This window comes from Microchirus variegatus (assembly GCF_963457635.1).
Source record: "Microchirus variegatus genome assembly, chromosome: 21".
Lineage (NCBI taxonomy): Eukaryota > Metazoa > Chordata > Actinopteri > Pleuronectiformes > Soleidae > Microchirus > Microchirus variegatus.
Window position 1 is genome coordinate 13,691,536 of NC_139822.1, and position 144,179 is coordinate 13,835,714.

The 144,179-nt window shown below is 42.6% G+C and overlaps 2 protein-coding genes across 2 annotated transcripts; one reads left to right on the top strand and one right to left on the bottom strand.

Annotated features, from left to right (window-relative positions):
* Window positions 1-50,904: 50,904 nt before the first annotated feature.
* myt1lb (myelin transcription factor 1-like, b) lies at window positions 50,905-116,862 on the top strand (the record flags this gene model as incomplete). The annotated part of the gene is made up of 21 exons (XM_083908150.1): window positions 50,905-50,950; window positions 53,159-53,192; window positions 77,882-78,348; window positions 81,919-83,085; window positions 87,651-87,785; window positions 91,608-91,698; window positions 93,404-93,511; window positions 94,283-94,509; window positions 95,526-95,827; window positions 102,766-102,999; window positions 105,882-106,003; window positions 106,494-106,556; window positions 107,200-107,268; window positions 108,188-108,250; window positions 108,571-108,654; window positions 111,725-111,946; window positions 112,377-112,471; window positions 113,841-113,944; window positions 114,019-114,162; window positions 114,931-114,990; window positions 116,722-116,862. 21 exons carry the CDS (start codon window positions 50,905-50,907, stop codon window positions 116,860-116,862), a joined length of 3,978 nt encoding a protein of 1,325 aa, XP_083764276.1.
* A 21,877-nt stretch (window positions 116,863-138,739) lies between these two features.
* marcksl1a (MARCKS-like 1a) lies at window positions 138,740-141,589 on the bottom strand. The gene is made up of 2 exons (XM_083907753.1): window positions 141,277-141,589; window positions 138,740-140,165 (listed from the first exon to the last, which is right to left on the bottom strand). Exons 1-2 carry the CDS (start codon window positions 141,361-141,363, stop codon window positions 139,590-139,592), a joined length of 663 nt encoding a protein of 220 aa, XP_083763879.1. The 5' UTR covers window positions 141,364-141,589; the 3' UTR covers window positions 138,740-139,589.
* Window positions 141,590-144,179: the final 2,590 nt, after the last annotated feature.

Below are 144,179 nucleotides of genomic sequence, written 5' to 3' on the forward strand. Positions count from 1 at the left end.
AAGAAAAACCCATTTGGAGTAGTGATGGGATCGGCAGTTCATTTGAGTGTACAGAATCACTAGAATCCCTTCATTAAAGTGATTCGTTCAAAAGATTCGTTCACCGAATCGTTCAGTGCTTAGCAGGAGCCCAGTGCCCTGCTACGTGACTCACCTCCTCCCTGAGTGCAGTGCGTTCGTGCCACGGGTCAGTGAGTGAGTGACAGCGCGAACGAGATTCGTGTCCTCAGCCACAGTTCACCAGTTCTCTGTGTGTCAGTTCGTTCGCGAATCATGACTGAGTCGGTGACTGACGGCACGAACGAATCACAGCAGCACGGCAGACACAGTTCTTCTTACTAGTCACTCCCTCCCCTGCTCGGCGCACATTGGCTGGCGTCGTTTGCCGAAGATTCACGAGTGAGTGACGAAGTGATTCACAGAAAGCGGCAGTTCCACTCCCGGCCACCACGCTCGCTGCTGAGCTCAACTGAACTAAGAAAGGAACGAATCAGTTCACGAAGGGATGCCAGTCAGTTGGTTCACTCAAATGATTCGTACTTTCGAACGAATCACTCATGACCGACACAACACTAATTTGGAGACTCCACTATCGTATATGCAACTTGGAAACAGACCATTGCTGCTATTACCATTCCCCTTCCTGTTAGTTCAGATATCCTGTAAAATAATGTGCAAGTCATGATTACGAGTTCATCAGTTTCATGCAGCAATAGTGTTTGACTTTAAAAGTTACCCTTTTAAATAAATAGCCCATCTTCTACCACTTTAAAGTGGCAATAGAGTGGTCCTATCACACATATGTGAGTTATGGAGGTCTACTTACATACATTAACTTGTTTTTATGGTCAAAAACCTTCTAGTTGCCGATAGAAATCTCTCCTAACTGAAGCTCTCGTCAGCTGCGCTGTTTCAGACTGAAATCTCACCCCCAGAAGACAGAACTGTGTTGTGATTGGCCAGGTATCTCGGGCGTTAATTGATACTTCTGTTCTATGGCCGCTTTAATCCTTGACTTGTGCCTATCTCAGCTGACATAAAGACATAAAGTGGGGTCGCCAGTCCATCACAGGGACAAACAACCATCCACTCTCACATTCACGGATAATTTAGAGTGTCCAATTAGCCTAATAATCTCCAAAATCTGCATGTTTTTGGAGTGTGGGAGGAAATTGGAGAACCCCGGAGAAAACCCAAGGACACACGAGGAGAACATGCAAACTCCATGACTTGTCAAGAGCAAGGCCAAACAAGTTTTGACAGTAAAACTTTGTTGACAAATTTGAATGCATTCAGGGAACAAAAAAAAAAAAAAAGCAAGAGTGCGTCGAGTCTGAAATGGGTACTGGACATATGTCACTGTGTCTACTTCCAAAAAGAGCTGCACCTGAGGAACATTAATCAGTGTGCACCAGAATGGAGTGTGACATTCCTCACCCCGGCCGAATTTACTGCTCTCTAGTGGCAGGAAGTAGGTCAAAGTGTCAGCTGAAGGTGACTTCCAAGAAAACCTTGTTTGGGTTTTTTTTTTGGATAAAGAGACTTCAGACAAAAACATAGACAAGACCAGGGTTAATTTGTTCTGGCAATTCTGACTTGGAGCTACTAACTCGATGCCCACATTATTTCCCAGTTCCGTGTCTGTTTTTACTGGTGACCTTGCAGCTAATAGTGTGACAGCTAATGGTTTATTTTTTTTTGCAATGTGCAATTTGAATTCAGCAGGTATTTCATAAGAAGGTAAATTAACCAACAAAAGACAGTGCATTTAGTGACTGAAAAGTGACTTATTTAAATGCTGACCTCAGTGGACCTCCCACCGTGCCCTACAGAGTCGACCAAACTTTCAGACAGACTCTAACCCCTCGTGCCCTATCCCATCATGGGAGGTTCTGATTCACAGGACTGACAACCTTATTATGCAGTGCACTTATTATTGATATTACGCCGCAGAGGCGCGGTTGCCATGGTCACCGTTGCGAGAGACATTTAATTTTCTCTCCTCCATCATCATTATCTATGGGGCCATCTGTTGTGGAAAATGAATTCAGCTTCATTTGCATGACTGATAAGCACATTCTTTATCTGTCCCACAGAAGGTCATATGCCATGGATTTGGGGACTCGAGAGAGACAGAGAGGGAGTGAGGGGGTGAAATGATGCGTGGTCGTACCTCTGCGTGAACGCGGTAACCGGGGTGTGCGAGCGTGTGTGTGTGTGTGTTCGAGCGTCTGTTGGAGCTTAGATGTGTGCATGTGTCTGCATAATGCATGGACATGTAATGTTTATGTATGCCCTCTTGTTTATATCCATGCCATGCCTTTGTTCTCATGTGGTTGCTTTTGAATTTACATCAGCATGCACGTACTTGTGTGTGTGTGTTTGTGTTACTTCTCACCGCACAAGGCATTGTGTTTGAATGCCTTTCCACAACAAAATGCATGCACAGTGTGTGTGTTTAGTGGAACAATAGTGTCAGCACATCTTTTACAAAGTAACTGCATTATGGCCAATGTGACATCTCTTTGTGCGTCTCTTTTGTGGAACATGCGTGTCTGTTTTAGTCTTAACTGTTAACCCTTTTTACAAATAACACTACAAATGATCATTATTATTATAATTATCATTATTATTATTATTATTATTATTATTAAGGTGATGTTTAACACAAGATCGCCACCATCATTCCTGTGTCTGGCGCACAAACCCAATGCCGAATTTTGCTCCAATACCAAATCAGAACAGCCTAAAGAAGCCTTCTTCGATCAAACGTCGACGCAAATTGACATAAACGGAGAATTAGAGCTGCAACAAACTATTATTTCCATAATCGATTAATCGTTTGGTCCATAAAATGTCAGAAATTAAAAAAAAAAAAAAGTTGATCCCTGTTTGTCAAACCTGGAAAATCTCGAATGTCTTGTTTTGTCCACAAAGCCAAAAATATTTGCATTAAAAAAAATCTTTTGCAGACTGCAAATCATGTTAATGATTTGAAATCATGTTTTTGCATGTGGCGCCACCTACCGCCGTCTACCAATCATTGCAGTCAGTAGAGTCTCAGCTGCCGAGCAACCGCGGGGTTGCCAGTTAGGTCAGAAAACGAAACCTAAAAGACCTCGGTATTTTGAATTTGAATGTAGTAACCGTTTTTGGCCACATTTTTACATATGGCCCCTTTAAATATGCATGGCAGAATTTTGAAATATTAACAGCAGATACTAGTATGGATGACATGGTGGTTTTGTACTTGTTGTACTATGTTGGTTTTGCCAGTGTGAACGCCATCATTGTTAGAATTTTCTTTCTTGTGGTTGGTTTCTAAATTACGGGGCAAACACCGTCTCCATTGGCACAGACTTCCCCCACAGAGGCACGAAGAAGGGAGGGGAACTTTGAGTCTTTACACAGGGAGCCTGTGTTGGAGGAGAGCAACATCCAGCAAACATGGACTTTCGAGAACTCACCTGACGTGTCCTTAAAACCTTTTTACAATATACTGGTGAATGGCAGAGGAAGCTGCGGCATGCTTTACACGTTTCAGCAGAGCAACATTCAATGCTTGTGTGTCCACCTATAATGAATGTAAGGCAGTGTACTCTCACCTTTTATCCCCCCCCCCCCCCAACAACTCCTGAAAATATGAGGCTCGTTAGCGGCTAAATGCTCCTGTGTTCGCCAGCGAGTCACCGATTGTACCTGTCTGCTCTTATTACAGCTCAGCTTCTGCAGCCTTCTCTGCTCATTAAAGCGCGACTAATCTGAAGGATGTGTGGCCCCAAACTTAGGACACAGCTCCAGGTCCCTTCCCTATCTGCCTGACTACATTTCCACTCCTTTACTCGCTGTCATGGACTGTATTTATTTATTTTTTTTTTTTTAAATGTGACAGAAACACATTCACAGCTGCGGTCAGCGATGTGGTCTTTTCGGGTTAACGCGACTGTGAAACTGGCAATTGCTGCTATTATTATGGTTTCTCCCGCCCCTCGGTCGCATCGTCGCGAAACGTGACCTTGCGGCTCTCTGGCAGTGGATCAAATGTTGTGGGATATTCATGTCACCGAGCAAACACTCCAGATAAGTGATAGCTACAGTGTATATAGATAACGTGCACTTCAACTGAGGGATTTCCCTTTAATAGATAATGGACGGATAAATGAACCATAAATAAATGTAGCATGAAGATTACTGTGTCTTAATAGGTCACAGTAGGAGACTAAGGCTTGACATGTACTGTAGTTATGGGAATTGTAGTTTCCAGAGGTTTTGGGGCTAAGGAATGAATCTCTTACTGAGCATGCAAACATGTACGTATGTGTGTGTGTGTGTGTGTGTGTGTGTGTGTGTGTGTGTGTGTGTGTGTGTGTGTGTGTGTGTGTGTGTGTGTGTGTGTGTGTGTGTGTGTGTGTGTGTGTGTGTGTGTGTGTGTGTGTGTGTGTGTGTGTGTTAGTGAGTTGGTGTGTTTATCCCCTGAAGTCGCTGCTCTGTATATACCTGCGCTACCTGCTTTGTCTTCATATTCAGGTGTATGTGTGGATAAAATGGCTTCCTCGGGGTATGTGTGCCGCTCGGGTCTTTTATGTCTCTCACATTTGTCATCCCATTCCAAAGACACAAGTTTCTCTCTTGCTCTCTCTTACACATACACACACACACAATAGTGTTCATATGTAGGCTGCAGCTTGTTATTCCTCCTCTCTCTCCGATACTCCCAAAACACAAACAAGGCAGCAACTCCTCCCTTATTAATCTGTGTCTGGTCCCTTAAGGTATCCTTCTCTTCCTTCTCTGCTCCTTTCGCTCACCCCACCCGCTCTCCTCCCTGGGTCCCACTGAACAACAAGCCCTCACCTTCTCCCACACCATTGTCTTAAGTCCCAAAACACACCTATCCTCCCTCCCTCTCTGGCTCTAGTTTGCCTTTTCTCTGCATCATCAAAACCTCCAACCTCAACAACATCTCTCTCTCTCTCTCTCTCTCTCTTGAGTGTCTTCCATTCCTGCTGCAATGAAGCTTCCCTCCATTTCTCTGTACACTTTTTTTTTTTGCAGCAGCAGCAGTCTGTCACTCACTTCATTCTTATTTTTAACTAAAACTGAAAGTTGTAGAATTCACTCATGCATTTGTACAACATGTGTGCATTTCTTGAGTGTATACCTCAGGAAAAGTTTGAATAGACGGCATGCGCACTGTGCAAGATCTGCGTATATGGGCTTTAAGCTTAAATGGACCTCAATGTTTAAAGGTGCATTATGTAATAAATCTAAAGCAACTGGCCATAAAATCCTCCTAATATGTCACAGAGACTCAGGAATAATGTTCATATAACAAACTGAACTCACCAATAACAACAGTACAGACAAAATATTTGCATTAAAAAAAATATTTTGCAGACTGCAAATCATGTTGATGTTTTGGCATGTGGCGCCACCTACCGCCATCTACCAATCATTGCAGTCAGTAGCATCTCAGCTGCCGAGCAACCACAGGTTGCCAGTTATGTCAGAAAACGAAACCTTAAAGACCTCTGTATTTTGAATTTGAATGTAGTAACCGTTTTTGGCCACATTCTTACATATGGTACATGAAATACTCCACTTTTATAGTAACAACCAAGATTGAGAACATAATATCTGAATGTTTCCACTCCAAAAAAGGATTTGCAACTTTACAAGCTATTGTCAGCGTTGAGAGACTCCAGTTGCCCATTAGTCTTTTCGTGGATTTTATTTTGGGATTTTTATTTTTTTTTTACAATCAGAGGCAGCTTCAAATTAAAAATGCACTCTGAAGGTACACTTAGCAGTTTCTTCTTGAGCCTTTTGTACTTTATTTTCTGTGCTCAAAAACTTGACATTCCTGAGATACGATTGCGGATACGCTGGCAAATAAATCTAAAATAAATATTTTAATTTGAGAAAATATGGAGCACTCTCTGCACATTTTCTCACATTTGCTCACGTGGATGGCTCCTCGGGACGATTCTGACAAGAGCAAGAGTTAACTGGCCAAAGAAGTTGACAGCGGGATAATTTGTGGAAATAAGTCGTGAAAAAGAATCTTAAGTTGAAATGCAACATCTTTTTTTTGGAGATTTTGTATTCCATGTTTGGAATGTGTCAGTATGGCAATATATCGATTATCGATGAATCACTGTATCCTGATATTATTTAGTTATTAAGTTATCCAATAATTTCCAAACTGTCTGAACTGAAATGCACTCTTATTTTGATTGAATATCTGGGCCGAAAATCAACATCTCCTTGTCCTGTTAAACCTTTTTTTTCTTCTGATCTAAACTATTGATCTTTTTTCAACCAAGTTAAAGGTGCCATATGTAAGAATGTGGCCAAAAACGGTTACTGCGCTCAAATTCAAAATACCGAGGTCTTTTACGTTTCGTTTTTCGTCGCCATTGTGGCTCAGACGTAACTGGCAACTCGTGGTCATTCGGCAGCTGAGACTCTACTGACTGCAATGATTGGTAGACGGCGGTAGGTGGCGCCACATGCCAAAACATGATTTGCGGTCTGCAAAAGATGACTGTTGTTGTTGGTGAGTTCAGTATGTTATGTGAATATTATTCCTGAGTCTCTGTGACATATTAAGAGGATTTTATGGCCAGTTTCTTTAGATTTATTACATAATGCACCTTTAGGGTGTGACATCGTTGTTTTTGTGAGGCAAAGCAAACCATTTTTAAAAAAAGATATTAATGCAGGTGGGGCCAGTCTTGGCCCACGGGCCTCCAGTTGCTGACCGCTGATCTAGAGGATGACTTATTGTTATTTCCAGTGCCGACCACAAGAGCATGAACTCATATTTTGTCCAAAGACATTTTAATCCTGTTCAGTTATGGCTCTGGAACAGAAAGTGGAATGCTCGGAAAAGCTAAATGGACAGTTTAATATCCCGTCCTCATCTTCAGCACTTAACAGATACATTTGATAAATGACTTTTGTGGATGACCGACTTGAGCTTGTGTGTTTCATTTGTTGTCTTGCCTGTCATCAGATGACATGAATGACACAACTCTGGCATGTTGTTGTTGTTGTTGTTAATTATGAGGAGTGCAAGCCGGTCGAGTGGCTGAGTCATCATCTGAACAACTGAGGAAATGGTTTAAATGGTTTTGGAGCAATGTGTGATTTTTGAAGTCGATTTTGCATCAAAATATCCACTTTATTATATTCAATCTATTTTTTTATTTATTTATTGTCTTGATTTGAATAAGCTTTCATCATCAAAGGTTATACTTTTTTTTAGTTCCATTATGGAGTCCATAATATTAGGCAAATATACATGTTATTTATTTGTTTGTGCACCAATTTTACGAATACTAAGCCAATTCATATGCAGGTTTTATGAGTCAGCACTAACGTATGATTGAGGCCTCTGATCCTCCCGTTTCACACACACACACACACACACACACACACGTGTTTCCTCTTTGTTTATTTGTTTAAAAATGTAGGCTAAATTAATTGTGCCTGACTGGCATTAACATAGCCAAATAAGAGATTTGAAATTGCTAATATTGAACGCCCCGCAGGCAACGGCATCCCAACCCACCAGAGTACTTATCATGCCTTCCTCAACTGCCTGGCAGCATTGTGTTGTGGGTGAGAGCGGAAAGAGCTTGGTTCTGTAAAAAATGCTGCTCCGTGAAATGTGTTTACTGTTTGTGGGGAAGATCAAAACAATGCGCCTCATATACATGCTGGAGCACCACATCCGTCCATGTCTTTGAAGGTTGCTCTGAATATTGATGTCGTTTGAATGTTATTGTTTGTCTCAGTCATATAGGACTGTGGCGTCCAGTGTTCTTTGCTGTCTTTCCTGCCTGTTGTATTTTCAGCTGAGTGTCCCCCACTGGTGGAAAATACATGAATTAGCACCTCTTGTCCAGTAAAAAAAAAAAAAGAAGAAGGAAAAAAAAAAGAACCTAATTTATAATCTAATTATGATGATGTCTCGGGGCTCAAATTAGCATTTTCTGTGTTTGCATATCTGAGTAAATATGGAAATCATTGTGTCTGCGTTCCCATTTTCATGCACAGAAGAGCACACATGAATGTCACCTTCTTTTATGGGCTGAGCATGATTGTATTGTAAATATTGTCTCCTGGTTGGGAGCAGTGCTCATCACCGAACACAAGGCTACAACTAGCTTGTTTCAATATCCATCCGTCTTGTGCATTCTTAATTCTGGTGCTCAGCCAACCTGAAGCCTGGAGCAGGGGGGGGAGAGGGAGCGGAGGGGGAGGCCATAAATTAACAGCAAGCCGGCGATCAGCAGGAGACTTGCTTTAAGTTCGCGTCCTGCATCTTCTCTCTCAGCTCAGTGACTGATCTCAGGCCAAATATCGGACGCCAAGCAACAAAGGACACAAAGGTATTGTCCGTAGCGTTACATCCTGTTTCCATATAGGTCAAATGATTCTGCTGCATATGGAGCAGAGCAGAAAGGGAACTAAAAAGACACATCGTCCCATGTGACAGGTGACGGGAAAACAGAGAGAAATTAAAGGTGCCATATGTAAGAATGTGGCCAAAAGCGGTTACTACATTCAAATTAAAAATACCGATGTCTTTTAGGTTTCGTTTTCTGACGTAACTGGCAACCCTTGGTTGCTCGGGAGCTGAGACTCTACTGACTGCAATGATTGGTAGACGGCGGTAGGTGGCGCCACATGTAATAAATCTAAAGCAACTGGCCATAAAATCCTCCTAATATGTCACAGAGACTCAGGAATAATGTTCATATAACAAACTGAACTCACCAACAACAACAGTACAGACAAAATATTTGCATTAAAAACATTTTTTGCAGACTGCAAATCATGTTTATGTGTTGAAATCATGTTTTGGCATGTGGCGCCACCTACCGCCGTCTACCAATCATTGCAGTCAGTAGAGTCTCAGCTGCCGAGCCACCACGGGTTGCCAGTTATGTCAAAAAACGAAACCTAAAATACCTTGGTATTTTGAATTTGAATGTAGTAACCGTTTTTGGCCACATTCTTACATATGACACCTTTAATTAATCATCAACTATTTTCATAATATATTCATCGGTTTGAGTCTTTTTTGAGGAGTTTTTCAATAATTAAAACAAATTACTTATATATAAAACAATGGGCAAAATATTACATTGGAGAACATAATTAACATTAATAGACTATGAAAATAACTATTAGTTACAGCTGTAGTTCCCTACCTGACCAATCATCATGACATGGGGTTAGACAATATCTGGAAAGAAGACTGTAAATGAACATTTGTGTATGATACCATTTTCACTTCTGCCATTTCTTTATAAGACAGAGCAGTTATTGATGGGAGTTGAACCTTTTACCATTTTACACCAAAATATGCCAGACGTGGCCTTTATTGTCGTTCACACACACACACGGTATAAAATGATTAATTTGCGGGGGGGGGGGGGGGGGGGGGGCGATGGATCCTGACACGCTGCGTCTGAAGGTTCAAGCATTAATTGCACTAATAACGCGTCGTCTGACCTCGACATTAGTCAAACACTGTTCCCAGCTCTCAACAAAGAGTTACACAAACCTCACTATGGATGAGCTCCAGCTTCTCAGAGCTATATTACTGTCACAATATCACTATAAATATCATTCCAGGGATATAATCAATATAAATATTGTACTTTCTTATTATAAGGTGAATTTTGAATATCCCTAATGAGCACCCCTCTAAAGAGACACATTTGTATCCCTCCAATTTCAAATAAATGCACTGTACACTTCCACATGACTCACTACTGCCCTCCACTCCCCCCCCTTCCTTCCTTCCTCTTTCATCCCTCCTTCCACCTCTCTACCTGGGGCCCGTGGGAAGAAGTCTGGGAGCAGACAGTCTGCAGCTCTGAATAAATGTGTGAGAAGGGAGAAAGGGGAAGGGAGGGCACATTAACAGGCTGTGAGGGAGGGAGGGAAGGAGGGAGGGAAGGAGGGAGGGAGTGTTGAAGGACATACATGCACAGTGAGTGTACAGAGAGCACACAGATAGAGAGAGAGAAACAGACAAGCATTTCTGGGCTAAAGACTGAAAAAAAGGAGGGAGGAGAGCGGATTTTTTAGCATCCTTCAGTCCCTCTCTCTCTCCTCCCCCCACAGCACCAACACATGCTCATACACACTTCCTCTCTCCCTCTCTGACACACACACACACACACACACACACTTGCTTTAGGGTACCACTCGGCTTTGGCAGTCCCCCTTTCTTTCTCTCTCTCTCTCTCTCTTTCTCTTTTGTTGTTTTCGCTATTGCTTAGTCTCAGCGGCGCGCGCCTCTATCGCTGGGGTGGGTGCACGTGGCTGTATGTGCATGTATGAATGAGTGTGTGTGTGTGTGTGTGTGTGTGTGTGTGTGGAGGCAGTAATGTGAAGGATGCTACTCCCAGCACCCGGGTAAGTCACCTCCTTTCTTCCTTCCTTCCTCCCCTCCTTCCTCTCTCTCTCTCTCTTTTCTGTGAGCTTCTCTCTGATGTGCAGTCTCTCCAGTGGGACTCTCTCTCTCTCTCTCTCTCTCTCTCTCTCTCTCTCTCTCTCTCTCTCCTCTGTGTGCTTTCCCTCTCCTCTCAGTGTTTTTCTGGATCTGCGTTAAACTGTTTCCTCCTCCCGACTGTGGCTCTCGCCATCCCTGTCGCTCTCTCTCTCTCTTTCTCTCTCTCTCTCTCTCTCTCCAGGCTGCGCCTCATTGGTGTGTCCTGATTCCCTTTTTCCATTAGGCTCCAGGCCCATTGGTCGCCTGCCTCCCAACCATTATCTCCACTCCTCCACCCCTCTCTCTCTCTCTCTCTCTGTCATCCTTCCTCCCTGGCGCGCTCTCCCTCTCCCCATCTCTCTCTCTCTCTCTCTCTTTCTCTCCTCCTCCTTCTTCCCTCATTCCCAGTCATCTCGCAAGTCGTAAAAATGATTTGCATGCTGGAGGAGAGCAGAACTTTACAGTGAGCACCAGTGAGTGACCGGGGGAGAGAGAGAGACAGAAGTGAAGGAAAGGCTGAACAAAAAAAAAAAAAGAAGCAAAACAAAGGAGGACAGGGGAGCGCATTCGCGAGGAAAAGTTTAAAGAGAAGACTGCAGTTGGTAGGTAACTTGTTCCCGTTTCATCTCGCGTGCTTCTAGCGTTCGACTGAGCGACTGATGCGGATGTATCACAGTGCAAAGGCAATGCTCCAGTGGAATGATTCATAATAAGGTTTGAGCTCGGCTTTAACTCTTGTCTTTGTGGTTCCATTGTTCAGGTTTAGGTGTAGGATTGTGATGCACTTGTGCAGGTGCAGTGATTTTTTTTAATAGAAGAGTGAGAGAAATGTTGTGTTTGTCTCTCATTGTCGTTGACTCTAAGTGTGATGTTTCCACCGGTGAAATAATAAAAAAAAAAGGTGATTCTCCCTCAGTTGCATTCTGATAGTGGCACCAATTTGAAAGTTTGTTCGGTAAGTTTGCAGCACCGCTCATGGACAATGCTGCAAACTTCTTCTGTGTTGAGTAATGAAATCACTTTTTCCGACTTAATATTTCAAGTTTGAAACGCTTACTTGATTTGATGGTCGTTAATTGATTATTTTCCACGTAATTTGCTGCATCTGAAGTGCTTTTCTTGTTGTTGTCTGCCCTTTTCTCGACATCTGCGAGGACACACAGTTATGTGCAGTCAGGGAAGGTCAGTCGCTTTGTTCTGCCAGAACCCAATTTAAAGCCGTGGACAACATTGAGAATTTGGAGCTGGAAGAGTTTCAAATGCAGTTAAAGTCTTCCCTCGAGTTGCATGCATCTAAACAACCACATGGTCACGGTGCACCAGCCCCAGCACCGGCGCTCGCTGTGTCGTCCTATACCTTATTTTATTCTGCTTTGCAACAAAAGACAATGCAGATGTTGTTGCTTGTCCCTGCTTGTGCTCCTGTGGGTGGCATATATACTGTATACACACACACACACAGCAGAAGGCAGCTGCGCTGCAACATGTTTCAGTCTGTCAAGACAAACAAAGCTCTGACACAAAAGTGCCCAAAAAATGTGTCAGAATGAGTTTTTCCTCATGTAAACAAATGGGGAAAGCAATATTTGGAGACGTGAGGGGGGTAAAAACAGTGTGTTTACGAATGCAAACATATTAATTCATTTATTAGAATTATTCCATTTTATTGTAAAACAGATAACAAGCATAAGGAATGCTGAGGTGTTGTGTTCAGTGTGGTTTTCTTCAGTATTTCTTCTGCATCTTCTCAGTGAGTTGTGTCACTTCATTGAGACGGTCAGGGCAAGCCGCTTAGCATGAAGACATGTTCTCTGGGATGTTCCTTTAACTGGATGAAGAGGGAGATGTCCTGCTTGTTAGAGGGAGACTTGGGTTTATGTGCTGAGAGTGTGTGGTGTGTGTGTCTGTGTGTGTGTGTGTGCGCGCCACCACGGTGCCTGATGTGCTTTGCTGAGCGAGCCGAGGACAGGCAGAGAGCTGAATGTGATTAAATTATGGAGGGAAAGCACGCTATACCTGGGTCTGACTGAGACCAACATTGCGGGAACCCCCTCCTTCCCTCCCTCCCTCCCTCCTTCTCTTTTTTATCTTCTCTCTCTCTCTGCCTTTCTCTCGCTCTCTGATATGAAAGCACAATAACCAAATCTCATAATATTCACAACAATAGTCGGAGCTGAAGAGGAGAGGAAGCGAGGTGTTGGTGGGGGGGCGCCAAGGAGTTATACTGACATACTGTACTTGGGCATTGCAATGTAATGCACGACCACTATTACTCTGCACTTTGTCGTGCATTTTTTGACACGATGGAGAATTCCTGCACGATTTTGTCAACAACCTGAAATATGTGCAGAGTCAGTTGGATCCTGACGAATGAGCAGCAACAAAAGAAAAAAAGGCTCTTGGGGATTCCTTTGCAGGGAAACGGCATGCAGGACTGGGTTGTTGTGGGGGAAGCGGTTTAGCTTCCATGTTAAATGGCTGGAGTTCATGTATGTAGTGCTTATAGCATGTCTGAGCTACACCTACCATAGCATGACTCTGCAGTCATGCTATAGACCGTCTGTGCATTCTGCTGCATATAGCGGTCATTCGTGTGTTCACGTATATGAATTGACAAAACCTTGACGTGTATTCCAAACATATATATATATATACACATGACATTATGTATAATGCTGTTTTATTTCATTATGAGCAGTTTACGACAAGAAATGTTGCGTTTGACACAAGAAAATAAATGATTTTCGGTTTCCGCAAAACAGAATTGGGTGAGAGGCCAGTGAGGGATTACATCCTTTCTTTTTGGTCCAATAGTAACTTTGACCCAGTTGTTGGAAAGGAAACATGCAGCTGCCTGGCTTTGCCTGGAGCGATTGCATTTTTTTTTTTATATGTCCAGGGGGTGCAGAACACAGACCAACAACCAATTAGAGCAACGAAACATGACACAGTGCAGACTGTAAGGAAAAAAAACGATATGGCCAAAAACGTTATTGCCATTGAATAATTTAAGATGACATTGTTGCTTCTGATTATTGTAGTTTAGGAATTCTCTCTGGAACATTCACAACATGTATGATACTGATATCTATATTGAATCTTTGTTGTATTGATACTGAAGAAAAATTGGATCGCTATATATTGTGATTGATTTCCAAGGCAATGTTGTGACTGTTAGTATGGCTGATCGAAAATCGCAATACAGCCTACTGCAATAATTATTAATTTTAAAGCCAAAATATCATTTTGGATTAATTACCATCTCGTTTCTCACAGATCTGCACAAATATCACACAGTAATCATTTTTAAACATGTTTTTCGGATGAAAATGAGAATAATGATCATTCGCAATTAGATACTTACTCAAAAATGGTTCAATCCTAGCTGTTAGGTGGAGGGTTTTACTAAAAGGTACGAATTATAGAAAATAAAATAGAAAAAAATTCACAATGAATTAGATCTTGGAAACGTGCCCAGAATCTGTTCTCGGCTCATCGCGGTGACGGCCACATCTGCAGCTTCTGCTGTCGTGGCTGCAGGTCTCAGTGTTGCTATACCTTCAGCTCTGCACCAGGAGCCTCCCCAACACAGAGCAGATCACACTCTCTCCCTGCAGTGAAGGCGAAGACGAGCCATTCAGACTGGCCATTCCGACACAACTTGCGTCCTTGAAGTGAGACTGTGGCGGCAAAAAGCAGACTGACAAATCACAGCGCATCATAAATCTATTACGCAGCACCTGTGATAGCCGTAAAACATTTGTTGTATCTGTTCCTAACTTGTACAAAGGCCAGAGGGGAGCGGTCGGCGGTTGCGCTGAGAGACGTGAATCCCTGTGAACCCCTGTGAAGATACCACGGGGGGAATCGATGTGATCTTCCAATCGGTCAGGCTGAGGCTGAGAGGGGATTGATCTATTCGAGCAGACACAACGTCAATACTGATGTCTATTCGATGGAAGATGTAGCTGCTCTTGTGTCCTTCACACATGCATCCTCGCTGCGCCGGCTGCTACAGGCTATTAATTATGGCACATTCATCAGGCAGTCCCCAAATTCGTGATTTGTAGCAGGCACTGGGGGGTTATGGTTTGGTGCTGCTGTAAATAATAACCAAGATACTAGAATCTTGACGGGGACAAGGTGAAAGTACTCAACAATAATGTTTACAATTCATTTCGAACATTAATCAGCGGGAAAACTGCTCTTCGCTGTATAAACAGGAGGTGAACCAAACGGTTATTTTCTTTATAAGCCAGTGATCCAGCTAAAGCACACCCGAGTTAATCTTAAATACAGTCGGGTTGGGTTGTGTTTTGTGTGGGAAAACTGAAGATTGGACTTTTGTTTCCTTGGCTCTTAGTTCTAAAACCCTGCTGCACTTGTGGAGAGCCTCTCCTGCCAGGACTGCTGACAGCAATGTCAGCCGGTGTGAACTCACTCACAACACCGCGTGTGTTTCAGCGCTGTGATGGGAGTGCTTTCCTGAAGGACACCTGACATTAGAGCTGAAAGCATCAGAGCCTTGATTACTGAGTCACTGTGGTAATAAATGTGCCACAAGAATGCATTTTAAAGTTCCAGTGTGAGCCATTTAGTTGGGTTTACAGGCAGAAAGTGGATATTCTGTAACACTGTATCCGTGTATAATCACTCGTAACATGTTTGGACATCATTGGCTTTAAATTGTTTAAAGGTGCCATATGTAAGTAAGAATGTGGCCAAAAACGGTTACTACATTCAAATTCAAAATACCGAGGTCTTTTAGGTTTTGTTTTCTGACGTAACTGGCAACCCGTGGTTGCTCGGCAGCTGAGACTCTACTGACTGGCAATGGTTGGTAGATGGCGGTAGGTGGCGCCACATGCCAAAACATGATTTCAAAACATAAACATGATTTGCAGTCTGCAAAATATATTTTTTAATGCAAATATTATGGCTGTACTGTTGTTGTTGGTGAGTTCAGTTTGTTATATGAACATTATTCCTAATATGTATTCTCTGCAACATATTAGGAGGATTTTATGACCAGCTGCTTTAAATTTATTACAGAATGCACCTTTAAGCAAGGACCTTGCTTTATGGAGGCCGCCATCTTGCGCTGCCATGTTTGTACTGTAACCCATGGAAGTATTATTTTTTATTTTTTTTTAAAGTACCGTAACTCCTAGACCGTTTGTGATATCTCGTAGACGATGGATACCGGAAAGCAGATAAATAGAGCTTTGCGCCCTATACTTATCATTACTGTAGCCCTCAGGACTGTCCAATCATGGACCAGATTCACCAGAGTGTCACACATATTATGTGACGTCAACTTATTCATAACTGCCAGATATCAAAATTGAAAGTGATCTTGGGAAAAGGAGCAGAAACGGGGCAGAAGCAACTCGGCTCATTGAAGATTCCTTTTTGGTGTGCAAAGTTTGCATTGCTTTTAAAGTAATAATATTGCATGTGACAGGTTGAGGCATAGGTCTGGTTGTTCGTCCCTCTGGGGAGAGTCGGGACATCGAGGGAATTAGGATGTGGATATCCCTTTAAGTTAGCTCAGGTGCCCCCCTGCTATGCACACACACACACACACACACACATACACACCTCTGTGCTTTTCCTCAGGGAAAACATGATCTATCTCCTGGCGGGCAGGCCAATTAAAAACCAATCAGGCTACTTGAAGTGTGCTGGTAATGGGAAAGCCACTGCAGTGGAGGAAGTGGGTCTGATTAATGGACATTTTCACCTTGTGGCATAACAGCCTCCCACAGGCATCCATCACTGCAGGGGACAACTCTCACCTAAACACCAGGCCCCACGCCCATCCAACACTGTCACACACACACATATATATATATTGTATAGAAAGTAAGAGTCTTATATGATGATGTTTGATGATGATGATGATAATCATGTGTAATAATAAGATGAGTTTTGTATTAGCTCGCCTGACCTGTTGAGATAATGTTTGGTTCCACGTGTTTGAGGGAATACAACGCCTGAAAATGTGGCTGCAGTATTGATGGCTTAATCTCTGCTCTCTGCCGATATTTCCGAGCTTCAGTGTTGACGTTGCTGCTTATTTTTTGATGTTTTCTCGGGTAAAACACTGGACCCTTCCCGCGGGGGGAGGGGAGCAGGCACAATTTCAGCAGCACAGTCAAGACTCTTTTGCTAAAAGGAGGAGTGAAAACGGTGTGTTTGTGTCTTTCCCTCTGGTGCCATTGTAAGGCAGCAGGCATTCAAAGGGAAAGTATTAAACGGCGTGAGCGCGGTTTGTTCCATTTCAGGAGCTGCTGTGACCTACTTCACACAGCCAGGCAGCACGCTGTAAATAAGAATTTTCATAACCTGGCTTGGCCTTTCCCATTAGAGGCACAACTGCGCCTTGAAGAATATTACAAGGAGCACAGGAGCAGCTGTTTGGAGCGCCGCTATGATATCATCAAAGCGCTGACCTTGACACGGCTCGCGTTGTTGTCACGTGATCACAATTAGTTTTAGTACGAGACTTATTGAGGGAAGTGAAGGCCGTGTATGCAAACCAGTGGTAGAAAGGGAGGCTACACAATCTTTTTTTGGCCTCTGCTAAACTTTTTGCATGGTTAATTCTCTCTATATCCACACGCCGTCACAGGAGGAGAAGTCAGAGATTCAAATTCGAGCAAGTTTAGTGAGCTAAAGCTTCCATCCATCAAGCTGTGGCTGAGAGACGACATGAAGCTCAGCGATGTGCACGACTGTTGCCTGTTGGTGCTAAATCGTCTGTCTGATGTCGCTCAGTAGGCAGGTGTGATAAATACCTGCCTACTGAGCAAATAATGACGAAGTGAGTAGAATATTAAACAAAACAAAACAAAAAACTCTGAATTTCTAATTGTGAGAACTTAACTTTTTGTGAGACGTTCCCTCCCCTCGCCTGATTTCCATACACAGTACTTTTATATATTGAATCAGACGCCGCATTCGCACCTGTTGACATTTTCCTTCTCACAAACAATGGCGAGATGAATCAGAAAAGCAAACAACAACACCCCGCCTCCTCAATCTATCGCCGTAGCATCACGACTAAAAGTCAAGCACTGTCTTTGGGTCCAACACACAAAGAGCCGAGTCCTGCAAGACGAGATATGTGCAAGAGACGTGTGAGAAAAGGATAAGGAACTGAAGGAGGATAAAGAAAAGAACAAGAAAATAGGAACTCCGTTTGACCAGTCTAGGAGAATGTGTTGTGATATTGAAAACAGATTACCAAATAGGCATCCATTATTCAACAGGGCAATCAGGGAGGGCACAATCTCCTTATTTATGCCAGCTCTGTAAATCAGATTTGTCGGTTTTGATCACTCTAAAAATCTCCCAGTCACACGGCGGCAATATTGGCCGAATATTACACTGTCTAATGGGTAATTGATGACGGCGTGTGACACCGATTGAAATGAATAGACGGCCAACAGGAGCAAAGAGGGGAAAGGATAGAGGTGTGAGGAGATGAGATGACTCCGGAGTGTAGCACTGCATTCAGCAGGTCTCATGAGATCATATCTTTTTTTTTTTTTTTTCCCATGGAGGCACTTATGTGAGAGACGGAGTGAATGTGAGCTCAGTGTATATGCACAGCTGACTAAAGAAGTCGCAAAGTTGTTATTTATATAGTCAACAGAAGAGATTTTCTGTTTTGTTTTTACATAATAAAAAACTAATTATATCTGTAGGTTCTCCTCCTTCTGCAGCTAACTCCGCCCCAATGCCCAAGAAGCGGGCTGAGACCCGAGTGAGGGATATGTATATATGTATATATATATATATACGTATGTGTATTTAATTTTCTGTTTTGTAGTTAAGTTTTGAGTTACTGTAGCTTTTGAGACATACTTATTATTTTCTTAGCATAGCAGGTAGCATACAGTATATAGCAATATTGTGACATTTACCGTCTTAAGTATCCAGCGTCAGCCGGTCGGCATACAGGCCTAACATTTCAGCACGTGCCTTGAATGCTAATTTTAATTTATTAATTGTTTTTAATGTTGATGGAAAATTACACACTTACAGACACACTGAGAGCGTAGCGCTCATGCATACAAACTGCATTACTAGCTAACCATATACACTTGTTTTTCACTAGGAAAAAAAATACAATAAAATACTTCTGCTCTAGTCTTGTAATTTATTTGAGATATTTTAATGCACAAATGTTTCATATTCTTTAATTAAGGATGTTATCGAATGAAAAATGCTGCTGGTATGCAAGAACAAGGATCTCTCCCTCTCTCTCTCTGTGTGTGTGTGTGTGTGTGTGTGTGTAGATGCAAACAGTTGTGTGCGATTGTTTCATTAATGCATGTGTGTGTGTGTGTGTGGCGGACACAGTGGCAGGCAAGGCAGGGCAGACGTGATGTGCTCTGAGCCGCAGCGTCTCTGTGAGGGTGGCCCTGACCCCTCTGCCTTCAGCTCCACTTCACAGGACGGCAGCAAATGAGAGGTGTCATCATCACACGACAGCGGCGCTGCCCAACCCCCCCCCCCCCCCCCCCCCCCCCTCTCTTTAGGACTGACAGGTCATCGAAAACTCAGGCGCACACTCGCAATACATATACACACAAAAAAAGATGTGAAAAAATATTCAGTCTAGACGCACCACACACCATTTCGTACATACTCGGGGAAAAACACAACACTGCAGATCAATACGTTTTTTTTTCTCATGAACGTGCAAGTATTTGTTCAGGAAACAATGACTCGGTTTCCGTTTTTTGACCACCCAGCGATGCTGCTGAACGCCGCGGTTTTGTCGCTTTGTCTCGCTCTGAAAACGTCAAACTGAGACACAGAAAGGATTGTGTTCGACACACACAATCCTGGCACGCTCACAGTTTTTGATTTGGCTCCCTTTTTGTGTGTGTGTGTGTGGCGTCAGAGCGATTCTATAAATTGGAAAGGCCATTTGAGTTTAGATAATCCGTCCTCCTCCTCCTGTGTGCGTTTTGAGGTACATCGATTGCTGTGCTTTCCAAGTTTTTTTGGAGTTGTTTGTGGTGTGGCATTTTGTCAGAGAACCTCAGCGGTCGGTTAAATCCAGCGAATACGGGCAAAATGGTGCAAACTCTCTGTATTATCGCAGATTCCAAAGAAATACACTTTGTTGCTGCCTTTAGGGAAAAAAAAAACTATAATGAGACTTGAAGTAATTAATGTTTGAAATTTTTTTGACAGATGTGAATTGAAGGTTGATTGCAACGGTAAGATGAAAACAATACCTGAACCCTATGATTGCACTGAATAACACAGCGGCAATAAAAGACGAGGACTGCGCTCTCTTGTCAAAAAAGTGGTTTTTTTCATCATTTTTTTTCAGTTTTCCACATAGAAATCGCCTGAATTAAAACAAAGGAAATGTGGAAAATGTCTTCAAGTATCACGTTTTTACGCATGAAGGAGGTGGAAAAAGTTGGATGTGAATCGGTGCAATTTTGACAGATTCATCAAATAAAATTGGACTTTTATTATTCCGGTAAATAGAATACAGAAAAAAAAAACACATCATGCCTCAACTTTTCATCGAATATTTGAAAATGTGGTTAGAATTTGCACTACATTTTAACGGAAACCTAACTTGCTGTGCGTGTACTCTGTGAAATATTTATTATTTAGACTCCGATTCAGAAATGAGGTGGATTTCATGTCTGTGCGTTTGTTGGCATGTGTCATGCACATCATGCCTCCTTCTATATACATCTATACGTACAGTACGGGTCGTGTGAGTGAGTGTCGATTGAGACGCCTGCTTGTTAAACCAGGCCATCTCCACCTGCCACCTGGATGAAATCCTCAGACAAGAAACCACTGAAACCGCTGACGAGGCACCTCTGGGCCTCACTTTCTCCTATACCACACACACACACACACACACACACACACACACACACACACACACAAACATGGCCACATACACAACTGCATTTGCTTCAACTCTCCTCAAATACCCTCTCCTTGTCTGTCATTTCGCTTTATCTCAACCTGCGCCACCCTCTCTCTCTCTGTGATCACACACTGTCCGCAACACCTCCTCCTCCTCCTGTCTGGGTCTCTCTCATCCCTCCGTCCCTTCTCCTGGCTGCAGCACTACATCTCTCTTTCATTTCATTGTTATCCTGGGGTCTACAACGGGATTTTTTTCGCCCCGGCCTAGTAGATGATTAGTTCAGATGTAACTTGGAAATGGTGGAAGTTTTGGAAGCTCTCGGTTCAGCGGTTAATGAGGGGGGGACGGATCGCGTATTTACTGTTAACAAGAAGGATGCCATCGTTTCTCATAGCCCCTCACCAACTGTGCCCCACAGTCACATGCATAATAAACCAGGCCCACTGTCTCAGCGCTGGTACAGACAAGAAAGGCCGTGGTGTGTTGTGTGATCTCGTACAAAATGCAGGAGACGTTTGAAGCGTTGCTCTCCGAGCTGGATTCTCATTCCCCTTTCATTGCGGCAATGTATTCAGGTCACTGCTAGGTCTCTGTTAAAATGCTCCTCTGCTTTGCCTGTGTGCAAAGTTCCCCCCCCGATCTTGTTCATTTCACCTAAATCTGTGTAGCCCCTGTCCTTAATAAATAGTCCGACACGCTTTAGTTCTTTGGTCGCCCGCTCGCTTCCCAAAAGATGGCACTGCCCTGCTCGTGTAAAGTGACCTAATTTTCCTGCTCGGCCCAGCGTTTTTCTGATGTGAGCCGTTCCAAAATAGCTTTGCTACAGCAAAGCGTGGCAAACTCATTTCCATCTTGCATAACAGGGACCAAACAAACCCCCCACCCCGCCCCTTCCTAAGCTCAATCGTGGGACAGCAAGCACTCTCACAGGGTGAATATTAGATTCCCCCCCCTTCATAATATGAGGATGGTGCCGATAATATTAATTTTGCTAATTCACTTTGTGCATTATTTCTATTCAGTCTGTATCAGGAGTGGGAGCAAGGATGTAGGAAAGGATTCAAGGCAACATATTTCAACATTATTTGGTTTGGTTATTTTCAGCATCACAATAACAATATAAGAAACACGTCACTTTCCGAGGTCCGTGTAATAGTCGGTGTACGACGACATTACAGCGCATTATTAATGACCGCGCACGCTTTTTGCCCCGTCTCTGCTCCCTGTCATTGAATCGGCTTTGGATGGAAAATAATGAGGAATTGGAGGTTTGGAGAGAGGAATCATTATTTTACCCATGGCTGCTGTGCTTCTTACCGAGGTCTGTAGGGCACTTCACAAAGCTAATGTAGAGAAATGGAAACAGATGGAAGGCATGATTATTTGATCTGCAAAGAGCTCTTGGTGGGCATTGTAGCAACTGGACGAGACTCCTTAAAGGCAAGAGAGTGGGTTGTGTACTTTGTGTGCGTGCATGCTGAGGGAAGTGTCGTTTTGTGTGTGTGTGTGTGTGCGGACGCCGGCATGCACGTGCAAGTATATTTGTCCATCTGTTCCCATGCTTGCATGCAGCAGACATGCCTGTGTGTTTGCATATTCCCTTAATAACAATGAAATGATTAGTTTCGCATGCCAAACATATGGTCTTCTAATTACGATTGAGCACTAAACGGCGATACAGGTGGAGCAAGCTCACTCAGACAGACAGTTGTCACCATCAACGCCAAGTGTAGCCTACTGTGTGTGTGTGTAGGTGTCTTGGTTTTGTGCTGAAGGATGTGTGTGTGTGTGTGTGTGTGTGTGTGTGTGTGTGTGTGTGTGTGTGTGTGTGTGTGTGTGTGTGTGTGTGTGTGTGTGTGTGTGTGTGTGTGTGTGTGTGTGTGTGTGTGTGTGTGTGTGTGTGTGTGTGTGTGTGTGTGTGTGTGTGTGTGTGTGTGTGTGTGTGTTTTATACCTCGCTATCCTTGCTTGTTACACATTGTTCCACAGGCTGCAAGGCTGCATCTGTTGTTGTTCGCAACAGGGAGAGCGTGTCTGCTGCATGCCTGCTGCAGAGCTGCTGCGATGCTTTGCATGTAGGGTTTACCTTTCAAATAAATGGCCATAAATAATTCAATTTTTAATAATGGCCATGTGATCAACTAAAAGCCAGGATTTCACAATAAAAGCCTTCGGTGAGGGATATTAATGGAATGCTTTTGCTTTGAAACGGGTAGAGAAGAGTTTGACAGAAACAGACGTTGAAGCATTTTCTTTTGCTATGAACTGCACAGTGAAAGAAGTTGATTCCACTAATCTCAAGAAGAGACACAGGCAGTTGCAACATGCTGCAAAATGTGTGATGCAGACAACATCTCTGCTCATGCAGTGTGGTCATTTCTCTTACCTGTAGGCAGCAACACTTTTGATTTGCCTCTATGAAGAGCTCTCCATTCTGAAATGTTCATTCACAGATAACACTTTTGCTGAAATGCTTTCTCTGAGCTCTGCCTCACACGTGCCGCGTCCTGTGTCTCCTGTATTCAGGCGTGTGCGCAGGCATCAGTGTCAGTGCTTCCGATGTACCAGGTGAAAAAAACATTTTTCGACTGTGAAAAAGTAATAAACACACATCAAACACACTTTGGCATGTGGTTTTCGCTCGCGTTTCCAATTGATCTCGCTGCAATGCTAAAGCTGTTACCGTCGCCGCTACACACGGCGTTCACAGCTGCAGTAGCACTCCCATATATTAGCACTAGATTGGCCTTGATGTGACAGCGAGACAAGCGCATATAACAAGCTACTGTACAGCAGATAAAACCCCAACCACACACACACAGTACAGGGACATATGCATGCTCTCTGACAAAACATACACCCTCTCTCTCTTTGTCTGCCACGCACACACACACACACACACACACACGTGTGCCCATATTCACCGGGTAGGCTACATTTATCACATGTGGGGGTTGGAGGACGTGGCTTGCTGGTGTGTGTGCGTGACTGAGGGGGGGCACACCTGTCAACAGTAATCCAAAGACAGGCCGGTGATGATATCTGACAGCTGTGTGTGTGTGTGTGTGTGTGGTCCATGACCGTTTGGATGAGTCACTGTTATGCCTCTGCTGCTATGTTCCCCAGAGGACCCTCTAGTGTCTGACTGGTGTTTTCAGTGTGTGTGTGTGTGTGTTTTTTTGGTGTTGTCTGTGTGTTCAGACCCTATTAACAGCTGGACTCTTACTCACACGGTAAACAAACACGGTGAACCATCAAAATCTTTAGCGATCCAGTTTTTTTCCATATATGCAAAAGTGCTTCCACTCTTCATCTGCTGTGTGTTTGCAGCAATCTGCTTTAATTCACGCGGGAAAGGACATCACCTTTAGCGTACTGTAATGCAAATCTCGTCGCTTGAAACCAAAATGTGTGATCCCGGGCCAAACCACATGTAAGAGACGACCGCTTTCTGGGTCGCGAGTGGTAAGACGCCATCCTTCAATCATGGCTGCCACAGACCCTGTATTATGGAGCCGCTTTACCCTCCAGTGCCTTCCAGCAGCACATGCATTTGGCTGAAATATTCAGCGGCGGCTCCCAGCGTTACCTTGCATGTATAATTACCGGATATGCTGCCTGCCGCTGATAACTCTCCCAAACAATGTTTGAAGGGGGGAAGGCGGCGATGAATTCCCAATGAAGTGTGAAAAAGACTGATTAAAATTGCTGTGGTCAAAAGCCAGCGCACCAGTGTGTTCTGCTCTCGTGGACCAGGGGAGATGAGGAGACAGGCTCTGCAGTTGAGATAGCTTGTCTTTTTTTTTCTTTTTTTTTTTTCATCAATCCTATGCTGTGCATGGGATTAATATTTGTTTTCTATTTTGGTCAACGGGGAGAAATCATGCCAGCCTATATTTGGGGGTGTTTTTTTTTTGTTTTTTTTTAAGCTGAGCTGTCGTTAAAAAGGCAGGAAAAATGTTTTAGTGCAATCCTTAAACATCACAAAGGGTTGAATGTACGGCACACGTATATTTAGATATAACAGTTAGACTGCGTCAATAATTTACTCAAATATCTAAGCCAATCACATCACAGCAATGATAGGTTATACACTCTTAAAACATAAGGGTTCAAAAAGTGTCCTTCTACAAGGGCTGAGGTTCTGTCTGGAACCCTGATGAAAGCGTTTTTCAAGGGTTCTTGGAAACACTAATGGTTCCAGTAAGAACCATTTTGATCCAGAGAACCCTTTAAAACCCCTTTCCTGAATAAAGGGTTTTAAAAGGGTTCTTGGTGGAACCCTCCAAAAGGGAACCTTTCTAAAAAGGTTCTACATGGAGCAAAAAAATCGTTCTCCTATAAGGACAAGCCAAAGAACCGTATATGGTTCTACTTAGCACTTTTATTTAAGAGTGTATAGAGAAGTGGAAGTAGCATTTTACTGAATTTCCTCCGGGAGTTAATACTGCTGGTTGTACTTGTTTATAAAAGTAAATATTTCATGTTTCAGAAATATTCATGGTCTCAGTATATAGTTTCAGGTATGTAGTTATAGTACATGATGTCAATTTTGTGAATTAAGTTCCCATTTAGAGCTGGCATTGTCCGGTATAGGTGCCAAGTTGCAGAGTTGACAAATAGGGGAATCTTATAAATGAAAGTCAACAGGATTGTCGCACACAATCATCTCCAGTGGACAGAGAATTGTACCAAAGAAGAGAAAAAAAAATATAAATCTAAAGTTGCATTTCTCTTGGCAAAAAAAAAGAAGCTTTGTTGATGCCAAATATCAGAAGACAATAACCCAACGGGATTGAGACAATTGAAAGGCAGCAGTAACTCAAATATCCGCTAGTTTATAACCAATATATACAGAGGAACATCTCACTGGACTACATGTAGAACCTTGAAGCAAATATATATACTGTATATGTGTATATATAAACAAAAAAAAACACTATACATGTGTGTTCCAGAGTGCCCAGGTGCCCAGGAGCCTATTTTCAGAGGAAAAGGAGGGAGGGGGGGGGGGGGGGGGGGGGGGGGGATGGCGTCTCATTCCAGGCGTGTGGGCGTCGAGCTCAGGGCACCTAATTACAGCCCTGGCTCCTACAGCCTGCCTGCATCTCCCTCAGCCCCCATGTTTGGGTGCATCTTCCCTGGCAGAGTGAGATGATACGCTCCCCTCGTCTCCAAAGCTTTGGTCTCGGGAGGGCTCCACCTCAGCACAAAGCGCGGGCTGTGTCTGATTAGCCGGCTTAAATGAGATCCCCAGTTAACTGGCTATATTGTCATTCTCTTTGTTGACAGTTATGAGATGGGCTGCCAGACAGACACCCGGTATGGCCAGCTCATTAGCTTGATCAGGAGATTTCTTTTCTCACGCCTAACAAACACTGGCATTGCCGATCTGCAGGGACCTCATTTGGACTACTCTGGTTAAGTAGTAAACCAGCTAGAAAGCTAAATGTGGACCTTTGTGTTAATCCCAGACTAACATTGAAAAGCAAGCTACCCTTCATTTCCAGTAACACCGATGTATCGTTAAATAATTGGTAGTTATTAGTGAGCTTGCTCAAAGAGGAGCTGGGGAGCAGCTTAACCCTGTCCTCTCTAAAATAACTGCAATTGTCTTTCATCTCGTTTTAAGGGATTAGGAAGAGGAAGAGGATGGACAGTGAAGGAGAAGAGGCAAAGGAAAGAGAAACAAGGGCTGCAACTAACCATTATTTTCGATGAATCGAGTATTTGTTTGGGGCATAAAATGCTGAAAAACACTGATCGGCGTTTACCAAACCTGCAAAAGACGACCTTCTCCTTCTCCGATGTCGTGTTTTGTCCACGAGACAAAATGATTCAGTTTTGAGGATTTCTTTGTTATACAGAGCAAAAAAAAACCAGAAAATATTCACATTTGAAAAGCAAAAAAAAGCAGAATACTTGGTAATTATTGGGTGAAAAAACAACACTCTAACTTAGTAATCGATTAATAATCAATCAATTGAATAATCGTTGTATATAATATTATATATAGTTGGCTGGCTGCTATGCACAGACGCAGAGCGAGGGCGACAGAGAAATAGAAGAGAGTGAGCGAAAACGGGAGGGTGGCGGAGAAAGAGAGCAGGATACAGACTGTGTTTGGAGAAACGGAGGGAATACAAAAGGAAAAAGGAGGAGAGAGAGAGAGAGAGAGGAAGAAACAAAGGCTGACACAGATAACATCTATCAGAGCAGCAGAAATATGGGCTGGGTTTACCATTATAAATAGAGAGATACCCACACACCCCCCCACACCCTCCTCCTCCTCCCACCTCATCCCCAGTTTAGCATTCCCCTTCCAAAAAGCTGGGAACCACTAACTGGGCCAATCCACAACAGGGATTAGCTATGGAGCTGCAGAGGCATTTAAATATGCTCATAGAAAACCCCATGCTGTATGTGGGAGTGACTGTAAACACAAACACATACTGAGGTGTCAGAAAAACAGAAGAAAGAAGTACATGGATTTACTGTATAATATATTTAAAATGAGTGTTTTATACTCAGAAATACTATAGATTTTCTTTAATTAGAACGGACAATGAGAATGCAGTGTTAAAATAATTAAAATGTCTAATTAATGCACTGAACACATTAGCGCGATTGTGTAAAATGTGTTGTTGTAAATGTTAACAGGTAACATTACCAGGGCTCATGGGGGGGAAAAACGCAGCTGTGAACGCTTGTGATTTGTAAAATAAGGATAGATTGAAATTCCCCTTTCTCTCTGATTCCCTTAGCTGCAGGTCAGTGTCGCAGGTCAAAAGGTCAGCGCCGCTGAAAAAGGGAATTACAAACGACTATTATTTCACTATATGTGTGACTTCAAAGACCCTTAAACCACAGCACACTTGTCCACCCCCCCCCCCCCCCCTCCTCTGCCTCCACTTTTTCTTTTGTTCTACCTCTATTAGACTTGTCCTTGACTGTGAGAGCGAGCGAGCGAGCGAGCAGTGCAGCCTTTGGTTGAGAGAAGCCAGTCGAACACTCTCTGGCTTTCCTGTCGAGATGAGAATTAGGGAGGACAATCGGGCGAGAGGGAGGAGACACGTAAACGCAAACGTTATTCCTAAAGCCACGAACGAGCTGTGAACGAGATGGGGCTGAGCATTAGCAGGATGTTGGCGGCCTGATGACTAAGCGTCTGAAAAGACAGGGGAGAGCTCTGGGCATCGTGTTTGGAAAAGACAGTGAATGAAGAGACAATGTCTGCCAAGAAAGAATTCATCATACATTGTGGTGCATCATTCCCCCGCGATGTGCTCTAGCTTGACAAACTGCTCCTCAATGAAGAATGGCACGTTGGTATTCATTATACCAACTGTAAATTAGGGCCGCAACGATTAATCAACTTCTCAATTTTTTTTATATATAATTGATTGCTTCAAGTATATATATTTTTTCTGTATAATGAGTTCAGCTTCATAAAGTTGAATATTAGGGATGAGCAGATACAATAGATACTGAAAGCAAAAACAGTATGTGGTGCGAATGTGTGAGAGACAGGTTCATGTGATGCTGTGATCATGTAATAATAAAAATGATAATAATAAAGTGAAAACAAATCAAAAAGCTGCTGGTTATGGCTCAGCATCAGCACAAAGATGTTATTTATAAGTCAGTATGATAAAAAAAAAGAAAAGTAAAATGAATGTACTTGAGTCTGATTGACACACTCAAGTGGTCTCAAGCCATCCCTAATGAATCAGTTTTTGGTGCATTTGCTCCTCTGTGACGGTAAATAACTTTGATTTGTGGATGGAAGAAGACGTGAGGACGCTATAGGGCTGTGCAGTTCATCCAAACTTGTGTTTCACGTGCGACAGTGGCCGCAAACGGTTACAAAAAACACAAAATCATTGTTCCAAAATGGGGACTTTTATTCTGAAAATAAAAAAACTTCCTGTCAGACACCTTTGTCTGCAAAATAGAGCACCCACATCAGTGGAATCGCCAAGTTAAACACGCAGTGTGAGTAAAGTTATACACGATACAACAATTTATAGTTATTTTAAGGTCAATTCACAAGGTTCATGTTCAAAGACACTTTTTTATGTGCAAAAATTTGGTTTGTTTCAAAATCAAGTCAATGAGTAACGTTTGAAATAATCTGGAAATAATTTTTAACCCAAATAATCGTGATTATAATTTTTTTTAGCATCATCGAGCAGCTCTACACACTTGGAAATAATAGTGCTAAGTAAAACCATATAAGGTTCTTCGGCTTGGAGAACCCTTTTTGGCTCCAGGTAGAACCTTTTTTTATAAGAACCCTTTTAAAACCGTTTATTCTGGAAAGGGGTTTTAAAGGGTTCTCTGTATCAAAATGGTTCTAACTGGAACTATTAGTGTTACCAAGAACCCTTGAAAAACTCTTTCTTCTGGAAATGGTTTTTCAGAATCAAATGGTTCCAGGTAGAACCTCAGCCCTTGTAGAAGGACCCTTTTGGAACCCTTATTTCTAAGAGTGTAGGATGCTTAGATTTTGAGCCTTGGGAAACAACAATCGAGAGACTAACCGACTGATTCATTGATAATGAAGAAATTGTTTGTTGTAGCTATAGCAAGTTCTTGATTTCCAGTTCCTCTTTGGGTGTGAAATATTCTTTTTTGGGGCAATCCAAGATGACTTAGACTTCTAGGGCTGAACAATATGGGTAAAATTATTCTGACATATATTGCAGTTTCCGTTGTGATTTACCTTTTTAAGTCCAGCTTTAGTTTGATATCAAACATTTTTTGCACGATTGCCACATGAGGTACCATCAAGATGTTTAAGGACTATACGCTACTGCAAGAATGAGAATTTAAAGACATTCATTGTTTCTAATATTGAGGTTTTTGTGATAACTGAAGAAGAACATGGAAGAGTCGAGATGAAGAGTTTTTCTTTGTGACGTCACGTCAGTAAAGCTTGGTGAAACTGAAGTGAGCGGCAGCTGCTACAGAATGAGGTTGTCATTATTCCAGAACCACCTTGACACAGATGGACATAAGACCGGCAAATATGCAAACGACAGACAGACAGACAGGTGAAACGGGCGGACAGACGAGCAGGCGTGCAAATAGAGACACAAACAGATGACAAATAGACAGGCAGATAGTCGGGCAGATTGGCAGAGCGGCTGACAGCCTGGCCGCTCTCTGGCAAGAGTGGTACTGGCGAAAAAAAAGAGAGTGGCTGGCAGGCAGACAGGCAGATGGACAGGCAAGGCACCCATGCACACAGACAGCGACGTGGACGCAGACAGACAGGCGGACTGGAGGAGGAACAGACAGAAAGACTCGCTGGAAGACGGAGACACACGTGTGTGTGCAAGAGCGGCAGACAGTAAAGGCCAGGCGAGCAAAGGAGGAAGCCAGACAGACATGCACTGTTGGTAGCGGGACAGGCAGTTGGCGTTAGGAAGGGAGGCATGGGGACAGCGAGTGCCTCTGGCAGAGAGCAAGAGGGAGGGAGACCGAAATAGAGGAAGATAAGAAGTGAGAGGGAAAGATGGAGGGAGGGGGGAGAGAGAGAGAGGGCAAGGGGGGGGTGAGGTCAGTGCACGGCTGGCTGGCTGACTGTTGATCTGTGGCACTGGGCTGGCAGAAGAGGATCCTCAGGGAGAGAGCTGCTCCACACAGCCTGCGTACTACATTCCCCCAGCCGGCCACCCATCCCTTCATCCCTCCATCCCCCAGCTGGGGTGAAATGACAAGCCAATAAAGCAGGGGGGGGGGGGGGACTTGTAATGGTGGCGTGCAGAAGTGAAAGGAAAGAAATGGACACAAAATTGTGAGTGAGAGTGGTACGGAATAAAAAGTGGATAAACGGGGAGAAATAAAGGGATGATCTCTCCTCTACCACACGTTTGAAGGACATTATGACAGCACTTGGTCACACATGTGTCCCACGGCTTTCATAAAAAAAGGGGCGGCATGCGATATTTGTTGTGCCTGTTGTGCGACAACGGCGTGAACTGGGTCACATATTTCACAGATAAACCCCGAGTATTCGCGCGGCGTCTCCTGCCAAGTCGGCAAAAAAATAAGCATCACCTGCTCCTCAGGTTTTTTTTTTTGCGTTGATATTATCTTATTCACGTTCGCCGTGCTCTCTCCATTGAGGAAAATAAAAAATAGCAAAGGAAAATGACGCAATTCTTTGACAATGAAATGACGGAGGGTGCAAAAAAAAAAAAAAGAAAGATGTAAAATGACAAAAAAAAAAAAAATAAGGTGTTCATTTTTCAAAACAGAATCAAAGCTGTTACTGGCATGTGCCGTATTATATTCCCTGATCATATTTCCAGACCGGTCGAGATGAAATTCATCACTTGTCGTTGCTTCGTGAAGCGGCGCGTGGAGGTATTTTCAGGTCGCAGACGAAACGTTAGAGTATTATGGTCGTTTTGACTTACCCCCCCCCCCCACCCGTGTTTGTACAGTCGAAATACTGAATCAGTGCGTCGATATGGGATTCGAGTTGCTGAGGATTTTGTTTTTTTTATGATCTCTCTCTCTGTCGGCTGGAGTTACACAAGGTTAATGTTACAGCCGTGTGTGTGTGTGTGTGTCTGTGTTTTGCTGCAGGCTGCAAAGCTGCTCCAAGTGTCCATCTGCCGAGTTCACAATCCACCTGAGCCCACTCACACATGCACATGTGCGTCCCCCCCACCCCCTCCACACACACCCCCACCAACACAAACACAATGCCCCCCACCCCCACGATACGCGGCTCGGAAACCACGTCGTCGACGACACACATACCTGCACAGTCACAATCGAGCGTTTTTTTTTGTTTTTTTCAATGCCGCTTTCAGATTTATCTTCGTTCCCGGAGTCATTTGCATAAAAAACATCCCACCCTTTCTCAAGCTGTCACCTTGATGTAGCTGCAGCACATAGTGCGATATCAACACAACACTTTTCTTTCTTCCTTTCCTTTCCTTCCTTCCTTCCTTTCTTCTTTTTTTTTGACAAAAATCCAGAAATGCACATGTACACATTTCACAACAGGTGTTCAGGGACGCATGGCGGGGAAGAACGAACCAGATATACAAAACGTAAACACTCGTGCGACACGGGCACGAGAAAACATCCCTATACAGATTCAAACATGTCAGAATGTGTACGTTGACATGTGTACACAGCTTGGCATAGCGAGTGCACCGAGTTTGAAAACATTCTGGCAAGATCTCGCTTTTTACGTTTAGATTTGGTTGGTTTATTTTTTTTTCTGGTGACGCCGGATATGACTCATTCCCCCTTTATGTTCTCTGCCATTTGCCTGGATAGTTGCTGTTGTTGTTGTTGTTGTGCTCCTCGCTCCTTTATCGACTGAGCCGGGGCAACATCAGCTCCACAGCAGCCAAAAAAGCAGATGCCAGACGTGCAGGTGAAGAAATGTAAAGCCCTTTAATCCGCATAGGTAATGAAATCTTTTGAAGGCAGTGAATTAATTAGTTTATGCAGTTTTCTTTGCGTTCGTTCTCCTCGAACCATCACATAGAACATGTTTTCTGTTATATACGGAGTGTTTTGTATTATTTCTATCTTAAAGGTGCATTATGTAATAAATCTAAATAAACTGGCCATAAAATCCTCCTAATATGTCACAGAGACTCAGGAATAATGTTCATATAACAAACTGAACTCACCAACAACAACAGTACAGACAAGATATTTGCATTAAAAAAAATCTTTTGCAGACTGCAAATCATGTTTATGTTTTGAAATCATATTTTGGCATGTGGCGCCAACTACCACCGTCTACCAATCATTGCAATCAGTAGAGTCTCTGCTGCCGAGCAACCACGGGTCAGAAAACGAAACCTTAAAGACCTCGGTATTTTGAATTTGAATGTAGTAACCGTTTTTGGCCACATTCTTATATATGGCACCTTTAATAAAATGACATGTCATATTATCTGTCAGGGTTAAAGTCCATCATGGGCAAAATGTAACATATCAAATATTAGAATAATGACTTTTTGAAAGCCATAGAATGAAGACTCTCATAACTTTCTGTATTTGGTATTTCAAATTGTGTTCTCAAAACTCAAGGACTCAAGTGAATATTGGGTTTGAATATTGCTCCAACAGTGACGGAAAGTTGAAATCAGTTATTTTATGGCCAGAAAATGACCCTAGATTGTATTTATCGCTCAAGGTAGAAATAATTTGACTTCCGTCTGATTACCACTTGAGCGCACAGACGCTGGGAAACTGAGTAGCTTTTGCTATTTCTTTTATTGTCCTAAGTTCTTACCTAAACAAAAAATGTACAACAATTAACTACGTCCAATGTCAAGTAATTTCAACTGCAGACGGATGCTGAATCGTGGATGAAAAGGGCTTCGTATATATCAGATGTATATCCCTTTTCATAGCCTAACCCAAAGAATAAATCATTAATTATAAATACTGTGTGTTGCAATGACTCCTCCATTGCCCGCTTGGATCACGTGGACAGGATAGGAGAGAGAGATTGCTCTCTGGGTGTCAGGAGTCTTTAAATCCGAACTGTCTCCTGTTGTCCGGTCTCTTTGACTCCCAGCGATGGAAGATATAGGTCCAGTTTGAGTCGAGTGAGGGACGCTTTCTATTCCGTTCTATTCGGCGGCTATTTTTGGTGCCACAGGATACCCAGTGACTGTGTAGAGCCTTGTCAGTGACGAATGTGTTTGTGTGAGAAACAGGGGTGGGGTGCCTTCCCACAGGAGGGTGGAAGTGTGTGTGTTTGTGTGTTTCGAGAGAGAAGGAATTGGCGGCGGGGGGTGCGAGCATGGAGGGGAGGGGGGGGGTGGGGGTGTTCAGTGTTTTTTCTGTCTTGCCTACAGGACTGTGTGTGCAACAGAGAAGAGGGAATGGGAGCGAGAGAGACACTGTTGGGATGTTCTCTCTCTTTCTGGTTAGCTCCCCTGCAGCGATTCAGTGTGTAGATGCCCATTAGCCTTCCCAAGTGTGTGCATATACCTCCAAATGTGAGCGTCTGTGTGTGTGTGTATGTGTATGTGTGTGTGTCTGCCTGCTTCGGTGCCTTTGCAGAGATGCATTATGCCAAGCTGGAGGTACTGTTGTGTGATTCTGTGTGCGTGCATGCGTGCGCGTGCATCTGCGCATCACGCGTGCACATGCTGCACCTGCTGTCATCCCGGGGTAAAGCCTCAGGACACACAGGGTCATGTGACAGACAGCAGTGTCTATCTATCTATCTAGCTATCTGCAGACTGCATCATTGGTATTCTGGGTAGACACGGGCAAACCAGGCAGGGGGTGGATGAGCAGGGAAGAGGAGGAGGGAGGGAGGTAGAGAAGAGATGAAGGCTTGTGAGGAATTAGGGGGAGAAAAAACGGAGGACAACAATAGAGCTCATCAGAGCATTGAGACCTGATGTGCAATCAGACAGATGTACTCACACACACACACACTTATATGCATGCCTGCACACAGACGCACATTCAAATATCAGTCATGTTGAATGCAGGTGTGCACAAACGCACACACACACACAGGGGCGTCCTAAGCATTATTTCTCTGAGAATCTGATACGAAAAATAAGGAAAATGCTACAATGACTACATGTTGTGAACAGGAGTGGCCGGAGCAACGCTTAACCAGCTGCAGGTTAAACTCGTCTGATGTGATAAGTGACAGATAACCCGACTCATATTTTTTGACTTCACTTTTAAATGTCAAACGAGTTCACACGATGCTGATTAAGTCTGTCGGGCGCCGCACAGCTCCGTCTGTGTCTCTCGGCATAGTGGCGTTTTTTTTGGGTCTCGTGTTGCCCTGGCGATTAACGCGCCGCACACAGGAAGGTGATTTCTCTCTGAGACAGACGGAAGGAGGCAACAGCGAACATTGCGCGAGTGAAGCGAGACGGCCGGCGCAATCGCTTCGTATCGCGGCTGAAATGTTCCCCGCGCACTGCTGCTGTATACTCACAAATGTTCCCCATGCCCCATTTTTGAGACTTGCTTGACCCGTTTTCGGATGAAGGAAAGAGCAACAACAAAAAAATGTTCAATCATTTCTGTTTATTTACAACAAACACCACCAAAATGTGACTCTCTGACTCTGTACGCTCTCTCTCACTCTTTCTCTCAGCCTTTATTGACAGAGGTTCCACATGAGGAGGTATCAGGTCACTAACCCAAAGCCCAGGATCTAATAACATTGGCCAGCAAAACATTCAGATGTGCTTATATCGAAATGTCTGTGGAGAAAACTGGTGATGACGGGAGAGACGTCATAGTATTGGTTTTTTGCGGAAGTTAAAAACCAAATTATGTCACTTATTTACCCATCTGCAGATGTGTTGTTGTGCTTTAGGCATTTTTTAGGAAATGAGGAGCAGGAACAATTGGTTTAGTTAAGCCAGAGGAGGCAGAGGCTTTTCTGGTGTAATTGATCAATAACTCCATCATAACCTATCAGCATGATGCAAATAAAGTGATCTGAGAGAATAGGAGACTTCTGCACCTCCTCTGGGCTCAGTTTACAGCCTCACAACTAAATCTGTAGTGTCAGGGGAGGCTTTGACCAACCAATCGCAGGTGGCTGATTTTTCGAAATCAGGGCAGCGTTTGGCCAATAATTGATGCAGATTTTGGCGGCCCACTAGCCCATTTTCTATTTTTCCTCCATCTGATATATAACTTTATCTAGTTTCTGAGAACAAGAGTAATTATTTATAAAATGTGATTTGAAAAATTGGCCAATTAATAATAATAATAAAAAAGGCAAATATCTGCCTGATTAATTGACAGAATTGATGAATCCATCTACCTCTAATCACGGGTAGACAGACAGGGAATTGGTTGTTTGATTACGCCTACTCTGTATACAGGCCCCTTACACGGCTGTAAACTGGCAAACAACCTCCTGCGCTGCAAAGACACCCTAAAATAGGAGAGATCTAACACCAGAGTCAGACAATAAAAACAATAAAACACGTGTCAATATCAGCAGAGAGTTTCAGAGATGAAGAGATTGCCTCGGGTCATCTGCAGCGCATGAAACGAGTGCATCTGTCCGTGTGCATCTGATGAGAGGAGCTGCAGACGGAGAGCCGAGCTCCCAAAACATGAGCATTTTAACAACCTGTGGACGAAACTCAACAATCATCTTTTTTTTTTTTTTCCCGAGCAATCGTGCTTACTGTAGCTTTAAGGCACAAAAAGCACCTTGTTTGGGTAAGGAAAATCACCTTTTTTTCCCTGAACATTCTCTCCATAAAAACAGATCCTGTTGCAACACACTTCTGACATTAGGTCACGGAATCATTTTCCAAATTCATGCATAAATGTAGGGTTCATATCGTTGTTCACACGTGTCAGAAATAGGTCGTATGAGCTAAAACAATTACTCAATTAATCGATTATTATTGATTACTAAGTTAATCGGCAACTATTTTCATAATCGGTTTGAAGCTTTTTTTTCATGATTAAAGGTGCATTATGTAATAAATCTAAAGCAACTGGCCATAAAATCCTCCTAATATGTCACAGAGACTCAGGAATAATGTTCATATAACAAACTGAACTCACCAACAACAACAGCACAGACAAAATATTTGCATTAAAAAAGTATTTTGCAGACTGCAAATCATGTTTATGTTTTGAAATCATGCTTTGGCATGTGGCGCCACCTACCGCCGTCCACCAGTCATTGCAGTCAGTAGAGTCTCAGCTGCCGAGCAACCGCGGGTTGCCAGTTATGTCAGAAAACGAAACCTTAAAGACCTCGGTATTTTGAATTTGAATATAGTAACCGTAATTCTTACATATGACACATTTAAAACAAGATTTCTGATTGTTTTAGCGATTTTACAAGAGTTTTACCTTGTTTTACCGTATATGACCTTTGTTGTTTTTCTTTTCTTTGCATTTGTTCTTCGTTTCTTTGCTCCACACAACAAAGAAATCGACTGAATCTTTTCGGTTTGCGTACAAAAGCAAGACATTCAAGAACATCATCATTTTCAAGTTTCACAAACACTGATTAACGTTTTTTAGAACGTTTTCTGACATTTTATGGACCAAGCGATTACTCGATTAATTGCGAATTAACGTTGCACACTTCCTCTCGGCATCGCTGAGCATAAATATGTGTTTTTCTATAGGCTCAGGTGCCGCGCAGCTCCGTCTTCCCGTGGCTATTTCAAGTCTTGCGCTATCTCACTCCTCGACCTTGATGTTCTACAGCTGCTGGGGATGAGAGACGGTGTTAACGCTTCTAACAGCGTAAATCACCAATCTCTCTCTCCTTCTCTCTCTCTCTCTCATTCTCTCTCTCTCTCTCTCACACACACACACACAATACTCTTTCTCACTCTTTCTTTTTCTCCCGGTCTTGCTTCTCCTCGCTGAAATGTTGTGCTCCTCACCCACTATCTGTGCTGAGAGGCGATTAGAGTCTTCACAGTGTGATAATGGGCCACATAAACACACGCGCACACGCACACACGCACACACACACACACACACACACACACACACACACACACACACACACACACACACGCGCGCACCTTTTTACAGCCACAGAGCAGAGAGAGAAGGAGACTCATCAAGTAATTAAGGCCCTGGCTCTCCCATGGAAATTAAAGGAATGGCCCTTTGCTCTTATCGCTCTCTTTTTCCACCATCTATTCCTCTCTCTCTCTCTCTCCCTCCCACTTCCTGCTGGGCTGATTGCTGTCTGGCTTCTCTTCTCACCTGAGTATTTCACTCTCTTTCCCAGGCAGGCAGCCCATAGTGCATTGTGCTGGTGATTACCCCACTGTGGGTAATTGCGGCGGCAGTTCGCTCGATGTTATTTCCCCCACACTCTGCCCTCACAGAGAAGGGGGAGCCTCCCTTGAGAAAGAAGAATGGCAGAGGGATGCACTTTCAGTTGTTGTGTGCCTTGTGTTTGTCTGACTGAATATACAGTGTATTATATTATTATTATTATTTTCTTCCTGGAGTATATGCTTATCCAGACTGCTTGCTTGCATGGACTCGCTGTGTGTGTGTGTGTGTGTGTTTGTGAGCGCAGTGTAGCAGGTCACACACACACACACACACACACGGTCAGTTCCATCTCTTGCGTCCTTGAAGAGAAAATTGGGTCAGGAAACTGCTTTTACCTGAGTTCACTGCCGCTCTTTGATAGGAGCAGGAAAGTCCTAAAGAGCCAGCGCTCTTCACTCCCTGACAGCTTCTTACACCCTTGAACCCCAGTGTCTCAGACGGTGCCGCTGTGTCCAAAGATATTTTGTCAGAGAGATTCAGTGCATCAGACAGCTTTGCTTTTTTTTTTTTTTTTTTTAGCTGTTGGAACAAGAGATCAGCCAACAGTCAAAATGTGTAAATGTCGCTTTATTTACAGATTTACTTGTACCTCGATCTAACTTATCTGATCTAACATCAAGAGGGGATGAATGATAGACATTAAAACAAATTAAAACAGGCAAGGCTACTTTAAAATGCCATCTGTCTATATACTCTATACAGATTCAAACATTAGTAACAGAGGAATGAACTTATAACTCATTATGCAATTGATGTACGTACTTAATATCTGATTGATAGGAAGACGTGGTGGTAAAACTAATTATTTTCCTTTTCATTTAATGCTTCCTTTTAGTCATTTTCTCACATCTGCATTGATCTCATGTTGATTCACTTAATTCACAATGACATTTTTATGGAGTCGTAGATTCATCCGCGCAATTTGTAGCTAACGGGGGCTGTCAATTGTTTCCAAAAATCAAGTTTGAACAAATATTACATGACATGTTTTTCCCTTTGAGGATATTTGCATATTCTCTCCCCCCCCCCTCCCCCCCCAGACACAAATGTGACATTATTTATTCTTACTCTTACTCTTCTACACAGGTGAGACCACAGACCAAAGTTATTCAGTTCTAAGGTCAAGTGGTGCTCACTGTGCCCTCTGCTGGACCAAGTGGTAATAACTTCAGACAGCGTGCTGCGCATCTAGGCTGTATACATGAACATGAACTCGTTTTTAAGCTTTGAACTCGATCTTGCCGCCCCAGTGTGCCTGCTGCAAAGCTGTTTTACCACATAGACTGTATGGTTTTACAGCGTGCACATTCAAATTCTTCAAACATACTTTTGCATTCAGCTGTCAAGTATAAAGTCATGCATTTGTCGGTCCTGCAAATATTTCATCATCATAATAATAAGCTCTGGTGGAAAAAATAAACAGATCTGGGGCACTGACACACTAACATCATTTGAAATGGGCAAGTTACGCATTTGTGACTCAGGGTGGGCAATATGGAAAAAAACATCCAAATATTTTTTATTAAAGTTACTGAACAGTGCAACCAAACTATTTCACCATGTAAAAACATAGCCCTAAAAGAAAAAAACAATATAATAGAGCAGTGAGTGTAAGTATGCACGTTCACTCAGTCTGTTATGCTTTATTCAAAACTTTATTTAAATTTGAAAGGTGCACAACAGCGCAGATTCTTGCAAGGTAACACTTTAGATCAGGGAACTCATTAACACCTTACTCTACATAACCTTATTTTACCTCTTTTATGACAGTTTTTTCCTACATAAGGTGTTAATAAGTACTTAATAATTACTAATAAAGGGCTAGTATGCTACTTATATGCATGTTAGTAAGTACCTAGTTTGTGGAGAATATGTGTTTTCCAAATCTAAAGTGTTGACAGCTTCTGCTACTTCTTTCCACCGCTTGCTTGTCTTCTCATACGGCCTGCCTTTATCAAATGCCTGTGTTGAAGTGGTTTGTTTTGCCTCTGCTGGCTGCAGTGTGGCTGCTCTTCTCGCCGTTTTACGCTCGGCATATTGTTGAGGAGAACGATATGTGTCTTTACGTGGTATGATGGTGAAATGTTTTGTGCCTTGTCGTTTCATATGACGGCGGTGGAGTTCTTTGTCGGGGACAAACTCAAACAGGGTGGGCAATGAGAAATCCCACAGCACTGCCTGTTAGCTCGGTGCGATTGGTTGATCGCCTGTTTCTCTAGCGCGGGGACGTGAAGTGGACCATCAAATAGTGTGATTTGGTTGAGGAGAAAAAACTGCTGTGTCTGCTCAAGAGGGGAAGAACAGGAATGGGTAGAATGTGCCCTATAGATGATGATCAACACATTCTTGTCCTTAAAGATCTAATATCGTCATAGCCCACTCCTAATTGTGACATATGTGAGATGTACAGTAGATCATTTTCCCTGTCTTATTTTGCCGTGAAACAAAAAATAGGCTATATGCTTATTTCCAATAAGAGCCGTGCGTCTCTAATCAGTTAACATGTGTGCCCGAAGGCACAGCGAGACATTCTGTGACAAAGACGGGCGTCGCACACTCATCCAGTGTGAACCCCCAGCTTAGTCTGCGTTTGCAATCCAGACAAGATATTGACTTCCACAGAACGAGTGTGAGGAGTCATGGATAATGGTGTCTGCGGCTTCTTCATCATCAGAGCAGACCCTCTGCTGCTCGCACTAATCAGACCTGCTAACGAACAGATCTCGTCGCGAAGTTGTCCTCTCTGCGACGCACCATCGCTCTCTTTTCTCACCTCGCCATGTGCTTCTCAGAGCAGGTGGTTTCTGCTAGTGAGCACCATTCCACGTATTTGGGGGGGGCTGTAAATATTTCATTCGCATACAGCACATGAAAGGGAAACGGCTGGTTTCAGGGATCGTTCATATGCAGTGGCAGCAAGACGTGTAATATACAACATTCCCTCTCCCTCCCATCAAAATCCATGTGCCAGAACCAAGCTCCTTGACGAGGCCTGTTTCACCGGCAGCATGAGGTCATTCAGGCCAAGAAATCATAGATGCTTCTTCACTTCCACCGCGAATGCGTGTGTCCAACAGGCACCGAAAAGAACACAGGATGTGGAACAGAGAAGGAGAGAGAGGGAGCGATTGAGAATGAGGGAGAGAGCGATTTCATCTCCTCCCTGCCTGTGTACATCTGCTAGAATGTAGGTCAGGCAGCCCCAGTCATTCTGAGAGCCTGAGAGAAGGAGAGTGCTATATGTGTGTGTGTGTGTGTGTGTGCGCATCACATGAATAACGCATGTGTGTCTCTGTTGTAGCATGTGTGTGTGTGTGAGCCGCGCTGTCCTCATGTGCCGCGTGTGTATCCGTATAGGATGGATTTGTTTGTGTGTGTGTGTGTGTGTGTGTGTGTGCGCGCACGAGTGCAAGCATAAATGCCTGTCATGTACAGTAAGTGTCACAGGGGACATCGCAGCCTTTCATTAATGCCCTGTTTGGAACTGTGCAACTGGTCTGTGCAGTTATACGTGTTCGTGTTAGTGTGAGTGTGTGTTTACAGTATGCAGTGCACCCTGACTTTCTTAGATATAGGAGCCCAGTACAGCGCAGGCATGGTCCCATCTCTTTTTACAAGGGTGAGAAAATACCACAAATACACACATGCACATACACACACACTTGTGCGCACGCACGTACGCACACACACTTACCTGTAGAATTCTAGGTTAAAAAGAAAAGAAGTCCACCAGTGCGTTGTGTGTGCGTGTGTGTCGCTGTCCTTGGTGCTGAAACAGAACAGCACCGCAGTTCCATGAGTAGAACACTGACGAAAATACCAGCTCCACACACACACACACACACACACACACACACACACACACGCACACACGCACACACAGAATGTAGGCTGTGTCCTGATGAAGAGTCCGGGAGCTGTGATTTGTCATCACCCCGCACATGAAGACCTTCATCAAAGGACAGACCCATCACTTACTCTCTGATTAGAATGACCAAAGGGCCCTGGATTAGTGTGTAGCTGTCTGTGTGTGTGTGTGTGTGTGTGTGTGTGTGTGTGTGCGTGGGTTTGGTATTCTAGTCATGAATTTTTTACTTCTTTTTTTTTTTTTTTACACTAAACTGTAGAAATAAAGGCAATATACTTATGTCAATGTCCAATGTTGCTTTACTTCAGAAGTGACCAGAGGCGTCAAAGTTTTTTATTCTATTCATTCATTCATTCATTCCCTCGTTGATCCCTATGTCCATTCATCGGCGTGTGCATCCGTCCTGTTCCTGTGAACGGGATATCTCACAAAAGGTCACTCATGGATGGACCACTCAAAAAAGTGGAAGGTCACTGAATACACTTTTAGGTACAAACTTGACGCTATTTTAACGCAAGTCTATAGGGCTGGTATCTTATTGCTGTTTATATTAATATTTACTATGTAATAGATTCTTGAATGTTAGCACTTTACATTGTCAAAACACTGGCTGCTTTGTATCATCTTGCAAGGATAACAGTAATGTACTGTGGATATATATGTATATATACATATATATAGAACTTTTCTATTTCTTGTTTCTGACACGTGGGTGTTGCATTCGCATGGAAGATGGAACAATTAAATCTAATGTTTTGCGATTTACTAATTGCATCGTTTCAAACTGTGATTTCCCGTTTTGAACAAAACGTCCACATGATAACATGACAAAGTGATGACATTTCGTGTCCAGGATGTCAAAACTCAATGTCACTGTGACAGTATTTGTCGGGGACGAATTCCTGAACGTTATTTAACATCATAACCAAGGTGTGACCATATTTCACGTTTGTTCTTAGTCACACTCAGTGACATTAAGCTTAGGTTTCCACCTTGAAAATGTAGTGGTTGTGTGTGAGGAATCTAGTTTTTAGAATTTATTTGCAGCAACATATCTTGTCCACTGTCCTGGCTGTAACACATCGGCTTTATTTGCCATGTACACACAAAGACACCTGACTCACAAAAACAATTCATTGACTCGTGGACGTGTACACACGTCAGATTCTAGTTATTGAATGAAAATGCTTTTAGGCCGCATCGGTAACTTAAAATCAGATACAAACCAGCCTTTCACACGCAACAAAAAGAAGCTGAAAATGAAAGACGACACGTCCGTGGTTGTGAAATGAAAATGGTGTTTGAACGGCCCATTGTTTCACTTTAAGGTTTCACACTAATAGCCCATCTCAAAGTTGTTTGTGCCTTCCCCTTACAACTCACTCACGCTGTTTCCAACTCGGCCATGCTTGTTATTCACACTGCAATGGAAGTGGACAAAAAAAAAAACTGGACTACAGAGGTGTGTGTGTGTGTGTGTGTGTCTAAAGAAGGGTAGAAAAAGACCCCCCTGTTGGTTCAAAGTAAAGTCCGCTCATGCTTTAAACAACCGCCACTCCTTTTACATAACACACAACAGGCTCTGTGAACACTGTGTGTGTGTGTACGCCTATGGTTGTGTTCGTCCAGAGGGACCAACCATTGTTTTTATTTAAGCTTCTCTGAGACAGGTTTGGATTGACTGTGTGTGTGTGTGTGTGTGTGTGTGTGTGTGTGTGTGGGGGGGTGTGTGTGTGTGTGTGTGTGTGCGCGCTATGGGCCATCTGGCTGGCTCCCTATGGGGGCCTTCATTCTTTGTGATGGTCCCTATACACTATCGGCACTTCATCTGTTCTCTCTCCTATACATTCGCTCAATTAGCAGCACCGGATGGAAAAGAAACAAAAGCAGACAGCGTACACACGACACAGCCAGTGTTCGACTGCCCATTTTCACACTAACTCATTTTCCATCCACCGTTTTTTTCTGTCTTTATCTATTTCACTTTTTTTTTTTTTTTTTTTTTTGACATGGTGAGACACTGGCGCCCTTACTCACTCCTCTCCTGTCTCCCTCCATCCCCCCCCCCCCCCCCCGCCCCCCCGTTCCTCTCCTCCTTTAACTCAGCGAAGGATGGAGAGCTGAGGAGGAAAATCATGAAGGCAGGCACGGATCATTAGCTATATTTGTCCCCACTTCCTGCAGAAGATGATAGATCTAGCTAATTACCCCATGTTGCCAAGCCTATCGCGCGCGACAAGCGACTGTTGTTATGGCGGAAATCAACGCCCGGCTTTGGCGTGTGCTGCATAGCAGACGCTATATGACTATTCATGAGCCTGGAGTCAAAGGAGAAGGGAGAAAATTTAAATCCTGTCATGGCTGTGTGTGAATGTGATTGTTCTGGAAATGATTTTAATGATGTATGTTCTCCATCTTCTTCCTTCTTTCTATGCAGAGAAATGAGTTTGGGGGAGATGTGGTGAGCCCTTTCTCCCGAGCTGAGCGTCATTCGGGCACAGTGGAAGCAGAGGTGTGGACCACAGAGCTGTCTCAACTCCAAACCATTGCAGGTAGAGTGTAGTTTTGATTCTCTGTGACCTGGAGACCTTTTGCTGGATCTGATGCAGATTTGCTTCATACATATACATGCTACATTTCTCCTAGTTTATATTAATTTATGAAATATTACAATATGTTGGAAACTTAACAGTATATGACAGGAGCAGTGCCCTATAATGGAAGCTCAGCTTCCTCTAAAACACGTGTCAAACTCAAGGCCCGGGGGCCAGATGTGGCCCGCCACGTCATTTTATGTGGCCCGAGAGTGATTAATTGGTCCGAAAATAGGTCTATGCTGCTTTGAGGCATGCGTTGACCATAAACTACATTTCCCACAATGCATGGTGATTGTGTTACCCGCAAATTGACAGCACCGCCACTAGATCGCAGTGTGTCATTGTATATGCATCATGCGACGAGTGAAATTGAATAAGTAATAAATACAGAAAGTTATTTAGCAATATGTTACGTAGTAGTTACGTTTATTTTACATTATATTTGGTTACATTTAGTTACATTTATTCTGTATGACAGTTACATCTGGCCCTTTGAGGGTCACCATTATGCTGATGTGGAGTTTGACACTTATTTTATGTACTGTGTTGTATTCATATTTCAATACTACTAATAATGCATGCGCTAGAACACGGAATCTGCTGTTTATCATGGATGACGGATCGTCTTGCGTTACGGAACAGCACATTTTTTTTATTCACTGAGGTGAGCTTGACGCTGATTGGACAATGTGGCGGTGTGACCACAATGTGGGCGGAACCTCACTTCCAGGGAAGCTCAGCTTCTCTCAGAGTCAAATGGATGGTGCGGATGCTGGGCTTCTGCATGATGATTGGAGGAATTGTCTGGAAGGTGGAACCAGTTTTTGATTGCACATAATACACTGTAAATAGCAATGTGGTTCGACATAATTATCGCGTTTTCCGTTTGCAGGACTTGTGTAAGAATTTATGTGTAAATAAGTGGGTCTGAAATACCAGCAACCTCCACTGCACAGAGATAATATACACAGTATATACTGTATATATGTAACTGTATGGTGCACGAACAACAAAATCAACCATGCCGTACCAACAAACCACACTGCATTTACAGCCAAATAAAGCATGCTGCACTAACTACAACATAAATTACACTGTACCAACAACAAAACAAAACAAACTGTGCCGCTCTAACAAAAAAAAAAAAAAAAAAACCATTTTAATGAGAACAAACCCTACAGATATCCAGTGTTCGTCAGTGGTTCTAACTTTATAGTACGTATAGACCAGGAGTTTTTACAGACTCAGGAAAGAGAAGTTTAATGTATTCTTATTAAAGGTCAGACGAGAACGTTCGTTTGTCTGTGTGTTAACCATAATTATGACTTTTGTATTGTCATTTTAATAGACAATTTCAGTCATTAGAAGTGTAGGGCATGAGTTTTTTTTAATTACTGGTGACAAAACTCAGTCCGTCAGTAGTATTAAATGATGTTTTCTTACTTCATTTTCCCCCTGCACTGCGGTCAAATACAGTATTATAGAACAGTATTTCTGACCCACAATGGTACGTGTGACCAGTTTGAGAACCAGGGATCTAGATACAAGGTAATAAAGCTCCGTCCTTGGATCCACTTAGAGTACAGTGTTAACAGTTTCACTCCTGGACTGCAAAGTTACCTTCAGTCATCACCGTTATCATCATCAGCTGATTCAGATCACAGGATCTTCTCTCTCTAACCAAGTTAGACCTCGGCACATCTGCCGTCGCCCACCGAAGCCGTTTACCATACTAGTTATCACGAGCCAGATTTATGTCTCTCTCTCTCTCTGTGTGTCTCTCTCTGTGTGTCTCTCTCAGCGCCCACTCACATTCTATCTCTACAGCCCTTCACACTAATTCAGCTGCACTTAGCTTGGGTTTGGCACACATGTTTACTGTCACTTTGATGCATGGCGTAAATACGTATTTGCAGTGAAATATGATAATGTGCCGGGCAGAGTTCTGTTGGCTCCCTATTGCTACCATCACCAATGTGATGTGTGCGTGTGTGTGTGTGTGTGTGTGTGGAGGGTGGGGTTGGGGCACCATATGCCTGAAACGCATTCTCCCAAAACTTCAAGGTGAAAACAAAGGGAAACTGATAACGATGTGAATTGTTGTGACAGATGTCTGAGCACCCGCCCCCCACCCCCTTTACCACCACCAAACACACACACACACACACACACACACACACACACACACACACACACACACACACACACACACACACACTGCTTGTTTTAAGTGCATATTACAATAATGACTGCAGTCCTCGTCCTGCTTCATTCAGTAATATCCACATTTCACCCCCCCTTTTCAGTTAGTCTGCTTCTGGTGATCCTCTTGTGTCCTGTATTATACTTTTTTAACACATTAATAACATCAACAGGCAATGATTGTTCTTGTTGAGGGCAACTTTGAAATCAATGCCGACACAAACCAAAAGCTGCCCCCGTTAGATGAGCAAATTCTGTTCATAGAATGCTCTTTCTTAAAGATATTTTTTTGCCTTAACTGGATGGGATGGTTGTGTGTGTGAAAGGTGGAAGACACACACGGCAAAGAACCATCAGGTGGAATTGAACCTGGGTCACTGCAAATGGGTCCTTTGCCCAATGGGGAAACAACTGAGCTATCACACACATGATTATAGGCTTACAGGAGATGGTGTGCATCAAAAATGGAATGCAGCCCGCAGCAGGTTTCATCCCAAGTCTTGTGTATGAGGAAAGTAGACGATAAAGTCGTAAACTGGAGAGAATATCTGTCATATTTTTTTAATTAATACATTGTCGGGGGAGAATATACCAAAGTCATCAGTCCATTAATTTTTTTTGCCACTTGGGGCATCTCCATGTGAGGGTCCAGGGGGTTGTGACCGGGATCTATATTGGTGACCTTTTTTGCTGTGAGGCAACAATGCCAGCCACTGCACCAGCCCCCTTTTGAATCATACTTTTTAATAATCCTTAAAGGTGCCATATGTAAGAATGTGGCCAAACACGGTTACTACATTCAAATTCAAAATGCCGAGGTCTTTTAAGTTTCGTTTTCTGACGTAACTGGCAACCCATGGTTGCTCGGTAGCTGAGACTCTACTGACTGCAATGATTGGTAGACGGCGGTAGGTGGCGCCACATGCCAAAACATGATTTGCAGTCTGCAAAATATTTTTATTTAATGCAAATATTTTGGCTGCACTGTTGTTGTTGGTGAGTTCAGTTTGTTATATGAACATTATTCCTGAGTCTGAATATATATATATATGACATATTAGGATGATTTTATGGCCAGTTGCTTTAGATTTATTACATAATGCACCTTTAATTATCATTATTAATCTCTTTGTACACAATGCAAATTGTGAAAATGTCGTGATTACATTACTGCTGTGCGCCCAAGTTAGTCTTAATATAATTCAGTATTTTGCTTTCATATGAGTGAGCGATTGCCTTAATAACTGCTGTTATAAGATGGCTGTGTAATTGTGGTACAAATAACACAATAAGCAATTTGAATTCTTATTTATATATATATATATATATATATATATAAAAGAAATGCATGCTGCTTGGGTAATAAGATCATTATATGTGTTTTGTTTATCTAACCTCAACTTTCTTTGGAGCGGGGATGGACGTGACTCTGTGGCTTTTCATCCAGGCCCATAATGCCATCGATCAAGGGTCTAATTGAGACACAGACAGAGGGAGTGGGCCTCCTCCTCCTAATCCTCAATAAGCAGGCTAACCTTCATTACAGCCATGACATTTTCCCATGGGGCGTTAAGAGAGCGAGAGAGAGAGAGAGAGAGACAGACTGAATATGAAGGGCTCTGCAACATATGGCCAGATACAGAGGCATGTAAGCTTCCTGGTGTCTCAGTCTCATGAGGAGCCTTGAGGGAAGGAAGGAGGTGACCTGACTTCCACTGCTGCTGCCGTTATTGTTGCTATTGTTTTTTTTACTCTTGCTGCTGCAGGTATCACTTGTTGTCGACGCTGATGCATGTTTTTGCTGTAGATAGACACGCGTCCATATTAACATGCACTTCGACTAAGCTTGCATTAATATCAGTGTATATTATGGTCGGTGGATGTCTATTTGTCTCTTACATTTCATTCGTAGGTCTATTTTTCTGACGGATGTAGAGTCGAGCTTCAGTTCGATATTTACTGTGGACTGTGACTTTATATCATAAATGACGCCATAATATCTCCTCTAAAGGAAGCACTTAAACATATCCGCCGCGTAGATACGACGTGTTTTAATTGCCGTAGACCATTGGTTCTCAAAGTGCGGCCCGGGGGCCAATGTCGGCCCGCTGAAACATTTCTGGCGGCCCCGCAATGAATTACAGTTGATAGTTTTAATCCGGGAGCTATACTAAGCTTGTTCAATGTTTATTGGACATTACTGGATACAGACCAATAAGTGTAAACAAAAATTCTGGGTATTTACCTGGTTTCTATATGGCAAATTTTAGTGTATTATTGGGGTATAAGCTGGTAATAAGCAGGTAGCTACAGTCCCCAATTACTAGCTATTTAAATATATGGTAACAGAAATGTTTTACTTGGTATTAACCTGTAATTAGAAGGTAAGAATGGCCAAAATACTGGGTAATTTCCCAGTAAATTACAAAGCGTTATTATATTAACGCTTATATTACTTAACGCTAAACTGTAGAACTGCAATCTGGTCATTACAATTATTACAAATGGGATTTCTTTCTGTTTTTTTTCCTTTGGCAGCCCTCAGTCCAATGTTGGGTTCCTAAATTGGCCCTCAGGTATCAAAACTTTGAGAACCCCTGGTGTAGAACATAGAACAAACAATATTTGGACAGATAAAGTGCAACCTATTAGCGAACTCATTTCCAGCACATTTTTTGCAGCTTTATTTGTAAACACATGGCTGTCACATGGTTATTGCAGCTGCTGTTGCACAGTTTTGCATTTAGGGAAAAAGACGAATGTCAAGAGAGGAAGTGGAAGGTAACGGGAACAGTAGCATGGAAATAAACAATGCAATAACTGAAATTAAACATGTATAATAATGAAGTTAGAGATAATAAATAAGAAAACCTCTAAGTTTACATTTAAAAATGGGTTCTTGTTTAATTATTCAGTAGTTTGTTTTCGGCTTTGTTGCACAGTAAAGAGAGAGAGCGTGAGGGATACACACACACACACCCACACAATACCCTCTGCCGTCCCGAAATACTTCAGGTCGTTTTTTTTCTCCCCCTCCCTGCTGCACTAATAAGATTTACAAGGGATCCTTGCATTCGCTGATTTTATTTTTCTCTCGTTGAAACATTTATGGGCATTCATAAAGTAACACACCATTAGGGCTGAGGGGCTCTACAGTACACTAAGTGTGGTGTTAATAAATCATGTTTAATAAAAAGAGACATCCAAACAGGAGCCACAGCCCCCACAGTCATAGTCCAAACTCAGCAAGCACGAATATTTAGGGACATCAGGAAATAGCAGCGAGGACCTGAGGTGTTCAGGAGCCTCAGCAGTTTATCTGTGAGAGGAGTCTGTAGGTCTCACATACGTGAAAGACTCTAGAGGTGGAGTAATAATGCTTTTTCTAGCATGTTGAGAGTTTGAAAGGTTTGATCGCAGAGGCGGATATAGGAGGAATGGAAGCAGCAGCACAGTTGATGTATGGTTCTGAAGTGTCTTCACTACATCTGTACAATTACCAAATGGATGGTCACACATTGATAAATGTGTGCTTGAATAGGCTGTGCCAAAAAAGTGGAGAAGATGGACTGACTGATACTTTACTGGAGTAAAGCTAAAGAAAAAAAAAAAAAACAGTCATATCTTCAATCCAGGACTAATCCTGTGTGTATCTGAGTTTCCTCCGATTCAGAGTACACACTTCAGTCATAAATATCCATACATTTATGATATTGATACACTGTGATACTGTATTAATAGTGTTTTTCTTCAGTCCTTTGAGTCTTTCTCTGAACCGTAAGAAGTTATTTTATGCAAATATTAGAGTTTCTTTTTGTTGTTCAAAGACAATCTAACAGATTATGTTTTCTGGACTGCAATCTTATATGGAAAGATATTCAGTTGCAACCCCTGCATATGTATTATGAACTATTTATTGTATCTACTATATATATATATATATATATATATATATATACAGTATAGTGTATAAATATGCATATGTATGTATATATGTATATGTATATTTGTGTATATATATATACACAGATACACATATGTATGATTTACTTTTAATGATTTCTTAGTTCTATGGAGCAAAGAAAATATTCACATATAAGAGGCTAACACAATCAGAAATCTTGTTTTCTGTATATATATGTATATATATATGTATGTATGTATCTATATGTATGTATATATGTGTATAGATACATATACACATATATCATTTAATTTTAATGATTTCTTTGTTATATGGAGCAAAGAAACTAAGAAAATATTCACACATAAGAAGCTAAAACAAACAGAAATCTTGTTTTAATCATGAAAAAAGCTTCAAACTGATTTATCAAAATAGCTTAAAGATTAATTTAGTAATCTATTTATAGTCGATTAATCGAGTAATTGCTTTAGCTCTAATCATACCACACTGTCACTATCATATGGTATTATACCATACCACATTGTATCATATCATTCCATATCATAACGTATTTGATCGAATATGCCGATATGATACTTGGTGTCAGTATCGGTCCAATTCTGGTCAAAATCAGTGGATCAGATAGAGAAAAGTAGCTTAAATAACTTACCTTAATAAACTTCAGCAATTACAAAGATGCTATAAGAGTGTGATAACGGTATTGACAAAAAATAGAGGCCTATGAAGACATATTGTGTCATACCACATCTACATATCCTATCATATAGCATCGTACTGATTCTTCTTGTCAAAACACGGACCGACAAAGCACGTCAAATTGATCTGTGATTAAATCCGTGAATTTGTCATTTTACGTAAAACTGCACAATTCAGTCACTCGGTCACCTGTGCGAAATCTCTCCTCGGGATGTTTCGCAAACATCCGCCGCGAAATGGACGTTTGACGAGCGAGCTGAAAGCATATTTACCCAAACGAAACGTGAATTTGCGTCGTCGTCCGTCCGTCTGTGTGTGTGTGTCTGTCTGCCATGTATTTAACAGCGTGTTTGTGCCTTCCCTGCAGATGGAGCTGGATGCAGACGATAAGCGCCATCGAACACGCTCCAAAGGTATCTGCATGGATACACACACACACAGCAATGCCATTCAGGGTGACCTTCACACACACAAGCACGTACACACACCAGTGCACACATTTCTCTTGTGTTTATACCAGAAAAACACTCACACTGTCCCCAGTTTAAAGCTTTTATTCCAGATTAAATACCGTCACAGTGTGCTGAATGTAAAGCAACAAAAATGATCCATTGGGGCGAAATGAAAACATTGTAAGTTCACGTTTTAGCTGACAAAGCAGCGGCGTTCCTTTTTTTTTTTTTTTTTACCACACTTATGTGTTATTACAGTAAACACAGCTGCTGCATAACTCGCTCACATAAAACCACGCAGCAGACCTTGAGGAGTCTCAGAAGTCGGCGGCTGCTCCGCTCGCCCTCGTAGGTTTATGGAATCTAAAAGGAGGTTCTCATCAGAGGACTCTCTTGATGCATATTTCATCGCCCTCTGACTTCAGAAAGTACGAAACAAAGACGATGAAAAACAAATGGAAGGTGGCGACCGTTCCCCACTTTTCGACTGAGTTACCGTCGCGAAGTCTGCGAATGGAGGATCGGCGCGGCGATCATCTTTTACGGGCGGCAAACTTAATCACTCCATCATTCACTTCCTCTTCACGCGCTCCAGAAGAATATGCTGTGTATTTCTTAGTTTCATTGTGTGAGGGGTTGAGGGCATGATGCACTGCATAAATTTCACACTTATAATTTAGAATCTGGCTGACAGTTAATAAATTGCAAGTGGTGATCATAAGGAGGGATTCTTTTGTCTCTGGTAGCTCTCGCTTTGTGCTCACTGTGTTGTTTTAAGTCGTTTTAGTCAGTTATTGGACTTCAACCAAAGTTTGCTTGGGTTTATTTCGCAACCCCAAATATTTGAAATATCACAAGATGGAAATCCTGCTAATTATCTGTCAACCACTGTGTGTTTTTAGTGGTTGACACTATGTTAATTAGCCATTAGAATGTGACATACACAAGCCATTGTCCATCAAAGTGGAAACACAAAAACAAAAGTGTCAAAATGAAAACGCGAAAAGATTGTTCTTTAATGTGAAATTACTAATACAACAGCTAAAAATCCACAATCGACCAATGATGTTCTGACACCAAAAACACTTCACTTTATCACATTGTATTCACCACAGTCTTATATCTGTCATGAATGACTTTCACCTTTATCATTATTAGCTGTTAATTGTATGTATTATACCAGTGGTGGTTGCTGGTCTTTGAAACAGGGGAAACCTCAATCCAGGCCCAGTTATTTAGTTATAAATTCTGCAAACGAACCACTAGAAGGTATTGTGTAAAACTGAAATGATATAAAAGCGTTTTTATTTACAGTGTATACACTACCGTTCAAAAAGTTTGGGCTCACCTATACAAATTTTGTTGTGTTTTCCATTAAAAGTCACACTTTTATTCATCAAAAGAGTTGGAAAATGAAAAGAAAGTATAGTCAAGACATTGACAAGATTAGAAATAATGATTTTTTTTTTCAGCTGTGCTAACAAGCGTTTTCTGTAATTGTAACGCAATTAGCAAACACAATGTACCATGAGAACACTGGAAATGGGCCTCTATACACCTATGTACATATTCCATTAAAAACCAGACGTTTGCAGCTAGAATAGTCGTTTACCACATTAACAATGTAAAGAGTGTATTTATGATTCATTTAATGTTATATTAATTTTTTTTTAAAAGTGCTTTTCCTTCAAAAATAACGACATTTCTAAGTGACCCCAAACTTTTGAACGGTAGTGTAAACAAAAATGTGTGTGTAAATAACACACAACGACCAGCTACTTGTCTACAGACTTCCCTCACGAAATCCACACAGGACTGAGACGGAAAAGGCTCAATCAAAAAGGTGGTTCCGCCTTTAAGACAGTTCCTCCAATCGTCACGCCGAAGCCCAGTGTCCGCCCACTGCTCCGTTGACTTTTAGAGAAGCTGAGCTTCCCTGAGAGTGAAAACCTAAGCTAACTGATTTTGACCGAGCTAGTGACACGTCCTAATCGTGTTCTGGCACCACGTTTAGTACTGAAATGAAACTGAAACTGAGCTTCCTGTGCTGTCAATCGCCACTGGTATATGCTGAGAAAGCCACCTACTGAATGATCTGAACGCTAAATATCTGCAAAATCCGTTTTGTTTTAAAATCGTCCTCGTTCTCTCTCTGTGTCTTTCTCTCAGTGCCTGTGGATCCAGCATTAACGGAGCTTTTCAGGTCAGTGGGTATTTGAAAAAACTGCTTTGCACCAATACACGCAAACACACGCACACACACACATACACACACACGCCACAGAAACCAGTGCACAGACAGACATAACAAAGAGTCGCACACACACACACACACACACACACACACAGTCACAGGCAGAATTGGCTTGTTGTTGTTCAGACAGTCAAACAGAAACCTGGTTCGACTGTCAACTTAATGTACATGTCTGTCTCCCCTGTCATGTTTGATTACTGCCCTCGTATTAGCAACTCCGCAGCGCTGCGTGTGCTCTGATTGCGCTCGCTCTCCGTTTCCTCTGCCTCGCTGTGTTTTCTTGTTTTATTATTTTATTTATTTTATTCCTCCTCCGTGAAGTGATACTAAGGTTATTTCACTTCTTCTCTCCTCACTCCTCCATCGCAGTGTGAATTTCTCACTTTGTGTCCCTCTTCTTTTTTTTTTCTTTCCTTCCTTTGGACAACTTCATCGTCACCACATTTGATTTCCGCAGAAGAGAAACAACAGTGTGTTGCCTTTAGTTCGTGCTTCCTTCCCCGTATGAAATATTAAACAAGAGGGTTTTTCGTCCTCCTTTAATGTTCCAACTAGTGGAGCTAAATAATTCCGTCTTTGTCGCTTGTGCTTGATGATTTTTTTAGCGTGATCACCGAATTATCAGTTCATTACTAATGCAGCAAAACTGTTTTCCGTCATTCTGTGCCCACAGCTTTTAAGTTCCTTTTGGGTGAGATGAGTGGGTGGAAGGTAGAACGCAACTTTATTTCTAATTTGTGGGTTTAGAAAAGTTCTTCTCCAGTATGTTTTTAAAAAATATGTAAAATTGTACATAATGTGAGAGTAGCTTGAAGTTTACGAGAGCCTTGTTGGACTGTCTTGCCCCATTTTTGAACTTTGAATCTCCAGTTGTGGGCTTCCTAAGAACACTGTGCACATTGGATGTTTGTCTCAAAAGTTTGTCTCAAAAGTACTTTCATCGCATGTAACAATGTCGTCCTTTACACCTTGACCTCCTCTGTTTGCACAATTATTGCCATTTCTGGTCTCCCACTGTGCAAAAAAAAAAACATTTAATCCCAGGTTTTAAAGGTTTTTTTTTACCAATGTGTTTAATCAGCATTCACTCCCAGATCAAAAGACTGCATTGCAAGTGGGTTTTTATTGGCTTCAGCTCTGATTTGCATCAGTGGGGAGTGCAATACTCGATTTAGGATTGGTAGCAATGCAAATGCACGGTTAATTTCCTGCACAGAGCAAATGTTAGTGGTAAAACTCAGATCAACTCAATTAAAAATTCTATCAAATTAAAACGGTGCAACATAATCATGATTGTAATCTCCATGGTGTTGTTGTTGTCCTTTTTCCAAATGGCTTTTTTTTATGGCAATTTTTTGAGCAATTACTCGATTATTTGACGACAACTAAATGAATTGTTGACTATTTTCGATAATAGTTGGTTTGAGGACATTTGAGAACGTCATAATTCCCAGGTTTGAGAAACAATAATACATTTTTTTCCCCATATTTTTTTGATATTTTATGGACCAAACAATAAGAGAATAAAAGTGAGTTGCTGCCAGTGAGTAGTATTTTTTGACTTACAAAGCCAAAGTCTTTCTCTTTGAATCAATAGAAATCCTTATTTATTTTGCGGATAAAGGACCGGTTCGTTAATTCCGATCGACTTCTAATGACGTCACAGCGAATATTTCACAATAAATGCCTTTTTGGACTGGAAAGAGAGTGAGTGAGTGAGGGAGAGGGAGTCGGTCGGTCGGTGTCAGTCACTTAATCAGGAAGTGAGCAGAAGCTCGCGATCCCACGTAGCTCCCTGACATCATCAAACTTATTTTTTGAATAAGAGAAAGACCCATAGATCTACGGAGCTACAAAACTAAAGCAGCTTTCAAAGAATCCAAGTTTAGTCCATTCATGTTGCACACTAGTTCCGTTAGTGAAGTTAGCCTTGTTTTTACTAAACGTATACCATCAGTTTGCATCGTATGCTTGGAGATTGGTGTTTTCGTGTCCTCTACATGTCTTTGCAAGTTGTTTCCACCCCAAGTAATGTGTGAATTTAGTTTTGTCCTTGGTTGTATGTTATGGGCTGGTTGCATTCACGATAAGAGGTTCCTGCCTACCTTTTATATCAATAAATAATATTCCACCTGGAAGATTACTGTGTAGCCTTTAGCTGATATCCATAGATAGCACAGGCTGCACTCTCCCTCCTCTATCTCTCTCCCTCTCTTCCCAATCCTTCACGCTCCCTCTGATTCCATTCATTCTCTCCTTCACATTTTCATTTTGTGCCATCATTCTCATCTCACTTTTCCCTCTCTGCCACTCTTTTTTCTTTCCCCCGTCTTTTGCTCTCTCTCTCCCTCATCCTGCTGCCGCCTGCCTGCAGATAGTAATTAATCAGGGGATCGATGTGAAGCCTATCTCCAGGCCGAGGCGTCCATAATGTCGATAATGCTGCTCGATGGCCTCCCTCCCCGGAGAGCTGATAGTCTTCAGGACGAACACGCTTGACTTTGCATGGAAGCAGTGCAGGCTGGGTCAGAGAGGCTGCTGCTGCTGCTTCTCTACTTGTATTTGTGTGTGTACGCACACATGTAAGGCTGTGATCTCACACACACACACACTCTCATCTGGGTTTAGAATTATCTGTATTGACAAGTGTGACGTGAATGAGAGTGAATCACGAGTGAGTGGCTGAAACTGATGAAATGCAAACGAACTGCAGTTGCATCTGCACTCTCGGCTGCATGCACTTACTGAGGATGTGGCATTATAAAGAGATCAGGGTGTAGACAGGTGTGTGATTGTGGTTGTACACTAGCGTGCCCCCATCACAGGTTCCGTCCAGAAAACTAAAGTAAAGTAAAGTAAAGCCATGTGAGACATTGAGAAGGGTTAATTTGCAGAAATGGAATAATGTTTGGTTTCAGAGCCGTAACCTTAGCTCAGCCTTCAAAAATGGAATGGTCAGGCTTTAAGAAAATCATATTTCTTCCGCAGTCTTTCATGCCTTTTGCATTTTGAAGTGGAAGCCTACTATGCAAACAAAGAAAACTGACATCTTTTATATGCAAAGGCTATTAGTTCCCTGTGAATAAAGTTGTAACATTTATCTTGAGAGTTAGCTGGGTTTTTTTTTTGGACATAAGCCTACACTTGAAAGAATAGTTGGATACTGTCTTGTTTGGGTAAATAACTGTGTTACAATGTTAAGGTGGATTGTTAGTCTCTTGAGTTTATATATATTTGAACCAGCATTTATTTTTCACTCAAATATGTTGTTGGTTTAAACAATCGAGAGTGAAAATAGTGAAAATATGGTTTGGAAGATGAAGTTGAAGATGAAGCCCCGGCAGTGACATGACAAGACAGTGTGAAATAACAATTTTTTTTTAGTCCATTTCTGTTCTTTGACACATTTAAAATCACCAACTTCACTTCATGGGTCTCAACAAAATTATGCTAATGAGGTCCCCTGACTCTCCTAGCTTCGGGCACAGTGTTCACCCCTCGGATTACAGGTGGACAGATCACAGAGATCAGATCGCTCAAACCAGACACAATAGTCATGAGAACGTTAATAAGTGGAAATGTTGACGTCAAACATAAAGATGTCCTCAAAGCCAGGGGTCGACTGTTAGAGACAGATTTCACAGCATAAACGTCCCTCTCCAAATCTCAATATTGTCCTTTGCAGATTTACAGTCTGCCATGTTTAATCATGTTTGTTGTCGTGTATGCATTAGGGTCGTGCACACAAGCTCAAATTGGGAAGTAAAGCTTTATGCCAGAGATTGTACCTTCATTTTCTGGATATAAATGGCTCATCCTGTGGTAATCCAATTTCAAAAGACAAGAAGAGCCATCGAACTAGGACAGCACAGGCTTTTTTACTAATTATGGTGTTTAAAGCACAGTGAATTTTAAACAAAGATTTTGAGGATATATCTATCTGCTAGCTGTTAGCTGTTGTGTAGTCGTGCACATTGCAGTCCTTGCAGCATCACATTATCAATCCGCTCTGAATCTATCATTGTGCTCGGGTGATGGATGCCTGGCTTCCAGGAACACGGTATTTGTTCACTTCAGTGTATGAGAAAAGAAAACACACAGAAACTATCAATATGAGAGGATTTTCAAGGTGGAAGACGCGTCGCCTAAGGCGGGCTTTGCCGAGGCAAACTATTCACTCCCCCTTATTTGCATTAATCAAAGAATAAATAAATAAAAAAAAATCGAGGAAAGCAAATCCAGATTTGCACGATATCACCTTGAGCACATAGATTTCATTGTCAGTTCTGGTGTGCTTTAGCGCTGAAGTGTTGAGAACAGTTAAGTAAGGGGGGGATAACGGCTAAAGCCCCTCATTTTTTCCCCTGTCAGATTTCTGCCGCCGTACAAAAGACATAAGGTCGTCCTCGGTCGCAGGACCGGCTGGATGATGCCAGCCCCTGCTTTAATTGCCGGTGTCAGACCCCCCGAAACGTGGCCGAACAGGAAATGATCAAGTTAATGAAAACCTTTTAATTATTCACCATAATTGTAGAGCGTGATGATGAGTGTGTCGGTGAATCCCTGGCAAAGTCTCTAACTCACACACACACAGTCTCCCTTCTTTCATTCTCTTTGTCTCACCCACATGTGAACACTTGCTTTCCCATGGTGCTCCCCCTCATCCTTATTACTCACCGTTCTCTAAAGCGCTATAGAACAAGCCAGATCAGTCTGTGTGTGTTATAATTACTCTGCCCTTGTCTCCTCTGGGTTGTTCCTCCTCCTCCTCCACCACAGTCTGTATGCCCACCGGCCTGAGCCCCTGCAGCCATTCTGCACATCACTTCGGGGCTGACAGGCACTGGCATATTGATCTGAGAGGTGGAGAGCACGCGAATGAAAAGAAGTCTTCTCTTGCATTCGCTGTCACCGTCTATTTGTCATGATACTTACGCGCACAATACCCACCACACGTTTGCCCACTGTGCACACCGGATAATTAAAGACAACTAAAACAAACATGAGCATATCAGTTCATTACCATGTGTATCTGAGACTCCTTCCTGTCGTACTCGCTGTTTATAATTTTTTCATCCCTTTACTCTTGTCATTACCCCGTCTCCTCTCCTTCCTGCCTTACATTTTGCTCCCTTTTTCCACTCTAAAATACTCGCTGCTGCTCCCTCCTTCCTTCCTCTTCCTCTCCCTCCTCTCTCGGCTGTCTCTGGCAGAGCTAATTCCCTCTTCAGATGGTGCAGCTCTCATTTGCATACTTATCAAAGTGTTTGGACTATCCGACAGAAGCTGTAGGAAGGTGGGGTCATTAATATGTTAATTACCCCCCTCCCTCCCTCCCTCCCTCCCCCAGACGGAAGCGTACCATGCATATCCTCCACCTCTCTCTGCTTCACATGCAGCCTTTGAATGTTTGAATACCCTCAGAGGCCCTGCAAATGCCATAAGACTCTGAAGACATCCACACATGGGGGGTTTGGGTAGATTCACAGTGTGCGTGCATGTGTGCGTATAGTAAGCTAACATTAATTACATGTCTGCGGTCATGGATTAGCACCGTTTAAGTATGTTCGTGGGATATTTTTTGAGCCTTTATATGATGAACTGACCATTCGCTGAACCTCTCCGCGTCCAATCGCCGCCTTAGCAGCCGTAAGTAACGCACGACCTGTCGCACTTCGCGTTTCTCTGCTTGCCGAAGCTCTTTAAGAGCAATTTTTGTACATACATGTGGTGATGTGACATTTATAAAAGAGGTCCACCTCTTTTAAACTGCTCTTTGGTCAAAATAATGGGAATCAAGTTGTACAGGCTACGGGAGCTGGTCCTTTTGTGATTGTGGCATATTTTTCTAACAGTTCCTCTGTGGTTACTTTCTATCAATTTTTGGTTTACAGTCAAACCTCTGAACTGATATGCTGTGAATGCTACAGCTATAGAGCTCACTGCAGCCTGATGCCTGCTGTGGTCTGTGGAAACAACCTTGCAAATCATTTTGGTGGCGCTCGACCTGCTGTCCACACTATTACTACAAGAGTTTTTAAGTCTCTAATAAGGAGACTTTTTGAAAAGCTGCAGGATTTGATGTCGTCTGAAAACTCCCGGGTTTGCATTTTACTCCGAACGGGCAAGAAAAGAGGCTTTTTTTTGCTTAACTTCCTGAGTTGGTCTTATTAGTGTCACGTCAAAGTGTCGTTCCCTGATTTGTTACTTTCCTATCACATGACCCAGCTCCTTTTGACCTCAGCCAGAGAAAGGCTGAGATTACGTTAAAGGTGCATTATGTAAAAAATCTAAAGCAACTGGCCATAAAATCCTCCTAATATGTCAGAGAGACTCAGGAATAATGTTCATATAACAAACTGAACTCACCAACAACAGTACAGCCAAAATATTTGCATTAAAAATAATATTTTGCAGACTGCAAATCATGTTTATGTTTTGAAATCATGTTTTGGCATGTGGCGCCACCTACCGCCGTCTACCAATCATTGCAGTCTGTAGAGTCTCAGCTAGCGTCTCAGCTGCCGAGCAACCACGGGTTGCCAGTTACGTCAAAAACCTAAAAGACCTCGGTATTTTGAATTTGAATGTAGTAACCGTTTTTGGCCACATTCTTACATATGGCACCTTTGTTGATTCTTATTTCTGTTTTCCTGTATGAATAAGTTAGTTCTGCCTGTTACAGTGAATGGCTCTCAGTAAAATATATACCTTCTACCAAGGCACGACCTTTAAAGTCAATCGAACCTTATGACAGTCCAACAAAACTCCCTGGATCCTGGATCCCATCCTTTCACAAAGTTGAGTTAAAAAGCTTCCTTACATCAATATAACAGTTTGTATTATTATTTATAGAATTAGCAGGCTGCTGACATTTGTAGCAATCAAGTGCAAGTTCAAACCCCTATAACACGATCCTGACTTTAGACTGGCTGAGCAGGAAGCATTCAGCCAGAGACGCTGCTTTCAGCATGTTAATGGCATAGTTTTAGTTTAATTAGCTCACTAGCTACGTCTGATAAATCTGCTACCATTATCACTGTAAGCTGCACATGAGCCGTGCAAGGACAGACAACTTGGCAAGTGTGCCCACCGCTGAGTTTGAAGCTCATCCAAAGATACACAAATGTACATGCCGCACTATAAATAGACCAATTCTAATTCAAACAACCTTGAACAGAGCAAAGTTAATGGAGAATTTCTCCATTCATAGTCCGAGGCTAGATCTGCATACTGTTAAGCATGCCGCTCACGGGTCATTTTAAGTAACACAGTGACAATAATTGTTCTCTGTAAAGGATGCAGGCTCAGTAGTTTAGTCACTCGCACAAAAAAAAAAAGCAAAAAAAACCAACAATGGACATGGGGGACATCACATCACCATCGCCAAGCAACATTAAGCCATGTTTTCATCATGGTTCAGTTCAGTTTGGTACAGTATGGTGCAGTTTGGAGCGGTAAATTCTAGTCTAGCTCCTCCCGGACCGTACCATTTTCACTCTGGTTCCCCAAGGGAAGGGTGCCAAAAAATGGAATGGTTGGGGCCAGTTATTTTTGTACGATTCTTAATGGAAACTCAAAAGAAACTTTTGCCCATTGCATTTTATGCTGTGTTTCCAACACGGTACGGTTTGGATTGGTATAGTACGGTACAGCTTGGAAGGGTTTAAGCCCTGAGTCAGGCTTGCGTTTCAATTTAGAGCGCAGTACCTTTTTCTTGGTAGGCCGGGTGTGGCCTGTGTCAGCGAGATACATAGCGCAATTTTAGTTTTACTTTTAGTCATCATTGATACGGGTGACTGACTTGTCAAGTCAAATGGCAAGACCAAGGCAAACGTTGACGCAAGACATCTTGAGAAAATGCTTTTGTTTTCATGAGAAACTGAAGAAAGACCTCGCACAACTCCAGTGGAGCGATAATGTTGGCAAACAGGTGTGAGAGGTTCATGAGTGAAAGAGAAACATGAGAACAAATTCAACATTTTTTCTGCACAACACAAAGGTGACGAGGCACTCGAGTGCTTTCTAAAGTAGGTTTTTCATAATTAAATCCACGGGGCAGCAGCAAAGGAACGATTACGACATTGCCACTCACAAGTTTAAAGCTTTTTAAAGACTTCATCAAATAAAGTCTTTAAACCGGTGTCACTAGTCTTCCACTAGGAAGAGGAGGTGTGTACAGTTTGTGTGATGGATTGAATAAATGTGGAATGGAACAATACAGAATTTCAACATGAGGTCACAAAGATCACCAGCACTTGTTGGGTTTTTCCTTTTTTTTGTTGATGAATTGACTTTTTCGGTCCTGCCCTGTGAGTAAAAGCTAATCCATACTTCTGCAGTATAGCCTCACTTGCACCTCTCTAGAAATGTAACTGTACCTAATAGCAAGAGAGATCTCAAGTACTTGGACCACTTGGTACCATGTTTCTGTTTCTCACTGGTCTGACGGTCACAGTAAGTTCATTTAAAGTACACTCAGTTGGATGGGAACATCATCACCAAATAGTGTTTTGGTGGCTCAGTCACACCAGCACAACTGTTTAAGCCAATGCATGTGACATAATGGCTGTTACCCATCCTAGTTATCAATCAGGTTTTTAGATATATGGCCAGTTGAGGTGCTGTAATCAGTGTTTTTCATCATGATTATAGCGCATAACAGAAGAGTAATCTTTGAAGAGTACCTTGAGAAACAAGGTTGACCAATGATAACGGCATTAAAGGAAAAGACAGAGAGGTTAAACAAGATTAAAGGTGAGATGAGGAGAGCTTTCCCTTGTTCTTAACTGCAACAAAGGCTTCACAAATCCACCCGGCCTTTGCGACTCAACACACTTTTTTTCTCCGTGCCGACTGAAAGGGTGTTCAGATCAACCCACACAGGGCAGACTTAATAATTACTCTCACGTTGAATGCAATTTCCTTGCATGGGGGGGGGGGGGGGAATGATTGACAGATCGAATCCATAGTGTCAGGGGGGGCCAGCCACGCCCCCTTCTAACTAAGGCAGAAATTAGAGAACAGCAGGGGCTAAATTACACCTTAGCAGAGACCTGTGGCAAGAGGGCAGGCAGAGAAGCATGATGAATGAGAAAAGGATCAGAGCAGAAAGGTAGAGGGTGAGTCGCGTGGGAGCATGGAGATGATTGGAGGAATCGCTCAGAAATACATTTGTAGCGACACACAAGCGCCCGCACGCACACGACGCTGGAAGACACGGAAACACACACATTCTGAGGTAATGGGTCTGCAGTGCTATTGGAGTGCAAGAGGAGAGACACTTAAATGCCATCTCTACAGCTGGGATGCTATTTACTCCATCTCTCTCTCTGCCTCACTCACACACACACACATAAAAACACCAGTCTCCACTCTCTACTATGTCATCTTCTCAAAGCACTCAGCCCGATATGAGAGCAGAAAGCAACCAACAGAGTGGCACAATGAGTCTCAGGGTATCTACAGTGGAAGAGCGACGCAACAGCAGGAAGGTGGCAAATAGGCCAAACGGGTCCTTGCTTTTGTACACATCGTAGAGTAAGATCTAAGTGATGACAGACAACATCCACTGTGGCCACACTGAAGGTGAACCCATAAATGTAACGTCATAAAATGAATCATGACGGAGTGTGCAGACACATGATGTATCATGATGTATACAGCAGCAGAATAGTGTGTAGTGTTTTTATTCTGAGGGCTTTGGTTTACATTAAAGACACAGTCCGTAACTGCTGTCTAACACACGTTTTAGCTTGTTTATCTCATTATGCCCTGATGGCTGTCATTGAATACTGTTTGGAGAAATTTTAACCAGTCATTTTGTTCGACCAGTCTACCTTTGTGGGTCATTATGATATGGTTTGGTGTTTTCTCATCGGAGACTCGGACAGGAGTAGTCAGAATTAGCAATGCTGCTCTTTCCTCCACTAGGCTTCTAGCATTTGCCAGGTAGTGTATGGTTTTGTGTTGTGAGGGCAGATAAACCAGATGAATAAAGCCTGTAGCTTTATTGGTTTTGCAAGAGCATTGGTAGATTTTTCTGTAGCTGCTCTTAAATAAATCGCTAGTTGTCTGAAAAGTTGCTAAATCTTGTGACGCAGTTGCTAAGTTGGCGACACTGGCTTGTGCTAAAGTCAAATTTATGGGTGCTTTCTTGGGACAGAGCACTGTAGACCTGTACCAATTAATCGTATCTTAATCGATTAATGGGGTTGAGTGTCCACTTTATCCATATGAGGGTTACGGGGAGCTGGAGCCGATCAGGGTACACCCTGGGCAGGTGACCCGGGCCATTGCAGGGCAAAACACATAGAGATAAACAACCATTCACTCACACGTTCACACCTACGATCAATTTACAAAGTCCACTGAGTCACAGGAGAGTCTGGTTTCCTCTCAGACTGCATGAAGAAACCCAAAGGAACCAGGGAGAACATTGAAACTCCACACAGAAAGGCCCTTCGTCAGATTTTTCAGCTTTTTAAAAGTGAATATTACCTGGTTTCTCTGCTCCATATGACAAAGAACTCAAACACGACATTTTCTGACATGTTATGGACCAAACGACGAATAGATCGATTTGAAAGACAACTGAGAGATTAATCAATTATGAAAACAAAAGTTTTTCTTATTGTTCGGGCCCATTTGCCATTTTGCACAAGAGGGATAATTATCAAACTATTTATTTTATACTTATTATTAACCAATTTGAGCACAGTCAAGGCTAGCTACCTTTTTGCCCTTTCCAGGAACTTAAATTAGAGATTCAATTTAATATGTTAATTTCTGATAAACTGATAAACAACAAAAAAAAAAAAGCATGACAAGAGCTATGGTGTCTGCTGGTGCCAAACTACTTGTGGCTGCCATCTGATGGTCCATTAAGTGCTGCTAAGACAGATGGCATACTGTAGGCTTACCTCTATCTGGATAAAGTGCTGCCAGCCTGGCTTCAAGTGCCCTCGACTGGAGCAGAGCCTTCTGAACAGTCTCTTCACCTGGAGAGAGGGAGGCAAAGGGCAACACACTGACACACACGCGCGCATTCACGTGTGCATTCACACCTATGTAGTCTCTCTTAATGCAATGCGGACACAAATATAGACACACATGCCACACGCACTGACATCTCCACAAAAACCCTCACACACACACACACACAGCCTACTTCACATGTAGAGCAGCATTTCCCAGCTGAGTGCCTCTCTACAACCTGGCAATTTCAGCGGAAAGAGAATCCAGCTAAAGTACACAGCGCATCATGCTGATTTCACAACAGGGGGGTGGGGAGCGGGGGTGGGAGAACGGCCTCACTACAGCCCTCGTTACTGATCCGGCAAGATCCAACTCATCTATTTCAATAGCACTTGTATGTGCATGTACTGATGGAGCCAGATTGCAGATTTTTACACAAGTGTTGGATTTTCTGCTCCAAAAATATTAGATACTATGCAGGGGCAGGTATGAGGTGGGCAAACCTCATTGGTTACCCCACAAGGGTCCACCGTGATATCATCTGCCCAATTTGGTGTGTGTCCATGTTTGTGCAGGGACAAATCCACACACACACCTCCTGTTGAACACTCTTTTTGGTCGTTTTCGTCAATGAGGAAGACGATAACCATGGAAACTTGTTTTAGGGTTATACAGTATGAGGAAGTCCTACAATCCACACATGCACAACTTAGCACTCAACGAGTGTGCATTGAGAAATTGGCGCAACTGGAATGGAATAAGAGATTGAGACTGACGCGAACCCCTCGTTTGAATACGAAAGGAACTGCAGACTTGTGGAATTGCGATGCGGCCCCTTGCGGACACAGTGCGGTAAATATGTCTCGGCCCGAAGCACTGAAATACTCACATACTCACAGGATTCATACACAGAAACACTGTGTACGAGCCCATTCACACAGCTTCATTTGACAGTGATGTTTTTGGGTGACATTTAGTTTCTAGGTTGCACAAGATGCTCCTATAAATGAGTTATGAGTAAATCTGTGAGGTGTGAATAATAGATGGGAGAAGAGGTAAAAAAACAAAAAAAAAAAAAACAAAGGAGTGCTGTTATTATTTGTTAATAAGACACTCTGGAGCATCACTAACTAGATCTCATTACCACAGAAGAGCCAGGCACACACACACACACAAACAGCCACATGCACACTCTCTCCCACCCACATTCACAAACACTTTGCTGTGCACACACCCCACATGCCAAACACATGCAGAAGTCTCTCATCCTGCATGACTATTTTTACCTGTGAAGCCTGTCGTTGCCTAGCACTCTGTAATTACATCCCACACTCCACCAACGAGTGATTAGAAGCAATGATGGATGGGTTAACACTGTCACCTCAGGATGCCTTGGTGCAAAGCTAATTACGCCACCATCCATGTGTCATACGTCTGATACATGTGATAGCCCTCCAAGCCTCCTGCCATAACTGTAGAACGAGTGAGACAAAAGGTGGACGACGTGTCTCCTGTTAATCATCAGATAAGACACGGTGAAGTAACTCCCCTGGAGATAACGGATCGTTGTTGTTGAGCTGCTTCTTAAATGGGGGGGAAAAAAACGGACGAACAAAGACTTCCTTTAGCGGCGTTTGACTTTGCCCCCTTTTCTCTCCACAATGAGGATGAGAATAATCGCGTTTGTCTAACGAGGTTCTACATCTTATAGGCTAACTGGAGTGTACTGCCTATAAAATGATTCCGTCATTATCCATCCTAATATTTATCACTCTAAATTTAATGCCATGAAGGAGGAATACTGCACGGACAAAATGTTACCTTTACCGATAGTTGAATGGGTTAATAAACAGTAGTTCGTTAAAGGTGCATTATGTAATAAATCTAAAGCAACTGGCCATAAAATCCTCCTAATATGTCACAGAGACTCAGGAATAATGTTCATATAACAAACTGAACTCACCAACAACAACAGTACAGACAAAATATTTGCATTAAAAAAATATTTTGCAGACTGCAAATCATGTTTATGTTTTGAAATCATGTTTTGGCATGTGGCGCCACCTACCGCCGTCTACCAATCATTGCAGTCAGTAGAATCTCAGCTGCCGAGCATTCACGGGTTGCCAGTTACGTCAGAAAACCAAACCTAAAAGACCTCGGTATTTTGAATTTGAATGTAGTAACCGTTTTTGGCCACATTCTTACATATGGCACCTTTAATCATTAACCATACATTATAGTGGTATATTAGTTCATATAACGTATCACTATTAGTCTTTATCAAGTTTTTGCAAGAACAAGCTGTTTGTGTTGCCCTGCAGTGGACGTTCTCTGATGTTTATGGGATGCACGCGTATTTCCTGAAACGTGGCGTGTTCATATTCAGTCCATCGCAGGGCCACATATAGAGACAAACAACCATTCACTCACACTCTCACACCTACAGTCAGTGACCAATTCTCCTCATCCCCATATCGCATGTTTTTGGACTGTGGGAGGAAGCCGGAGAAAACCCACGCACACACTGGGAGAACATGCAAACTCCTTGCAGAAAGGCCCTTGTTCTGAAGTTGTCCCAAACGGGGCTCGAACCCAGGAACCCGGGTCTTCTCGCTGCATCAAATCAAATAAAATAATAATGTATATAGCCCACAATTACAAAACACAGTTTGTCTCACGGGACTCCACAGGGTTGGTAACCATTTGTCTTTAGACCCTCGACCAGGGTAAGGAAAAACTACCAGGGAAAAAAAAACCTTATAACAAGGAAAAAGAAAGAGGTAGAAACCTTAGGGAGAGATATTTTTTTTAGCGCTCCACAAACAATAGCATTATAGCCACAGCGTCACGGCGATATGTCCCCGCAGAGGTGCATCTCGGAGGTCGCTTTCATCTCAGCTCACATTTGTTTCCATGCTCTTTGACTTCTTCAAATGCTAATTGCGTTTGTGCTTCGGCTGACGCGCACAGTCTGCTGCTATAAATCTGAACGGCACAGTAGGCGAGGTCCAGAGAAGTGACACGCACCTAATGCTCGAAAAAACGCACTTTTTCCGTGGTCAATGGATTAACAAGTTCTTAATTGGTTAACTGCACTTAATCGACTATGGTTAATCATTAACGTCCCTGCTCTGCATGGACAATCTCGGTGGTTTGCGAGGTTGTGCGTGCATTCCGTTCATACATGCACGATAGTGTGTCTCCGTGTGCTGTGTGCGTGCAGACAGGGATTGCGAGAGGTCGCGATGATGATTGCCACGACTGCAGCTGGGGCTGTGGGCTGAGTAATTGCCTGTCTTGGTAGGGAGAGCATGGTAGCGAGCTAAAAGTCAAGTGCTCTCTTCCTGCTGTAGACCTCATTTGGATTCCACATAGCTAGCTAGCAAGCTAGCGCCAGCCTTGGGCCTGTATTATTCATAGCTTGACAGATAGCTCTCACTAAAAGCATTGGAACTGGGCCAGGTGGTGATGGAGTGACACTCTGTCTGGCGAGGAGGCGAGGAGGCGAGGAGGAGAGGAGTCAAGGAAGAGGATGTAGGGCTATAGAGATGAACAAGGGGGATACAGGGTGAAGAAAGCAATCACACAGGATTATTGGATGACCACATGAAGCAAAAGACCAGTTATAGCAGAGACAGAGGGTGAGTGCAGCAGCCACATATGTACAAATGTAGAGACGACAGGGACAGAAATGCAGAGCGAGCAAGACTATTTCAAATGGAGGTGGGAAATAAGGGGCCTGGAATAGGAAGAAGAGAACAAGCAGACATCCACCCCCACCAAGCTCAGCAACCCCTCTGTCTCCATGTGCAAAACCAGATAAGGTCGCATTAATCAGAATCTGCCACTTCCCCTTCCAAAAAAACACAGTCTATGCCATCAGCCCCCCTCTGTGAAGTATCTGTCACCGAAACGGAAATTTCCATATTTAATGGGGAAGCTTTATATCACCAAAAAGGCAGTGTGGGCTGAGGGTGAAAAGAACTGACATGGTTGGAGCTGTCAGCTCAGTCATTAGCTTATACACTTCAGACTGCGTAAGCAGCCTCAGGGTTCATTTCAGTTGTGCTCTGATGCAATTGTTCTCATTTTTAATAGTATTAGAGCTGGACAGAGATTGGTCCTGGTTACATTAATAACATCATTCCTATCGTCAGTAATAACGGTGGGTTGAAAACACCACAGTCTGTTCCTCGGCACATTATAATAAAGAATAATAGTTTGTGTGCTAGGTGCTCTGTCCTCACATAAACCTCCGATGAAACTTTGAAACACACACTTTGAAAGCATTTCAGAACAGCAGTCGCCAAATTTACATCGGCATGTACACGTGACTTTTTCCAAAACTTCCACTCTGATGCTATTTGGTTGTCTCCCCCCCACCCCCCCGTGCATATTATGACAATCCTGAAAACTACCTCTGTGACATTACACGGCATCAGATACACAGGTGGTGTTTATACTTTTTCATCCTCCTCTTCTTTTTTTTTTCCCCCCTCGTCTTTTTTTCATATCTGCCTCCCGAGGAAAGACATCAAAGGGAATAGCAGATCATGTGCAGTGAGTGTGTAGCGTGCCAGGGGAATGTGGGCATGAAGGAGGGGGGACCGGGGGGGTGGGGGGCAGCTGCCCGGGGCCCCCACCCCTCCGGCCGTGCACATCGTGACCTCTGACCCCATGAACCCCGTAGCTCTCCCCTGGTCCCAGCCTCCACCCTTCCCTCCTCTGGTCAGCCCTCTCCTCAGAGCAGCTGCCAACTAAATTACATCAGTGTCAAAAAAGGCCCCCCCCCCCCCAGTGCCGAGGAGATGGAGCCTGGTAAACATAATGCATGAGCGGGAATCACGCTGCAACACATGAAGGCCGGATACTTCATCGCGTGTGCCGGAATTACTGTAAAAGATAAGGCTGGTCGTCCAAAACAGGACATGCACGAGTGGGTCTCCTTGGTGTTAAAGGTGCATTATGTAATAAATCTAAAGCAACTGGATATAAAATCCTCCTAATATGTCACAGAGACTCAGGAGTAATGTTCATATAACAAACTGAACTCACCAACAACAACAGTACAGCCAAAATATTTGCATTAAAAAACATATTTTGCAGACTGCAAATCATGTTTACCACCTACCGCCGTCTACCAATCATTGCAGTCGGTAGAGTCTCAGCTGCCGAGCAACCACGGGTTGCCAGTTACGTCAGAAAACGAAACCTAAAAGACCTCGGTATTTTGAATTTGCAATGTAGTAACCGTTTTTGGCCACATTCTTACATATGGCACCTTTAAAATGATGTTTTTGGCAATGTGGTCATTGACATTGTGTCTGTAAATATGTGATAGTGTATAACATGTATAATATGTGACTGTGTTCATGTATTATGAGAGTGACAGGCAGGCAGAGAGAAGCTCTACTCACACTGCTGTAACATGAAATAACATTTTAACCATTCTAAAAAATGAAATTACATTGTGATCATTATTAATACTGTGGTGGAAACTATGAATAAATCAACGTATGGGCTCTTAACTGATGTAAGATACTTTAGACTCACTTTGAAACTGCAGTGGGTAAAAAATAATGTCTCCTAAATCAAATCTGAATCTTGTTTTTCATCCTAAGAGACACTGAGGTGTGTTCAGATCTGTTCAGTCCATATATTTATTATACGTTATACACAGAGTTACGAGGAAAGGAGTAATTATGACCTTCTTGAGAGCTATTTTATATCACAACTGTTGCACACAACTATTGTATTTCACAGCAATAGGCAAGTAAAGCTCTGTCTAATAAATAGCATTTAATATCAGTAAAGGGGTCGAGATTTCACGGTAGAAAGAAGCAATACGGATGTTTTGAATGTAACTACTTCTATTTTTATTCCATGTACTCAATGTATTTTATTCCATTCAGATTGAATTCTTCAATGCATTTTCATCCTTGCAAAGATGTTGCCCACGATAAAGTGAGCACACCATGCTACAGCAACCTATTACTTAGGTGCTTTTGTCCCTTTTGCAACCTATAAACAGACTCCAAGCGTCTGCTGTTGTGAAGATGCCGCTTTGCATTTATGGTTTCGTTAGCTGTACATTATATATCAATTAGTGACTTGATACTGGACATTATAACATAGTACAAGCAAAATCCATATTTACTTGGCTCATTAATTCGTTTATTTACATCAAATCCTTTCTGTTAACTTGTCCAAATAAGCAAATATTGTGACAGCCATCACTTTGGCTGACACAGACGCAGTTGCACGGGTCGAGGAAAGAATTCCTTCAAAACTGAATAGCCAGCCTCTCTGGGTTCGCGGTGATTGATTGATGTCATTGTGCTCGTGGAGCGAGAGAGATGAAGAGGGGGAGACTCCTTACCTGGCTAATCCAGGAGTGTATTCAGCTGCAGGGTGACAGATCGCTGCATTACACCTCCAGAGTCTGTTTTCAGATCAGCTCTCTCTATGCGTCTAAGCGCCAACCACAAACAAACAAAAAAATCATGCAAAATAGCTTGTATGACACTCATTATATATGTTGCGCCACATCCATCTTGAAATAAAATAAAACAGTTTGAGGGGCCTGCAGACACAAATACGTTGACATAGTAAATCTGTGTACAGAATATTTAAATGTTTGTTATGTCTGTTTGCTATATGAAACCATTCAGATGACAGGGAGGAGTAATGGATGGATCAGAGGAAGAGGTGGTGGGTGATTCAATTCAGATGGAGGCAGTAATGCAACATTATGGGTGACAACTGCCGTAAAAAACACCAAAGAGGAAGTTCTTTGATGCCAAAATGTTGCACTTTTACCTATTTTTTTACACATTCCATGGAAATTGCGTGGTTTTTTTTTTACCTGATAAGAGATGTGGAGATCATTATAAACCTGCTTTCATTTAATCTTTTCATCATATCAGTAGACATGCTTTTATTTTTTTTTTTATTATTTTTTTTTTAAATGAAGAGGTTTGGCATCTTTGTTTTCCAGGGATCATGAGGAATGTACAGTAAACAGTGCACCGTTTCGACTCTGTGTTTCCACCTCACTGAGCAGGACTACAACAGTGACAGCTCTGGTCGGGCAACTAATGTGCTTTGTTTTCAGCACGAGAAAACCCACATAACAGCTCAAACGGCTCAAAGCAAACAGAATTATTTACTAGCAAAGGCTGTGAGGTGTTGCTTTAACTCAACACTTCATATTATCTTCATAAAGGGACCTCAAATTTTACTTTATGATCATGTAATGAGGCAAGAACATTGTGCAAAAAGCCCACACAATTATTGACCAGTGATCAAATTTGAAGCTGTTAATATCTCCCCGTTTCAGCTCCAAATGTCAAGCTTCTTTCTTTATCGATTATTTTCGCAAGGGCAACAGCAAAATAACACGCAGGCTTTACCTGTCCCATTATCCCTTATGTCCTCCGCTCCATCTATCATTTCCCCCACATACGCTATGACAGTCCTGCTCTTTGATGGGGGCTCGAGTCAGTAATGCACATGAATAGTCTGCAAGGTGTTTTTCCCCAAGCATGTGGTTTAGTATCTGGCAGAAACGGACAAAACGAGTAAAAAAAACAAACAAAAAAAAAGCGGCGCAACTGAGCAGGGGGTCTGGATAAAATGTAGGAGGATGTTGTGCTGCTCGTATGTGATGCCCATTAGAGTGGCTGCCAGTCCACTCTCCTGTAGCTCAGCCATGTTGAGGGACACGGGGCTCAGACCGAGCTCCATGGCTCATGCTGCGTTTGGTATAAAGAGGAGACTGGACAGACTGTAGGGTACGAGGACACTGGCGGCGGCGGCACAGATAAAACAAGTGGGAGAGTTAATGGCAAGAGTCGGTAGTAGGGGTAATGCAAGGGTCAGAGTATATGACGAAAGTTGAGGGTTTGTTTGCCCCCGGGCTACGAATGTTAGAGCATGCGGGCAACAACCAGTGAGCTGAACAGCATGTCTGTCGGGTTGTGATGCCTCTTAGCTACTTCGACGCTGTTCGGAAAACACACTAACCACTGAAGCTGGCATGTAGCTGCTTTGTTCAAATATGTAACCAGACATGAAAAGATCTGACTTAAACGTTTTCTGGTATTGTTACCGACTTCGCTGTAAATCCGCGCGGACGTTTTTTGGTTTGTGGCACGTAGAAAGTTACACACGGAGCATTATTTTAGGTTTCTCACTGACAATGAGGATTATTTCTGCAGCACGGCTATGAAGTCATGCCACTGTGTGTGTGTGCGCGTGCGTGTGTGTGTGTGAGTGAGTAAGCCATAGCAGCTGATATGCGAGCTGGAGCCTGAGCCGCGAGAAAACGCCCCAAATTGCAGTGTCTGCCATGCGCTGAGCCTCCTGCACCAAGACACTGTCTTTTGTTCTCCCCTGCTAGCAGGAGAAGCCTGACAGCTCTGAAATGATCCTCTCTGCTGTAACACACACATACACACACACACACACACTTTTCTATCTCCTTTTAACTCTTCTCCTACATATTTCCCAATTTTTGTGTGCACTCAAAAAAAAAAAGATACACACATATATGCAGACATGCACAAAAACATACACTCATACACCATCTGTCTCTTTCCTATAGCCTCCATCTTTCCTCCCCACCTCTCATTTTTTCTCTCTCTCTCTTCCTGTCTGTCTTTCTCGCTCATTTTTCCTCACTGTCTGGTTGTGAGGATGGCGAATCCCTCATGGATTTCTGCAGGGTATCACCATGGAGACGGGGCTCTGCCACACGTGTCTATAGATCCTTCTGCTGGATAGGGGGCACAGCCAGAGGTGGTGCATCTTGAGCGTGCTCTGCGCGGATAGAACGAGACGGAAACAATGAGCTGTGGTCGGGAACAAAAGAGGGGGAGAAATTGGTGGGGTTGAAAGAGTAAATTGGTGTGAGAGACACGGAGTCATATATATGCTCGATTATAATATGAAGAAAGGTGAAAGGAGGAAAAAAGAGCAGATGAGGTTATGATGGGAGAGAACCTATGCGGAGAGGATGTTGAGTGACAGAAGGAGATGATGGGAACAAGAGGAGTCGAGAGAGGGAGCAGCAACAGCAGCCTCATCCCTGTGTCAGGGAGACAAATAGCATGTGATGCTAATGACTGGCTAAAGCTTTTGCCCCCGCTGAGAACAGCCGCTAATATGACTGCTAATAAAGGCGCCGTGGAACGCTGTCGCATTCCAGCAGTCGCTCAACTGTCGCCCAAAATTAGCCAAACAGGAGCTCTCCCTCTCCTGCAGCTCCACTCTCCTGCCTCATATTTAAGCTCTGGAGGATAAGGCCCTTTTCTGCACCATCTCCGGAAGCTTTTTTCTTTCTTCTTTTCTGCATTAAAGGGCCACTTGTTCACAATGTAATAGATTTTGTTTACTCTCAGAGGATTTTTTTTTTTTGTATTTCTGCCAATGGGCGAAGCTGATAGAAACTTAGAAGGGTGTTGTATATTTATTTTCTTCATCTCCTTCCTCTCCTCCCTGTGCAAGAGCCCTGCAGAATTTCTTTTAAACGCCACCTAATTGTTTTTTTGGGGGAATTTTAATTGCCAAGTGCATCGTGAGTGGGATGCAGCGCCTGCGATGACGAATGTTGCAGCCAAGGTCACACAGCGCCAGCGCCAGAGAACGTGGGATGGCAGAGCCGCGGAGGCTTCCTGTGGCTTAGTCATCACGGGGGCTTAGGAGCGTCAGGGCAAACACACCTCTTACAGTGTCACAACAGCTTGACAGCTCAGGGACAGGAGGACACCTGAGACCAAAGTTATTGTGTATTCAATGCCTCTTAACATGAGTGTGATTACAAGTCATTTGCATAAAAAGGTCTGTGGTTGCTTTAATAAGAGCAAGGTTTAAAAAAAAAAGAAAAAACAAAAAAAACGGAATCTACTGTAGCTGGAACTTTGAGATTTAAAGTTGCAGTGTGGAACTTTTGGTCCTCATGTTATAATTCTGCTTGTTTCTATTGCCGTGTCCTTCATCTGTCAAGCAATACTATCAAACCTGACTAAAGTCCTGTTCAGACGGGATTAGTTTAACATGACATGAGGAGGTGGGTGGCTAAGTAATTAGCATCAGAGCTTCCTAGTGATTTAAGTCATGTCCAAATGTACCATGTCAGTAATAATTATTAATCCTCTGCGAATAGATCAGCAGTAAATGTGTGCGTGAAGAAATATCTCCTGTTTACAAGTAGTTTTCCACGGATTTTCAAGCATGAATCGCGTGTGCGATATGTTTCAAGAAGCTATGAAGAAGCAGCGTACACTCTTAGAAAGGGTTCCAAAAGTGTCCTTCTACGAGGGCTGAGGTTCTACCTGGAACCATTTGCTTCTCACGGATCCCAAGTTTACTGGGTATAATTGACAGGAACTTGTCTGGGGGGTCACCCGCCATGGGAGTACGCGGAACTAGTCGTAGCGATCTATCTCCCACTGAGCCCATGTAAAGGTCTCTTGGGACAAGCCATTTACCCCGATTAACCCCTCCCAATTGTGGTACTTTTACTGAGATTTCCTATCCCGTGCGAATGGGTCATTAATATTACAGATGTCCTGTGGTAAAATGACATTTCTCCATCTCCCCATGTAAAACAAATCCCATCTAAAAACATTGTTTGTGTGTAAACGGCAGCAGAAAGTGCAGTTAGGTGCAAGATAACCTGTCCTGTCAAATATGCCAAACAGCCAATAGAGCTGATCGGGGTCATTCAAGGGCCCATTCACACATGGAGGTTGAAAGCTGACCAGTTTGTCGCTCTTATTTGGCCTGAGTATAAAGAGACGCATCGGAAAGGGCTCACTGCTTCCCAAAAAGATGACACATTCTCGTCTTGATGTGAGGGCGGATGCACGCTGCAAAGTGTGAGCCCCTTAATCAGCGTTCAGCCAACTCATTCCACAGTTGTTTGAACATTATGGACATTTGTTGATACTTGAAAGTTATGCACTATACTAACTTTGAAGCGCACTCGCTTTTTTCTGCTATCAAAAGTGCCTCTTTGTGCACCCCTGACCCGAAATAATGAAGTGCACTTGTCTCCTCTTTTTAAAAACTATACACAGCCAAGTATTTTTTTTAAATTTTCTATCCATTAGCTCTATGTTGCAGAGCAATTATAGTCATTTAAAAAAAATATAACTTATCTGAGTGATTCAGGTGTAGTTACATTAACACCTGTCAGCCGCTCAGCAACGCTGTGGCTCAGTGTTGGACGGCAGGAGCTGCTTTACTGTTAAGATAAAGGTAGCGAGGACGGAGAAGACAAGGGAGTGTGGTGTTGGAGCTGTGACTATCTGACTTTCCCACACCACTTTTCCCTCTTTCCATCCCTGCACCCCCCTCCCCACCTCCTTCCTACTACTCACCTATCCTCCTCTCCTGCCAGCCCGCCTGCCTTGGCAGCTCCTAACCTGCTGGGACCGGCCCTTGATTTATTTGGAGGGCCCTGGAACGGAGGGGCCAGGATGAGTGGCGTTTTAATGTGCTTTTGAGATGTTTGGTCACAAGCATTATTGATCACAGTGCTGCAGCACACACCAGCCCCTCGCTCACTGTCCCGCAGACCCTCACACTGCCCTGGGGGAGAGGTCTGGCTGTCAGGCAGGGAATGAGTTTCCATGTGGGCTTAGATTAATGAAATAAGGCCCCTGGTTGCAGGGGGTCACACCATTAAGGAATCCCCAGGCTTGGTGAGATTGAGCCTGCCAGGTGACTGGACCCTGACTGACTGATGGACGTGTGGGACCAAAGAAAGAGGAAGAGAGGTAGAGGGGAGGACAGATAGGATATTGGACTGTGGGACACACTGGCATGAGTGAGGAGAAAAGAAGCAGAGGAGTAGAGGGAGTACAAATGGGTTTCTAAGAATGCACTCCTACATTAGCACCTAACCACTGCAATGAGCCTTCTCCTTAGACGCTCTGCCACAAAAAGCAGCACACGCTGAATAACAACAACCATTTTCTTACTCTCGCACGCAGCCTTGTGCCATTCATTCATGTCAGGTCTTACTCTTAAGTAGCGCCGAGCTGGGGAAACATCCAGCGGTTGTAAAGAATAGGAGCCAGGGATATTTCACAGTTGAGTGAACATGCCCAAAGCGTCTTTAGCTCTCTTACACTTAAACACTGGACAGAGGTTTATGTGACGGCCACGGAAAAACTGTCAGCAGAACGCATCATAATTCTGTCTGTGTGGGTGTCTTTGCACAAATGGTGAATGCCAAATTTGACTACTACAACACACAGAGATACACACACACACACACACACACGCTCGCACACATCGCGCTCGTGTTGGTTGTTGGAACAGGTAGCAGCTCTGTGAGGTTTCATGAGTGAAATGGATTAAGCCACTTTGATCAACAGCCTGAGCGCATATACAGATTATGAGATTATCAGATTAGGATCTGCCCCCCCCCCCTCCCCCTCCTCCTCCCTCCCCCTGCTGCCGCGGGGTGCTGGAGAATACATTAAAACCAGAGGTGCTTTGGCAAAATTCAATTAATCCAGCTCCACATTCTCCCTCACAGTCCGTCCCAGACAGGCAGTCGCTGTGTTTAATTCACGTCATAACAAGCGTAAATCAGTCCGCAGCCAAGTGTTTCCACAGCACGCTCAGCGGTTCTCTGACGCCCGAAGACCAAATGGATGTTGCCTAATTATTGGTGACCACAGAAGTGAACTAAATCTTCAGCTTTGGATGCTTCAAAATGTTGAGATTGTATCCCTTTGTAACTGTTTTCCAGGAGAAATGGAGCGTGGCGTTTTATTATAATTACTCAATAGTTAATGAGTATGTAACTCATTAGGGTCGGCTAAGCAAAGCTTCATATTTTTCACAGTGGGGTTTGAGAAACATTGCTTTTCTTGTCTTGTTCTTTCGTGTACAACAGTTTAACTGTGACACGATGAGTGGATATAAGAATTGGTGGGGGGGGGAACATATTAAAAATATTGTCATGTCAGTTTTTTAAAACCTGAAATTCACAGATGTCTCCTGCAGCCAGGCAACGTTTGGACGATACCAGCTGTCAGTCTCACTGGTGTCCACTCATATATCCTGTCCTTTATTGTCATTAATGGAATAAAGTTGTCAAATTTATTAAAAGATACTATTGGAGAGCTGAAACTAGTGCTTGAAACCCTTGACTCTCCAGAGAATAGGGTTACTGACATTAGAAATCAACTGAGAAGTGAAGTAGGCTCATTTTCCCATTGACTGCCATTAAAACTGTTCTTTTTGCAACCAGTGGCGTTGCCCCCTGGTGGTTAACGGCTACTTTTTTCTGGGCTTCACATTTCAAACTGAAAGACTACACTCTTAGAAATAAAAAGTTGAACCATATAAGGTTCTTTCGACTTGTCCTCATAGGAGAACCCTTTTTGGCTCCAGGTAGAACCTTTCTTATAAAGGTTCCACCAAGAACCCTTTTTAAACCCTTTATTCAGGAAAGGGGTTTTAAAGGGTTCTCTGGATCAAAATGGTTCTTACTGGAACCATTAGTGTTACCAAGAACCAAAATGGTTCCAGGTAGAACCTCAGTCCTTGTAGAAGGACCCTTTTGGAACCCTTATTTTTAAGAGTGCATGTCCATTTTTATAGACAGTCTTTGATGCCCTCTTCTCTCTCCTTTGCAGTGCGTATGGCTGCCCTCTGGCCAAGAAGAGAAAGAGTCTAGACAGACAAACCCTGGAAACATCCCCTAAGAGGAGCACCTACCTAGATGACATGGACAACTCCACAATGGAGGAATGCTACGAGACAGACGGAACTGAGGAGATGGATGACAGGGAGGAGGAGGAAGAGGACGGCGCTGTAGAGGAGGAGGAGGAAGAAGAAGGGCAGGTGGAAGAGGAGGAAGAGGAGGAGGTGGAAGGCTACATGGACTACAACATGGAGCACGAGGACGGGGAAGTGGAGAGAGGCGAAGCGGACGGAGACGGGGATGACGAGGAAGAGGAGGAGGAGGAGGAGGAGGTAGAGGTGGAGCAAGAGGAGGAGGACGAGGGCGATGAGGACAGAGTGGAGGAGGCGGAGGAGGAGGACGCGGTAGAGGAAGTGGACTATGAAGAGGAAGAGGAAGTAGAGCAGAGTCACGGGCAAGGTGAGAACAACGTTCCCATCACATTGCACATGACAACATGAAGGATAGATGCTTTTCTCATGTCTTTATATTTGGAAATCAAGAAGCCACAAAGACTGTTTACAATAAGAAACTTCCATAACTTTATTTGGGCACCTAACATATTAAATGTTTAATCTGGACGAAATCAGACATAAAAATAATCATATTATGAAGGGTTATGTGTTGAACTGTTTTTTTTTCTTTTTTTGGCTTGTCCCGGTAACATCCTGGAGTCTCCTCCGGTTGCCTGGCAACTGTCAGCTGAGCCAAGTAATATTTTGGCACATGACGGTCCCTAGAACAGCAAATTGTTTTTACACTTTGGGTTTTTCTACAAAACAAGATATAAGATTAATTAAGGGGCAATTTTTTTTCTTTCCTCCAGACAGAGCAGTTAGCTGCTTCCAGTCTTTGTGCACAGCTAGGCTAAGTGAGAGTGTTACTTTCTCATCTAAATCTCTGCCAACAAAAAAAAAAGTGAATAATACATTTTGCAAAATGTTGAACAAACCCTTTAAATATTCCTTATTTATTTCAAAACTGTTGCTAATATTTTCCATATTCAGTTTGTATAACTATGGCTTCTTTTTTTGGCACATGAATGAGAGAAAAGCTCTGAAACAACACATTACTGAAGCTCTACAATGTAGATAACTGCTTATTTTAAGACTTAAGAACTGCACAGCTAATGTTCTCTAAATTGCCAAACACATTATAACCAAATTTCCTCAAACATTCAAAATCAATAGTTATTTTTGGTTAAACGCCAGACAATTAAAGATTTAGTTATGCTCCTGAAGGGATGTTGAAGAAACCAGTTCATTGTGGTTTTAAAAATTCTCAGTGGACAGAAACATCAAACTCTTACAATTATGTGTTCCATCTCAAAGTGTGTTTGCACAGTGCATGAATATGACATTATTATACAGTATATTAAACCTTTTCTTTTATACTGATGAGAAAGAGAAGGCATACAGATGCATTTGCAGGAACAAAAACATAGTATGCTTAGTTGTAGTCATATTTAGGTTTAAATCATTTCAATTATATTGAGATATAAATCGCTACAACCATAATCTTTGATTTCTCAGAGAACTTTAAAAAAAACATATGTCTATCTAGAATGATGGGTAAACTAAATGAGAAGTTTCTGGTCCCTGGTTACATGTGAATCTCAGGAATATTAAATGTGTTGACAGTACTGCTGCATACCAGTTAAGTTAAAATAAAATAGTAACAAAAAATAAAAAATACCGGCTATTTTTCCTCAAACTCTCACCCCATATGTTACTTTCCACAACCCCCGCACTGCACCCCCACCCTCACCCTGACGTGCCCAACACCAGATTTGGCAGGTTTCTCTCCAGCAGATTCCTCTTTGCATCACGATTGAACCTGACAGTGCCTTCAAGTCCAATTAAGAGTGAAGCTCTGAGAGAGAGGAGTGAGTTAACCCTGTGAGCGTATATAGCTCTACCCACCCCGGAGTCGATGTGGCATCTCGGCGAAAGCCGCGCTCGCTTTTTCTCGCAGACATGTGAAAACATCTCTACAGACTGGTGTTCATTATAGCCCACAGATGAGACCTTACCCTTAACTCTGACACAGTGGACTGGTTGCCACAGTCTCTTCAGCCTGTCGACAGCCCTATTTTTTTATGGGTACTAGCAGATTATGCTCTATTTTTCATAAGTGGCATACATATGTGCATGATTCACAGTGATATGGCACATGTCACATAACTGGTAAAAAAAAAAAAAAATCTATTTTATCATATATAATAATTAGGATGTTTACCTGATGCTCAATAAAACATTCTTATCTGCAGTGTTTCCCCTCACAAAAGGCAGAAAACTCGTTCCATATGCATCCTAATCATGTTCCCCCCATTAGCCAAGACAGCAGTTGTGAATGGTCGCTGGGCAGATTCCAATCTCGTAAATGTAATAGAGGTGACATTCTGAAGCTTCAGTGTGTGTGTGTGTGTGTGTGTGTGTGTGTGTGTGTGTGTGTGTGTGTGTGTGTGTGTGTGTGTGTGTGTGTGTGTGTGTGTGTGTGTGTGTGTGTGTGTGTGTGTGTGTGTGTGTGTGTGTGTGTCTCACTGGCACGCACATTAATCTCCTTAATCCAGAGCCAGTTCAGGGCAGGACAGCCTCTCTGTTCCCACCTTAATTATTATGTACCTTGATTGTTCCTCGAAAATACTACCCTGAGCAAATGTTTCATACTTAAATTAAACCCCTGGTGCAGGAGGTTCATGGAAGAAGCCTCCTATTGTCAAATATGTCTGGTCATTCATAACTTCTTCCTCTTCCTGCTCTGAAGGGCAGGGCTATTCAACTAAAATGTCCAGAGGGCCAGCTTTTAACACAGTACCAATAATATTCAGATACAATTGCTACAGTTGGCTCATATTGCAAAATATTCTGGTACATACATAGACTGCCTACAATTACAGCTGTACTAGTATTTGCCAAAAAGTGACACAAAGTGTCGCCAAGTGTCGCAAAGTGCCAGAAAAAGGCAAAGCTATGGTTTTATTTATTATTTTTAGTAATACATTCATTATCTATGGGTTATGGGCCGCGGACCGCGTCCAAATTGCTTGAAGGGCCGGTTCTGGCCCCCGGGCCTTAAGTTGAATAGCATTGGTTTAGTGTAAGAAAGGTCAGTAGTATTTTTGTAGATTCTTTTTTGTAAGTTTTTGTATTTGATGTCTTTCATCCTGTTTAAAATGACAAACAACTGCACCTTTTCTTCCCATCGTTGCTAGTTTTTTGTCATTTGATTTGCTTGTACCCAACAGAAGTGAAACTCTCTTATTTTCTGTGTTGCGGGGCCTCCAGGTTCATTTTCTCTCCAGGAATGTAAGTGGCAAGAGCGATTTGCTCATGGTTGCTCAGGGCGGAAATGTGAAAGGAGAGATTGGAAGTGCTCCAGGAGTGAGTGCTTGAAATTACTGACAGAAGAGGTTCAGTAACCTTTTGCAGCCTGTCAGAATCAATTAGGCAATGAAAGGAATTCTAAAGATACTGATGATTGAATGAAAAAAAGAGAACTTCAGCAGCAAACGATGAATAGCTGTGGACTGGGGTTCATCGTGTGGTAGATGGAACACCACATTAGCTCATTGATTTTAGTTTTCCCTTTAAAAAAAAAAAAAGCTCTCTCTAATTCAAAGGTTTTCACACAATATTTTGACTTTAACCGCTCAACATTGAAGAAAATGTTATCTCATTTGCAACTATTATGATTTTAAGGTCTGTGACTATCACTCACTAAAGCAAGGCAGGAAATGATATAGATACAGTCCCTATTTCCATAGATTCATGTTCAATGTCTCTGGCACTTTACCAACCAACTATATTTAACTTCCTGTGCTGATTCACAATTCAGAATAAGAGCTGCTGTTAAGACTCTCAAAGTAAATTATTAGGGGAAGCAAAGAGTTCCTTATCCAATTTAGACCGACCAAGCCCAGAAATCTGATTTGCCGGTAAAATAGAATGATGGAAATGAAATTACAAGATGTTTGTTCTTTCTTTCCAGCAGAGGACGATCAGATGAGCAGTGGCGAGGGGGGCGGCGGGGGCGCTGGCGGAGGTGGCAGCGGCAACACCAGACCGGGCCCGGCGACGGAGAAGGACGGCAACAACAACGACGAGTACGAAAACTACGACGAACTCGTGGCCAAGTCCCTCCTGAACCTGGGCAAGATCGCGGAAGACGCGGCCAACCGGGCCATGACTGAATCCGAGATGAACAGCAACTCGTCGAACAGTGCTGAGGAAGAGGAGGATGATGAGGAAGAGGAGGACGAGGAGGATGAAGAGGAGGATGAAGAGGAAGAAGAAGAAGAGGAGGAGGAGGAAGAGGACGAAGAAGTGGATGAAAGACAGAGGGGCGATCTGAGTTTGGATGTTGACAGTGATGTGGTTCGGGAGACGGTGGACTCCCTTAAACTGTTGGCACAAGGTCATGGTGCGGTGTTGTCCGACAATTTAGACGGACAGGAGTTTGAGGACGGCACTGCTGAGCACCGGGGCCACGGCGACTGTTCTCTAAATGGTGGGAATGGACACAACGGTGGTAACGGACAGCATAAGACCACCGGTAACGGACAAACGGACAACAGCGAGGAGGAAGTGTGCTTGAGCAGTCTGGAGTGCCTACGAAACCAATGCTTCGACCTGGCTCGGAAGCTAAGCGAAACAAAGCCCTCTGACAGAAACGGACCGTCCCAGGAGAATCATTTCTTGTGCGGGAATCCCAATCAGCAGCCCCAGCACCACGGCTATTCAGATTTCCACCATTGCCAAGACGACAGGCGGTCACTCGATAGGAACTATTCAGACATGGACAATCTCATGAAGCTCGAGGAGCAGCTGAGCCCGCGCTCCAAAGCGTTCTCCAGTTGCGCGCAGGACGACCGATATCACATTAATCACCGGGACTTCGACGAGGACACGGCCTCGGTGACGTCGGACCGATCAGAAGAAGTGTTCGACATGACGAAGGGAAACCTGTCCCTGCTGGAGAAGGCCATTGCACTAGAGTCGGAACGCGCCAAGGCAATGCGAGATAAAATGGCGGCCGAGGCTGCCAGGAGAGATGGCGTGAGGTATAACCATGAAGACCACGGCCCGCGGCATGGTTATGGCGTTGAGCGTAAAGCCCGCCTTCCTGATGGACTGAAGAAGCCTTTCTACCATAAAGGTGAGTGGCTCTTACAAACTCGGATGCACACAATTTTCGGATGGAGACCGTGTAAAGCATACCCATATTTGCCCCATTTTAAGAAGCTCAGGTAAAGTGTTTATCTGCCAGTGTCTGGTTCTGTGTTGTATTGTATCTGACCTGCACTGGAGATGAGACAGCCAACATGCATTCTGGGAATTTCACTGTAACCCCAGGACAAGCTTTTTCAGCCAATTTGGAAATTCGCATCTTGGTAGCAGCAGGAGCGGCAGCAGCAGCTTATGTTGTTAAAATAGGCCAGCATGGAAACATCAGAGAGTAGGCTTGTCAGGCGTAAGTAATGGCAATCTGCACGGCCTGTTAGGACCGCAAATCTCATCCTCGCGATGCAGCTTGGGGTAAAGCTGCCTATTTTTAAACTCTGAGAAAGCACTTGGGAGAGAAAGCTACCAAACGTGGGGCTTCCTGTATTTCGCAAAAATAAAAATAATATTCTGGTTTTTTTTTTTTTGACCTGACGTTCATATACATTATTGATTTATTCATAATACAGAAAAGACACCACATGTGTTTCTGTTGTTATGCACATGTATGAGATGCACAGGAAACACCTGAAATATGGAATATTCGGGGGGAAAATAGTCTTGAAATATGGCTTTAAAGCTTTTAAGCTTTAAGTTGGCGTACTGACAAAAGTGCAATGGAAAGAGGATGTTGATCAAATGAAACTTACCTTCTGTGTTTTGCTGAACTGGAAAAGTAGTGAAAATGGAGTGGAAGAAGCAAATATGACTAATAGAGGTCGACTGATATGGGTTTTCTATGGCCAAACCCATTGCCATGCCAATTTTTTTGAAAATCGGGACACTCGATATTTTTTACCCATTTGTGGCCAACAAAACCAATGGTTTGTCTCTCCAGTCTACATTTGTGTCTGCATGTCAGTACAACTATAGATACAGTATTATTATTGACGTGATGCATGAAACGGTCAAGTACACTTTTTGATATAAAATAGATTTATCAAGTTTCCGAGAACAAGACATGTGTAATATGCAAAAACAGTAAATAATAATGCCCCAATTAATTGCCCCGATGGATTATTCCACCTCTATGACTACAGTACTAGATTGAAGCAGCGATGAAATGCCACCATGCATCAACAACAGTTACTGGCCTCATTTATTTATGTCATCAAGTTCTTTTACCAAATCTTTGAAAATGTGGTTCAATTGTACGGCACATTTTAATGCAAACCTAGCGAGTTAGCTTATATTTATATTACAGAGACCATAGGGTTTCATTATTGTACACTGGACTGGATCCGCTGAATGTCTGATTGTATACGTACAGCGTCGAGGTGCAGTCACAGATACATTACATTGACATTTACAGTGGTGGGACTGCAACCTCCCTCATTTAACTCTTAATTGTCCCTCACATCCTATCCTTTGCCGCAGCAATCTTCACACTGGGGTTGCTTAATTTGCTCCCAACGCGGAGGATATCAGGTGAGAGCAACAAATGAGAGCGTGCTAATTCGCAGCGGGGGGGGGGCGATATTTTTGCGCCTTAAATGCCACACGACTCACATCTGGTGTATACTGTACATTGCGACTTAAATGCCACGCAAATGTTAATTCCAAGAGCCATCCGTTGCCCCCCCCCCCCGTGTCTGGCTAATGTTGGAATAATGAGGAGGATGCGAGACAGTTGCGCCGCGATAGCATCCGTCCTCGGGGCGAGATAGTGGCAGACACTCGTTGACCAGCGTAGTTTGTGTGTGCGATTTATAAAACAGAGCATGGCAGGGGAGGTGGGTGGGGGCGTGTGTGCAGACCAGCTCCCGCAGAGAAACATGAGGCCAAGATGAAAATTGAACAGTATCAGAATGACCGATAACGAACGACAGGGCCACTGACTACACATTAATTATCCAGAGATGGTATGGTAATGGGGGCCATTTGCTATGCAAAGCGCAGACCATCCCCAGCCACAATCAATATCCCCCTGCTTTCTAATATGCCTTCCACTTGGCTGCCTCCACTCTCTGCGATGGGAACGCGGGCCCGCAGAATGCACAGTCATCACGTGTGTGTGTGTGTGTATATGTGTGTGTGTGTGTGTGTGTGTGCGTGTGCAAATGGGGAATTATTTCCAACATACTGTTCAAACACTAAGAGTCAATGTAATAATGTGCCAGAGAGGAAGGCATTATTAAGGAGCCACGTTTTTTAACATGCAGACCGAGTTCTTTATCAACGTGAAATTCCTCTGCCTTTATTATTGGCTCTGGTGCCAGACAGGAGAGACATGACACGGCAATATCGCACCAAACTCATATGCCCCCCTAACATGACACAGATAGACGACAGCCACGGAAGATAATGAGGTGCGTTTTTTTTTTTCTTCTGATTAATGAGACAAGGGATTTCATTTGGCTTGTAAATGTATGAGGAGGTGTGCTTCATGCAAGCTCTTAATTTTTATCCTTCGCTCAATTCTTGTTCTTTTTCGCTCATTCGCAAAAAAAACAACATCTGGGTGAAGTTTGGTTTCGTCCGCCAGCAAAGACACACAGGAACGTTATCGGCGTGGTCTGAGTGCATCTGTATACATCTCTCACCTGTGACTCTGCTGTAATAAAAAGATATCAGAGGCCGTGATTGGATCCCACATCCTACAAATGCCATTGCTTGTTGACAGTACGAAGAATCCTTGACCTTGTGTGAATGTTTTTTTTGTGTGTTTTCTTGAGTGTATGGTTGCATTTGCAGAAACGGTGCCAGTTGGCACAGCTCAGCATCTCTGCTTTTTTTTTTTTTTTTTTTTTTTTTTTGGTGGTGGTAAACATATCTGACCTGGGTTTGGGTGAAACAGGAGAGTCAAGTTTTAGAAAGGGAAAGACGATATCATCCAGGGTGTGTGTGTGTGTGTGTGTGTGTGCACATTTTGGACCATTATAGTCCAAAAAAAGCAGAGCAAGGAATGACTTTAATTAAGAGAAGTAAGATAAGTTCTTATCTTAAGCTCCATCAGAAAATGAAACTCCTTTCTTAAGTTCACTTGCGCTGTCAGTGCTCACTCCATTTTATCAGATCAATAAAGCAATAAATAACCGACTATATATCAAGCAAAATCTACATCAATTTAAAATCTATCTTGGTCACAATAAGGGTGTAGATTTAGTTTCCGATATTATGTGTGCTCCATATGAATTCAGGGGCCACCATAATACTGGAAAATGCTTATGAAAAATTCAGGAAATGGTATTTTAAAATGCAGGAAATAACATTTTCTGCGTTTTTAAATATGAATTTAGGAAATAACAATTTGTCACGGAAATAGCGAAGGAATACGGTGTAAATTGCTGTATTACTGAAACACGAGCCGCACTTAAAGTCACATTTAGCTTTCTTTGTGAACATTACAGCTAAAGGAGCGCTGCCGTATCTAATATTTATGACCGTTTGGTGTTGCTGTTCTTTCAATGCTGTTTTGGGACAATTCTAGCTGTAAATAAAATAAGTGTTTTAAATGAAGTGTTGCAGGTAAAAAACCTCCATCAATCAGAATCAAGATGGGAAAGCTGTTGAACAGTCCAAAAATCCGATCAGTTGGAGATGTTTTATCACTTTTTGTGTAATCGGCCATATTCATTTGCTGCGACATATTGTTAGCTATATTCATTCAGTGTTGTGCTAACCTTTACACCAGGGGTTCTCAACGTTTTGATACCTGAGGGCCAATTTAGGAACCCAACATTGGACTGAGGGCCGCCAAAGAAAAAAAAACAGAAAGAAATCCCATTTGTAATTATTTTAATGACCAGATTGCAGTTCTACAGTTTAGCGTTTGGGGGCTGTAGCTACCTGCTTATTACCAGCTTATAACCCAATAATACACTAAAATTCACCATATAGAAATAAGGTAAAAACACCCAGTATTTAAGTTTACACTTATTTGTCTGTATCTAGTAATGTCCAATAAACATTTAACAAGCTTAGTACCTCCTGGATTAAAACTATCAACTGTAATTCATTGCGGGCCCGGACCTCACTTTGAGAACCAATGCTTTACACAGATAAAAAACATCCCGATCATGCACTTGATTAATTCGACATTAAACGTGCATTCAACTGGCCATAAAATCCTCCTAATATGTCACAGAGACTCAGGAATAATGTTCATCTAACAAACTGAACTCACCAACAACAACAGTACAGACAAAATATTTGCATTAAAAAAAAATATTTTGCAGACTGCAAATCATGTTTATGTTTTGAAATCATGTTTTGGCATGTGGCGCCACCTACCGCCGTCTACCAGTCATTGCAGTCAGTAGAGTCTCAGCTGCCGAGCAACCACGGGTTGTCAGTTACGTCAGAAAACGAAACCTAAAAGACCTCGGTATTTTGAATTTGAATGTAGTAACCGTTTTTGGCCACAATCTTACATATGGCACCTTTAAATTCAACCCTCAAGAGTTAAGTTGGACACGAGAATAACTAAAAGCTATCCTATCCCAACTATGCGGAGAATATGTCATCAACTCATTACGGCTTTTTTTTATTTTTTTGCAGATGCTTCTCGTGCCGACAAGAAGGAAAGCCGGTGTCCAACGCCAGGCTGCGACGGCACCGGTCACGTGACCGGCTTGTACCCGCATCATCGGAGCCTGTCTGGCTGTCCGCACAAAGACAGGGTGCCGCCAGAAAGTAAGCATATCAGTCACACATGAGCCAAACATAGATTTCGGTGTGTTTATCAACCAGACCTGTGTCCTTGAAGTTCGTTTGACGTCCAGGAATCAGCATGTGTCCTGTGACCACCGCTGTGTTTGGCCGAGTGTGTGCACAGCGAAGGGTCAGACTGTTTTTGCAGCTAACGCTTCCCTCGTGGCCTTTTTTTTTTTTTTTTTTTTTGCATGACGCCGTTGGATCTGCTTGTTGATTGTGTGTCACGGTGATGAGGCAGTAAATGAAGCCTCGCTGATGCGCGACGAATGGCAATGATGTGATTGGTGGGATGGTCAAGAGCTGTGTTTCGCTTGGCTGCATGAGGCACTTCTCCTCCGCTAGATGACCGTGATAGGGGATTCCTTATGTGTGCTGCATGCTTCTTTTTGGTCAGTGCATGATGCAAAAAGGCTGATTGTCATTCTTTTCCATTTGTAGTCTTTAAATGTCAACAGGGGCTTAACATTTCTTTTTTCACAAACTTTGAAAGTGCCCACAAAGCTTGCCAACACAGTGGTCCATTCCGCGTACCCATTCATTTAGTTGTATTCCTTGCTTAATTAAGTTATGTTGAATAGAAAGGCAGTGTTATATTTTTAAGCTACAGTACAGATCAAGTGAAGTGGCAATAAACATTAGCCTTGACGAGGTAGCAGACAAGTTTTTTTCCTTCTGAAAATTCACCCTGGCTACTTAGTCTCGTTCACCTCCTGCAAACTTCTCAATAAAAGGCCCCCTTTACGTGTTTCATTAACTGCAGCGTGAAAATCAAGTTGTGATCTGCCGTGACCCAGACTGCAATCAACATAAAAGAGGGTTTTAATAATGGCAAAAAAAAAAATTAGAGAAAGGCTTGTAAAGACCATCTGCGACACAGACGACACTTCTTCTGTGGAATAAGGGACTCGCACAGAAGCCTCTAACCTGAGACGTACTTGACTCTCAGAAATGACTTTAAGCATGTGACCTTGCCTGGGATGGAGAGTCCCAAAATGGAATTTGGAAAGGGCTTGAATTGATTGTCACTGGAGATTTTGGAATATGATGTCTGTGTTTATCCTCCTGCTCCTCACTTTTGTTGATTGGGCCGACTTTTGGGGGGTAAATGATACGGATTTCTTTCATCACCTTCGGTCCAACAAGTACAAAAAAGGGCATTAAAAGTTTGCCCGTTTTAGCCGATTTGCGACTCATGACACCACTTCTTTGTGCAGAAATAACTCTGGTTCTAGGAACCACTTAATATCACTGTCTTATTTCTCTGATGGCCAAGAGGGCTTTGAAAATGGATCTAAATCTGGATGCATGTGTGGAGCATTTCTCTTCTCATTTAGGGACACACATGTTATTTGTCCATTTGTCAGTCCATTGCAGGGCCAATGACAACAAGGAAAAACCAAGTTTTTTTGGGGTTTTTTTTGGTTCCCAAATTCCTAATTTTCCAGTAATTTTGGAGCATTCTTATATGGTCCCCTCATGATGCTTTTCTTTCATTTTGTTAGACATGACCCAGTTTAAAATAAAAGAACACGACTCAAATTTGTCATGTATTGTCGTGTTTTGATATATTTTGATGACAAGTACTTTTTATTGGGTGTATTTATTATCTCGGGCAAAAAATCACCCGGCATTAGTGATGGTGTTATTCTGGTGCTAATGCTAAGCTAAAACTATACTTGGGCTCATGCTAACCTAACCTAACAACTCTCCTGGGGCTAGTGCTAAGCTAACCATTACCCTGGGGCTAATACTAAGGTATCCACTCCCCTGATGTTAATGCTAAGCTAACAACTCTCCTGAGGCTTATACTAAGTTAACCACTCCCCTGGTGCTAATGCTAAGCTAACCACTATTCTGGTGATAATGCTAAGCTTACAACTCTCTAATACTGCTAATACTGAGCTAACTTAACCGATGTCCTGGAGCGAATTCTAAGCTAACTATAAGTTTCGAATTGTTTTCTGTTTCCGTGCCCAGGGATATTTCTTTTTAGATTGATTGTGCGACATCACTGAATGGAGAAAATAAAAATAAAATATTGTTTGCGCTAAAGTGTTTGATGAGAACGCGATGTTCACGAGCCGTTTGTTCCACAGCTCCATGTTCTTGCATGACGTCGTCATCAGATGGTCCCAGCTTTTCTCGGTTTTCTTCGTCAAATGGTGAATTTGAGCGATAGTGTTCTAGGGTTAACCTCTGCATGGTGTTGGACTGTGGGAGGGAAACCCACAGAACATGCAACCTCCATAGAGAAAAGCCCCCTAGGTCAAAATATAAGTAACACAGACAAAGATATACAGAACAGTAAAAGATATATATATATATAAAAAGAACAATTAGTTGGGAATGAAGGAAGTGCATTTATTGAACGAGGGAGGTCAGTTTGTTTAAAACCGTGGGGGGAAAGGAGCTGCTCAGCATTCTTGTGGCATGCGAGCTTCGAAGTCCACTGCATTGTCAGCCAATCACAGTGTTTCCGTGGACAGTGATCCTTGCTTCACAAACACTTTGAAGACAGAGATGAGTACTTGTCACACATGGGAGAGCCTGCAGGGCAAACTCGGCTATGGGGAAGTCTCTCTCTCTCTCTCTCTCTCTCCCCCTATTAACACATTTACTGGCCTGAATGGACGATGTATTATTAATGGATTCATTTAATTGGGAAATCACACAGTGTAGCCAGCAGACTCTTCATTGGGAAACGTGAAAAATGACAATTAAATTACATCTAAAATTCATTAATTCACGTTCTGTTTGCTCACTGCAGTAAAAAAAAAAAAAAAAGTGAAAAATTTGATCCCAGTCTTTGTTTTGCCGTTAAAGTCGTAACATTAAATGTGACACGTTTGCCTTCTGTTAGCTTTTTTTTTTTTTTTTTTTTTTTTTCTCATTCCGCTATAGTGTGTCCCTGTATGTGCTGCCTGAATCACGCCTGGCACTTTAATTTCTTGCCATTCTGCCTCGTCTCTAAGCAGAGGACTGGGTAGCGGCGAGATATGCATAATGTATTGGCTTGTGGCGTGTTGAGGTGGCAGGCTTTGTCCAATTACCTGCACTGAATACCAATTAGTATGTAAGGGAAAGAGGATGATGAGGGGTTAAAGTTTAAGGGGGTGATAATGATGAAGCTGTTGCCGATGGGTTTTGGCCCTGTGTGCCACTGGTGTCGAGACGAACCTTTCCATCGCGCCCGTGGTGCTCCAACAGCTCCTCTTGGACATCCATAGATCATTAATCTAATTGGTGGGTTGCCAAGGGGATCTGAGACAGTTATGGACTGTTTTAATGGTAAATGGTATTGAAGACTGCGCTCTCTCTACCCTAACAATGTGCAGATGATAACAAAGCTCACTCTATCAAGAAGCCCTGTTCCGTCTGTCTGCTTCGCCCATTGATTTGGAGGCTTGTGTTTTGCATGATTGCTAGCTGTTGGTTTGCGCCGCTCGCTGCATGCACAAAATTTTCCCCCTTCCCATCGCTTTTCCCCCGGCTGCGGCTTTGTCCTGTTAAACTTAAATGACATCTTTTTATTCATGACTGTCGCTATTCCATGAATACTAATTTGAAAGGGCAGGATAAGTGGGAGCAATATGGTGGGGAAACCTTGCCTGCCCTTTCAAACTAGTGTTCATTAAAATGAAGAAGAGGTCATTTGGGTTCACGCGGGCTCATTTCTTAATGATGTTTATAATGCCAAGCTCCTCACATACTAATAGAGCTTGATTGTAAGGGGCTCCTAACCTTCCCTGTCTTTCACTCCTATCTCCTGTATGTGTGTGTGTGTGTGGTGTGTGTGTGAAGTTGTGGCAATGTACGAGAATGTTCTAAAGTGTCCTACGCCGGGCTGCACGGGACGCGGCCATGTCAATAGCAACAGAAACTCCCACAGAAGGTAAGCGACAGAAGGTGTGCCTGTGTGAAAATGGCACTGTCCGTGTTGCGTCACCCTTTCTTTACCGTGGAACTGTGTTTTACTTTATTTTGATGCATTTTAATCCTGTTTTTCTCATGTCATCTGTGTCAACCACATTATTTTCTGTGCGTTAGTGGATATATCTAGTCTTTTTTTTTGTAATGTTGGCGAGAAGCAGAGGTGGAAAAAGTACTAAAATATTGTACTCGAGTAGAAGTAAAAAGTAGTTCATTTGAAATGTACTTTAAGTAAAAATTACTTAGTTACTTTTACGGGGGTGTGAGGGTAGTAGAAATATGACAAGGGGTCCAAAACTATTTTGGAGCTCACGCGCCCGGCGCGACACAAGATATTGCGTCACTTTTGGCGCAGCGCCCTCTATGTTCACGCGCCAGTGCTGGTGTTAATCACATCATCATTCGTCTGGTTCTGGTGTATATTTTCCCCCCTGTAGGTTTTCATTGTGCTGATTTTTTTATTTTTACTCTGTAACAGATAGGATTTATAAAGTAACTAAGTACAATACAAAATCCTGATTTTAAATTGTACTTTTTTTGTACTTAAATTACAAAATACACAAAAAAAAGTACTCAATACAGTAACTTGAGTAAATGTATTTCATTACTTTCCACCTCTGGCGAGAAGAACATAGTTGAACCTGCACACAGTTTAACAGAGACTGATTGGAATGCAGCAATTCACACCTTCCACAGTATAAATCATTCATCAGCTCATGGAAGAGGGGGGAAGAAAAAAAAAATGTCATCTATGAGGTGCAGGTTTGGAGGGAGAAACTGAAATAGCAAGGGCGCTCATGCCAGTGCTGTCAGACGGGGTGAGGTGACAGTGAAAGAGGAGTGTCACCCGGAGCAGATGCTCGGGGAGTTGGGCATAGCCGCAGCCATTAGCACCTTTCTGCCACTCAGCCAGGGTGACAGGAGAGGTGCAGACCTGGGGAAGGACCGGAGTGCCTTTCGTGCTGTGCTCGAGTGACATGGCTGCAGCGTGAAATAGATGCGCACATGGACACACGCTCCGTAAACTTTCACTTTCACTTGAAAGACCCGATACAAACCTCCCATGTGCTCGCTCGCGATCCCCAACCGGATAACGCACTCCCATCCCTGCACACGCTTCTGATGACAGGTGCTCCACACTGGCTTCAGGCCATTGTCAGAGATAATTCTTTTTACCACGACCCGACACTGTACAGTTGACAGACTGGATGGAGAATAATAGGGGTTAAGGATAACAACAGGAAACTTTTGTTAACATTTGGTCAGTTAATTGTCAAGAAGAAGTTTTTTACACAGCTTCTGCTGGAGACACAACTGTACGTGTTGGTGTCACTGTGTGTGTGTGTTCGAACAGAAAACCAGGATGTTTAAGAATGCGCATGAAATGCACATTTGTCCATATGGGAATATCTATTCAGAGAAATATTTCAAGCTGCTCAGGCAGAAACGTGCAAGCTGTTGCCAATTGTGTTGTTACTTAAGGTGTTCGAAGTGATGAAAATGAACCACTCTGCATTTTAAGCAGAGACTTAACCGAACCACAGTCTGGTTTTTCCTCAAACCTGGCTTTCGATTGGGCCGTCGGACAGCTGTGCAGAATGTCTGAAACACACGCTCTCAACAGATGCACAGTCCGCGGTGCCACTTAAGCCTCTCTCTCATTTCAGTCTGTCTGGATGTCCCATCGCTGCGGCCGAGAAGTTGGCTAAAGCCCATGAGAAGCACCAGAGCTGTCCTGGCCCCAAGTCCAACCAGGCCTCCGACAGAGTCTTGAGGTATTATTCACTTTTTTTTTTTATCTTATGTCACATGTAATGGAATTCGAGACTGTCCTAAATTGGCGGTAAATTGGTCGTCCGCTAAAAGGGCAACCGAATATGGATTTTGTGCCAAGTCTTAAACATAATAAAACGCTTTGAAGAGCTGTTGTTCGGTCACGTTGAGATGCTTCTCTCTCCCGTTCGTTCCAACTATCGAGATTTTAAAGTCTGCTCTTTTTTGTTTTATGCTCATGTCGTCCCCCCGAGACTACGTTCAGGAGTCTTCATTCCGCACGCTCGCGACTGAAGGCACAATCGCTTTATTCAATTATCAAGAAACGTGGCCACATTTATCACAAGGGAAAGCGGAGTCTCTTTGATAATCATGAAATGTTATCACGGAAGAGTCTTCGGGTAGTTGTGCGTTTTAGATTTATTTCCCAGCGAACATCAACAGAGTGAGCGTCTGAGGTCTATAAATGCATATGAAATGATCATGTATGCAAAAAGTGATAAAAGATTGTAATCTGCTTGTTTTTTTGTTTGTTTTTGACGATGCATGAAAATCCCCTCGTAGAAGGTTTGTGGTTTTTAAAGGAAGTGGAAGAAAAGTCACTCATCCATCCCCAACATTCTTTCCCTGGAGTTTAACCATGACAGTCTGCCCCTTTCCCTGCATCTGCCCATTTTTATTTAAGCAAAACCTCTCCGAAATTCCCTCTCCTTCCCCTGGGCAATGTTGACTGCCTCAGTCCAACTTCCACCCCCTCGTCATTTATTTTCCAGGCCTATGTGCTTTGTCAAACAACTGGACTATCCACAGTATGGTTACAAGAACAATGTCTCCACCAGCACGCCCCGCTCCAACCTGGCCAAGGAGCTGGAGAAGTATTCCAAGACCAGCTTCGACTACAGCGCCTTCGACGGCAGCAGCAACCACCAAGCGTACGGGAAACGGGCCATCGCACCCAAGCTGCACGGACAAAGAGACACGTCACCGAAAGGATACGACGGTACTAGCACATATAATTATTTCTAATGTGTTTTAATTTAAGACGAAGGTGACTCAAATGTGCACTTTGGAGATTTTAAATAAAAAGCTCTCATCTGTTCCCGACATAAATGTCTTAGAATCACAAGAATTTAATGCACAACCATCTTACTACTTCTGCCAAGGTTATGTTTTTGCCAGCCTTTGTGTGTTTGTCTGTCTTTGAGCAGCATAACTCAAAAAAGATAAAGAACAGATTTTGATTCCATTTTTGTCACTTATAACGCAAAGGAAGAAATTCCTTAATTTTAGCGTCCGTACGGGAAAAAAACGGCCTTTTTCCCAAGGTTTACGATTCCGCGGTGCTTTCTGTCGTTTTGTGTTCGAATGAGAGCGTCACTGAAGATACCAAATCTAATTAGCCAAATTCTTTGCCGCGTTTATTTATCAAAGACCTAGAAACGTTTCGCAGGGGAAAAGGCTTTTTTATCCACACCGTTAAAAAGCATCCAACCTAAAATATACGGGGTTTTTTTTGTTTTTTTTTCCTCAACTCTCAAGCACCATCGACCTCAAAATGTCGAAATCGAAATCAGCTCAGGAGTTTTTAGTTCATCTTATAAAACAGATAAATCAAACTGCAAGGAAAACACAACCTCTTTGGTGAAGGTAGATTGAAGAAATGGTTAAAATTATTGATTTTATTCCCCTATGTCATGCACAAAAGTGTCCAACCCTCTGGGGGTTTTGTACGACAACAAAAAATAACATTTATTTTCTAATATTTTAATCTTTTTTAACTCATTGTAAAAAAAAAAATGATAATATTAAAGCTGGGTTTAAAATAATTATTCTGCCTTCTTTCCAAGGCCCGGCAAATAAAATAGTCTATGGCTTTTACTAAAGGTCATGATCCACATTCATGGTAGAATTACACTCCATCGGAGATATTCTGATGGATATAATATGTACCCAACCTTTCATGGATTGATACATCATCTCACATATTTTTTTGAAATTCCCGATTCGTCCCCGCAGCCAAGCGTTACTGCAAGAACTCCAGCTCGGCCAGCAGCACCACGAGCACCTACGCCCCCAGCAGCAGCAGCAGCAACCTGAGCTGCGGAGGTGGAGGACGGGGCGCGGGAGGAGGAGGAGGAGGCGGCGGCGGCGGCGGTGGGGGCAGCAGCGCCAGCAGCACCTGCAGCAAGAGCAGCTTCGACTACAGTCACGACATGGAGGCCGCCCACATGGCGGCCACGGCCATCCTCAACCTGTCCACGCGCTGCAGGGAGATGCCCCACGGCATGGACGGGAAGCCTCAGGACCTGTGCTCGCAGGTAGGAGGGGCCTGTGTTGCACCCGAGCTCAATCCCATTTCACCCCATGCCTCTACCACTTCACATTCAAGCATAGGCTGTGGTGTCCTAATTCTTGTTGAGCTACAGGGGGATAGAGGCACACTTCAAACGGACGATATTGAGATATTTACCCCGATTATCCAAATTTCAAAGAAGCCAATGATGAGGATAGTTAGCCAGCTTTGGTTGCCATGTTGTGCAGCTACAATATCCACATCAAAACTGTCTATTATACATCCAAAAAACAAGCGATAACTGACTGTCTGGGCTTTTTTGCTTAATTTAACCATAAAAGAACTAGAGAATGTCCTGTAACTGAGTGCTTTTATCCATTTTTCCAGAATAACTTCCAATATCTGGCAGTTATTCACAATTGACTGCATGTTAATATACTATTTTAGCAATTTAAAATGAAGAAAAACGCCAAACAATTAGATTTTCCATGTTAAAGGTGCCATATGTAAGAATGTGGCCAAAACCGGTTACTACATTCAAATTCAAAATACCGAGGTCTTTTAGTAAGTAAGTAAGTAAATTTAATTTATAGAGCACATTTAAACCAGTTTCCACTGACCAAAGTGCTGTACATAGAATATGGCTAGAAAATAGAGAATAAAAGAAAATCAGAACAAGCAAAATATAAAAGTCAAGCACAGAGAAAGTAAGCAAGACAAATACAGAAATATAATAGACAAATAGACAGCCCTAGACAAAATAAAATAGCAGCAGTATAGAAGACACTTGAAAATGAAGAGAGGAGAGATATGGACAGCTAGGAAGCAGGGAAGGCCAAGGAATAAAGGTGGGTCTTTAGTCGTGATTTAAAAATGGTGATAGTGGGAGACGGTCTAACATCTGTGGGCAGGCAATTCCACAAACGTGGGGCTGCTACCTCAAAAGCTCTATCGCCTCTTTGCTTGAGGCGGGTGCGGGCCACAGAGAGAAGACCCTTGTTGGCAGACCTGGATGCTGAGAGGGGATGGAGGAGGTCTGCAATATATGAGGGAGCCAACCCATGCAGTGCCTTAGGTTTCGTTTTCTGACGTAACTGGCAACCCGTTGTTGCTCGGCAGCTGAGACTCTACTGACTGCAATGATTGGTAGACGGTGGTAGGTGGCGCCACAACATGCCAAAACATGATTTCAAAACATAAACATGATTTGCAGTCTGCAAAATATTTTTTTTAATGCAAATATTTTGTCTGTACTGTTGTTGTTGGTGAGTTCAGTTTGTTATATGAACATTATTCCTGAGTCTCTGTGACATATTAGGAGGATTTTATGGCCGGTTGCTTTAGATTTATTACATAATGCACCTTTAAATTTGAAGTTGGAACAGTGTGAAACATATTTGCAATAACGTTTTTTTGAGTCTCTCAATGTTTCTTCTGACTCTCAACGTGCAAAAACTGTCCAAAAGATGGAAAAGTGAAACGAGGGAAATTACCGTAATATCCACACTTCTTGGCTTTCAGAAACAATTGCATTTCTTTTCTGATAGCGCAAACCGCTGCGCAACTACGGTAATGCAAAGTGCCCTTGTGCAAACGTGTCGTCAGCTATACGCTCGGTGTTAAAGGGTTAAAATACCTTTATTCTAATGGTAATGAATGGGCTAGTTAATGTATCCTGTTGGTGCTGAAAAGCACACAATCATAATATTGGACAATCCAAATTATTTAACAGTGTTTTCTTTTTATAAAACAGCATGTTCTGCAGAAACGTCTGCTTACGTGGTGAAATAGATCTTAACCCAGGGTTAGGTCAGTGAAATGGCCTAACCGTCTATTTGGCATATTAACGTCACATGACGCTGCATTAGAAAAATGAAACGCTGATAGATTAGATCTGCGCTTCCTTCATTATACTGATGCCGGCTGTGAACACCGACAAAGACGGGGGAGATTTCAGATTCCCCACATGTGCTCATACACACACACACATTCCATTAAAGATCCAAGGCTGTGTCTTACACTCAGGGCTCAGCAGGGCAGGTTTTTTTATTTTTTTTATTTTCTGTCTAGGGATCAGATAGGAGCAGGACGAAGCAACACGTTTGACACGGTGTGAGCCCAGCATGTCATTTCTAAAGGAGATAAGGTGACGGTGTTCCTGTATTATCTGCACCCAGATGCTGAGCCGGAAAATGGGGGCCAGAAAGAGAGTGCACAGCAGAGAGAGAGGGGGTAAATGCTGCCCTAATGCTAATGTTGTCAGCGGAGATTGCCGGAGAATCAGAGCCAAGGTGATAGCACTGCAAAATAAAGCGTGCAGAGAGGACAGGACTGTGGGAGTATAGTGATATAATTAGGAGGGAGAGGAAAAGGCAACATAAACTGCACCTCTGCTCCTTTCTCATCCTCCTGCTCTGGGTCAAGACGGGCCAGGTGCTCTGAGGACACGATGAGAAACTTCACATTTCAAATCAGACTTTCAGATCAGGGTGTTCTTCCTTCCTCTTCTTTCATCTCAACACCTCAGCACACACACTGTTCCGGCTCATTCTCACCCCCCTTGATTTCTGTCAGTCGAAATGTCTTGTGGTTGAGTCGAATGAAAGACTCAATGGAAAATGTTTAAGGAAAGGGTGAGTTGTGTCTCTGATAGCGTATTGACCACTTAGATTATTGTGCTCCTGCAGTACTCCACTCATAACTTTACTTTATTTGCGTGAAGCAGTTTCCCTTGTCGAGTATATCGGGTTCCTCCGAGTTGTAAGCACCTCAGTCAAAGTGAATTTATAAGAAACCAGCAAAAGTCTGATCTTTTTTTTTATTCAACTTTTCCTGTCAGTAATCGTCACGTTGACCCTTCCGTGACATCACAGCAGAGGCGAGAGCTGAGCCGAAAGGAATATAACTGTGTTTATACATAATTTAATTGTATTGGCATCAATCAAGAGGACTCTAAACTTCAATACATTTCATTCCATACACATTTTACTACACCACGGTGTGGTAGTGCCCTCAAGGCAGGTACAGTATCAAAATACAGGTGCTTAAACTTTATTTTTTTGGCAGGTTTTAGTCAAATCGACCTTTGTTTCCTTTCAAGGTTACATGACCCATTTTCTTATTGTTTACTAGATTGTACTATGTTTTACCATGCACTATATTGTCACTTTGCTTATACGCCTGCCGAGTTAAAGTTGATCGTGTGAGCGGTTGTCGAGAGAATCCAAGTGCACCCAAACAGGGATTCCTCCAACTTTATTTATAACGTTATACTTTATTTACTTTATTAAGTTTTAAACCCCAGAGTTATCAGAGATATTTATTGCATTTCCCTGAGCAAAACTTGTACAAAAATCATCATCCCAATAATATAAGATAATCCAATGGAATTAGATTTGTGTCAACATTTTCAAACGACACATTTCACTAAGCAAACGAGACTTTTTAAGAAGCAAATAAATATTGATTTAATCATTCAAAAATATTGTAGTTTATTGTTCCCTGATTTTTTCTTTGCGCTCCCTCACTTGTTCTATGCACTCCTTTACTTGTTCTTTGCACTCCCTCACTTGTTCTATGCGCTCCCTTTTACTTTTTCTTTGCGCTCCCTCACTTGTTCTTTGCACTCCTTTACTTGTTCTTTGCACTCCTTTACTTGTTCTTTGCACTCCTTTACTTGTTCTTCGCACTCCCTCACTTGTTCTTTGCACTCCCTGATTTTTTCTTTGCACTCCCTCACTTGTTCGTGCAAATATCTAACGTTTATAATCTGACAAACGTTATATATTTACAACTTCCAGTTCATTGAGCTGTCTCTCCAAACCTCAGTAGCCTATCAGAAGGCAGTGTCCTAAGGCTCGCCCGCAAACAAAAAAATTGATGGAGCACAAAAAACAAGTGTATTTTCAAATAACAAAATACAATATTTTTTAATGATTATTTTATTTGCTTCTTAAACAGTGTTGTTTGCTTCCTGAAAAAGGATTGTATCTAATTCCATATAATCCTGGTGTTAGCTAATTCGGCCAAAGAGGAAGACGAGACAGGATGATGCATGTATTTCAAGACCTGGAATTGGTGGGCGTAATGTGGTGAGGATCAGCTAAGGGGCCTCTCTGGCCTTCTATCCTCCCCGTATCGTCATGGCAACAGAGGTCAGGGGGTTGCCCGGGATGTCAGCGTGAGAAGCGGTGGTCTCTAATGAAGGAGGTGGGGTGCGTTCTCACATATCACCCTTGTTAATGTGATATGAAGGGGTGGGTCACATTAATTGGACAGTGACATACAGTACAACGGCTGACAAGGAAGAGGGTCGTCCTCTGGGCATATTCATGAGGAGACATGACAACACACGGCGAGCGACTACGTGCCATCAGACCTCGTCCGCAGCAACTTCACCTTAATTTCACTCTGACAGCTCCTTTACTCGTCCTCAGTCTTCTTCACCTCTTCGTTTTTTTAAGACCAAACCTTCCTTTACAATTGCTTAATTGTGACTCTGTGTTATGATAAGAATTGTGCCAGCTGAGTAATTGCTAATCCAAACGCTGAGATCGCGTCGCGCTTGTTCTGCCTGATAATGAGCGGCCCTCGTGTTTAGCGGCCCACCATCTCCGTGTTTGTCCGTCTGGCTTGGTTCCCGAAGTTTTTAATCGCACCTATAGCTTACAGTGAGTTATTTTTCTCTGCAAACTAATGACCGGGCCGTAACAGCCCTTTACTACACTATATTTCCCCCGCCGTTCTCCTATTTTTAAGTCCTTGGTTCAGCCACACTTCTTGCAGTATTCATTGCCGCTCCCAATATCACCCCGTGCATTTGAGTCAATGTGCGTCACAGAGGTTTTGGCTTCAGACACCAGAGGAATCCACCTCCAGGGACACTGTCGGCCGGAATAAGCGTTAGAGCACATGCTCCTACTTATGAAAGAGAGCAAGAGGAGCAAGGTGGATGCGGAGGGGAGGGTAGATGGGAAAAGACGTAAGAGGGGGCTATTTATGAGATCGAGGACACATGTAAACACATGCACGCACAGTACCTGACAAGACTTTGGCACATATTCACAACACGTGGCCGATCTAGATTAAGGAATGTTTTAGTGAGCAGTCGATCTCATTGGATGTGTTCCACTTTGGTGCAGCACACACCACACTTCTGCCTCTGTTTTTTGGGGGGTTTGCAGCAGCGTAAATCCAGCCACTGCTGCTCATCACTGCTCGCAACCCCCCCCCCCCCCCCTCCTTCTGTGATGTCCACTCACATTAGGCTCACACACACACATGTCCGTACAGCTCTTCTTCTTAGGACACTGCATTCACTTCTATTGTATTGGACAGCCCAAGCAAACCTAACCTTTACCATAACCAGTTCATGCCTCACCATAACTGTAATCAACAGCTCACAGGATTGTATAATCCTTACTTTAACCAGAACTCACAGAGATTAGGTTCTGCCTCATCAGGACCAGGTTTTGTCCCCGTTAGTGACTTCTGGTCCTGAAAAGGTCAGTGTTTATCCCTTTAAGGTATGCACCAAGAAATAAGTAAAGGAAAAATAATTGATTTGCATTTTTTATTCACTTATGATAACAATAACGACAATCAATATATATATATATATATATATTTTTTTTTTTTTTTTTTTTTAAAGGTGCCATATGTAAGAATGTGGCCAAAAACGGTTACTACATTCCAGTTCAATACGTTTTCTGATGTAACTGGCAACCCATGGTTGCTGGGCAGCTGAGACTCTACTGACTGCAATGATTGGCAATGCCAAAACATGATTTCAAAACATAAACATGATTTGCAGTCTGCAAAATATTTTTTTTTAATGCAAATATTTTGTCTGTACTGTTGTTGTTGGTGAGTTCAGTTTGTTATATGAACATTATTCCTGAGTCTCTGTGACATATTAGGAGGATTTTATGGCCAGTTGCTTTAGATTTATTACATAATGCACCTTTAAATTAGACCCTACAATATTTCAGATACAGTCCTCTACCCAACGGTTGAGACGTCTGTTCATAATAAAAGTACAACATTCAGAGAAGTCACATTAAGTAATCAACAACTCTAACCTTTTTTCCCCCTAATTTTACCAACATTAACTAGCTTCTCTACCTTTACCATAAAATGACAAGTCAACTGTTTGGTAGAGCCTGTTTTGAAAAAATGATTTGACCCTTATAAGACTTATTTCTGTTGAATTAAGTTACAGAATTCTGTCCAACAACTCCTCTGAAACAAAATAGTCTTGCCTTCGAAAGTCCCGCCGATATTCGTCATCAAAGACGAGTGAATTTCGTTGTGTCACTTGAGTTCAGCTTGATGCATTTTTCAATGAGATATAGTGACTTAAAGTGTGGTTGACCAAATAGTTGAGTAGTACTTTAAAGGGTTTTAAGCAAGAAAATGCCCCAAATAAGTAAAATCGTAATTGCAATTTAAGAAATGAAGAAGAAAGGGGTTCACAGACACTGGTCCTGTAGCACTGGTGACCTCTTCTTCTTTCGACCCTCTTAAGAGTGTAACGCTGTACACTGCGAGTGTATGATGTTTCATGTGCACAACGGGGAAACACAAATACACTCATGAATACGTTGGTATATTGTTTCAGATGTTTTCAAGTGTTCTCGATTCCATCCCAGACATCTGAAAAAAAAAAAAAAAAAAAGTTCAAAAGTGAGCACATCACTGGAAAATCCGCAAATCCTACCACTTGTCATGTACTCCTTCTTTTTAATATTCACAGTTTGTGGGGCTGCTGTTTTTTTTTTTTTGCCCAGCTGATTCTTGAGTGTTTTTAACTGCTATGTAATCGGAAACCCTCTCTCTCTTCTTTCTCCCTTTCTTTTGCCTCCTTGTCTCCTTGCATCCTTTTCCACTACCTCATAATCACCTGACTGACAACTCACCCATCTCCTCCACATAATGCTCTCACAAACCACACACGTCTCCCAGAGTCCCGGTCTAGATGTGGATGAGAACGGCACGTTGGACCTGAGCATGAGCAAGCGTCTGTGCAGCGGCGATGCTGGAGGAGACTCTGTGCTCACCCCTCTCGAGCCCATGTCACCCCAGAGGCAAGCCGCCCTGCTGGGCTCCCGCTGCTACGGCATGGGGGATGCTGCCGACTGCTGGGATCTGCCAGTAGACTACACCAAGATCAAACACATAGACGAGGACGAGAAAGAGGTAAAGGGGGATACAACAAGGGCAGGGGTTGTTCATTCTTTTTCACCTAAAAACATGATATGTATCATTTATTTGAGATCGATCACTTCGTTATGCTGTAAAAAATGCTGTCGTTTTTATTACATTAGCGTCATTTTACATCGACATCACGAGTAAAGCGACATGGTTATGTGCAGGTTTTCTTATGACAAAGTGGATTTTACTCCTCAAAACACATCTTGCCCCATCCTCCCCTGCGCTGCCACTGTATACTCACAAACACTCCCTCACTCAGGTCTGATAGTTTTGCTTGACAGAGCCTGATTTCAGATGAAGGACGCAGCATACAAATCAGGTTACATGGTTTGTGTTTATCAAGACCAGAAAACGGAGCCAGATTGATAACAACAACAACAAAGGAATCACCAAAAATGACACACTGCGGCTTTAATTTCCAATCCGCGTAAGACAGAATCACACATTTCTCAGTCAACATCCCACTCAAAATATCGTGACAAGTGGTAAAGGGAGTAATGAGGAAGAGAGAATAGAAACAAAGGCTGACTATGAAACAGTTGTATCCTGTGCGATAGTAGTTGGTGCCGTTTGGAGCTGGTAGACTGTACAGTTGGCAGGCGGCACTTATATCCTGTCTGTTCAATGCATCTCAGCCCAAATTATCTCCCTCCAAAACCACTGATTCAACACAGTGTCTCCAAGTCAAACATTTGCCTCGCCATCTGATTGTCATCTAGGTTTCCAGCCTCCCCGCCTGCCTGACTCACTGTCGCATTCGCAGTCATTAGAAAGTCATATTTTGTGCGAGACCTAATGAATCTGCATGTTAATTGATGTCAGCATCGCCATGCGCAGAGGTATCTGCGCTGTTTGTGTCATACGCCCCCCGCATGCTGGGCTTTCTGGGTTGTTTTCTTTTTTTTACATTTTGCTCCTCTCCAAAATGAATTATGCAAAGAAGCACCTTGGGAGGGAATCGGAATGGCTCATCTCATCAAAGAACTGCTGGAAATCAATGCAGCACTGCTGGGTGCGACTGTTGGTGTGTGTGTGTGTGTAGAGGCGCTTGCATGTACAGTACATGTGCCTTTGTTGGTGTGTGTGTGTGTGATAGATATGAATATTCATACGAGTGTGTGTGCATGTCTGTGCTGTGTCTCTTTGGGAGTGCACGTATAGGCACGCACATATCCAAGTTTCATACCCTAGCCCACTTTTTTTTTTTTGCTCTGCATCTCTGTAACGTATGCATGTGTCGTTCTCCTTCCTGTCAGCCTCTCAGCCTAACGCTGCCTTTAATTGGAGACGCTCGCCGGCTGACCCAGCATCACACACTCCGAGACAGCTTGAGCGCCGGGTAATTTGGGCTGTATCTGGGCCTGTCTCTCTACGGGCATTACTGTATATACACTCGCGAGCACAGAAGAAAGGAAAAGAGGATTTGCATCAACAGCCAGTGGTGCCCTGGCTGTGTGCACTGCAGACAAAGCACAGCCCCAACGCTAACACAGGCAGCAGCAGCAGTAGCGGCGACGGCGGTGGCGGCCTGGCGCTGCCACACAGTGCCATCTAGTGACTGAGTGACGCAGTTTAAGCATACACTCAGCCAACTCCCCTCAATGATCTCGCGCACACACACACAAGAATGCTTGTACACACCCATGAGCGAGCACACACACACACACACACACACACACACACACACACACACACACACAGTTCACTTGGCACTGAGTGATTATTTCCTCTCAGGGATTCTATTTTCTACCTCTGTTAGACTGACAAGTGAGGCTCTATAGTCACACAGGCTCAACCATTTGCATTTAAAGTGACAAGTGAGTGTTTGTGTGGAAAGGAAAAAAAACAAGTACAGGTAGGAAAGGTGAGAGGGAAAAGTGTTTTTATCATGTGGATTTTATAAAATTCACTTCGACGTCACTTGAGTACACTTAGAAATAAAAGTGCTAAGTAGAACCATATAAGGTTCTTCGGCTTGTCCTCGTAGGAGAACCCTTTTTGGCTTTGGTTCCAGCAAGAACCCTTTTAAAACCCTTTATTCAGGAAAGGGCTTTTAAAGGGTTCTCTGGATCAAAATGGTTCTTACTGGAACCATTAGTGTTACCAAGAACCCTTTCTTCGGAAAAGGGTTTTTCAGAAATGGTTCCAGGCAGAGGCGCAGCTTGTGAACACGCAAGGAAGCTCAACTGCTTGGGGCCCCCGAGCTGATAGGGGGCCCCCGACACTCGGAGCCTGAGGGCTGTTTTTACTGAAATGTGCAGTGACCAGCCGCATCACAGTCCCCCTTAAACAACAATGGGCGATTTGCAATGACATCTCAGTAGGAAACCTCCCTAAAGGGGCCCCACCTCACTTTAACCTGTGTGAAGTTATCATTCTGCAAGTTGGAAAATGAAGAGGATTATTTACATTGTAATGCATATCATTTTTACTCAGTTTATATATGGGTTTTTTTCAGTTATTTACAGTATTTTTTGTTCTATATATTTTTATTGTTTTATAATGTGCGTTCTTTACAGTGTAATGTAGTTTATATAGTTTTTTAAAAGCTATTTACAGTATTTTATTGTTCTTTACATTTATATTTTCACATACTTTTTAATTACAAGGTTTTTCAATGTTATTTCATTCATTAAAAAAATATATATATATTTTGAACTTATACATTTTTCGTTATAAAACATAATGGTGATGAACACTGGTTGGATGGGCCCCCTGGGAATTTTTGCTTAGGGCCCCTACAGACTCTAGAATCGCCTCTGTTTCCAGGACCCTTTTGCAACCCTTATTTCTAAAAGTGTACAACTTGCTAAACCAATCTTTGACCAGCTCTTCTTTTTTCCTCCCTCCCTCCCTCCCTCCCTCAGCCAGATGAACTGGATCCCTTCCACGACCTGCTGGAGGATCGCTCCTTCACCACAGATGTCAACATGCCCAGTCCCAAGCCCAAGTACCTCCAGTGCAAGGAGAGTAAGAAGGACCTGATAACGTAAGAGCCTTCATCTTCCGCTGACTCCACTCCACTCGTGCTCTAACCCCCTCCTCCCCGTACCCTCAGCGCGACTTCTCTCCATCTTATTTCCCTCTTTTGTTTTCATCCGTCTCCGTGGTTCATTTAACCTCAAAGCACCACCTCTCTTTCTCAGCCCCCCCTTGCCCTGCTCCCTTCTCCGTGTTGCTGGCAGTGGCTTGCTATGACTTTTATTTAACAGCTTTATCCATTCGTCTAAACTGATCTTTACTCTGCTTGCTGCTACCGATGCTTATATACCACCCCCCTCCTCCTTGTTTATCATCTATCATACCATATTAAATGTATCTGATCTCAGGAACCACATTTTGTTAATCACAGACAGTGAAGCTAAACTGGAAACAATGAAAACCGAACCAATCAGAGATTTTTTCTCCCTCCTCTAATTTTCACATTTTCTTCTCCTTCCCTTTGGGCTTATAAATCTGTCTATTTTTTTCGGTGGCAGATGTCCCACACCGGGGTGTGATGGAGGTGGTCACTTGACGAGCAATTTCGCCTCACATCGAAGGTGTGACTTCCAGTCCATTTCTCTTTATTGTTTTCAGCTTACCTCGACTACGCTGTCAAACGCCTTTATTTAGGTCTGTTTTTGTTGCTGTTAGCCCTTTGACTATTGGAACAATGGAATCAAAAAAAGGACAAAACTAAACAAATTAATTGTTGTATACACACACACCAAAGTTTTAAGATAAACCTCTGGAATAAAATCGTTTCTTAGTGGTTTGTGTGTAAAACTTTCTCAGCTGTTAGTCAGTCGGACAGGACCTTCCCACAGCGCTGTGCAGACTAAGCATTTCCCATTCAGAGTACGAGGACTTGAGCAGAATTGCAGAATGAGGGAAGTCTGCTCAGGCTGAGCTTTACACACTGGAGTCCAGAAGTCTGAGACCTACTGTGAGTGTGAAAACTGACAAGGCTGCATATACAGGAGACGTTCCCTTTGTCGTTACATTTGACTACAAATACTCAGAGGGTTAATATTTTCTAATCGACTCCCTGCACTTGCATCATTGTTTTTTTTGTTTGTTTGTTTTTTTTGCATTTCCTGGCGTTAGGTAACGTGTAATGTGTTGTGAGTGTGGGCTGAGAGGGTGCGCTTTGTCATGTTTTTTTGGGGGGTGAATCTAATCTTCTCCTGGTGTATTTTTCAGTCTCTCAGGTTGCCCTTTAGCTGATAAAAGCATTCGAAGTATGCTGGCCAACAACGCGCAAGAGCTCAAGTAAGACGTGAGATGACTCACTCATATGTGTATGTGTTTGTGTGCGTGAATGCTCATTCGGCCTCACGTAAGGTCAAACATGTCAATGTTAATCAGACGTAAGTAAGAGTTGTAAAAATCCAATGATATATGTATATATATGTATACATATATGTGTATATAGATGTATGTGTGTGAATAAATGTATATATGTGTGAATATATGTATATATATGTGTGTATGTATATATGTGTATATAGGTGTATATATGTATGTATGTGTATTTATGTATATATGTGTGTATATATGTATATACATACAAATATATATTCATATATATATATATTCACATATACATATATATGTATACATATATGTATATATGTGTGTATATATGTATATACATATATATATATATTCATATATATATATATTCACATATACATATATGTGTATATATGTATATATATGTGTATATATATGTATGGATGTGTATATATGTATATGTGTGTATATATGTATATACATACATATATATTCATATATAAATATATATATACACATACATACACACAGATATATGTATACATATATGTATATATACATATACACGTGTATATATGTGTGTGTATATATATATGTCCATATATACATGTGTATATATATATATATATATATAAGTAAAAAAAATACATAATACAGTAGCCATGTATTAAACTAAGCTAGACTAATTTGCCTAGTAACTGCTCTGAAAAGTGAATTCCAAAGCAACCATATAATAGATATAAAAACTCAACATACAGTATTGCTCAATTACAGCTAGACATGTATTTATTTATTTTAACTATATATACATAGAATTGTTTTAATCTTTGGAAATACCTACGTTCCTGCCCTTTTTGCTGTAGACCCTGACCCCTTTCTGTGTTTTCTGCCCCAGGTGCCCGACACCAGGGTGCGATGGTTCGGGACATATCACTGGCAACTACGCCTCACACAGAAGGTAGGCAAACACACACACACACACACATACAAAAACTTGTTTTATATATGTTAGTGAGGACACACCATTGGCATAATGCATCCCCAAGCCCCTTACCCTAAACTTAACCATCACTAACATCTAACTAAGTGGCTATTCTAACTCTTAAAACCAGGTCTTAACCCTTAAAAAGCTCTTACAAAGATAGGTTTGTACGTTTTTAGGACCTCACAAAGATATAAATACAAATTCTGCTTTTCTCCCATTCTCCCATCTCTCACATTGACAAACACACAACGAGCCTTGTGCTTCAGCTCAGTAACGCTGTCATTTGTCTGCAGTCTCTCAGGGTGTCCACGGGCCAGGAAAAGTGGGATAAAGATCATCCACAGCAAAGAGAACAAGGAAGACCAGGAGCCTATCAAGTACAGTACAGACACTGATCATCAGTCTTATTGCTCCCAACACTGCTCACTGCACTCAGCCACTATAACTTGACACATTTCCCATGTGAAAGACAGGGGAGGAAAAAAAATGCATGACTTTTCTTATTTTAAAAATGATGTGAATGGGAGCAAAAGTGTTGAGGCTGTGATGTGGAAAAAAAAAAGTGCACTGATCTTTGACATGCACTGATGCAAGCAAGAATAAATCAGCATTAGCTCTGACAAGACAAATGTGCTAAGAGGGTAAAGTTTCAACCCAAATCCAAAGGTTGCAGAAGGGGGGTGGGGCTTCAGAAGTGCAAGTTTGTAGCAGTTTAGAGAGCGGGGAGCGCAGTCTCTGGTGAGCTGCTGCAGGCACACGGGTAGGGGAAGACGGAGACAGAGGCGGGGAGAGACAGAGAAAGAGAGATTGATTGGACTCTGCCTAAATTCCACAGTGGGCTTCTCGGGCCTCAGCCCTGCAGCTGCATTGATTTCTCTGGTGGTGCAGCAACACACTGTCCGTTCTCGATCATGTCATGCGGTCGGATTGTGAGGACAGTTTGCTGCAGGTATCCCTGTCACGGTGATCTTTTTTGACTTTAGATTATGGGAATTCATTGTTAGAAAGAAATTACAAACATTGTGAAGTGCCATTTTAGTATTGTGGTATTTGTTTTTCGTGGGGGAAGTCCTGACTGCTCTCTGCTACCATTCATGTTATGGTTGGTACTAACTGTCAATCATTTGGTGTGCATCCCATGCTTTATCGTCTATTTGAACATGCTGCATTGAAAAAGGCCTAAATCTGGGAATTAAAGGTGCATTATGTAATAAATCTACAACTGGCAACTGGCCATAAAATCCTCCTAATATGTCACAGAGACTCAGGAATAATGTTCATATAACAAACTGAACTCACCAACAACAACAGTACAGCCAAAATATTTGCATTAAAAAAAATATTTTGCAGACTGCAAATCATGTTTATGTTTTGAAATTATGTTTTGGCATGTGGCGCCACCTACCGCCGTCTAACCAATCATTGCAGTCAGTAGAGTCTCAGCTACAGAGCAACCACGGGTTGCCAGCAACGTCAGAAAACGAAACCTAAAAGACCTCTGAAACTAAGTACATTTTCATACACCGCCCATGTTTAAAACTGAAAAATCTGATCATTTTCAACCCTGCAGCTTTTGCATGAACCACAACATTCCAGCACTTACCATACTCTCACCCTGCTGGACATCACATATTCCTGGATGACTGTTGTTTTGGGTTCCAGCACAGCCCAGCTCCAGATTAGTTTGCATCCAGATTTTGCCAGTTTGGCCTGAAGGTTAGGTCGTGCAGATATCTGGTTCAGGCTGCAGAAATGAATGTGCAAGAATGGAAAGACCTCTCTAGATCATGATGAGTCATCCCCCCCCCCCCCCCAGATAATTCACAAATCTGCAGGGCAAATGTTACAGGCATTCCAATAAATCTGAATATTAGTGTCACCCGATTCGTGCAAATCATCTTGAGAAAAAAAAAGAATAATTCACAAAAGGACTTTGAAGAATTTTTCAATATCACAGACGACACAGAGGCAGCGGTGAATGATTCTCATAGTATGGACGTGGTATACTCGTATTCAAAATGATCAGGTTACATAAGTGATTCCATTAAGTCTGAGGTAATGCTATCATCTGCTGCATTATGGCAAAATGGAACTTAATTGTTACCCACACTGTGCTAAAGATTTTAGGGAGGTGGGTTTTATTCAATTTAAACCCACTGTGACTATATGCAAAGACAGAGCTCGAGCCGTATGTTCAGTTCAGTTGTCGTGATGCCGCCAGTCGCAATCCTTCACGTCCTACATGTCGTTTTTGCTCATTTGAAGCGAGGTCAGACAATAGAGCAAATTCGTGATCTCAGAAGTGATGTGCGGATATGAGGAAAAAATATATGTAAAAACTATTTTTTGAATTTTTTTTTTCATAATTTTTTGGATCTCGAGTTTCTTTTGACTGCCAGCCGCTCAAACATTTTCAATTGCACCATGTTCAGGGCTTCTATGGTTCAGCACCATGGACAGTGGTGAGAGTGAGAGAGAGAGAGAGAGAGAGAGAGAGCTGCTCCTCATTAGCAAGAAGCATTTTGCTTATGCAAAGAAACGCATCTGTTTATGTTTATGTTTAAACACAAACACAGAGATTCCATAATTTTTTGGAAACTCGAGATTTCGAGTTTCAAAGTCAAGATCTCAAGTTTTTTTTCCGTAATTTTGTATTTTTTTCTCGTCGCTTCGGGGGCTTGGTATGTTTTTATGTTTGGAGGCCTTCATAGAGTCACAACCTTGTTTTTTTTAATCGGGAAAATACTTCATATTACTGGATTATGTCACTGTTGTCACGTCGAGATGTGGTTGGACAATTTGGGTCTGAAGGGTGAAGAACGCGCGGAAGTGGTTTACACGAGAAACTCATCTCGCCACAGGATTCACAAATTCAACTATTTTTGGCAGAATGTCGTCAGTGTGTCATGGTGGAGGGATTTCATACAAAGCAAAACATACAACGCAGCTTGTGATACTGAAGGACGACGATGCAGTGTAGCCCATTCTGATCATTCTGGGCTCATTTGTTGAAAGGCTGGGGGGCAGATGGATTACTCGAAAAATCATCGGAAATAAACTCAAATCGTGCACATCAAACCACAAGCATCTTTATTTGCACTCAAAAAGCCATGGAGCTGAACTAAACCCAGCTATTTTGCAGACAGAACTGTTACTTTGACAACCAATGCTAGTTTTAGCCAAAATGCATTTGGCCCAATGTGACATTTGGAATAATTTAACGCCTCATTGCATCTGATTAGAGCTGGTGTTGATGCACTGTCAGCAATCCAAAAGTGAGATAAGGCTGCGACTGGGACAGCTTTAAAATAAGAAGATAATGTTTTTGTTTGTTATCAAAGCAAAAAGACAGCATTCATTTTCATGAGAATTGTGTTGTGCATGTGTAAAAGCGTTCAGTGAAACTCCTTTTTACGAACATTTCCCTTTTGTCTCCGTCACCACCAGGTGTCCAGTCCCAGGGTGCGACGGTCAGGGACACGTGACGGGGAAGTATGCGTCTCACAGAAGTGCATCCGGATGCCCCATCGCAGCCAAGCGACAAAAGGACGGCTATCTAAACGGCATTCAGTTCACGTGGAAGTCCGGGAAGACGGAGGGCATGTCCTGCCCCACGCCGGGCTGCGACGGCTCGGGTCACGTCAGCGGCAGCTTCCTAACACATCGGAGGTGGGTCCAAGGAACACGGCCGCCCCAGTGTGAAACAAACCACAGAAAACTTACACAAACAACCAACAACGTGCTGCTGTGAGATTTCAATTTGACTATGCACGTGAAAAATACTGCACGGACGGTCATGTCTGGTGTGAGAGGATGTAAAGCTGCAGAAACAGGCCCCCATGTCACTCACTCAGTTCATATACATTTTCTATAATGGAATAATCATGAAGTTTGACCCAAATGTGAGACAAAAGAGCGAGGACATATTGTTTCTACAACATCGACTCTTTTTAAACTCCCATTCATCCAAGTGCTGTGTTTTTATTTTTGCTTTAAGACAATAATGGAATATTTCCACAGCCTATAAAAACTAAATTGGCTGATTGTGCGTGTGTAACGTAGTAAATCAGTCCTTCCTTCTTATTTTTTTTGCCTCCAGTCTGTCGGGTTGTCCACGTGCCACCTCCGCCATGAGGAAAGCCAGGCTCTCTGGAGTAGAAATGCTCACAATAAAGCAGCAACGTGCCAGCAACGGTAACTCCCAACTACCACTCACCCACACAATGCAGCAAAAGCGGGAACGCGGACGGGCGGACGCGGAACGATTCTGCGAACGGAGCTCAGATTTCATATCGTAAACCAATCAGTAGGCTGTGTGTATGTGAGTGTGTGTGTGTTCATTTAGCGGGGACCCAAATCTGTTTACACAGTCACATTATGGGGACTTGTCTTTCTTTAGGTGGACAAAGTAACATAAAATCCTCATAACATAAAGCAGGGGTCTCAAACTGGCGGCCCCCTTAATCGATTACATGTATTTTAAAACAGTAATAAGAAGACATTTAGTCATAATTATCCCATTATCCCAGGTGCCATATGTAAGAATGTGGCCAAAAACGGTTTCTACATTCAAATTCAAAACACCGAGGTCTTTTAGGTTTCGTTTTCTGACGTAACTGGCAACCCGTGGTTGCTCGGCAGCTGAGACTACTACTGACTGCAATGATTGGTAGACGGCGGTAGATGGCGCCACATGCCAAAACATGATTTCAAAACATAAACATGATTTGCAGTCTGCAAAATATTTCTTTTAATGCAAATATTTTGGCTGTACTGTTGTTGTTGGTCATATTAATACATTAATGTTGCATCATAAATAGTATTACATATAGTATATGTGTGATATCATAATGCAATATTGTGAACAGCCCCCCTTGACCACGATAGATGCGCATTGGCCCCCAGGTCATTTGAGTTTGAGACCCCTGACATAAAGGATGATGTTGGGTTTAGGTTAGGGTAAGGGTTTGGGTAAGGGCCAGTAGTAGGTACACTGAATTATCGAATTGAATTAAGTTAATTCGAACTATAAATCAAACTTAATTCATTTTACCGAGTTTGTCGACCATGATTGAGGCTTGAGTAAGTTAGGAAATTAATCTAATGTCCTACTGAAGTCCTGGAAACCAGACTGGGTGTGTATGTGTGTGTGTGGCAAGCAGCATCAGAGTGAAGGCTCAAATTGGAAATAAAGTACTATTCAGGAGTAAATAATGAGAAGAGTTCGCGGGGGCTTACGTTGCAGTAATCGGACGTGTAACATCGGAGCTGGATTGTAGTCGTGATCTCCATCTGTTCTCCCAGTTTTTTTCCCAGTGCTTTCGCAGAGGAATGTGACACGATCGTAATGTAATTCGTCCGCGAGACTCGTATCGTCTTAATCAGCTAAAATGACCCCCCGAAACCAACCTCCGGTTGTAGAGATGAAGACAAGTCGCACGTGTCGTCCTTTGTGTCATTTTTTTAATTACTTCAGTCCGAAGCATAATGGCCCGTTCGTTTAATTTAAGATTGGGCTTTCTGCAGTTTAAGTGTCGCTGCTAATGTCGCTGCTCATCCGTAGGGCTGGAGCACGAGGAGGAGATCAAACAGCTGGACGACGAAATCAAAGGTTTAAGTGAATCTAATTCGCAAGTGGAATCGGACATGATTAAACTCAGAACGCAGGTAAGTCACTTCCTGTCACTGCGGCCTGCCAAGCGTGCGTCTGCTGCTGTAACGCCCAACCTTCCTCTCCTCAGATCACAACAATGGAGTCCAACCTGAAGTCCATAGAGGAGGAAAACAAGGTGATTGAACAGCAAAATGAATCTCTCCTGCATGGGCTGGCCAACCTCAGCCAGTCACTGATTAACAGTTTAGCTAATGTCCAGCTCCCTGATATGGTAAGGGTCTACCAGGAACGACAAGCTGGCACGTCGCAAAAAAGAAAACATAGCTGTTTCGTAGCATTGCAGCAGCTCAATCATTGACGTGTATTTGGAATCACAGTCTATTGTGCATGCTTAGCCTGAGATGTGGAGCATTTGCTTGTCATTCCAAACAGTGAGGGGGGAGTAGTTGTTTAAAATATGACTGGACAATAACAACTTTATTTTGCGTTTTAATGTCATTTAAATTAATGTCATTTAACTCTAGTCAGACACTAAAAGCCTCCGTATGCTGCTTTTTCTTTTCTTTTTTTTGCTTTTGAAGTTGCTAAGACTTTCATTTTAATCGCACATGATTGGTGCATAATGGATCACTTACTATTCATTGACAAAGGGATGAATTAAACTTCAGAATAAGCATTCTTGTCTAAGTGGCGAGCCATTTTTTTTAATCATATCCTTTTATAATGCAGCAGTTAAGATTTATTTATTTTTATTTTATTTTTTTAAACAAACAAAAAAAAAGCCTGTCATTGGAGTATTTAAGTGCTTAGATTGCAAACACCATGGGTTGGGCTGGCTCTGCATTCGTCACAATGTCTTGTCTTTATCAATGTCCACCTTCTGCTTTTCCCGCTTCATTCGAGGCCTTCTGCGTACTCGTGGCTTTTCAATCCAACACTGCCACCTAGTGTTTGCACGCGACCATGACAACTTATGGTAATTTCAAGGCGAGCAAAAGTGAAATGACGATGTGTGTCTGTGCTTCCCTTCTTTCCATAGAAACCACTGGCACACAAAGAGCCTCCACTACAGAACAGCTGCTTACAGATGCACCAACAAGTAAGTTGATGAGTCATTAAGTGTCATTTAGTAAAGAAAGACTTAAACATCACTTTATTTATTGAGTTTGAGTTCCACTCTTGGTTCTCAAATTCTGGTTTGTGTGCCACCAGTGGTACGTGAGCTTCCTCTGCATATACCACAGTATGTGATCGGAGGAATTTTGACTGCAGTGCATAGACAATGAAACAAATAATAATAAATGAAATTAGAGTAGCTTATCTCTGGCTCTATCTTTAGCTAATTTCATTATGCCAGTGTCTGGAGTATAAGTGAGGAAAATGGAAGATGAGGATAGAGCAAATGATCTTATTGGGAATAAATCTCAAAGTTTTGGTCATTTTTCTGTAGACCTCAGTCTAAAAAACACTGATCAGGACACTCGGAACTGCAAGTTTTGTTCAGAGTATCTCTGTCAAGCGCCCTCTGCTGGAATAACTATGTAATGCCCCCCATTTTCTATCGCACTCACATTTTCTATGGTTTGTGGTTCAAGAAATGTGAATAATGCTGTATGCACTGAGAAGTTTTGTTAAAAGACCAATATTGGTCATTAAATCAGTCACGCTCTAATTGTTACTTTATTATTGTGATTTTCCTGGATAAAATACTTTAAAATTAAAATGTGGTCCATCTCACTAATCTGCAATTGTCTTTGTTGTGCAATGCAGTTGCCTTTTATGTTTAAAATAAAATAAATAAATACAATTTCCTGTACCTAAGATAACGCAACCTAATCTAATCTAATGTAGCAGCTATTATAAAGTATCGCATAACAAAATTATCCAAGTATTAAAAGTGGCAAAAGTTGTTTTGTTTAGTTTTTTGGTGGGGTTTTTTCCAATAAAAAAATAGATGAAAACACAAAAAAACTTGAATGTGTGTATGAATGTGAAAGTGGAAGATAATGCTAAAGGAATGAGGGATTCTGTTGTTTTCAATAATGACTATGGTCTTTATTAAAGCCATATTTTGTCATGACTGAGAATGAATGAGTGAGATAAACAGTATTTAGAGGCACTTTTTTAACCCTTTAAGGTGCTACTCAACCATTTGGTCGACCACACTTTAAGTCACTATATCTCATTGAAAAATGCATCAAGTTGAACTCATTAACACTTAATGTGACTTGTTCCGAATGTTGTACATTTATGAATTATGCAAACCAGGTTTATTATGAACAGACGTCTCAACCGTTTGGTAGAGGCCTGTATCTGAAATACTGTAGGGTCTAATTTCACGTTATTTTTATCATAAGTAAATTAAATAATACAATAAAATAAAATGATTTTGATTTTTTAATTGGTGCATACCTTAAAGGGTTTAAGGTGCATTATGTCATAAATCTAAAGCAACTGGCCATAAAATCCTCCTAATATGTCACAGAGACTCAGGAATAATGTTCATATAACAAACTGAACTCACCAACAACAACAGTACAGACAAAATATTTGCATTGAAAAAAAATATTTTTCAGACTGCAAATCATGTTTATGTTTTGAAATCATGTTTTGGCATGTGGCGCCACCTACCGCCGTCTACCAATCATTGCAGTCAGTAGAGTCTCAGCTGCCGAGCAACCACGGGTTGCCAGTTATTCCGGTATTTTGAATTTGAATGTAGTAACCGTTTTTGGCCACATTCTTACATATGGCACCTTTAAACTTGATTTTAAGTCCTCGTCTCTGTGTTGTTCTTCCAACCTCTTACGTCGCTTCTCTTGTCCTGCAGGGGCCAATAAGCGAGCAGAACTTTGACGCCTACGTGACCACGCTAACGGATATGTACACAAATCAAGACCAGTACCATAACCCAGAAAACAAAGCGCTGTTGGAAAACATCAAGCAAGCTGTTCAAGGGATTCAAGTGTAACCATGCAGTCAAAGGAGACTCTTTTTTTTCAAATCCACGGGCGAACAGGCAGAGATGGTTTGAGCTCCTCGGTCCGGTGCAGTATCTTATATAGTGTTAATATTCTAAATTCTTTTTTTTTCTCTCTCTCTCAAAAAAAGAGGTACCATGCTCAGATCATTTCTTTCGTTCCTTTTTTCTGGGTCTTGCTTTGAGGAAGAACACAAAAAGAGTGAGCCGCAAAAACAAGTTTTTGACAAGACATTCGCATTTTGTACGGTTTTCATATGAGCTGACGTTAGTGTCATGTAATGTTTCTAGCTGCTGCTCGTGTTTATGCACATTTTTAGTGTATATTCCTGAACAGTAAGCGAACGATAACCAACGGCACATCGGTTCCTTTTATCGTATCGACAGCAAAAGCTTTTTTAGATGAGAAAAAAAAACAAAACATGGACAGTGAAATAAAACTGAACAAAAACACAGTGAGAAAGCGGTTTTTGTTTTCTCTCACTGGGTGATTTTGGACTTCTTCTCCTTCTTCCTCTTCGTCTTCTTTTATTCTTGTGTGTAGAGTGTTCAAGAGCAAGAACTGGTTTGCAAATTGCTTTATTTTCTGACAATGCTTGAGAAATGTTTGTGTTTCCTTTCATTTTTTTTTTTTATGAAAAAAAAAGAAGTGTAGCTGTAGGTGGTGAGGGGGGGGGCATTTTTAATCGGTGCTGTAAAAGAATCTGAAGAGGAAACTGACCAGACGTTTGTATGAATGTATGTATGAACAGTCACATTGTAAACATCATTACACGGAAACCCGACGGTGGAATTCCCATGATCTAGGAGAGCCAATTCCTTCCTAGAGGAAGACATCTGTGCGGCGCGTGCATGTTCACATGCTCATCCTTGATTAATCTCGAACAGAAATGACGTGTAAAGACAATGACCTAGACCACATTTTAGCCTTTCTAGTATCAAATCTGCTCAATCTCAAGACCTGTGTTGCTAGGAATCGAGAAATGTCTCAGCAATATAATTCTGAAAATCATTTGTTTATATAAAAAAAGGTACAGGATGCAATCTGCAAAGGAAGAAGGGGGGAAAAAAACGGTTGGGTATATGCAATTTCTTGTTTATAAGCATAGAGGGGTAACATGAATCTTTTTAATATAGCCTATGTAAAATATTGATTTTTATACAAATCTTTTAATACAAAAAGTCTTTTTAAAAAAGAGAGGAGGGGAAACCTGAACATTGAGATTTAGAAGGGGGAAAGTATATGAGTTCCACTTTTTTTCTGTACGATTTTGCACAGGGACACCTTCGTTTCCATGTTTTGATGTTCTTACAGGAACTAAAAGCAGTACCCGAGCACCTAAAAGGAGGGTTTCAGAGCGTTTTTTAAAGAGTATTTATAGAGTATGACAGCGGGACTTACAGGGTCACTGTCCCCACTTATGTGCCAGTAGACTATTTGCACTTGTCCTTGAAGATATTATCCTTGTGTACGGCGGCGTGCAATTTTCCAGGTGACCTCTTTGGCACACGATTGGAGCGACCAACATGCTTGGAGCCACTGTATGTGTGGATTTAGTACCACTGGAGAAGGAAGAACAGGGACTTGAAATCAGAGAAAAAGGATGATTATAACCATAGCAGTTATACTGTAGGCTATTATGTAAAAAAAAACATTAACGAAGTTATTTCATTTTTGCTATGTTTTAGGAAGATGAAGTTATCCCCCAGCAGCACTTTATATCTAATCACTGTACAAAGGATAAATAGTCAATCAATTGAAGTTTTTTTTTTGTTTTGTTTTTTTAAGTGAAAGAAAACAAAGGTCTAGTGAAATGAGACCCTCGTGGGGGCTTTGCAATCCAGCATAACGCCTGTATGCCTGGCTGTATACACCCATCCAATCTGTTGTTCTAGTTGTTAGCGATCATGTTCAAAATTTGCCTTTTTTGAGAGCTAATGCAAAAGGTGCTTGTCGTCCACCTAACTGAATCTCATCTATTGTACTTTACTGTCCTCTTTCAGGACTCTACTACCCATCATCCATGACTGCATTACGCCTTTTTCCACAGCATCGTGTCTGCAGCTTTTTCGCCAATATAGTAATGCTTCGGTAGAGTAATAGCTAGTACCAGTTTTTTGAATTAATTCTCATTATCAGCAAAAATGGAAAAAAGGGGTTTTTAAAGCACAAACTGGCTGCTCATCTGATGTTGGTACATAAATAACAAATCTGAAAAGAGTTATCTGTGACTATAGGGAACACAAAACGGTTGTCAAGTATTTAGAATGCCGACTTTTTTCATATAAATTATTGTGGATTTCATCAGAGTTTATTATTTTATTTGAGCCGATTCATTTTGAGATTGATTTGAGTGTCCATTAACAAAGACGGGGTTTTGTATAAACTATTGTGCTCTCTGTGGAACTGAAGTTTGATTTATTTTTGTACTACACAGCATGGATTTGTTGACATTTTAATTTTGCTATAAATGTGTGAGATCACAAGTTGCTGTGATATTTAATTTATAAATTGTGAACTTTGTACAATTTTTTGTCATGCTGGATGTTGACACATCTTACTCTGAATAAAGAAAACAATGTGTTGCCAGAGGATTGTAAAAACAAACACGCGTGTTCATTATACAGCGACCGTCCCCAAAAGCTCTCCACCTGCAGACCAGGAAATCCAAACCACAGGACTGACTGCAGCAGGTTATTCAGTGGCTTATTCGATTAACAACTGTTTTTTGGAGCAATTCTGAAATGTGACATGTCGCTGTTGCCTCCATCGGTCATTGACATGAAATAAATCACTTCTGGCGTGCAGCAAGGCAGTGTCACCGGGTGACACAAGTTTCGTTGGTGGTTTTAGAACTCATTTGACAATGGTTTGATTCATATGGGGCCTATAGAGCAACATCTTATATAAGATGCCCTTGCAACTTCATTTTCACGTGAAATTCAGTCCTCAGGTTTGACCCCAGGTCACACTTTGGACAGGCCTGCCTGACTTTGGCAAGTGGAAAGGGAATTTGGCTTGTAACCCGTTCAATTAGGGAACTACATATAGGGGTTACTGCTCCTAATTCTAGGATGGTTCCTAGTAGTTTAATTTGTGCCCGTGCCCTTCCAAATGTCTGTGCACGCCACTGGGTTTGAATGCAACACGGAACTTGTTTATATCTCAAAGATTACGCACTATGGCTTTAAATATCTTGCTGCCAGGACGCGAAAAACACTGAACAGATCATGCGTCACAGCCTGACTTTCATACATGACTATATCAAGACCCAAGTGCAACAACCAGAGATTCCTTACAAAACTATTTTTTTCAGCTTCTGACCTGCCGTCGTTTCCACTTTCATGAAATATTTTAATGTGGCATCTCGGGAACGGTGCTACTGTCAGTGGACTGAAAACCTGATGAGAAATGTGAATAAATGAAGGCAATGAGGGGTTTTTCGTTTACATTTTTTCTAATATTACGACAAAGCAGGTTTAAGTTATTTATTCTTTGCTTATTAGCATTTATTTTCAAGCTTATTATTGATGTGTATGTGTAAGGTTTACAAGGCGTTAGTTTATATATGTTAATGAATTTGCAAAAAGAGAAATTGTTTATGCAGTTTTCTATTTACACATGTATGTTCCGTATTATTGTTTGCATATTTACATATAATATATGGAGGACGAGACCTGACATATCAATAAATAAATAAATGCATATATAAATAAATAAATACATGTAAAGCATTTATTTATTTATGCATTTATTTATTTTGTATTCCTGTATTTATTGATATGTCAGGTCTCGTCCTCCATAGAAATATTTACAACAGCAGTATGTTTAAAAACTTTAAATAATTAGTAGGGCTGTTGAAATTAACGCGTTAACGCAGCATTTGTGGAATTAACCCTTTTTTTTTACGCATCAAAGCACTTTCTCACTTTCATCGCGCTACGGGTAAACGTGCAGTTTATGAACAAGCCTGTGTGAAGCTGAAGGAAAATTGAGGAGTTATCAATCAGGAAGTTAGAAGAGGAAGAAAAAAAAGAGGATGAAGAAAAAAGAATGAAAGACACACAGTTGTAAGTGGCGCTGCTGGCGCAGATAATGATATAATCATAACATTAACAGTCATTGTCTAACTAACGGGGACACAGACTTAAACAGCAGCTAACATTAGCGTCAGAATGCTAGTTGACGCTAACGCTAACGCTAACTAGGAGAAGCAGTGCTTCAAAGGTGCTGTTGAGGAATTTCCTGTTGTGGGTTTAGTTCCCCCAAGAAAACTATTTAACTTCTATACTTTATATTTTGTTTATAATGTGAGTTATTTACACTGCAATATGGTTTTTTTGTTTTGTTTTTTTTGCTTCAGACATACGTGATGCATAACAAGGAAGTAAACAGGAAGTGTTGTTGTTGTTGTGACGCAGCTGAAGTGTGGAGAACAGTTAAGTGCTGCTTTAAAGAATATCCGTCTCCATCTTGCCGTTTACTCACAGCTAGAGTGATGCAACCACAACACATCGAGCCCTCGCGTTACGGATGTATTAAGTAATCACCGAGGAGAGAAGAGGGACATCGTGACACTGATGACGGCGAGGACTGTGGACCTGTGACCGTGTGATGCACCGAGACCTGCGGTCACCTCACCACCGATTCCCGGGGAGGCTGCTTTGTCTTATCTATCTATCACTATCTTACCGTTCATAAGTTACTGATAAATGTGACGAAGATGTGAATTTTAGTTGAAGATTTACATGTTGAGTGAAAGAATCTGGGGTTATGAAACTACTTGTAACACGTTGTTATTGTTCGTAATAATGTGATCATAGGGTTTTATTATTATATTAACCATAAAAGTAATTATAACGGTAAGTTGTAAACCACCTATCCCTGAGTTATGTGACAGCAAAACTTTACATTAGATTTGTATAAGGGGAATTATGGACACACAGTATGATTAAAAACACCGAATATTACATAAATTATTCTTACTATCGCGGTGACTCGACGAAGAAAAAGAAATAAATATTCGACGAGGATGGGATTCGAACCCACGCGTGCAGAGCACAATGGATTAGCAGTCCATCGCCTTAACCACTCGGCCACCTCGTCTGATTTGCGCCGGGTGGACCAGTCACGTTATGTTATTGCTCTCGACAGTGAAAGGCATGATGGGACAACATGTTTATCTTCATGATATGAGCATGAACGAACAACTAATCGTTGGTTTTGCCTTTTATTTAATTCTAATTCGGAATGCATATATTTATTCGCCTCCTAGCTTCCCCTCTCGATTAATCTATTTGGAATCATCCACTTCCTGTTTGCCATTCCTTCCACGCACGCGCAGCCGGGAGGTGAAAGTGAGCACTTGGCACCATCTAGTGGACTGAAATATGAATTAATTTGGTTATTTTTTAATGCCAATACACAAAAACATTTGATATATATATATACATACACATAGATAGCACATAAGGACACATCGCTCGCTAACATATAAGACCAGCTTTATGTCGCAACATTTCATTCCAAATTCCAATGATCACAGAATTTGACAGAGAGAAAAAACAACAGAGCTGGTGCCTGAAAACTTTTGCACAGTACTGTATATATATAGATATATATATATATGTATGTACATGTATATATGTGTGTGTGTGGGGGTGATTCACCTGTGATTTTGTCACCTCAGACGGACCCACATTTATACTAAAGACCGACTAACAGCTGCAGTTAAAGGGATAATTTTGGCTTTTCTCAAGTCAGCTGTTAACATCCGACCTGTTAGTCAGTGTTTAGTATAAATGTCGGAGTGGCTCAAACAATATTTACAATGTGCAGTCACCTAAACGTGGATCATCTAAAGTGTTTGAATAAACAATGTTTATTGTCCAAAACGAGTGTTTGTGAAGTTTCTGTGTTGACGTCCCAACACCGAAGAGCTCCAAACAGCTGCAGTTGACTTGGACTGGCCGAAGCAGGAAAAAGCAGCGCACAAGTGAATGTGGTTTTCACTAAAGTCACCTGTTAAGCATGTAAAAATGATGTGCACACATTACTCACACAGAAGTCTAATTAATATGCGGATGATTTTTAAGTAGCAGTTACTGGACACCTGGACCCCAACTGTCTGGTGGACTTTCCAGGGAGTGAACCCCTGTCATTTTTTAATGTTTTTTTTTAATGAATTTTGGGGGAAAATGTGTGAAATAAAATGTCATAACACATTTCTAACTTAAAAAAATGTTTAGCTTGTTTGACGACTCATATTCAAATATACTACTACACTATAACTTTTTGACCATTTTTGGACCACATACTATACTATGTCATTTTAGTGTCATTTTGGACGACATATTATACTAAGACGTTTTTGACCATTTTTGCGATTTTTGGACGACATACTATACTATTACATTTTAGTGTAATTTTTGGACGACATATTATACTATGATGTTTTTGACTGATTTTCAAGTGCTTTTCAAGGCTAGTTATGTTCAGATTGTCAATATGTGGTGTGGGTTTTTATTCTCTTTGCTGAGTATCAAGTTTGAGTATGGTTTGGTTCCAGCCCCAGACATGACCTCTTCCTGACCAGATACGCCCTATACCCATTCCAAAGCTGCCCCTTTCAGTTTTTGGGGCATCTGTTGTTTTTGAATCAAATACTCCTCTAAATGTAATATCACGTTTGTCCACCGGAAGGCAATTTCAACAGTTGAGCAGCCATGAATGTAATATCACGTTTGTCCACAGGAGGGCAGTGTCAACAGTTGAGCAGCCATGAATGTAATATTACGTTTGTCCACCAGAGGGCAGGTTCAACACTTGAGCAGCCATGAATGTAATATCACGTTTGTCCACTGGAGGGCAGTTTCAACAGTGGAGCAGCCATGGATGATGTAATATCACGTTTGTCCACAGGAGGGCAGTTTCAACAGTTGAACAGCCATGAATGATGTAATATCACGTTTGTCCACCGGAGGGCAGTTTAGATAAATCCATTTGGAATCTTTCATTTCCTGTTTGCCATTTGGAGCCAGCAGGAGCAGGAGGAGACACATGGAGGACGAGGAGCAGCGGGGACAAACATGTGGTAACTGCTGCTTAAAAAAGATCCAAACATTTCTTGGATGTTCTGTTGACGCTCTGTTTACAACTGTTGTTAACATCCGACCTGAGTGATCTGATCACAGGTGTTCACATGCCACCACATGCTCCTGCTCCTGCTAATGCTAATGCTAATGTGAAGTCACTGCTCCTCAGTAAACAAACACCTTTCATTTAATTTGTCTTCACATACAAATGATGATTTTTTCTGTTTGTTACAGAAAGACAAAGAATCCAGGAAATGTTTGAAAAATGTTCATCAATGTTTCTCCAACCTGGAATTGATGATTCTCAAATGTCTTCTCTTTTTTTTTATCCACAAGCCAAAAATTATTCTGTTTTAATTATTTCTTTGTTATAAGGAACAAAGAAAGCAGAAAATGTTCAACATGTGTAATAAAATAAAACGGTTAAAGAACCAACAACAATTCACTGATTATTACAGTAATTGCCAATTAATTTAGTAATGGTTTAATAATGGAGTAATCATTGCATCCCTACTTTTTTTATATATATTTTTAAAAAATCATCAGAGACACCGTGATACGATTTATCACGATATTTGAAAAATCATATATTGCGTTATACTGACAGTGCTAGTGAAAGTGAGCACTTGGCACCATCTAGTGGACTGAACTATTAATTCAGAGTTGCATTTACACTTCTGTTCAATATTGTCACAGTGAGTCTCCGACCACCTCCTGTCGTGGTTTGGCAAATCGGTTAACAATCTGGTTTCTTGGTTTGTGGACAAAATAAGACATTTTAGAACATTATAATTTTCCAGGTTTAAAAAAACCCGATTAACATTTTTTGACATTTTATGGACCAAACCATGAATCTAGTATTTGTTTATGGAGCAGTAAAGTAGGATTCACCTGTGATTTCATCTCCTCAGACGGACGTTAACAGCATTTGTCAACAGAGCCTCTGTTTAATGTGTCTGCATTGATTTCCATTGTTAACATGTGACTTTAGTGAAAACCACATTCACCTTTTTGCTGCTTTTTCAGGCTGAAGCCAGTCCAAGTCAACTGCAGCTTTAGAGCTCTTCAGTGTTGGGATGTTAACACAGGAACTTGATCAACACTATTGTTTGTCCAAAATGAGTGTTGATCAAGTTTCTGTGTGAACATCTCAACACTGAAGAGCTCCAAACAGCTGCAGTTGACTTGGACTGGCTTCAGCCTGAGAAAGCAGCAAACAGGTGAATGTGGTTTTTACTAAAGTCACATGTTAACATGTAAAAATGATGTGCACACATTAATCACACAGAAGTCTAATTAATGTGCAGATGATTTTTAAGCAGCAGTTACTGGACACCTGGACCCCAACTGTCTGGTGGACTTTCCAGAGAGTGAACCCCTGTCATTTTTTTCTGTTTTTTTTAATGAATTTTGGGGGAAAATGTGTGAAATAAAATGTCATAACCCCGTCCTGACATGTCTGTGAATTTCCGGGGGGACACAAGCCCAGCCCCGTTTTCCCACCACCACACCAACACCAGTGAGTAATCTCTTGGGACCACGAGGTGGAATCGAACCAGCCACCACCTGACTGATACAACCTTACGGTTGTGAACGAAACCACTACGCCACACATCCCTGAGAGATTTAGGAGCTCTTGGTGTATTTCACTGTCCACTTTGGATGAGGACCCTTAAATGTTGGACTATAAGGGAATTGAACCCATAATCTCAGGATCTCAATGACTGCTCCTTTACCAGTTGAGCTAAGTCGACACTCTCTTTCCCACCTTTGAACTCCTATTTACTCTTTTTGGTTGAATATTGTATTTAAAATTCAGCCCTTGCAAGATTTGAACCCATGCTCACAAGAACCTCAGGAACTTGAGTCATTCTCTTAGTCCCATGAGCTATTTGTCCTTGTGTGATTTTCCTAAAAATTGGAAGCCTTTAAATAATAGAACCCATGACATCAACGTATTGAATTATTTGATAATGTCCGTCCGGCACATGCAGCCAAACAGTTAGTGTAATGGTTTACACACTTGTCTTTGAAGCAGGAGAGCCTGGTTCAATTCCCACTTCGAACAAGGACCTTTATGCATGCAGTTTTTCTCCCCATGTGATTGACACACACACTGCTGTCTGGTTGTATGACCATCAACACTAACTTTGCTTACACACACACACTGATTAACTGTGTGGGGTGTGGGGTGCTGCTGGGGAGTGGGAGTGGGAGTGGGAGTGGGAGTGGGGGCGGTGTGGGGGGTGGAGTGGAAAGTGTGCGTGTTGTGTGTTGTGTGTGGGGTAACACACAAACACAGGGAGAACATGCAAAACTGCATATGGGAAAGTCCATGTTCCTACCGGGATTCGAACCCTGGTCCAAAGACAAGGTAGTAACACTCTACACAAGTGTGCTCAACCAGGTGAGCTATATGAACTTATAGGTTTGTTTTCAAAATTCGGAAGCATTTCAATAATGGAACATGATGTCGACGTATTATACTACTTAATGACGTCCGTCCGGCACATGCAGCCAGACAGTTAGTGTAATGGTTTACACACTTGTCTTTGGAGCAGGAGACCTGGGTTCGATTCCCATTTGGAACAAGGACGTTCATGCATGCAGTTTTTCTCCCCATGTGATTGATACACACACACTGAAGTCTGGTTGTATCACCATCAACTCTAACTTTGGTGAAACACATACTGATTAACTGTGGGGGAGTGGGGGCAGTGTGTGTTGTGGGGGGTGGAGTGGGGAGGGGAGTGGAGTGGGGGGGGGGTGTTTGGGGAGTGTGTGTTTGGGTGGGGGTGGGGTGCTGAGGAGTGAGAGGAGTGGGGGCAGTGGACATGGGGGGGTAATACACAAACACAGGGAGAACATGCAAAACGGCATGCAGAAAAGCCCATGCTCCAAATCGGGATTCGAACCCTGGTGCAAAGGTAAGGTTGCACACTACCCAAGCGTGCTCAACCAGGTGAGCTATTTGTACTTGTGTGTTTGTTCCCAAAATTTGGAAGACTTTCAATAATAGAACATGACTTTGACGTATTTCACTACTTAATGACGTCCGGCACATGCAGCCAAACAGTTAGTGTAATGGTTTACACACTTGTCTTTGAAGCAGGAGACCTGGGTTCGAGTCCCACTTGGAACAAGGATCTCCATGCATGCAGTTTTTCTCCCCATGTGATTGACACACACACACTGAAGTCTGGTTGTATCACCATCAACTCTAACTTTGGTGAAACACACACTGATTAACTGTGGGGGAGTGGGGGCAGTGTGTGTTGTGGGGGGTGGAGTGGGGAGTGTGTGTTTGGGTGGGGGTGGGGTGCTGAGGAGTGAGAGGAGTGAGAGGAGTGGGGGCAGTGGGGGTGGGGAGTGGACATGGGGGGGTAATACACAAACACAGGGAGAACATGCAAAACTGCACGGAGGAAAGCCCATGCTCCAATCGGGATTCGAACCCTGGTCCAAAGGTGAGGTTGCACACTACCCAAGCGTGCTCAACCAGGTGAGCTATTTGTACTTATAGGTTTGTTTTCAAAATTCGGAAGCCTTTCAATCATGGAACATGATGTCGACGTATTATACTACTTAATGACGTCCGTCCGGCACATGCAGCCAGACAGTTAGTGTAATGGTTTACACACTTGTCTTTGGAGCAGGAGACCTGAGTTCGAGTCCCACTTGGAACAAGGATCTTCATGCATGCAGTTTTTCTCCCCATGTGATTGACACACACACACTGAAGTCTGGTTGTATCACCATCAACTCTAACTTTGGTGAAACACACATTGATTAACTGTGGGGGTGTGTGGGGAGTGGGGGCAGTGTGTGTTGTGGGGGGTGGAGTGGGGAGTGTGTGTTTGGGTGGGGTGCTGAGGAGTGGGAGGAGTCGGGGCAGTGGGGGCAGTGGGGAGTGGACATGGGGGGGGGGGGGGTAATACACAAACACAGGGAGAACATGCAAAACTGCATGCAGCAAAGCTCATGCTCCAATCGGGATTCGAACCCTGGTCCAAAGGTAAGGTGGTACACTACCCAAGCGTGCTCAACCAGGTGAGCTATTTGTAAAAGTGTGTTGGTTCCCAAAATTTGGAAGACTTTCAATAATAGAACATGACTTCGACGTATTTCACTACTTAATCACGTCCGTCAGGCACATGCAGCCAAACAATTAGTGTAATGGTTTACACACTTGTCTTAGGAGCAGGAGACCTGAGTTCGAGTCCCACTTGGAACAAGGATCTTCATGCATGCAGTTTTTCTCCCCATGTGATTGACACACACACACTGAAGTCTGGTTGTATGACCATCAACACTAACTTTGTGTATTATACCCCACATGTCCACTCCCCACCCCCACTGCCCCCACTCCTCAGCACCCCACACCCCCCCAAACACATACTCCCCGCTCCACCCCCCACAACACACACCGCCCCCATTCCCCCACAGTTAATCAGTGTGTGTTTCACCAAAGTTAGAGTTGATGGTGATACAACCAGACTTCAGTGTGTGTGTGTCAATCACATGGGGAGAAAAACTGCATGCATGAACGTCCTTGTTCCAAGCGAGACTCGAACCCACGTTTCCTGCTCCAAAGACAAGTGTGTAAACCATTACACTAACTGTTTGACTGCATGTGCCGGACGGACGTCAAAAAGTAGTGAAATACGTCGAAGTCATGTTCTAATATTGAAAGTCTTCCAAATTTTGGGAACAAACACACAAGTACAAATAGCTCACCTGGTTGAGCACGCTTGGGTAGTGTGCAACCTTACCTTTGGCCCAGGGTTCGAATCCCGATTGGAGCATGGGCTTTCCTGCATGCAGTTTTGCATGTTCTCCCTGTGTTTGTGTATTACCCCCCCATGTCCACTCCCCACCCCCACTGCCCCCACTCCTCTCACTCCTCTCACTCCTCAGCACCCCACCCCCACCCAAACACACACTCCCCACTCCACCCCCCACAACACACACTGCCCCCACTCCCCCACAGTTAATCAGTGTGTGTTTCACCAAAGTTAGAGTTGATGGTGATACAACCAGACTTCAGTGTGTGTGTGTCAATCACATGGGGAGAAAAACTGCATGCATGAAGATCCTTGTTCCAAGTGGGACTCGAACCCAGGTCTCCTGCTTCAAAGACAAGTGTGTAAACCATTACACTAACTGTTTGGCTGCATGTGCCGGACGTACGTCATTAAGTAGTGAAATACGTCAAAGTCATGTTCTATTATTGAAAGTCTTCCAAATTTTGGGAACAAACACACAAGTACAAATAGCTCACCTGGTTGAGCACGCTTGGGTAGTGTGCAACCTTACCTTTGCACCAGGGTTCGAATCCCGATTTGGAGCATGGGCTTTTCTGCATGCCGTTTTGCATGTTCTCCCTGTGTTTGTGTATTACCCCCCCATGTCCACTGCCCCCACTCCTCTCACTCCTCAGCACCCCACCCCCACCCAAACACACACTCCCCAAACACCCCCCCCCCCCACTCCACTCCCCTCCCCACTCCACCCCCCACAACACACACTGCCCCCACTCCCCACACTCCCCCACAGTTAATCAGTATGTGTTTCACCAAAGTTAGAGTTGATGGTGATACAACCAGACTTCAGTGTGTGTGTATCAATCACATGTGGAGAAAAACTGCAAGCATGAACGTCCTTGTTCCAAATGGGAATCGAACCCAGGTCTCCTGCTCCAAAGACAAGTGTGTAAACCATTACACTAACTGTCTGGCTGCATGTGCCGGACGGACGTCATTAAGTAGTATAATACGTCGACATCATGTTCCATTATTGAAATGCTTCCGAATTTTGAAAACAAACCTATAAGTTCATATAGCTCACCTGGTTGAGCACACTTGTGTAGAGTGTTACTACCTTGTCTTTGGACCAGGGTTCGAATCCCGGTAGGAACATGGACTTTCCCATATGCAGTTTTGCATGTTCTCCCTGTGTTTGTGTGTTACCCCACACACAACACACAACACGCACACTTTCCACTCCACCCCCCACACCGCCCCCACTCCCACTCCCACTCCCACTCCCACTCCCCAGCAGCACCCCACACCCCACACAGTTAATCAGTGTGTGTGTGTAAGCAAAGTTAGTGTTGATGGTCATACAACCAGACAGCAGTGTGTGTGTCAATCACATGGGGAGAAAAACTGCATGCATAAAGGTCCTTGTTCGAAGTGGGAATTGAACCAGGCTCTCCTGCTTCAAAGACAAGTGTGTAAACCATTACACTAACTGTTTGGCTGCATGTGCCGGACGGACATTATCAAATAATTCAATACGTTGATGTCATGGGTTCTATTATTTAAAGGCTTCCAATTTTTAGGAAAATCACACAAGGACAAATAGCTCATGGGACTAAGAGAATGACTCAAGTTCCTGAGGTTCTTGTGAGCATGGGTTCAAATCTTGCAAGGGCTGAATTTTAAATACAATATTCAACCAAAAAGAGTAAATAGGAGTTCAAAGGTGGGAAAGAGAGTGTCGACTTAGCTCAACTGGTAAAGGAGCAGTCATTGAGATCCTGAGATTATGGGTTCAATTCCCTTATAGTCCAACATTTAAGGGTCCTCATCCAAAGTGGACAGTGAAATACACCAAGAGCTCCTAAATCTCTCAGGGATGTGTGGCGTAGTGGTTTCGTTCACAACCGTAAGGTTGTATCAGTCAGGTGGTGGCTGGTTCGATTCCACCTCGTGGTCCCAAGAGATTACTCACTGGTGTTGGTGTGGTGGTGGGAAAACGGGGCTGGGCTTGTGTCCCCCCGGAAATTCAAAGACATGTCAGGACGGGGTTATGACATTTTATTTCACACATTTTCCCCCAAAATTCATTAAAAAAAAACAGAAAAAAATGACAGGGGTTCACTCTCTGGAAAGTCCACCAGACAGTTGGGGTCCAGGTGTCCAGTAACTGCTGCTTAAAAATCATCTGCACATTAATTAGACTTCTGTGTGATTAATGTGTGCACATCATTTTTACATGTTAACAGGTGACTTTAGTAAAAACCACATTCACCTGTTTGATGCTTTCTCAGGCTGAAGCCAGTCCAAGTCAACTGCAGCTGTTTGGAGCTCTTCAGTGTTGAGATGTTCACACAGAAACTTGATCAACACTCATTTTGGACAAACAATAGTGTTGATCAAGTTTCTGTGTTAACATCCCAACACTGAAGAGCTCTAAAGCTGCAGTTGACTTGGACTGGTTTCAGCCTGAAAAAGCAGCAAAAAGGTGAATGTTGTTTTCACTAAAGTCACATGTTAACAATGGAAATCAATGCAGACACATTAAACAGAGGCTCTGTTGACAAGTGCTGTTAACGTCCGTCTGAGGTGATGAAATCACAGGTGAATCCTACTTTACTGCTCCATAAACAAATACTAGATTCATGGTTTGGTCCATAAAATGTCAAAAAATGTTAATCGGGTTTTTTTAAACCTGGAAAATTATAATGTTCTAAAATGTCTTATTTTGTCCACAAACCAAGAAACCAGATTGTTAACCGATTTGCCAAACCACGACAGGAGGTGGTCGGAGACACACTGTGACAATATTGAACAGAAGTGTAAATGCAACTCTGAATTAATAGTTCAGTCCACTAGATGGTGCCAAGTGCTCACTTTCACTAGCACTGTCAGTATAACGCAATATATGATTTTTCAAATATCGTGATAAATCGTATCACGGTGTCTCTGATGATTTTTTAAAAATATATATAAAAAAAGTAGGGATGCAATGATTACTCCATTATTAAACCATTACTAAATTAATTGGCAATTACTGTAATAATCAGTGAATTGTTGTTGGTTCTTTAACCGTTTTATTTTATTACACATGTTGAACATTTTCTGCTTTCTTTGTTCCTTATAACAAAGAAATAATTAAAACAGAATAATTTTTGGCTTGTGGATAAAAAAAAAAGAGAAGACATTTGAGAATCATCACCTGGATTATTTGTCTTTCTGTAACAAACAGAAAACATCATCATTTGTATGTGAAGACAAATGAAGTGAAAGGTGTTTGTTTACTGAGGAGCAGTGACTTCACATTGGCATTGGCATTAGCATTAGCATTAGCATTAGCATTAGCAGGAGCAGGAGCATGTGGTGGCATGTGACACCTGTGATCAGATCACTCAGGTCGGATGTTAACAACAGTTGTAAACAGAGCGTCAACAGAACATCGAAGAAATGTGTGGATCATTTTTAAGCAGCAGTGACCACATGTTTGTACCCGCTGCTCCTCGTCCTCCATGTGTCTCCTCCTGCTCCTGCTGGCTCCAAGTGGCAAACAGGAAGAGGAAGATTCCAAATGGATTTATCTAAACTGCCCTCCGGTGGACAAACGTGATATTACATCATTCATGGCTGTTCAACTGTTGAAACTGCCCTCCTGTGGACAAACGTGATATTACATCATCCATGGCTGCTCCTCTGTTGAAACTGCCCTCCAGTGGACAAACGTGATATTACATTCATGGCTGCTCAAGTGTTGAACCTGCCCTCTGGTGGACAAACGTGATATTACATTCATGGCTGCTCAACTGTTGAACCTGCCCTCCTGTGGACAAACGTGATATTACATTCATGGCTGCTCAACTGTTGAAATTGCCTTCCGGTGGACAAACGTGATATTACATTTAGAGGAGTATTTGATTCAAAAACAACAGATGCCCCAAAAACTGAAAGGGGCAGCTTTGGAATGGGGTTAGGGCGTATCTGGTCAGCAAGAGATCATGTCTGGGGCTGGAACCAAACCATACTCAAACTTGATACTCAGCAAAGAGAATAAAAACCCACACCACATTTTGACAATCTGAACATAACTAGCCCTGAAAAGCACTTGAAAATCAGTCAAAAACATCATAGTATAATATGTCGTCCAAAATTACAGTAAAATGTCATAGTATAGTATGTCGTCCAAACTTGGTCAAAAACATAGTATAGCAGTATATTTGAATATGTGTCGTCAAACAAGCTAAACATTTTTTTAAGTTAGAAATGTGTTGAAGCTTTAAAAGCAAATTATTTTATTTTAAGTTGTTCAATTCCTTCACAGTCAAGAATACACTGCTGGAAAGGTTCTTCAGGCAGGACGACACACGTGGATTTCAGGCTGAGCAGAAAAGGTTGTGCTTCTGGAGTTTCTCAACGAATAAGAGACACATTTATATTTTATTTAAGGACTCAAATGCAAAATGTATAAAAATATTTTAATGTGTCAAAAAGTAAATAAAAAAATATATAATTGGCTTTATATCATAGTGCATATCATCGTAGAAAGCACTGCAACTGTGAGATGTGGAAAAGGAAACAAAGTCTGCAGTCAACTTTTCCTACAGGAAGTGGGAAAAGGTTGAGTCGTTGTCGCTCACTTTGTTTCGCACAAACTCCAGCGATCAAAGTTGGAAAGTTCAAAGGTGTTCTTCCATGCATATGAAACAAACATGTTTTTTTAAAGAGTTATCATCGCACAACTGACGCAGAGGAAACACTCAACATGCATGCTTTCAAATGGTGCATTTTCTTTATGCAGCTCAACGAGGAAAATAATTCCATTTTGTCACAATACAATTGAAAGTAAACATTTATTTATCAGTCGCTTTAAACTAAGACAACATAAATGTGTGTATTTACACACAATGTGTATTTACATTAGTGGATTCTTTTTATGCATAAATTCTGTTGCAAGGATTTAACACACAAACGCGCAAACTTTGGTCCCATTTCACTGCAGCTCCTCGTCACTGTCGTCCACCTGCTGTATGATGAGGTCAGTGCCCGAGTCTTCAGCCAGGTGGTCGTCGTTTACCATCCAGCTTATTTTGGAGTCCCCCTCCTCCTCCCCGTCCACGCCCAGCAGCAGGGCCGGCTCCTCAAAGGACCCGTCCAGACTGTCCATGGGGATGTTATCGCAGCCCACTTCCTGGATGCACGCGGTGCAAATGCGGTAGCGTCGTGTGCCCTCGCACACCATGTGCCCCGTCTCCTCTGTCACTTGACACTTGCACTTCCTCGCTTGATTGATCTGGGGAAAAAGGAAAGTGCATTCAACGTTACATATTAGTGCTGACTGTAGCTGTGTGGGGCTGCAGCGATTACTCCGACCACCTCCTGTAGTGGTTTGGCAAATCGGTTAACAACCTGGTTTCTTGGTTTGTGGACAAAACAAGACATTTTAGAACATCATAATTTTCCAGGTTTAAAAAACACCTGATCAACATTTTCTAACATTTTATGCACCAAACCATGAATCCAGTATTTGTTTATGGAGCAGTAAAGTAGGATTCACCTGTGATTTCATCACCTCAGACGGACGTTAACAGCACTTGTCAACAGAGCCTCTGTTTAATGTGTCTGCATTAATTTTCATTGTTAACATGTGACTTTAGTGAAAACCACATTCACCTTTTTGCTCCTTTTTCAGGCTGAAGCCAGTCCAAGTCAACTGCAGCTTTAGAGCTCTTCAGTGTTGGGATGTTAACACAAACTTGATCAACACTATTTTTTGTCCAAAATGAGTGTTGATCAAGTTTCTCAAGTATAACCCTATATTAACTACCAGGTGTCTACAAGCGACATAGGAAATAACCACACGAAGGTAAGTTAAAGTGAACGAATACAACTGAGCCAGGATCCACTACAGCTCTCTCGTGGCAACACAGTCTGTCTTGTGTTCCAGGTGGAACGAACTCACTCAGGATGTAATGGAGGAGAACGTGAGTCCTAGAGAGTCAGTGGCGAAGCGGCTGCTTCGTGTGGAATGGAGATGACGAGCAAGCTGGAGACACAACAGGTGGAAGCGATCCCGGACGAATGGAATCCGCAGGAGAGTCGGTGTTGCTCTCAGCAGCAGGAGACGTGGAGACCTGAGAGGATGGTTCAGGTAAGTAGCCAGGTTGGAGTCAACGCTTCTACAAGCTAGGTAAGTGTACGTCTTTACCAGCGGCGTGAAAACATGGATCTGACACCAGAGATGTGCGAAGCCCCCGCCTTATAAGTCCGCTTGATCGCTGATCAGGAACAGCTGGGCAGGAGCTGCGCGGGTGGAGTCATCTCTGGTTGTCATCAGAAGAACTGGGTCAACCACGCCCCCTGCTGAGAGAGAAAACAGACACCAGGGAGCAGCAAAGGACAAAACAAACTAAACTAAAAGCAGAAATGTGGAGAGTGGAATGGATCGTGACAAGTCACCTGTAAACATGTAAAAATGATGTGCACACATTAATCACACAGAAGTCTAATTAATGTACGGATCATTTTTAAGCAGCTACGTTACTGGACACCTGGACCCCAACTGTCTGGTGGACTTTCCAGGGTGTGAACCCTTGTCATTTTTATATATATATGTATATATATATATATTTATTTTTTTTAATGAATTTTTGGCAAGTAAAAATGTAAAATAAAATGGAATAACCCCCTGCTGACATGTTTCTGGGGTTCCGGGGGGGGGGGGGGGGGGGGGGGGGGGCGCGAGCCCAGCCCCGTTCTCCCACCGCCACACCACCACCAGTGAGTAATCTGTTGGGACCACGAACCAGCCACCACCAGACTAGCACAGTTTATATGTGTTGTTACAGGAATCATGTTCAGCCTATCACCCTAACCCAGGGGTCTGCCACCTTTAGAATGAAAAGAGTCATTTTTGTCCCCTCGCCCCCCAAATAAAATCAATCTGGAGCGGCAAAACCTATTTGATCCCTAAAATGAAGATACAATCACATGCTAAAGTGTAGGAAAACCACTTTGAAATGAAATAAATTACACTTTTCTGTAGTTTATGTCTGAGAAAACCTGCCTGGCCTAAGTACATGGATCTAAAGATGGACAGGACTCCAGAATGAGCCACTTTAATGGCTTTGGGGGGAGGTTTTTCCAATTGGACGTAATGGACAACATATCAAAACACTTTTATTTATCCCATTATCTTGACAAAAAGAGTGTGAAAAGCTAGACGGAGCCACTCCAGAGAGGCTGAAGAGCCACATGAGGCTCTAGAGCCGCAGGTTGCAGACCCTTGCCCTAACCCCTAAATGCTAATGAGCGATGGACAAATAACTAAAACCTGATTTGTCGATATAATTATTTAAAAAAAAAAAAGTAAATGAATAGGTATCTATACAATATATAATATATGTATATACATGTTGTACTTGTGGGACTGTTACAGTGTTAGGAGATTTGACAGCCATAACTGACAGCTGCGGTAAGGAGGCATCTTGTCAGCAAAAAAGCTCATGGAGAGCCGATTTTGTCTTCATACAGGTCGCTGGCTTCCCTATTTAACGTATCCCGGTAAATTCCACATCCTTTTCGGGGTTTTAACATCCTTTTTTTCTTTATTTCTTTATTTTCTTTCTCCCAACCGTGTTCTTCTCCTCGTTTGTTGACGTTCGCGAACCCATCAACATGGCCGCCACGTCCCAGAATGCAACGCGGTGTCCGAGCCCTATCTCCCTATTGTACATTTGGTACGGTCCACTAGCGCCGCTCCCGAGACGCTACATGACCGCGCTTTCCTGTGCTCATGGACAGCTGTGACGTCACTCTGGGAAGTAAGACTTGTCTGGGCTTTTTATGGCCTTTTAGGAAGGGTTTACAAATATGAAACTCCATGAATTCAAAATATAGAATACAAAGATCTATAAAAGCCCGTGTCCACGTCTCTATGTGTCCTGTGGACAGTTTTACAGGCGTCTCTTTTACTATTGTGGTCAATGGGAAAATTGCTTTTTGGGCCGCATGAGTATTTTTTTGTTGCAGTACCCAGAGTGGCCACCATGACAACATTGTCTTCAAGGCAGAGGGGGCGGTGCTCTGTCCATGGCAATACATTTATGACAATAAACATGGCGACGGAGGAGGAAGACGTGTGTGTATTTTACAGAAGTGGAGCTAAAGCTAGTTCGCTAACGTACTCATGAGGCGTTTACACGGTTTCTGGTAAAGGGACATAGGGCAGACTCATGACCACCTTTGACCACCAGAGGGTGCCATAGACCTGGGAATGATAATGAGGTATGTCAACTATTTGAGTCTAATTGTGCCCATTTGATGTAAAATGTCGCCTTAATTGAATTTAATTCGGTAAGAGAGCCTTGTGTTGTCCTATAAGCTGTCGCTGGCAGACATACGCCCAGCTGTGTCGACGAAAGACGTTATTCTAACTCAAATACTACGTTGACGTGCTATGCTAAACACCGGCTACTTTATTAGGTACAGACTCCTAGCAAAGTGAGTAGCATAGCATTTTTATCATAAACAATAACGAAGGAAGAATATAAAAGTACGTTAGGCTGTCCTTGTGCTTAATATATTGAGTATAAATACCAAAAGTATCTCCCCACGGAGCTCCACGTTTATACTTTTTTCAACTTTTTACACATTAAACACACTATTTAGATTAATATTAACTGTTTTACATTAGTTTAACTTTCCAATTTTCTTAATTTTCACCAATTTCCGTGCCCCACACCCTGGAGCTCCACAGCGGGGACAACGACCACCACCATCCCGCCTCCCTGGAGCCCCAGAGCGGATACAACAAGCACCACATACACACACCCCCTGGAACTCCGCTGCTATACTTTTTTCACCTTTTTACACATTTTTCACACTATTAACTAATCAAACCTTGTCACATATCAAGGTTTCTTCCCTCTGCTACTACTCACTTACTGTGTATTTGTAAAACTAACTAAAAAAAAATCGTCATGTCATAATTTTACAATAGAGGTTTCTATTTTTTATAGTTTGAACGGTGATTATTGTTGTAAGTTTATTTGTAAAACTAACTAAATAAAATGTATTGTTGTCACGTCAGGGTGTTGTCACGCCAGGGTGTTGGTCTCCAGGGCTGCAGCTGGGTGCCATTGAACAAAGTGGCTGGAGGTGCAAATAAGGTGAGCTGGTTTTTTCATGCTGTACCTCATCTGCTCAAGGTTGGACCGGTTTTGTGTTCTGTATACCCTGGTTTTAAAAAAAGTCATAAATAAGTTAAGTCTGGCCGTGCTCCTCTGACCTCTGGAATCAAAAAAGGTGTCTGCTGCTCACTGGACACTTGTTTAGACCAGCCTAACCCTAATCCTAGATCCTAGAGCTCTATTTTAGATGTTGCCCTGCTCCAACATATGTTAATGTTCATGTGCCTTATCAAGTGGCATTAGAGCAGCAACTATCGATTATTTTCGTAATCGATTATTATTAATCGATGAATCACTTGGTCCACAAAATGTCAGAGAATGTTAAAAAACGTGGATCGGTGTTTGTCGAACCTGGAAATTATGATGTTCTCCAATGTGTTGTTTTGTCCACAAACCAAAATGATTCAGTTTGAATGATTTCTTTGTTATGTGAAGCAAAGAAACAACGAAAATATTCACATTTAAGAAGCTAAAACAATCAGGAATCTTGTTTCAATCATGAAAAGAGCTTCAAACCGATTATTAAAATAGTTGACAATTAAGTAATCGATTAATAATCAATTAATCAATTAATTGTTTCCGCTCTAAGTGGCATATGAGTGTTGTCATGCTCAGGTGATAATTGAATGTATGACTCATCTTCAGCATCACCACACTTACTGTGTTCCTATCTAAAAAAAGCTTTTCATTTCTTGTTTATTAACATTTAGCTTCACAAAGGAGTTTAATTAAACAATTTCAGATGTACGCCTGTATGTGACATAATAGCTGACCAGACCTTTTGGTACCAGTTGTGGTGTGAATCACAAGGCAGAACACAGACAGAGGGGATCAAACATTTATTTACCCTTATTAAAAGTTACAATAAAACCATGAACGTCTTCAAACGATAGCAAAATAAAAAGAGAACCAAAAAAAATATTGGCCAAAACATATTTACAGAGACAGTTTGCAGATAAAAGGTTCACATTTTGTACACAACTCCCAACTCCTGCATCATAAACTCTGTTGTGAACACTGCAATATTCAAGAAGCTTGAATGTGGTTTTAGCCAGAAAAAAAAAAAAAAAACGAAAATGCACAAACAAAGACTTTTTCCACCTCCCCTCCTCGATTTTTCGCTTTTCTATACATGACAAAATATTTGAAATTTGGGGGTAAAACATAGGAATGTAGAATTCTAAAAATCAACAAGATCATTTGAAAGGTTTATGTGTCCGTATAACAGTCATTTTGAGTGAAGGAGATGTTTTACCCCCACCTCGCCAACGGTGACAATTTTTAGATCCCAAAAGAAGATGAGAAAGAAAAATAAAATGTTATAGGGCTGCCACACTGTTAAAAAGGAAGCTTCTCCATGAATTGGGAAAATAAGTCAGTATTCCTGATTCGCTCCACATCCAATCCGTTACCTTCGCCACACGCCAGTCCCTGTGTGTACCATGAGGGGGCGAAACAAGCCGACACTTATCATCATGAGAGGGCCCGGTGAGATTCCGTCTGTCGAAGAACAAATAAAGGCAGTGAACTGGTGGTTGAATCAGCAAATGTGATATATCCTTTGTCTTCTTTTGTAGCTTTGTTTAGAACTTTTAAGAATGTGGCACGAGTCTCTCATATATATATTTATATACTTTAATCTTGGAAAATCAGTTCAGGCGTTTTTGGGGGCAGGGCGCAGTCACTCTGCCTTGGCCTCGCCCTCAGAAGCTGCAGGTGTTGTGGCCTCAGCGGCGGCAGCAGCGGGGGCCTCCTCGGCGGGAGCAGCCTCTGTGGCTGGGGCCTCCTCTGCCGCCTTGGTCTCTCCCTCAGGTGCGGCGGCGGCGTCGTCGGCGGCGGGTGCGGCGTCGTCAGCGGCGGCGGCAGCAGCCTCGCCCTCTTTGGCCTCCTCAGCGGCCGGTGTCTCTTCTTTGGTCTCCTTGGCCGCATGGCCGTTCTCCTCGGGCTTGTCCTCGGTCGCCGGGGACGTGGCCTCCTCCTTGGCCTCCTCGCTGCCCTTCTTGGTCTTCTTCAACGAGATGCCCTTGAACTTGAACGAGTTCTTCAGCGAGAACTTCTTCTTCTTCTTGACCTCCTTGGCGGCCTCTCCCTCCGCTTTGGCGGCCTCGCCTTCTGCCGCGGGAGCAGGCTCGATGGCGTCTCCCATGCTGGCCTCTCCCTCCTTGGCTGGTTCGGCCGTTCCGTTTCCATCTGCGGCAGCCACTTCCCCGTCGGGCTTGGCCGACACGTCGCCGTTGGTTTTGACGTGACCGTTCTCCTGCGGAGAAGAGGAGCCTTGTTAGTTATATATAAATAATCAAAACAAACATCCTCAATAGGAAAAACTACTCTCAAAACACGGGCCGATACTATAGATTACACAAGTGTTATTACACCAAACAGATCACGTGACATTTGAAAATAGTTAAGCCATAGAATGCTGAGGGAAAAGCTGCTCGCCCTGACAACAGGGGGAGTCAACAGCTGTTTCCTGCTATTCTCCTGTCCAGACACGCGGGGGCAGTAGTGCTACGTGTGAGCGTACACGTAGCCAGCGAGTCGGGGAACAAAGGAATCCCCGTGAAACTTGGTGTGTGCTCACAGCCAGGAGCAGCTCTCTGTGTGAGCTCCGTGTATGTGGCTGTACATCAGACAAAGCCACGGTCACTGTGGCGATAATATTCCCTGATCTAACGCACTCACTGTGACCAGAAAGACTATTGAAAAGGACAGTTTTCATCAAACCATCCGCCAACCTGTTTTGGAGAAAATAACAATATTCTGATCTGGTGTCAGTTAACTCTCTCAAATTAACCCTCACACATTACTGTAATCCCGTGTAAAACCAAGATTATGGCCGTACATAAGGATTTCGGTTCAAGGTATCGCCTGTAGCTGCTTCATTATTTGCACCTCCGCAAAATGCGCCTCGACCAGCGCGCATTTGCATCCTCTGCGCACCCATTTGTCTCGCATCTTTTGTTCGACGCCGGCTGCGGCGCGCCTCGTCTTGCACAAAACGGCCAACTCATGACAGAAAACACGGTCAAAATCGTAATTTCTATTTCAATGTGACACGTTTAGCCTCAAATATTGAGGGTGGGGGGGTGGGGGAGCTGCCCCCCCGGTGGGTGAAGCAGACGCTATTAACAAAGGCTGGGTCTGGTGCGCGCTGAGCGGGGACGAGCGTGGCCAGTCGGCGGCTGCTCTGCTGGAGGTCCCCGTCGTTTTCAAACATCCGGTTTTAGCCTGATTCGGTCCTGATTTCTGACCTACAGTTTTAAGAGAGGAGCCGGGTTCTGCTCACAGAACGATGGGCTCAGCGGTGGCACCCACGCTGCCAGTGGGCGTTTTTCGGTGCCATGTGGCTGATGCTGTGCTTCACTCACCTGGCCGTTGGCTTTGGCAGCTGCGGGGTCCGCGACGGCAGCTTTGCCCTCAACAACTACTCCACTCTTGGCAAACTGGGCTCCCATTTTCTTCCTCTCCTGCGAGTGTTCTGAACCAAAAAAAAAAGAAAATCGAAAAAAGAAAAACCTCGAGGAGTTGTTGGGTTATTTTTAGAGGGAGAGATTTAAAAATCCAGATCAGGGATGGGTGAGCTCTTGCCAAAAGAGGTTAATAAAAATCCGAACCGGATCTCCTTCTCCCGAGCTAGATGTAGAAGCGGGATGGTCTTCCTCTCTCTTTTTCAATGTTCACCCCAAGGCTGCTGAGCTGAAATTAAAGGATGGCAGGGACGCGACTGTGAGTATTTCAACCGCGCCTCAAAATCGACCAGAGTCTCCTCCCACGGGCGTGACAGTCGCGCTTCAACCAATGTGCACGTGGGGGATGGGCCTCCTTCACCCCACTGTCACTCCAACACTCAACTCCATCACCAGCAGGACTCTTTTCACTCTTTCGCTATTCTTTCAAATCTTTTTTCTTTTTTTTAACTTTTCAGCACTTGTTGCATCTGTGCACATTTCCAGGAAGAGTTAAAGATACAGTATGTGACATTTCTGCATTGAAATGTCTAAAAATGACATGACTAATGTTCAGAGCCGGACAGTAACGGAGTACATTTACTTGAGTACAGTACTTAAGTACAATTTTGAGGGATCTGTACCGAGTATCATTTTTGGGGAGCTGCCTTTTTCTCCCAGAAGTGACAAAAATAAATTGTACACAAATAAGAAGAACCACAGAAGTTCAGTTCATGTCTGAAAGCCGCTTTATTTCTAAAATAATGTCCGTCAACATTTCGCCGCTGTCCTTTTAGCTGAAATAAACCCACAGATCACCTCGACGCTCTGATTTCCCGCTGGAGGGTTATGGGGATTTGAACGAGAAGCCATGAATTTTAATGATCGCTGACGGATTTTGAGTGACAGAATCAGCTTTCCAAGAGTAAAACTTGTTGCATAACACTCCGCGGAGACCTTGTGATGGCACTGGGGTGGCTTTGTCACCAGCACAGACAAGCGCGACATTGAATCATCTTGTCAGCCAGTAACAACATCCCAACAAGGTGTTTTAGCCAGGTCAGTGTATCCCAAGATTGCACCAATAACATGTCCTTTTTATTGTTTCGTTTTCCAATTTGCAGTCCAAAACTGATGGGTTCCTCTTGTGCTGTAGTTGGGGTCAGGGATCAAATGTTTGTAAGTTGAATTACGAGAGTCAGTTGACAGCTTCCATTAGTCCAGTATATATGTATATATATGACAGCTGCTTTACATTTTACTTCTGGAAAAAAAATGCTCTTTTATCTATTAACAATGGCCTCATTCATCCCACAAGTGAAACCATGGTAACAAAACAGCACTCTGTCATCTCCATAAGACTTTATTTCAGAGGAATTTATGATTTCCTCTCATTAAAATGCTCTTCTGAAGATCCATCTATCGCTCTCTCTCTCTCCATCTTCCTTTTACCAATCCGACGACAAACCAGCCTCGTCCACACGTGCACACCCTCACACGAACATGTCACAGCCATGGTATGCGAGGCATGCGAACGCCACCCGGAGAATGATCTCCATCCATTATGGCTTGAGCTTTTTTCGGGGAGGAATAAACCCTCAGGGGTCCGACCACCGCGTCACAAATTCTCCTCAGACTGAGTCAGGAAGTAAAGTAATATGTTCAAAAGCAAAAATAACCCCCATCTCGCCATCCAGGGAACGCATAGCTCAGTGGTGGTTTAGGAATGTATCGCTGCTCTCTGATGTGGGACGCCAGAGTCACGTTCTCTTTGCGATGAGGTCTTTGCATTAAGACTGTCAGATTTCAAAGGGATGTTTGTGGTTTTATCAGCACAAAAGAGAGATATGAATCAGCAGGGGGGGAGTCCAGACCCTTTATTATCCATACTAATACATTTTAAGATGTTGAAGATGGAAAAAAATCTGTCCTGAAAAGCTCTCTGCAGAAGGAATTCTGAAACTGAGACCCGGCCATTAAAAACAGCAATGGTCAACAGTAATACAAAGGGATTTATTTCCTTGGTTCAATAAGAAGATGTTGAGAACTGTTACTAAAAGTAAGTGATAATAGTGCTTCCACAGCTAAAAGTCAGGTTAAGAACCGACCAGGCAGTAACTACATCATTGTTCCCAAAGGTTTTTACTTGTCCAGACAAAAACCCAACTTTATAGGCTCTTGTGGAGTGTAAATGTAGCTGTGATGCTGCAAATTTTACATCAAAAACTGATTTGTGAGGATATATCCTTGTGTCAGTGTTGTCCTCACAGCCACAGTTGATTGACTGATTTAAGTATTCATTGTAAGTCGATATTATTCTGATAAGGGAAGGAAAACAGTTATTTTGCTGCTGCAGCTATGTCGTACGTGACAACTGTGTTGTTGTGCTGTCAATGTGTTTGTTGTGCAAACTGTACACACCGTGTGTGATGACGACAACGCCCGATTCCCTTCAGCCGAATTAGGTTATTAGGTTGCTGACTTCCTCGACCTTCCCACTTATTTTGTATGTACCGCTTAACGTGATGCTTCACATGTGTTCCCTCCCCCCCATCCCCTCCGTAAAAGTGAATATGCCTGATTGTGTAGTTGCCCTTTTTCCTGCCTGACACATGCAGGATGGGCTCTCAGATCCTACTAAAGGCTTCTATTGTCTCTCCAGTGAATCAACTCCCTCTCTGTCTCTTGTCAAGCCAAGCTGATGAGCATCACTAGTTACTGAGAGTGACGGGGGGGGGGGGGGGGGGGGTAAGAGCTTTGCTTCAGGAGGGAGAAACATTTTTTTACAGTCACCTTGAACAAATTACTCAGCCATATCGGCATGA

What these genes read in the sequence shown, in the direction of transcription:
- marcksl1a (XM_083907753.1), bottom strand. Translation starts at nt 141,363, where the DNA reads ATGGGAGCCCAGTTTGCCAAGAGTGGAGTAGTTGTTGAGGGCAAAGCT. An exon ending in CTGCCAAAGCCAACGGCCAG is followed by an intron (nt 140,166 to 141,276) that starts GTGAGTGAAGCA and finishes TCTTCTCCGCAG; the next exon opens with GAGAACGGTCACGTCAAAAC.